Here is a 143,389-nt window from a genome sequence, read left to right on the forward strand (position 1 = left end):
TTGCCTTCTGCAGGGTGCTCGCCCGGCGCCCCTGATCGCTATTCGTGGCCTTCTGCTGGGTGCTCGCCCGGCGCCCCTGATTGCTATTCGTGGCCTTCTGCTGGGTGCTCCCCCGGCACCCCTGACCGCTGTTCATCGCCTTCTGCATGGTGCTCGCCCGGCGCCCCTGATCGCTATTCGTCGCCTTCTGCATGGTGCTCCCCCGGCACCCCTGACCGCTGTTTGTCGCCTTCTGCTCAGTGCTCCCCCGGAGCCCCTGACCGCTGTTCGTCGCCTTCTGCTCGGTGCTCCCCCGGCGCCCCTGACCGCTGTTCGTCGCCTTCTGCTCGGTGCTCCCCCGGCGCCCCTGACCGCTGTTCGTCGCCTTCTGCTCGGTGCTCCCCCGGCGCCCCTGACCGCTGTTCGTCGCCTTCTGCTCGGTGCTCCCCCGGCGCCCCTGACCGCTGTTCGTCGCCTTCTGCTCGGTGCTCCCCCGGCGCCCCTGACCGCTGTTCGTCGCCTTCTGCTCGGTGCTCCCCCGGCGCCCCTGATCGCTGTTCGTCGCCTTCTGCTGGGTGCTCGCCCGTCGCCCCTGATCGCTTTCGGTGCCTTCTGCTGGGTGCTCGCCCGTCGCCCCCTGATCGGTATTTTTGGGTTTTCTCTCACCAGCTGGCTCTAAAACACCGCCAAGGGAAGAACCACAAGATGAGGATAATCGCCTTTGTAGGCAGCCCGGTGGAGGACAATGAGAAGGATGTAAGTTCCCTCTACAGGGGCGGAGGCTCTGCTGCTCTCTGTTATCAGCCAGTCTTACCTCACTGGCAGCCATACCTCTCTCACAGGGATCGGGAGTTGTGGGCAGAGCTCTTCTGTAGATAATAATACAACACCTCTTTTTCCTGCAGTTGGTGAAGATGGCAAAGCGGTTGAAGAAGGAGAAGGTCAGCGTAGACATCATCAACTTTGGAGAGGAGGTGAGTGGGAGGATGGGAAGGAGTTCGGGGGGTGACACATGAAGGTAAAGGGTTATTGTTGGATTCCCTTCCACCTTGCAGGAATCCAATACGGAGAAACTGACAGCGTTCATCAACACACTGAATGGGAAGGATGGCACGGGGTCACATCTGGTCACTGTTCCCCCGGGGCCCAGCCTGGCAGATGCCCTCATTAGCTCACCCATCCTAGCTGGAGAAGGAGGCGCCATGCTTGGACTGGGAGCCAGTGACTTTGAGTTTGGCGTTGACCCCAGCGCTGACCCTGAACTGGCGCTGGTGAGTGTTCGGTAGAGGACAGCCTGATGCCCAGTGTGTACCCCAATTACCTGGTGACCCGTGTGTGTGTGTGCCTGCAGGCTCTGCGCGTGTCCATGGAGGAACAGAGACAGCGGCAGGAAGAGGAAGCCAGGCGAGCGGCTGCTGCTTCTGCCGCCGAAGCCGGGATTACCTCCACAGCGGGAGATGGTGAGAAACTGTGGCAATAGGCGGCTGTCTCCTGTGATCACTGGATGATGCCCCTCCCCCACCTACCGTGTTTTATATCTTCAGATTCAGATGAGGCTTTACTCAAGATGACGATCGGGCAACAGGAAGGCGGCCGCAGCGGACTACCTGACTTCAGCAGCATGACGGAGGACGAACAGATCGCGTATGCCATGCAAATGTCCTTACAGGGCGCTGGTATGTGTGTACATATATACATCGGAGCCTGCTGCCTGCTTCGTGATTGGGTCCCGAGGTGCGCTGTATCTCTCTGGTCATGTGACTGCTTTCCTCTCTCCCTCTGCAGAGTTTGGCCAGGCGGAGCAGGGTGATCTAGACAGCAGCGCCATGGAGATCCCTGAACCTGCAAAGGTAACACCCCCTACACTGTACTGTGGGTGACGTGTCAGCTCCTGGCACCAGACCCCCTTACACCGTACTGTGGGTGACGTGTCAGCCCCTGGGACCAGCCCCCCACTCTACACTGTACTGTGGGTGATGTGTCAGCTCCTGGGCCTAGTTTCTCCCCCCCCACCCCCCTCACACCGTACTGTAGGTGACGTGTCAGCTCCTGCCACCAGACCCCCTTACACCGTACTGTGGGTGATGTGTCAGCTCCTGGGAGCAGACCTCAACCCTACACCACATTGTAAGTGATGTTGGGACCAGACCAGGGCCCAGACCCACCCCCCTCTCCCCTTCCACCATACTGTGGGTGACATGTCAGCTCCTGGGACCAGACCCCCTCCCCCACCTTACACTACATTGTAGGTGATGCTTGGACCAGACCCACCCCCCTCTCCCCTTACACCGTACTGTGGTTGACGTGTCAGCTCCTGGGACCAGAACTCCCCACCCCTTACACCGTACTGTAGGTGGTGACATGCTAGCTTCTGGGACCGCCCTTACTTATTCCCTACTGCATTTTACATGCCGTTTTGGCTTCTGGGACTAGACCAGGCCCCCTTTACTCCATACTGTAGGTAAAGTGTCAGCTCCTAAGACTAGACCCTTGCCCATTCTCTCTTTTACAGGAGGAGGATGATTACGACGTCATGCAGGACCCTGAATTCTTGCAAAGTGTTCTAGAGAATCTCCCTGGTGTGGACCCCAACAATGAAGCCATTCGAAATGCCATGGGGTCACTGGCCTCGCAGGCCTCAAAGGACAGCAAGAAAGACAAAAAGGAGGAGGAAAAGAAATAACGGGGTCCCTCTGGGGTTGTGGGGTGTCCTAGCTGCCGTTTCCGGTTCTAGTCTTTAATCACAATGCCCTTTGATGTGGGCGAACCTCACCCATGTGGAGCCACTTTGGGGTGGGGGTGGAGGCAGCAGTGTCAGTGTGTTTAGGGCCCTTGGTATGTGTTGCTTGTTCCTTGGCTGAGGGCCCTGGGCTGGACATAAGTGTACCGTGTGCTCGGCAGGGCTGCTGGTACTTGTAGTCTAGCGGGGGGGGGGTGGGTAGTGTTTATACAGGGGGTATGGGTGCGGCCGTTGCTGGGGTACACGCTCTGCCACCAGATTTGTATACTTGGAGATGACATCACAAATAAAACCTTCTATAGCAAACTGGGCGTCTCGTCATCGATACAACGGTGCAAGGGGCTGGCAGCGCCCCGACGTCGCCCCTTACAGAGAGCAAACCTGGAGCTGAGAGACTCGTAAGACCACAGAGCTTGCAATCATTTATTGTTAATGGCAGATGTAAGCAGTACAGAGAAGAATGCAGGGGGCGGAGTCAAGGAGCTGGGCTGTGATTGGCTGTAGCAGATCAGGCATCAAATGTACATTAAGAAACATGAAAGGTGCTTTTCTCTGATACCCACATTATTTTAAGGTGCAAGAGAATGTAAGTGAACCCTTTGGAATGAGCTAAATGTCTGCACTAATTACTAATACAATGTGTCTGTTCACATCCAAGTCCCCACGCAGAACTAGCGCCCATCATCCACAGTGCAGAACTGATGGCTCCAAGAGGATGGAGGAGATGAGATGGCAGTGTGGGTGTCAGGAGGGCTTTACCCATTAAATAAAGGCACAGAGGGCCTGGTTACTGACTTCTCAGGGATTGGTCAGAGTAAGTCAGTCCTGAATGTAAGTAGCTTTCAGAAAACATGTTATGGAGACGCAGGAACCTATGATATCTGAAGAGCAGGGTGTACATCAATGCCGGTCCTAGCTACAGATGGAGGACATTCACTGTTAAACTCTGCCCAGACACTCCAGGGCACAATGGAGTGGAGACTGCAGACTGCAAAGCCCTTTGTTCATTTGTCCTTAGCCTGCGGTTTGGGGCGAGAGTGGATGATGGGCAGTACAGCTGTGTTGTTAGTTACATTACATAGGGGGTCACTTACTTTCCTCCTGCACTGTGGATGATGGTCAGTACAGCTGGGTGTTATTAGTTACATTACATAGGGGGTCACTTACTTTCCTCCTGCACTGTGGATGATGGGCAGTACAGCTGGGTGTTATTAGTTACATTACATAGGGGGTCACTTACTTTCCCCTTATACTGTGGATGATGGGCGGTACAGCTGGGTTATTAGTTACATTACATAGGGGGTCACTTACTTTCCCCCTATACTGTGGATGATGGGCAGTACAGCTGGGTTATTAGTTACATTACATAGGGGGTCACTTACTTTCCTCCTGCGCTGTAGATGATGGGCAGTACAGCTGGGTGTTATTAGTTACATCACATAGGGGGTCACTTACTTTCCCCCTATACTGTGGATGTTGGGCAGTACAGCTGTGTTATTAGTTACATTACATAGGGGGTCACTTACTTTCCTCCTGTACTGTAGATGATGGGCAGTACAGCTGTGTTATTAGTTACATTACATAGGGGGTCACTTACTTTCCTCCTGCACTGTGGATGATGGGTGGTACAGCTGGGTGTTATTAGTTACATTACATAGGGGGTCACTTACTTTCCCCCTATACTGTGGATGTTGGGCAGTACAGCTGGGTGTTATTAGTTACATTACATAGGGGGTCACTTACTTTCCGCCTGCACTGTGGATGATGGGCGGTACAGCTGTGTGTTATTGGTTACATTACATAGGGGGTCACTTACTTTCCGCCTGCACTGTGGATGATGGGCGGTACAGCTGGGTGTTATTAGTTACATTACATAGGGGGTCACTTACTTTCCTCCTGCACTGTGGATGATGGGCGGTACAGCTGGGTGTTACTAGTTACATTACATAGGGGGTCACTTACTTTCCCCCTATACTGTGGATGATGGGCAGTACAGCTGTGTTACTAGTTACATTACATAGGGGGTCACTTACTTTCCGCCTGCACTGTAGATGATGGGCAGTACAGCTGGGTGTTACTAGTTACATTACATAGGGGGTCACTTACTTTCCCCCTATACTGTGGATGATGGGCGGTACAGCTGTGTTATTAGTTACATTACATAGGGGGTCACTTACTTTCCGCCTGCACTGTGGATGATGGGTGGTACAGCTGTGTTACTAGTTACATTACATAGGGGGTCACTTACTTTCCTCCTGCACTGTGGATGATGGGCGGTACAGCTGTGTTATTAGTTACATTACATAGGGGGGTCACTTACTTTCCTCCTGCACTGTGGATGATGGGCGGTACAGCTGTGTTATTAGTTACATTACATAGGGGGGGTCACTTACTTTCCTCCTGCACTGTGGATGATGGGTGGTACAGCTGGGTGTTATTAGTTACATCACATAGGGGGTCACTTACTTTCCCCTTATACTGTAGATGATGGGCGGTACAGCTGTGTTATTAGTTACATTACATAGGGGGTCACTTACTTTCCCCTTATACTGTGGATGATGGGCGGTACAGCTGTGTTATTAGTTACATTACATAGGGGGGGGTCACTTACTTTCCCCCTATACTGTGGATGATGGGCGGTACAGCTGTGTTATTAGTTACATTACATAGGGGGGGGTCACTTACTTTCCCCCTATACTGTGGATGATGGGCGGTACAGCTGTGTGTTATTAGTTACATCACATAGGGGGTCACTTACTTTCCCCTTATACTGTGGATGATGGGCGGTACAGCTGTGTTATTAGTTACATTACATAGGGGGGGGGTCACTTACTTTCCCCCTATACTGTGGATGATGGGCGGTACAGCTGTGTGTTATTAGTTACATTACATAGGGGGTCACTTACTTTCCTCCTGCACTGTGGATGATGGGCGGTACAGCTGGGTTATTAGTTACATTACATAGGGGGTCACTTACTTTCCGCCTGCACTGTGGATGATGGGTGGTACAGCTGGGTGTTACTAGTTACATTACATAGGGGGTCACTTACTTTCCTCCTGCACTGTAGATGATGGGTGGTACAGCTGGGTGTTATTAGTTACATCACATAGGGGGTCACTTACTTTCCGCCTATACTGTGGATGATGGGCGGTACAGCTGGGTGTTATTAGTTACATTGTATCTCTCTGGCTACATACAGACTACTTTGTATGAGTGATCAGTGCAGGCCTCCGGCTATATTCAGAGGGGTTCCCTTACTTTTGTATTGTGGTGATATAACAGGTAGCCCCACGGCTTGTCACCTTGTAGCCACATGTGGCCCCCTGGCGCTGACAACCAGCCTCTCTGTGAGGTCACAGCCCTGTTGACTAGTGTTACATAAATGGGTACAGCAGGGGCGGAGGGGGCAGGTCACAGGTATGGCATCACGGACACAGCACCCGGACCCCTGCAGTTCTTCTGAAGCCATGTTGGCCCACCCTCGGTGGTGGGATGGGCTAGGTTACTGTACTTCCAGGATGCTTAGGGATAGGTGTCATACTACAGCTGAGCACGGAGACCCCCACACTATTGCGGAGTCACGTTGTTGGTCCCGCTGCTAGAGGTGAATTTGCAGCCAGCATTAGTCCATTTCCTGCTTGAAGGGGATTCAGGCAGCAAGACTGGTGCGCCCTCTGCTGGAAGCTGGGGGAACAGCAGTTATTAACATATGAGCATTGTCTCCTGTCTAAACTATTGGTCACCAAACTGCAATACTACAACTCCCAGCATGTCCTGACAGCTTGGTGTACGCTACTAACTGTGATGGCTCCCCTCTGTACTTACCTGGGAGAGGGCTCAGCAGGTAGGTGGGTTTATTGTTACACAGCAGGGTGACCAAACTTCCTAGAGATCCCACTCCGACCACCTGCACGTCCAGCGACAGCCCCAGGGTGACATTCCTCTGGATGGGGGAGAAGAGGATGGTGAGAGTAGTAGTGACGGTGGCTACATGCCCACCAAGCGCTCCAGGATACTTACCAGAACAGCCTGGAAGTAGCTCTCCAGCTCCTGGCAGGAGGGAAGGTTCTCAGTGGCGTCCATTCTCCGGGCCACACACCCTTCCGGCTGGCCATGGTAGACCATTAGGTGCTGGGGGGGAGATAGGGTGCGCTCTGTTACTGCGCCTTACCACACAACCTCGCCGCTGCTGCGCCTCCTCTACTCACGTTTTTGAGGTCACAGGTAATTCCGGGTGCTGCTCCCTGGTCACTGAGTTCACTGAACGCCAGCAGGAGCGATGCCTCGTTCTGGACATTAAGCTGGGGGGGCAGATAGCTGGACGCCTCCCTCTGTAGACCGACAAGACAATGAGGCATCGGTAGCCACTGACTTCAAAGGCAAACTCCACTTGTGTGTTGGATGGAAGTTTACCTCTAATGTAGAACAGTGGATAACTCTGTGTCTACTCTAGTCACAGCCAGAGCTGCAGTCACTATTCTGCAGTTGCATCCTGTCTCCTCTACTTCAGTCACCGCCAGAGCTGCAGCCATAATTCTGCTTTTAAATCAGGTGTCATGCCACTCACCACTGGGCTGTTACATCATGTCTTATACTCCAGTCACATCCAGAGCTGCACCCATTCCAGCGCCGCTGTATGTTGCCGTATGCAGGTGCCAACATGATGCACAGTATTCCAGATGTGACTACTGCAGTGAAGTGTAAGATACATCATGCCTGGAGATGCTGTATAACCACAGCCGCCCCTGTCACGTACTCCTGTATACAGCCCCACAACAGATGTTATGCCTTCTAGTCAGTAATTACCTTACGAGTACGCTGAGCACTTCATGAAAATGGGAACAATGTGACAGCAGCTCTGGAGGTGACTGGAGTATAAGTCATGATGTGACTGCTGAGTGCAGCTCTGGAGTATAAGTCATGATGTGACTGGTGAGTGCAGCTCTGGAGTATAAGTCATGATGTGACTGCTGAGTGCAGCTCTGGAGTATAAATCATGATGTGACTGATGAGTGCAGCTCTGCAGGTGACTTGATGTAATAGGTGGCGCTCTGTTCTAGATTAGATGACTCCGCCTGGACTATGGTTATCACCCGGTCAGGTCAAAGGTCACAGCAGCAGAGTCAAACTACCTACCTGAGGTTCAGGGTGGGGGAAGGCACGACGAGGGGCCCTATTACTATTAGGGCCAGTAAGGGGGGCACAAATGCTAACTGTGGCCACTAGAATAACTAGGTAAAAATGTGATAAGCCACGCCCCTAACCACACTTTTTTTTTTACCTTGACCCATCATCTCTCCCTATATAGATAAAGACTTACCTGGCTGCAGTGGACTCTTCCGAGGTAGGTGGCCAGCAGCACTCCCAGGATGCTGATCGCCAATGCAGTCACCGCACCGATGGTTATTATTAGTAGCTTGCGGCCTGAGGGGGGAGGGGGAGCTGAGAACTCCATGCCAGCCGGAAAGGACTGTAAAATACAATAAGGGTGGTCAGCGTCTCTGAAAAGAGACCTATGCACTGGGATGGAGCTCCGTCTCCTATAGAAGCCCCTGGGGGTGTGGCTATGACTGCAGCGCCCTCCTGTGGTGAAGCATATCACTGGGACTATTAGTACAGCTGCTTTGATAATGTCATAAACTATAATGTGCTACTTACATATGGGGGGGTCTTCAGCTGGACTCTGGGGGGCCAGGACTCTGGGGTCTTCTCCTCGCTGGACATAGCGTTGTATGTGCAGCTCGAGAGTGAGATGAGAGGGGCAGAGCCGAGTGTGGGTTATATAGGGAGATTTCCCCCACCCCACATTACTGGCCAATTGGCGTCTCTGCGCCTGCCAGGTGTGCGGGAGGGGCTGCAGCTCAGGTGAGGGGCGGGGGCCATACAGAGGCTCATCACTGGTTCTTAATACATGTATGTGTATATATGGATATAGGGGTACCTGTCCATATAGGACCAGCTATGATGGACCGCCGCACCTGGCTGCTCCTCTGGACCCTCGGCACCACATTATACGCCCCTTCCCCCAGGGTAACACTGTAGACAATAGTGCATCTAGTCCTGCCAGGATCGGGATACCTGAGCCCAGGACTGTCCGCACACAAGACGCCTCTGTTCCCGCAGGCATGAATGGGGCCCACTGTTAGGGCGTCACAGCGGCCAGTCCTGATGGCAGATGGGGGGGCTGCAGCGTCCCATAACATTCTGATCTCCCCTCATCTGTCTGCACTGTTGAGAGCGGAAGGAGTCAACAAAGGACAGAAATCATTGTTACCGCCCGCCCGCCCGGAAAGCTACCCCTGAATATGTTACCCCCTCCGCCAGGGAAACTCATCATTCCCGTATCCAGAACTTGAGCCGCTGACAATGATGAACGACGACCTTGTTCTGTCTCTATACCAGGCAGGGAAGGGTTATTTGGGTCACTGCTTGCAATATGTATAACATGCTGAATGTGTGTGGGGCGCCCTATAATTCAGACGTTGGGTCCGTCCAGCAATATATTGACCACCGGGGACTGAACACTGTATATTTCCTGACCACCTGGAGTCACACACTGTATATACACTCCTTATCATAAAAAAACAATCCCGCCCCCAGAAGAAGGTGTCGCTCTGCTGTAGACCCCGTCCTGCAGTTTCATCCCAGGCAGATCTGTAATGATGAGAGTTGTGCTGATTAGATGAACGGTCTTGTCACCGGAGACCCTAAAAGTGGTTCCCCCTTGGTCTATAAAAGGCTCTCGGAGGCTCCTTGTATGTGGTGACCTCTTCTTCTGCTTGTGTAGAGCTTGTTGATCATTAGACGCCTCTACGACACAGAGAAGAGATTTCACCCTGTTACCAGAGGCTGAGAGGGGTGTATTATTAGGATGTGAAAAGCTGGATGCTCGTATCGACGAATTGTCCCCCACTGGGCCATTCTGACCAGACTGTTAGGAAGTGTTGGGACCAGTGGATGGGGGCACACAAGGTGACCGGGCTCAGGACGCCCCAAACAGATCACCAGTAGAGAGGACCGTCTGACCAGACTGTTAGGAGGTGTTGGACTAGTGGATGTGTAAGGGCACACAAGGTGATCGGGCTAAGAACGCCCCAGACCGACCACCAGTAGAGAGGAGCATCTGACCAGACTGTTAGGAGGTGCTGGGACTAGTGCATGTGTGAGGCACACAAGGGGACCGGGCTCAGGACCCCCTGACAGACCACCAGTAGAGAGGAGCATCTGACCAGACTGTTAGGAAGTTTTGGGACCAGTAGATGGGGGCACACAAGGAGACCGGACTAAGGACGCCCCAGACAGACCACCAGTAGAGAGGAGTGTCTGACCAGACTGTTAGGAGGTGTTGGGACCAGTGGATGTGTAAGGCACACAAGAGGACTGGGCTCAGGATGCCCCCTACAGACCACTAGTAGAGAGGAGCATCTGACCAGACTGTTAGGAGGTGTTGGGACCAGTGGATGGGCGCACACAAGGTGACCAGGCTCAGGAGGCCGCCTACAGACCAGCAATACAGAGGAGCATCTGACTAGACTGTTAGGAGGTGTTGGGACCAGTGGATGGGGGCACACAAGGTGACCGGGCTCAGGATGCCCCCTACAGACTACCAGTACAGAGGAGCGTCTGACCAGACTGTTAGGAGGTGTTGGGACCAGTGGATGTGTGAGGGCACACAAGTTGATCGGGCTTAGGACGCCCCCTACAGACCACTAGTAGAGAGTAGCGTCTGACCAGACTATTAGTGGGTGTTGGGACCAGTGGATGTGTAAGGCACACAAGGGGACCGGGATCAGGATGCTCCCTACAGACCACCAGTAGAGAGGAGTGTCTGACCAGACTGTTAGGAGGTGTTGGGACCAGTGGATGTGTAAGGCACACAAGAGGACTGGGCTCAGGATGCCCCCTACAGACCACCAGTAGAGAGGATCGTTGTCACGTTGTGCTCCTGGGACTGTGATGTTCTGTGGGTTTCCTGGAGTACAATGCTGCGGGTGTGGTTGATTTGGCTGGCTGATGGTGTGGAGTTCTCCAGACAGCCAGTCACCATCAGTCTTGTGCACATAAGTGCCAGCCGCTCTTACTAGAGGGTGTCGATAGTTATCCATTATTCCCTTCCCTCTCTGAACTCTGCAGTTCTGAGTGGGGTTTCCTGGTGTCTGTTGGTTGAACGGAGATATATTCTGTGTGTGATTACAGGTGGTCAGACATCAGGTGTGAACATTTCAGTGTGGTGTTCCTTTTTATGTTGCAGACACCTGATGAGGTTTATGTTCTGTGTTGTATTCCCCGGTGTCTGTAGGTCAGCAGACACCTGTTCTGTTATTTTCCTTGTCTGGTGTTTCCACCTGTTACCATCTATAATGAGCCAGGCCCCGAGGTTTCAGCGTTGGGCTGGCCCTATTGGGATGATTGCCCCGCTTGTAGACAGGTTTCCATTGTTTTGGTTTTAGTTGTCCTGTTAGAGGAGGGACTCACAACGAGGACCCTTGACGTGGGCTCGTGAGTGCCTCAATCCTCCCACTGCTGGTGTGATCGTCTGGGGGGGATATCGCATACGACAGTTGGTCACCCCTAGTAGTGGTACGAGGGACAATGAGAGCTCAGCGATATGTTCAGGACATCCTGCAGCCACATGTGTTCCTCTCATGGCGGCTTGCGAGAGGCAGCAGGATAAGGCTCGGTCGCACACACAAGGGGGTCACAGGAGCCCCCACAATATTGTCACACTTTTGTGCCAAGCCATTAGATTTATCACCAATAGAACATGTATGAGACTATCAGGAACGCCAACTTCCACAGCCTTCGAGTTTACACGATCTAGAGGCTCAGTTACAGTAAATGTGGAGCGATCTGTGGCAGGATCCAATAGAAAACTTGTATACCTCCACGCAGGGTACTAAAGCCTCCATGCCCACCAGTTTCATATCTTGTATCCAAGCTAGAGGCGGTACAACAGGGTACTAGAGCCTCCATGCCCACCAGTATCACATCTTGTATCCAAACTAGAGGTGGTATACCAGGGTACTAGAGCCTCCATGCCCCCTGTATCACATCTTGTATCCAAGCTAGAGGCGGTACAACAGGGTACTAGAGCCTCTATGTCCGCCAGTATCACATCTTGTATCCAAGCTAGAAGCAGTATAACAGGGTACTAAAGCCTCCATGCCCGCCATTACCACATTTTGAATCCAAGCTAGAGGCAGTACAACAGGGTACTAGGACCTCCATGTCCACCTGTATCACATCTTGTATCCAAGCTAGAGGTGGTACAACAGGGTACTAGGTCCTCCATGCTTGCCCGTATCACATCTTGTATCCAAGCTAGAGGTGGTACAAAAGGGTACTACAGCCTCAATGCCCGCCAGTATCACATCTTGTATCCAAACTAGAGGCGGTGTAACAGGGTACTAGAACCTCCATGCCTGCTCTTATCACATTTTGTATCCAACCTAGAGGCAGTACAACAGGGTACTAGAGCCTCCATGCTCACCCATATCACATCATGTATCCAAGCTAGAGGCGGTACAATAGGGTACTAAAGCCTCCCTACAAGGGGTCAGTTCTCCACAATAAATGATCCTTTTGCTCTGATGTTGTAATCACACAGAGAAAGTTTGATTCCATTCTGACAACTTCTAGGGATCTTTTTTTTTACAATGCGTGTACCCCTGACCACCTGGACTCACCTAATGTGTGTATATATAGTGTACTGTCAGGTACTGAACACTGTGTATACCTTGACCATTAGGGACCTCATACTATGTATACACTGATCATTTGGGACTGCACACTATATATACCTCTGGCGCTGTCCCTAACCACTAGGGAGTTTCACACTGTATATATACCTTGAACATCAGGGAGCTCACAATGTGTATACCCCTAATCACTATGGAACATGAACTGTGTATACCCTGACCATCAGGGACCTCACCTTCTAGATACTCTGGGCACCAAAGACCGCACTGTCAGGGTTCAAACCTGGGAGCTCCAGTGCTCCAGGCGGCATCTCTCTCTCTTGAGCTGTTCCTCCTACTGGACAGCTCTCCTGCCTAAACCTTGTCCAGTTCTTGCTCTTGCAAGCCAGCTCTGGATTAGCTCCACCCCACAGTAATTAGCTATATAAACCTGTTCCTCCCTAAGGCGTGGTTATTGAGCTCCCAGACTGTAATCAAGCTCCTCTCTTTACTGCTCCTTTGTCCCCAAACAATTGCTCAGTGTACCAATCCCTACATTTCCACAACTCCACTACCTGCCTGCTCCTCTTGTACCGCAACCGATATTACCCGTGTACCAACCCCTGACTTCCCCCGACTCTATTACCTGCCTGCTCCTCTTGTACCGCAACCGATATTACCTGTGTACCAACCCCTGACTTCCCCCGACTCTATTACCTGCCTGATCCTCTTGTACTGCAACCAATACTACCCGGATACCGACCACTGGCATCCACTGACTATGCCATTGCCCCTACTGGTCACAACAAGCGGCTCCGAACCAGCACTTGATCATTTACAGAATAACCATGCCCAAATATGGAGTCCATTGTGCAGAAACAGGTTACTGAGCTCCAAGAATTTTAGGCCACCTACGAGGAGAAGGTTGCTGACCTGCAAAGGGAGATAGTTGGTTTATAGGGACAATCTCTGGGGTTGCACAATTTAGGTTCTGATGTCCGCATGCCACTGCAAGCAAAGTTCGGTGGAGATCGTCGGCAGTACCGAGGGTTGCTCAACCAGTGCCATATCTACTTCCAGATGCAACCTACTCAGTTTACCAGTGGCAGAAAGAAGGTATTATTTATCGTCAGCCCCCTCACAGATGAGGTGCTAGCATGGGCCTCGTCGTATGTGGAAACCAACAGCAACCTCTTTGACAATCTCAATGCCTTCATTACCGGTATGGATCAATCAAAACCATATAAAATCTTTCCAAACCAGAGTTAAAGATACTCGGAGAATACCTGGTTGAAAATCTAAGTGAAGGCTTTATTGAACCTTCTTCATGCCCAGCTGGGACATCACTGAACTTTGTAGAAAAGAAAGACTCAACCTTTCGACCATGATCATGAGGATCGAAATACAATTCCTGTCAAGAATCGCTACCCTCTTCCCTTAATCCCGGAATTGCTGGAAAGACTTTGTTCTGCCGAGATTTTTACCAAACTATACCTGAGGGGCCCTCAGGTATTCAGCCCAGGGGATGAATGGATGAATGGAAGACCGCCTTTAGAATGAGATATGGCCATTTTGAATACCTGGTTATGTCTTTTGGCCTTTACGATGCTCCTGACACCTTTCAGCATTTTAGTAGTGACTAGGTGATTTACCCGTGCGTTGCACGGCACTATAAGCTCAGGGATGGGTACTGAAAGTTATTCAAAGTTTGTTCCTTCTTCTACATAATAGCTGATATTTAGGGATGAGTGAGTATACTCGCTCGAGTAATGTGCCTTAGCCGAGTATCTCCCTGCTCGTCCCTAAAAATTCGGGGGCCGCCGCAGCTGACAGGTGAGTTGCGGCGGGGAGCGGGGCAGAGCGGGCGGGAGAGAGGGAGAGAGAGATCTCCCCTCCGTTCCTCCCTGCTCTCCCCCGCAGCTCCCCGCCCCGCGGCGGCACCCGAATCTTTCGGGATGAGTGGGGAGATACTCGGCTAAGGCACATTACTCGAGCGAGTATACTCGCTCATCCCTATTGATATTACTACGCCATTTTGCAGCGATCCCAAATCATTCGTTCATCAAAAATTTGATAACGAGGCACAAAAATGAGCCGAGTACCACAATCTTATGAAAGCTGTCCAAAGAAAATCTGTTTTGCCCATAGCAACCAATCACAGCGCAGCTTTTGTTTTACCTCAGCAGCAAATAAAATGAAAGCTGTGCTGTGATTGGTTGCTATTGACAACAAAAAGTACAGGGAAGTCGGTGAGTTTTCAATTTTTAATTCCGCCAGTATTCGTTGCCTGGTGCTGAAGAACGCTCATGCAAAAATTTCACTCAAATCGGACCAGAACTGCGGATCTGTATATGACACCAACAAAAAGACTATATGTTCCATTTCCATTCAACTTCAAGTTCTTAAACTGGCTTATGATTCTAAACTTGCAGGACATCTTGGAGTCAGGAAAACTCTTGGACTGCTGCTTTGTTCATTTTGGAGGCCTAATTGGAGAAGATGTGAAAAAATACATTGCCTGCTGTGTAACAGGTGCGAAACAAGACCCCACGATCTCCTCTGTTAGGACTTCTGCAACCACTTCCAGTCCCATTCAGGCCTTGGGGATCGATATCAATGGACTTTATTGTGGATCTTGGCCCTTCCAAAGAAATGACTGACATTCTGGTTGTGGTGGACGACTCACAACCATTTTATTCCCACCATAGGCATTACCACAGCTGAACAAACTGCAGAATTAATGATCAAGGAGATATTTAGACTGAGTGGCGTTCCTGATAATGTGGTTTCTGATAGAGAGGTTCAGTTTACCTGAGGTTTTGGAAAAGCTTCTGTACTGCCTTCCGCCTTCCATCCTCAGTCCAATGGCCAGACTGAAAGGACCAAGCAGATTCTTGAGCAATGCCTCCGCTGTTTCATTTCCTACCTCCAGCATGAGTGGATGGACTACTTATCAACAGCAGAGTTTGCTTCCGCTAAACATAGTTCTACGTCTCAAAGTTTTTTTTGCCAATTCTGGTCTACATCCAGTGTTCATTCCTGACCTTCCGGTGGATACAATCACCCCTACGGTTGCTCACAGGCTATGTTACAGGAAACTCTGGAGAAGTTAAAAGACATGCTACATGACGCCCAGGAATATAATATGGGGGCAGCGGATAGGCAAGGCTCCCCCTACCTTCCCGGTCAAAGGTAAGATTTGGCTGTCACCAGGAATCTAAGAATGTACTTGCCCCCTCCCAAACTTGAGAGTTGCTACAAAGTTGCGGACTAAAGATTTATCCATGCTGGGAACCGCTGACGGCAAGAAGCCTTCGGAGGAGGTGAGGGGAGCACTACATTGTATGACATCAGCTGTGGATACATTGCTGATTTCCTGTCAGAATCCGCATCAATGGTACAGATTTTGACTGTTTTTTGGATGCAGAAATGCTGCAGAATTTGCTTCTGTCGTATTTGAACCGGCGCTGTACCTGTTGTAATGATGGAAGTAAAAGTATATGTAATGAAAAGCCCCGCCCCAGACCACACCCCTCTGTAATGGGAAAATCTGGTCACCTTACACTGTGTATACCTTGACCTGACCATCAGGGACGGCACATTAAAACACTGATGGCCTGGGGGCGTGGCCTGGGACATGAGGAGATAGGCAGCAGCGGCTGAAGGCTCCCGCTAAACCCCGGACAAATAGCTCGCAAATCGGCACTCACGGACTCAACTCACCTCAAATGGGATGTCTGAAGAAGACTGGAGATCGGGGGGCACCTGCCGGAGAAGATTCGGGGCCCCTGGATGCTTTTATAGACCACATTCCGCGGCGGTCTGCAGCTCCGGAGGAAACCAAGATGGCGCCGGCGCTCTGAAAAGGGGGAGGAGCTACATCCCCGCTTGGCGCCGGAGCTGCAGGGGCGAACACACGGCAGCTAAGCCCCTATCAAGGCACTCACAGCAGCCAGACAAGCACCAGGGACCCGAGCCACCCAGCTCCACAACCCCAGAGGCAGCTCAAAATGGCAAGAAGCATGCCGAAACAGGCTCCGCCCACCACAACCGGCGCCGTCTTAAAGAAAAAGCTCCCAACCAGGAGCACTCAAGGTAACCCCCCTGACCCCCTGGGCCCAAAACAACCCACAGCACACCTAACAAGGGGGCAGGGACGCCAAGTGGGCTCCAGGGATCTCCTCAGCAGCTAAGAAGCGCAGACACAGAACGGGGGGGGCAAGTGCACAAGCCCAAAGATGGGAGAGGGGAAAGAAGTCTCAGCACAGGGCACAAAGGTCCTAGAGGATGAAGCCCTCTCCCAACCCGCACCACAAGCTCAGCACAGAGAGGAACCCTCCCAAGACTCCCAGCCCAGCGACGACATAAGATCTACCCCGCACGGGAGCCCCAGAGTTACTCCTCATTGTACTGCAACAAAATATGCAAGAAGCGACAACCCCCGCGAGTACACAAGCTCTACCTCGTCTTCAGGTGCAGAGGAGGACGACGGGGACGACAATGATACGTGGGACTGGAAGGCACATCTAAGAAGCATCCCCACTAGAAGTGAAATTGACGCCTTATTGACTAAAGCGACAAGCTCACAAATGCAAGCTATAGAAGCTTTACAAACCGAAATAAAACAAATCGGCCACAGAGTTGCTGACACCGAAGAAGCTCAGACCGAACTCCAGTCGCAGCTTACCGAACATCATAACATCCTATTAGACCACTCCTCGCAGATCACTAGCATATTAACTCATCTAGACGATATGGAAAATCGCAACAGAAGGAATAATGTCCGTATCCGCGGTCTAAGCGAAGAAGTGGAAGCGGCTCACTTGGAACAATGGGCTACCAAAAGCTTTGGCGAAAAACTTAACAGGCAAGAAGACAACCCTATCGAGATTGACAGGATTCATAGAGCCCTAGGGCCTAAAAGCACAGACCCGGGAAGACCACGGGACGTCATATGTAGGATTCACTTCTACAAAGAAAAAGAAGAACTCTTACGAAAAATCAGGGAAACTGGCCCTTTAACCTACAAAGACAGCTCACTTCTGGTATTACAGGACTTGTCAAAAAGGACACTTCAACTACGAAGAGCTCTGAGACCAGTCCTGGCAGCCCTCAAGGAGAAAAATATCCCATACCGCTGGGGATATCCCTTTCAGCTTCAGGCGGGAAGAGAGGGGAAAACCGCCATCTTCAGAGGGCTCGGTGACCTCCCGAGGTTTCTAGCCAAATTTGAACTTCCTATGATCGCGATTCCTGAATGGCCAAAAGTAGGAGCCCCGGACCCGCAGCCACCAAGAGAAGACTGGCACCTGGTCGGCCCCTCAGGGAAACATTGAACACAGAGAAAGGGACTACCCCCTTCCGGAAGCCTTCCCTCTTCAGCCCGTCTGAATACTTACGAGTGACGAAACCACCGTCGCTGACGTCCGTGGATGCCTCAAAGAAGCAAACCCCTGCAATGGGTTCAGATTGAGAAGCCGGGGTTTGGGGACGCCATGGGCCTTGTTCCGGCACAGGTTCCCCCAACCAAGGCCAGCAGCACAAGTTGCTGCACACAACTTAGTTTTTTCCGTAGCCTTTCTTGCTACGTGATACACCCCAGGGGGCGAGGCCTTCTTGGCCTAAGACCTCGCCTCAACATGTTACAATTGTTATGTCTAATTCTGTTTTTCCCTACCTTCTCTTCTCTCTTCTTCTTCCCTGGTCTTCCCTCCTTAAACCCCTCATGGTCACATCTTACCACGTATAGGAGTTACCAACCCATCGGCGCCGGTGGTGTCCCCTCTGAGAGCAAGCGATGGCGGCACTGACAGTGAGTTCCTACAACGCTAGAGGCCTAAACAGTCCTGGTAAGAGAAACCAAATCCTATATAGTTTTCATAAAAAGAGAGTGATGGTGATCCTCTTCTAGGAAACCCACTTCACCCATGCTAACACCCCTAGTTGCCATAACCGATATTACCCATATTGGTACCATGCCCCTCACCCAGACCGTAAAGTAGGAGGAGTCTCCATAGCATTCCATAGATCACTAAAACCTCAAACCCTGGAAATAGAAAAAGACGACGAGGGGAGATACTTATTCTTGAAACTAAATCTGTTAAATGACTTATATACTCTCGCTAACTTTTATTTTCCCAATCAGGGGCAGGTTTCCTTTGGCTCCAGAGCTCTTCGGAGACTAGCGGATTTTGCTGAAAACTCGTTGATAGTGGCTGGTGGAGACTTCAACATCCCCCTAGACCCTCCTCTGGACACCTCCTCTGGGCGTTCCTCAATATCCCACTCGGCTATTCGTAGATTCAGGAAGACGCTGGTGAGTTTACACCTGGTCGACCTGTGGAGATCCCTCCACCCGGCCGACAGGGATTTCAGCTGTCACTCAAGGGTACACAACACATACAGCAGAATCGACTATATCTTTGTATCACATAAGCTACTAGACGGATCTCCCAAATGCTCCATAGGTCACTTCATATGGTCAGACCACGCCCCAATACTAGGAGAAATCAAACCCACGAGACAGGATTGCAGAGGATTCAACTGGATACTTAATGACAACCTCCTTAAAGACCCTACATGCCTAGCCGACATAGCAAAGACAATAGAGGTCTTCTTAGAAGCCCATACAACCGACATGACCCCGGCACCTATTAAGTGGGAGGCCTTAAAATGCACCCTGAGAGGGATATTCTTGTCCCACGGCTCTAGACTTAAAAAAGAAAGATCACGCAACCTTAAACAGCTGTTCCTGGAACTAGAGTCACGTGAGACGGCAAACAAAGCCCAGAAGTCAGAGGCATTATTAGCAGAAATAATAGACATAAGACACAAGATTCTAGCCATATTAGACCAGAACACCTTATACATCAGGGATAAGCTCAGGGTAGGCTATTACGAATATGGCAACAAAAGTGGGAGGTGGCTTGCAAGGGCGTTAAGACCCCGAATCCCCCAGACAAATGTTATGTCTATCCGGGATGCCCTCGGGAGCGAGGTACTTGCACCGAGCGAGATCCTGGAAGCCTTTAGGACCTATTACTCCGATCTTTACAACATCCCCTGTACTGAAGATCCGGAGGAGCCGCCCCAAAGGGAACAAATCGCCCAGTACTTGCAACAAAACATACATACATCTATCCCCCAAGCCGAGGCGGAATCCCTCGAGGCGGACATCTCCCCCGAGGAACTATCCCAGGTTATACGAGAGTTAAAATTAGGGAAAAGTCCAGGCCCCGATGGGTTTACACCTAGATTTTATAAGATCTTCGGAGACCAGCTAGCAGAAATCATGCTAGATGCATTCAACGCAGTATCCCGGGGGTGCCCGTTCCCTCCCCAGGCCCTGCAGGCTAATGTAGCGGTAATCTTGAAACCGGGGAAGGACCCTCGTGCCTGCAAAAGCTATAGACCCATCTCCCTCATAAATAGCGACCTAAAAATCTTCTAAAAAATATTGGCAAATAGATTGAACCCCCTTATCCCATCCCTCATACATACAGATCAAGTCGGGTTCATCCCTGGCAGAGAAGCCAGCGACAATACCATTAAGACTATCTCCCTTATCAACAAAGCTCGGAACTCTGACACCCCCTTGTGCCTTCTTGCGATAGACGCAGAGAAGGCCTTTGATAGAGTAAAATGGACCTTCCTGGAGTCGGTCTTGGAGGGGGTGGGTCTGGGGCCGAGGGTCCTCTCTTGGATAATGTCCCTCTATAGCTCTCCATCTGCACGGATAAGGGTTAATGGCCTCTTGTCTGCGCCATTCCAGATTCGGAATGGAACCAGGCAGGGGTGCCCCCTCTCCCCCCTCCTATATATACTAGCAATGGAACCCTTGGCGGAAGCGCTGAGGAGGAATTCAGCTGTTCGGGGGATGGAGGGAGGGGGCAGAGAGCACAAACTATCCATTTTCGCAGACGACTTACTACTGTACGTCACGAGCCCAGGCACCTCAATCCCTCAGATTAAAATGGAACTTTCCAGATATGGGAAACTCAGCAATTTTAAAATTAACCCTCAAAAATCTGAAATCCTAAACGTGTCCCTCCCAACCCCAGAAGCTACCCGCCTGAACCGGTCACTCCCATATACGTGGAGAGGGGATGCAATAAAATACCTGGGTATACACATTCCGGCAGACCCAAAAGACATCTTCAATTTAAACTATAAACCGCTACCATCATTATTCGAGATGGAATTAGAAAACTGGTCTAAACTAAACCTATCATGGTTTGGGAGGATCAACTCTCTTAAAATGAATATACTACCCAGGATTTTATATGTCTTTCAGACCGCGCCATACGACATCCCCAGGAGCTTCTTCACCATTCTACAAAAAGCCATAGTAAAATTCGTATGGAAGGACCTTAAACCTAGAATAAACTATAAGGTCCTAACTCGAACCAGGACATCTGGGGGAGCGGGCCTTCCGGATCTCGAACTCTACCATAAGGCAGCAATAGGGAAATGCATATCGGACATATTCCACCACTCAGACAAAAAAGCTTGGGTGAGCCTGGAATTAGACCAAAATAACCTGAACCTAGAAGGTGCTTTTTGGTTACCCGGGAAAATAGACTGGAAAGAGCAGAAGGTGTCTCCCTTGGCGCTACATCTTATAGGAGCATGGAGACGAGTCACTAGAAACAGTAAGGTAGCTAGTATACCCGGACCACTGACACCACTAACAGGGAACCCTCAAATCCCGGCTACACTAACAGCAAAGACACTATCCTTTCACCCGGGCAACCTTAAACCACAGATACGTGAGGTGTGGGGACCTGACGGCATGCGCCCACTAAACGATATCGCGGGAAACCAAAGACTTAAACCGGGTGCGTGGATGCAATATTTACAAATCAGGAGCTACTTGAGCTCGCTTGAGGAGCCTGGGCAGCTAAACCTGAACTTAACCCCCTTCGAGGAAGTTTGTGTGGCCCCGGCCCCCCCGACCCATATGATAGCGCTGCTGTATGTGTTGTTGCTCGACGGTAGACAGAGGGAATCTCGTCTGCGGTGGGAGTCGAGGTGGGAGGAGGTAATTGGGAAGAGGTTCTCCGAAGAGCTCTGGAGCAAAGCCTACAAACTTTCCCACAAGATATCTATCTCAACTAAGATCCAAGAACTTAACTATAAGATCATCACACAGTGGTACAAAACACCGGAGAGACTTCACAGAATATTCCCGGAAGTCCCGGAGGAATGCTGGAGATGCGGTCAGGAGGTGGGTTCCATGTTACACATATGGTGGTCATGCCCGCTAATCGCTTCGCTCTGGGGGGACATCGCGGGGCTTTACAACAAAATAAGTAGATCGCCTTGTCTTGACTCCTGAGATTGCCCTCCTCTCCATGCTGCCAGGAGCTATATCCCAAATCAAGAAAGGTCTCTTAAGGCACTTCATAGTGGCTACACGCCTAATCATATCGCAGCATTGAAGACAGGAGGGGGAGATCCGGAGGTTGACATGGGTAAAGGCTGTGGAATACATTAAACACATGGAGGAGCTTAGGAGCACAGACCAAGAGCCTGACGCGTCGCAAGTACCCACAAGTGATACCTGGATCACCTGGATAGATTTCAAAGGATCATCATCCTTTAACACTTGGTTGGCCGATGGCACACTTTGACCTGTCCATACACCACCAGCTAAGACATGAGGGAAGGAGGGAAGACCGTACCCCACATCCCCCCTTTCCTTTTCTATCTTTTCTCTTTTTTGTCTCCTACCCCCCTGCATTCCCCCCCCCTCCCCACTCCCACCCCCTAGGTTCAACCCTTTTCCTCTCTTCACTCTATTTCGATGTTAATGCTTAACAATATATATATGTTAGTTTGAGCAAAATACTTGCATTGCATTTTTCTAAAAATCTAAGAATGTTATTTTGGTACTACCAAAGGCGTGTGGGGGCGGGGAGACAGCCCGGAGGCTCGGGAATAAAGCAAATTCGACGACCTGAAACCCGGTGGGTCACCCTACCGGAAGGGGAACCTATACCTAATCTTATCCAGTCAACCTCGCACGGTATAAGAGGTTCATCCCCCTTGAAATCCAGCTGAGACTCTCGGGGCGGTCCTCCCTTGCCTTGTGCACGCCTAACAATTGTCAGATTGCAATTCTGCCTACATTTCTATAGTGTACAACAATGCAGAGCTATTTTCAAAACAATAAAAATATTTTGAAAGAAAACACTGATGGCCTACCCATAGGGTCCGACACCATCCATAGAACCAGAGGAGCCCAGTGGTCCAGTGAGCTGAATGTACGGCGGCCCCTCTGATCTCAGCTCCATTCTGTTCACTTCATGCTCCACTGCCAGTGCAAGACGAAGCCAACAGGCGTGTACTCTTCTTCTAACCCTCCATCTCCTGAACCAGCGCCGTCAGCCCCATCAGACTGCTCCCGGAAGCAAGTGCAGTAGTCATGTGCCGTTCTTCGCTCACACGACCACTCAGCCAATCCCTGGCCTCCGCGGTAGGGTTGCCACCAAGCCGACAAGTAAGGTGAAAGGCCGATGCCGGTAGTTATTTTTTATCATAATAATGGCCGGTAATTGCTGGCAGGCAGCACCTAGTACTCACCCTATATCTCTGTAGCACCACCGTTGCGACAATCAGAGGCTGTGACCTCTGACTTCTTCTCCCAGAGGACGTGCAGGACTCTGAGGGGAGTGGTCAAAGGTCCCAGCAATGGCTGACAGGGAACTAGAGAGTGAGTGAAATACTTGGTAATATGAGGTTGATGCCCAGCTGTGGGGAACTATTACTATTGGGACCACTACTGGGGACACTATTATTATTTGGGTCACTATTGGGGGTCACTATTACTACTGGCACTATTGTGGAGGTGCTATTACTACTGGAGGTGCTACTATTACTGGGGCCACTACTACTATTGGTGGCATTTCAGGGGGTCACTGTTACTATTGGTGACATTTCTGGGGGTCACGGTTACTGTTGGTGACATTTCTGCGGGAACTACTAATACTGGGGCAACTACTGGGGGCAGTTTTACTACTGAGGCCACTATTACTATTGGGGGCACATTTACCACTGGGTCCACTATTTCCACTAGGGCCACTATTACTACTGAGGGCACATTTACCACCGAGTCCACTATTACTATTAGGGGCACATTTACCTTTGGGGTCACTACTACCACTGAAGACACTATTACTATAGGAGGACACATTTACCAACGGGGCCACTATTACTATTGTGGGCACATTATTACCACTGGGGTCACTATTACTATTGGGGGGCACATTTACCCCCGGGTCTGCTATAACCACTGGGGTCACAATTACTATTGGGGACACATTTACCACTGGGGTAACTATTACTGTTGGGGCCACGATTACTATTGGGGGGCACATTTACCATCGGGACCACTATTAACACTGGGGTCACTATTACTATTGGGGGGCACATTTACCACCAGGGCCACTATTACCACTGGGGTCACAATTACCATTGGGGCCCCTATTACCACTGGGATCACATTTACCAGCGGGGCCACTATTACTATTGGGGGCACATTTTCCAATGGGGTCACTATTACTATTGGGGGCACATTTACCACCAGGGCCACTATTACTACTATTGCTATTGGGGGGAACATTTACTATTAGGGACACATTTAGCACTGGGGTCACTATAACTGTTGGCGGCACATTTAGCACCGTGGCTATTATTACTATTGGGGGCACATTTACCAACAGGACCACTATTACCACTGGGCCCTTTTTTACTATTGTGGGACACATTTACAACTGGGGTCACTATTACTGTTGGGGGCCACTATTACCACTGGGGCCACTATTACCACTGGGGCCTCTATTACTATTGGGGGGCACATTTATCACTGGGGTCACTATTACTATTGGGGGGCACATTTACCACTGGGGTCACTATTTACCAAAATAATTAGGGCTATCCACACCTTGGGGGCAAGATGGCTTCTCTAATGTTTAAAATAAGAAGTTTTTGTCTGCCTTAGGAACCCCACTAGCAGGCTTCCTTAATTATCTGCATTTAGAACCACGTTTACCCCCCCTATGTCCTGGAAGGGATGGGCTTTGGGATATCCTTTCTAGCGGCTATACGAGCCTTATACTCATCTCCCACAGCCTCGGTCAGGATTCGTGGCTACGAATCAGATAATATCACGATAGAGAGGGGAACGAGGCAGGGCTGCCCCCTTTCTCCAAACATTTTTGCACTAGTGATCAAACCTCTGGCCACCCTAATCAGATCGAACGCTAGTGTTAAGAGGTTTCGGATTGGAGGGAAAGAACATAAATGCGCACTATTTGCTGATTTGATGTTCATATCCTCCCCCTTGGTCTCCCCTCCCAACATCTATAACATATTAGATCAGTTTGGAGCAGTCTCCGGTCTCCAACAATGCTAAATCCCTGGCGCTAAAGTTAAAAATTCCCCAAATGCTAAAAATGTAAAAATTGAATTTTGATTTCAAATGGGTAGACAAGTACCTTCCATATTAAGGCTGCATTCACACAAACGTACATCGGCTCGGTTTTCACGCCGAGCCGATATACGTCATCCTCATCTGCAGGGGGGAGGAGGATGGAAGAGCCAGGAGCAGGAACTGAGCTCCCGCCCCCTCTCTGCCTCCTCTCCGCCCCTCTGCACTATTTGCAATGAAAGGAGGCAGGACGGGGGCGGGGCTAAGTTGCAAGAATTAGCCCCGCCCCGGCTCTCCCCATTGCAAATAGTGCAGAGGGGCGGAGAGGGGGCGGGAGCTCAGTTCCTGCTCCTGGCTCTTCTATCCTCCCCCCCTGCAGATGAGGACGACGTATATCGGCTCGGCGTGAAAACCGAGCCGATGTACGTTTGTGTGAATGCAGCCTTAGGGATTTGCCTTACCGATTCCTTTGAGACACTCTATCAAGCTAATTATCCCCCATTGATAAAGCGGTTAGAACAAAACCTCGTGTCCTGGTCCACATAAAATTTCTCCGGCTAGGTAGGATCCTTTCAACTGAAATGACCTGTCTTCCCAAGATATTATATGTATTCCGTGCCCTACCGATCCCGATCCCCTCTGCAACTTTGAAGCACCTTCAAACCAAGATGCTCTCCTTTATTTGGATGAATAAAACTAGAGGTATCCAACAATCCCCTTTATGTGCTCCTCGATCTGAGGTGGCTTAGGAGGTCCCAGTCTCCAAAAATCCTTTCATACCACCCGCTTGGCACAATGTTCTGTTTTATTCTTCCGAATCCATAGACCCTCCTGGGTTGATGTTGAATCACTGGCGGTGTCCCCCAGGCCGATTGAACAAACCCCTTGGTGTGAGGCAAAGAAAAGGCCTCCAGTTATGTGCCCAGCCCTCTCCGCCTCACTCGAGAGGTGGGATAGATTAGCCAAAAGATATGAATTAATAACAAAACCCCTCCCTTTGTCGAATCGTTTCAGTAATCTCGCATTCCCTCCGAGCCAGGATGTTAATTACTTTAAGTGGTGGATTGCAAAAGCTATTAGGCGGATCGCAGACATAGTAGACAGACTAGGATTCGGCCCATTGGAATTCTTCTGCGCAGTACACTCAATCCCTGACGCCGAAATCTTCCGCCTGCAGCAGATTAAACACTGAGTGTTGTCTCTGACAGAGGATAGGCGCACATTAGCTACCGGTACTATGTGCATTTTTGAATCTGCAACACAACCTCAGGTGGGGCGTGGCTTGGGGGCGTGGCTTATTGCTGTTTTTTCTCCTTTATCTCCTGGATTCCGTCCAGCAGATGTGCGCATGCGCGGAATCCAAGCCAGCGTGTTCTCACAAGTAGATGACGTTTAGTGTGAATCACACTAAAAGTCATCTACTCGTGAGAAAACGCTGCAGACGCTCGCATACAATCTACAACGCAGGCGCATGTGACATCCCCCAGAGCGGCTCCAGCGTTAATTGTGACATCCCCCAGAGCGGCTCCAGCGTTAATTGTGACATCCCCCAGAGCGGCTCCAGCGTTAATAGTGATATCCCACAGAACGGCCCCAGTGGTAATAGTGATATCCCACAGAACGGCCCCAGTGGTAATAGTGATATCCCCTAGATCGGCCCCAGTGTTAATAGTGACATCCCACAGCGGCCCCAGTGTTAATAGTGACATCCCACAGAGCGGCCCCAGTGTTAATAGTGACATCCCACAGAGCGGCCCCAGCATTAATAGTGACATCCCACAGAGCGGTCCCAGTGTTAATAGTGACATCCCACAGAGCGGCCCCAGTGTTAATAGTGACATCCCACAGAACGGCCCCAGTGGTAATAGTGATATCCCACAGAACGGCCCCAGTGGTAATAGTGATATCCCCCAGAGCGGCTCCAGCGTTAATAGTGACATCCCCCAGAGCGGCTCCAGCGTTAATAGTGATATCCCACAGAACGGCTCCAGCGTTAATTGTGACATCCCCCAGAGCGGCTCCAGCGTTAATAGTGATATCCCACAGAATGGCCCCAGTGGTAATAGAGATATCCCACAGTGGCCCCCAGTAGTAATAGTGACACCCCACAGAGCGGCCCCAGCGTTAATAGCAACACCCCACAGCGGCCCCTGTAGTAATGGTGACATCCCCCACCGCCCCCCTGTAGTAATAGTGACATCCCACAGCGGCCCCTTGTAGTTATAGTGACATCCCACAGTGGCCCCCTGTAGTAATGGTGACATCCCACAGTGCCCCCTGTCACAGATGACAGCTGCGGTAGAGGATCTAGCTGCTGCCACCCCTTGTTTTTCAGAGAAGGGCTTTAAATATAAACCCTTCCCTGAAAAACAACCCAAACTGGTGTAAAAAAAAAATTAAAAATTTTTTTTACCTTCCTTCAGCTGCCGGGCCTCAGCCGCATCCTGTCTCTGCTCTGCACTGAAGAACTTTCAGCAGCCGGGGAATTAAAACCCCTGCCTGCTAAACGAGCTGCTTCTGATTGGCTGAGGCGCTCAGCCAATCACAGGCAGCTCTCGGCCAATCAATGAATGACAGGCGAGAGCTGCCTGTGATTGGCCAATCAGAAGCAGCTCTTTCAGCAAGTGGGGATTTTAATTCCCCACCTGCTGAAAGAACTTCAGTGCAGAGCCGGGGACAGCGGAGACAGGACGCAGCTGAGCCCCGGCAGCTGAAGGAAGGTATGAGTTTTTAAAACATTTTTTACACCAGTTTGGGTTGTTTTTCAGGGAAGGGTTATATTTAAAGCCCTTCCCTGAAAAACAATTAAGGAGTGCCGGCAGCTGGATCCTCTACCGCAGCTGTCATCTGTGACAGCTGCAGTAGGGAATACTTTATTCCCAGCGGGGATGAAGAAAACATCTGCTGCATGTGGCAGATGTGTTCTTCATCCCCGCGGAGGACACGGCAGCCCGACCAAAATACCGGCCTGTAATAGGGCCAGTAATTTTTACCGGCCTTGCGGGAAAAATACCGAACAGGCCAGTGAATTACCGGCTGTCCCACGAGTGTGATTTCACCGTGTCCTACGCGGGTGTACAGTGTGGAGGAGTCAGTGAGGGTACATTGATTTTCATTGATCCATTCACGTTAGCGTGAATCGATCACACAATACATAGGCGGTGATGGCAGATTCACTGATGGCAGAGAGATCCACGTTATGGAGGTAAAACGTACATTGTGGTAAGCCACGCCCCTTTACCCTACTCAGTGGTCACGTGTTGTTCAAGCAGCTCTCTGCTGAGGCCAGGGATCAGCTGATTGGTCACGTGAGCAATAAATGGCACGTGACTACTGCAGTAGCTTAGAGAACCCGTCTCAAGGGGCCAGGCCAGCAGCTTTGAACCGGGGAGCCATTTACAGGGCTACTTTAGTGCCCTCTCTGTTTCACACTATTATTTGCTCCTGGTACATTTTTCCTAATCTCACAATAACCCCTCTAATCGCCGGGGCGTCTTGCTGGTGGTTAGCGGCGTCCAGCAAGAACACAACATGGCCGTTCTGCATTCCAGCAGTGAGGCCGGTTACCATGACTACGGCTGCCATCTGCTAACGACGAATAGCTGGTTACTTTGTTCTTCCTGTCATTGTCCAGTACAAACTGCCGTCAATAAAGTTTATACACACGCACAAAAAAAAAAAAAGGTATTGAATCACGTGGTTGCTTTGATTAAGCAGAAGGCAGGACAGACATAAGACTGACGTGACTTTCAGCCAATGGAATTATTCTTAGCGAGATTCGTCCAATCAGGTGGCGGTAGGATGGGTGGGAATATTGCTTCTGCTGACTGATGCAATTTGCAAGCGCGTACTGGAGGCGGAGCAAGAGAATTGACAGATTACCAGCCAATGGGATCTTATTGTGTGGACGCTGGAGGCGGGCTATTTTCTGAGTGGCATGAGTGTCAGCCAATAGCTCTCCGAAGAGGCCAGAGCGGCTGCGGAGGGGCAGCGGGCGGTGACTGCAGCTCGGAGAAGCAGGAAGCGGACATAGAGCCTGGCGCTAGGCTCACTAACAGAACGGCGTCGCCAGGCCCGGCCAGCGGCGGTAATTTGTCAGCAGCGCCCAGGGAAACCGAGGTGAGACATTCCCCGTGGTCCTGCTGAGCACGACAGTCATGGTCTACGCAGGGGCAGGTTATGAATCGGTCTTCGGGGGTGGAGCTATTAGTGGCACGTGATGGGATGTGGGAGTTGTTTAGGAATCGTAAGGGGAGGGGTCTAAACCATTTTGGAGTGCAGTTGGCTGTTCAGTTCCTTGGGGGAGGGGTCTGATAAACACTGTGGGCGGAGCAGACTTCACTTTGGTATTCCTCCAGGGAGGAGCCTGATGAACATCCGGGGTCTCTCAGCGATTGTTATAATGGGAAGCACCGAATTACATTGTGTTACTTGTGCACTAACTGGACGGGGCTCATTATGGCTGGAGGGGCCCCGCAGCTGTGACTGCAGAGATGGACATCATTGACGGAGGGTGCACGATTCTGATTAATGTGCAATCATCTGGTGTCAGGTCTCCATCACGCTATCTTCCATCAGTCTATGCAGTGAGCCCCGCCCTCTGCGCTGTCCTGGTGCTCACATTGTCCCTCCCCCGCGGTGCCGTCTGGATAAGGGGTTGTAGACCATTTATGTTCTCGGTTCTGTGACTGCTCTGATTAGTTGTCTCTAGTTGTGGCCCTTCCCACGTTATTCTCCTGACCACAGACACTAAGTGCAGTACTGGATGAGAGGGGCCCAAAAAAGGGCCAATCAGGTCGCTGCTGCCGCCATCCATATCTGGAAGCTAGGATGTGATTGGGTGCTGTGGCTCCTTCTCCACTGCGGTGAGCCGTTGTGCCGGAGGTAAGTCACGAGCGCTGATATTCGCAGCGATGTACCTGCTGACGACCATCGTCAAAAATACGTCAAAATATTTTTTTATCTGTGTGTGGGAAAGCGGGGGGGGGGGGGGGGGGGGGAACATACCTCACTTTAATATTACCTCAGGGGTTCAGGAGAGTTGAGTGTCGGCACGTGCTAATGAGTAGATAGGAGGGCCCCCACATATGACATGTGGAGCCCTTGTGAATTATCAGCACATAATTACCCAGAATCCCTCAGCAGTTGTCATGTGACTTGTGCTTACGACCAGCGATGCCCGACAATCTGTACTTATTGTATCTGATCAATATGGAATGTGGGGAGCGCTGTGCAAGAAGAGCAATGTTGGGAGCACGGCACGAGGAGAGGAATTGTAGCGCTACAGAGGGGGATGTGGGGATCGCGGCGCTACAGAGGGGAATGTGGGGAGCGTGGCCCAAAAAAGAGAATGTGAGGATTGTAGCGCAAAGAGGTGAATGCGGGGATTGTAGCGCAAAGAGGGGAATGTGGGGATCGCGGCGTTTCAGAGGGGAATGTGGGGATCGCGGCCCACGGAGCTGCAAGGTGAATGTGGGGACTGTAGCGCAAAGAGGGGAATGTGAGGATTGCAGCATTCCAGGGGGGAGCGCGGCGTTCCGGAGAGGAGCGTGGGGATCGCGGCGTTCCGGAGGGGAGCGTGGGGATCGCGGCGTTCCGGAGGGGAGCGTGGGGATCGCGGCGTTCCGGAGGGGAGCGTGGGGATCGCGGCGTTCCGGAGGGGAGCGTGGGGATCATGGTTCAGGGAGCAGCTTGGAGTTCACTGAGCTGCAAGGTGAATGTGGGGATCGTGGCCCACGGAGGGGATGTGGGGATCGTGGCCTACGGAGGGGAATGTGGGGATTGCGGCTCAGGGAGCAGCTTGGGGTTCGCGGAGCTGCAATGTGAATGTAGGGATTGTGGCGCAAAAAGGAGTGTGAGAGAATTGCAATGCATGCAGAGGAATGTGGGGATTGTAGCGCAAAGAGGGGAACGTTGCGGAGGCGAGTGCGGGGATCACGACGTTGCAGAGGCGAGTGCGGGGATCACGACGTTGCAGAGGCGAGTGCGGGGATCGCGACGTTGCAGTGGAGAGCGTGGGGATCGCAACGTCGCGGAGGAGAGCAGCTTGGGGTTCATGGAGCTGCAAGGTGAATGTGGGGATTGCGGCATTGCGGAGGGGAATGTGGGGATTGCGGCATTGCGGAGGGAAGTGTGGGGATCGCAGCACCTGAAGTGGAATGGGGGGGATAACAGCTCAGGGAGCAGCTTGGGGTTCACGTAGTTGTAAGGTGAATGTGGGGATTGTAGTGCAAAGAGGGGAATGTGGGGATTGCGGCGTTCCGAAGGTGAATGTGGGGATTGTAGTGCAAAGAGCGGAATGTGGGGATTGCGGCATTCCGGAGGGGAATGTGGGGATTGCGGCGTTCCGGAGGGGAATGTGGGGATTGCGGCGTTCTGGAGGGGAATGTGGGGATCGGGGCTCAGGGAGCAGCTTAGGGTTCACGGAGCTGCAATGTGAATGTGGGGATTGTGGTGCAAAAAGGAGAATGCGAGAATTGCAACGCATGGAGGGGAATGTAGGGATTGTAGTGCAAAGAGGGGACCGTGGGGATCGCGGTGTTGCGGAGGGGAACGTGGGGATCGCGTTGTTGCGGAGGAGAGCGTGGGGATCGCGGTGTTGCGGAGGAGAGCGTGGGGATCGCGGTGTTGCGGAGGAGAGCGTGGGGATCGCGGCGTTGCGGAGGAGAGCGTGGGGATCGCGGCGTTGCGGAGGAGATCGCGGTGTGGGGATCACGGCGCCTGAAGTTGAATGGTGGGGATAACGGCTCAGGGAGCAGCTTGGGCTTCACGTAGTTGTGAGGGGAATGTGGGGATTGCGGCGTTCCGGAGGGGAATGTGGGGATTGCGGCGTTCCGGAGGGTAATGTGGGGATTGCGGCATTCCGGAGGGGAATCTGGGGATCGGGGCTCAGGGAGCAGCTTAGGGTTCACGGAGCTGCAATGTGAATGTGGGGATCGTGGTGCAAAAAGGAGAATGCGAGAATTGCAACGCATGGAGGGGAATGTAGGGATGGTAGCGCAAAGAGGGGAACGTGGGGATCGCGGCGTTGCGAAGGAGAGCGTGGGGATCGCGGCGTTGCAGGGGAGAGCGTGGGGATCGCGGCGTTGCGGAGGAGAGCGTGGGGATCGCGGCGTTGCGGAGGAGAGCGCGGGGACCGCGGCGTTGCGGAGGAGAGCGCGGGGACCGCGGCGTTGCGGAGGAGAGCGCGGGGACCGCGGCGTTGCGGAGGAGAGCGCGGGGACCGCGGCGTTGCGGAGGGAAAAGTGGGGATTGCGGCTCAGGGAGCAGCTTAGGGTTCACGAAGCTGCAATGTGAATGTGGGGATCGTGGTGCAAAAAGGAGAATGCGAGAATTGCAACGCAGGGAGGGGAATGTAGGGATTGTAGCGCAAAAAGGGGGATGTGGGTCTCGTGGCCCACAGAGCAGCTTCGGGTTTACGGAGCTGCATGGTGAATGTTGGGATCGTGGCGCCAAAGGAAAATGTGGGGATTGTAGCGCAAAGAGGGGAACGTGTGGATCGCCATGTTGCGGAGGAGAGCGCGGGGATCGCGACGTTGCGGAGGAGAGCAGGTTGTGGTTCACAATGCTGCAAGGTGAATGTGGGGATTGTGGCGTTACGGAGGGGAATGTGGGGATTGCGGCATTACGGAGACGAATGTGGGGATCGCGACGCACGGAGGGGAATGTGGAGATCATTGCTCAGGGAGCAGCTTTGGGTTCACGGAGCTGCAATGTGAATGTGGAGATCATGGCGCAAAAAGGAGAATGTGAGAATTGCAACGCATGGAGGGGAATGTGGGGATTGTAGCGCAAAGAGGGGAACCTGGGGATCGCGGCGTTGCGAAGGAGAGCATGGGGATCGCGGCGTTGCGGAGGAGAGCATGGGGATCGCGGCGTTGCGGAGGAGAGCATGGGGATCGTGGCGTTGCGGAGGAGAGCATGGGGATCGCGGCGTTGCGGAGGAGAGCATGGGGATCGCGGCGTTGCGGGGGAGAGCGTGGGGGTTGCGGAGGAGAGCGTGGGGATGGCAACGTTGCGGAGGAGAGCGTGGGGATGGCAACGTTGCGGAGGAGAGCGTGGGGATGGCAACGTTGCGGAGGAGAGCGTGGGGATGGCAACGTTGCGGAGGAGAGCGTGGGGATGGCAACGTTGCGGAGGAGAGCGTGGGGATGGCAACGTTGCGGAGGAGAGCGTGGGGATGGCAACGTTGCGGAGGAGAGCGTGGGGATGGCAACGTTGCGGAGGAGAGCGTGGGGATGGCAACGTTGCGGAGGAGAGCGTGGGGATGGCAACGTTGCGGAGGAGAGCGTGGGGATGGCAACGTTGCGGAGGAGAGCGTGGGGATGGCAACGTTGCGGAGGAGGGCGTGGGGATGGCAACGTTGCGGAGGAGAGCGTGGGGATGGCAACGTTGCGGAGGAGAGCGTGGGGATGGCAACGTTGCGGAGGAGAGCGTGGGGATGGCAACGTTGCGGAGGAGAGCGTGGGGATGGCAACGTTGCGGAGGAGAGCGTGGGGATGGCAACGTTGCGGAGGAGAGCGTGGGGATGGCAACGTTGCGGAGGAGAGCGTGGGGATGGCAACGTTGCGGAGGAGAGCGTGGGGATGGCAACGTTGCGGAGGAGAGCGTGGGGATCGCAACGTTGCGGAGGAGAGCGTGGGGATGGCAACGTTGCGGAGGAGAGCGTGGGGATCGCAATGTTGCGGAGAGCAGCTTTGGGTTCACTGAGCTGCAAGGGGAATGTGGGGATTGCGGCGTTACGGAGGGGAATGTGGGGATTGCGGCGTTACGGAGGGGAATGTGGGGATTGCGGCGTTACGGAGGGGAATGTGGGGATTGCGGCGTTACGGAGGGGAATGTGGGGATTGCGGCGTTACGGAGGGGAATGTGGGGAATGCGGCGTTACGGAGGGGAATGTGGGGAATGCGGCGTTACGGAGGGGAATGTGGGGAATGCGGCGTTACGGAGGGGAATGTGGGGATTGCGGCGTTACGGAGGGGAATGTGGGGATTGCGGCGTTACGGAGGGGAATGTGGGGAATGCGGCGTTACAGACGGGAATGTGGGGAGTGCGACTCAGGGAGCAGCTTAGGTTTCACGGAGCTGCAATGTGAATGTGGGGATCGTGGTGCAAAAAGGAGAATGCGAGAATTGCAACGCAGGGAGGGGAATGTTGGGATTGTAGCGCAAAAAGGGGAATGTGGGGATCGCGGCCCACAGAGCAGCTTCGGGTTTACGGAGCTGCAACGTGAATGTTGGGATCATGGCGCCAAAGGAAAATGTGGGGATTGTAGCGCAAAGAGGGGAACGTGCGGATCGCGGCGTTGCGGAGGAGAGCGTGGGGATCGCGGCGTTGCGGAGGAGAGCGTGGGGATCGCGGCGTTGCGGAGGAGAGCGTGGGGATCGCGGCGTTGCGGAGGAGAGCGTGGGGATCGCGGCGTTGCGGAGGAGAGCGTGGGGATCGCGGCGTTGCGGAGGAGAGCGTGGGGATCGCGGCGTTGCGGAGGAGAGCGTGGGGATGGCGGCGTTGCGGAGGAGAGCGTGGGGATGGCGGCGTTGCGGAGGAGAGCGTGGGGATGGCGGCGTTGCGGAGGAGAGCGTGGGGATGGCGGCGTTGCGGAGGAGAGCGTGGGGATGGCGGCGTTGCGGAGGAGAGCGTGGGGATGGCGGCGTTGCGGAGGAGAGCGTGGGGATGGCGGCGTTGCGGAGGAGAGCGTGGGGATGGCGGCGTTGCGGAGGAGAGCGTGGGGATGGCGGCGTTGCGGAGGAGAGCGTGGGGATGGCGGCGTTGCGGAGGAGAGCGTGGGGATGGCGGCGTTGCGGAGGAGAGCGTGGGGATGGCGGCGTTGCGGAGGAGAGCGTGGGGATGGCGGCGTTGCGGAGGAGAGCGTGGGGATGGCGGCGTTGCGGAGGAGAGCGTGGGGATGGCAACGTTGCGGAGGAGAGCGTGGGGATGGCAACGTTGCGGAGGAGAGCGTGGGGATGGCAACGTTGCGGAGGAGAGCCTGGGGATGGCAACGTTGCGGAGGAGAGCCTGGGGATGGCAACGTTGCGGAGGAGAGCCTGGGGATGGCAACGTTGCGGAGGAGAGCCTGGGGATGGCAACGTTGCGGAGGAGAGCCTGGGGATGGCAACGTTGCGGAGGAGAGCCTGGGGATGGCAACGTTGCGGAGGAGAGCCTGGGGATGGCAACGTTGCGGAGGAGAGCCTGGGGATGGCAACGTTGCGGAGGAGAGCCTGGGGATGGCAACGTTGCGGAGGAGAGCCTGGGGATGGCAACGTTGCGGAGGAGAGCCTGGGGATGGCAACGTTGCGGAGGAGAGCCTGGGGATGGCAACGTTGCGGAGGAGAGCCTGGGGATGGCAACGTTGCGGAGGAGAGCCTGGGGATGGCAACGTTGCGGAGGAGAGCCTGGGGATGGCAACGTTGCGGAGGAGAGCCTGGGGATGGCAACGTTGCGGAGGAGAGCCTGGGGATGGCAACGTTGCGGAGGAGAGCCTGGGGATGGCAATGTTGCGGAGAGCAGCTTTGGGTTCACTGAGCTGCAAGGGGAATGTGGGGATTGCGGCGTTACGGAGGGGAATGTGGGGATTGCGGCGTTACGGAGGGGAATGTGGGGATTGCGGCGTTACGGAGGGGAATGTGGGGATTGCGGCGTTACGGAGGGGAATGTGGGGAATGCGGCGTTACGGAGGGGAATGTGGGGATTGCGGCGTTACGGAGGGGAATGTGGGGAATGCGGCGTTACGGAGGGGAATGTGGGGATTGCGGCGTTACGGAGGGGAATGTGGGGATTGCGGCGTTACGGAGGGGAATGTGGGGATTGCGGCGTTACGGAGGGGAATGTGAGGATTGCGGCGTTACGGAGGGGAATGTGGGGATTGCGGCGTTACGGAGGGGAATGTGGGGATTGCGGCGTTACGGAGGGGAATGTGGGGATTGCGGCGTTACGGAGGGGAATGTGGGGATTGCGGCGTTACGGAGGGGAATGTGGGGATTGCGGCGTTACGGAGGGGAATGTGGGGATTGCGGCGTTACGGAGGGGAATGTGGGGATTGCGGCGTTACGGAGGGGAATGTGGGGATTGCGGCGTTACGGTGGGGAATGTGGGGAATGCGGCGTTACGGAGGGGAATGTGGGGAATGCGGCGTTACGGAGGGGAATGTGGGGAATGCGGCGTTACGGAGGGGAATGTGGGGATTGCGGCGTTACGGAGGGGAATGTGGGGATTGCGGCGTTACGGAGGGGAATGTGGGGATTGCGGCGTTACGGAGGGGAATGTGGGGATTGCGGCGTTACGGAGGGGAATGTGGGGAGTGCGACTCAGGGAGCAGCTTAGGTTTCACGGAGCTGCAATGTGAATGTGGGGATCGTGGTGCAAAAAGGAGAATGCGAGAATTGCAACGCAGGGAGGGGAATGTTGGGATTGTAGCGCAAAAAGGGGAATGTGGGGATCGCGGCCCACAGAGCAGCTTCGGGTTTACGGAGCTGCAAGGTGAATGTTGGGATCATGGCGCCAAAGGAAAATGTGGGGATTGTAGCGCAAAGAGGGGAACGTGCGGATCGCGGCGTTGCGGAGGAGAGCGTGGGGATCGCGGCGTTGCGGAGGAGAGCGTGGGGATCGCGGCGTTGCGGAGGAGAGCGTGGGGATCGCGGCGTTGCGGAGGAGAGCGTGGGGATCGCGGCGTTGCGGAGGAGAGCGTGGGGATGGCAACGTTGCGGAGGAGAGCGTGGGGATGGCAACGTTGCGGAGGAGAGCGTGGGGATGGCAACGTTGCGGAGGAGAGCGTGGGGATGGCAACGTTGCGGAGGAGAGCGTGGGGATGGCAACGTTGCGGAGGAGAGCGTGGGGATGGCAACGTTGCGGAGGAGAGCGTGGGGATGGCAACGTTGCGGAGGAGAGCGTGGGGATGGCAACGTTGCGGAGGAGAGCGTGGGGATGGCAACGTTGCGGAGGAGAGCGTGGGGATGGCAACGTTGCGGAGGAGAGCGTGGGGATGGCAACGTTGCGGAGGAGAGCGTGGGGATGGCAACGTTGCGGAGGAGAGCGTGGGGATGGCAACGTTGCGGAGGAGAGCGTGGGGATGGCAACGTTGCGGAGGAGAGCGTGGGGATGGCAACGTTGCGGAGGAGAGCGTGGGGATGGCAACGTTGCGGAGGAGAGCGTGGGGATGGCAACGTTGCGGAGGAGAGCCTGGGGATGGCAACGTTGCGGAGGAGAGCCTGGGGATGGCAACGTTGCGGAGGAGAGCCTGGGGATGGCAACGTTGCGGAGGAGAGCCTGGGGATGGCAACGTTGCGGAGGAGAGCCTGGGGATGGCAACGTTGCGGAGGAGAGCCTGGGGATGGCAACGTTGCGGAGGAGAGCCTGGGGATGGCAACGTTGCGGAGGAGAGCCTGGGGATGGCAACGTTGCGGAGGAGAGCCTGGGGATGGCAACGTTGCGGAGGAGAGCCTGGGGATGGCAACGTTGCGGAGGAGAGCCTGGGGATGGCAACGTTGCGGAGGAGAGCCTGGGGATGGCAACGTTGCGGAGGAGAGCCTGGGGATGGCAACGTTGCGGAGGAGAGCCTGGGGATGGCAACGTTGCGGAGGAGAGCCTGGGGATGGCAACGTTGCGGAGGAGAGCCTGGGGATTGCAATGTTGCGGAGAGCAGCTTTGGGTTCACTGAGCTGCAAGGGGAATGTGGGGATTGCGGCGTTACGGAGGGGAATGTGGGGATTGCGGCGTTACGGAGGGGAATGTGGGGATTGCGGCGTTACGGAGGGGAATGTGGGGATTGCGGCGTTACGGAGGGGAATGTGGGGATTGCGGCGTTACGGAGGGGAATGTGGGGATTGCGGCGTTACGGAGGGGAATGTGGGGATTGCGGCGTTACGGAGGGGAATGTGGGGAATGCGGCGTTACGGAGGGGAATGTGGGGATTGCGGCGTTACGGAGGGGATTGTGGGGATTGCGGCGTTACGGAGGGGAATGTGGGGATTGCGGCGTTACGGAGGGGAATGTGAGGATTGCGGCGTTACGGAGGGGAATGTGGGGATTGCGGCGTTACGGAGGGGAATGTGGGGATTGCGGCGTTACGGAGGGGAATGTGGGGATTGCGGCGTTACGGAGGGGAATGTGGGGATTGCGGCGTTACGGAGGGGAATGTGGGGAATGCGGCGTTACGGAGGGGAATGCGGCGTTGCGGAGGGGATTGCGGCGTTACGGAGGGGAATGTGGGGATTGCGGCGTTACGGAGGGGAATGTGGGGAATGCGGCGTTACGGAGGGGAATGTGGGGAGTGCGACTCAGGGAGCAGCTTAGGGTTCACGGAGCTGCAATGTGAATGTGGGGATCGTGGTGCAAAAAGGAAAATGCGAGAATTGCAACGCAGGGAGGGGAATGTAGGGATTGTAGCGCAAAAAGGGGAATGTGGGGATCGCGGCCCACAGAGCAGCTTCGGGTTTACGGAGCTGCAAGGTGAATGTTGGGATCGTGGCGCCAAAGGAAAATGTGGGGATTGTAGCGCAAAGAGGGGAACGGGCGGATCGCCGTGTTGCGAAGGAGAGCGCGGGGATCGCGATGTTGCGGAGAAGAGCAGGTTGGGGTTCACGGAGCTGCAAGGTGAATGTGGGGATTGCGGCGTTACGGAGGGGAATGTGGGGTTGCGGCGTTCCGAAGACTAATGTGGGGATCACGACGCACGGAGGGAAATGTGGAGATCATGGCTCAGGGAGCAGCTTGGGGTTCACGGAGCTGCAAGGTGAATGTGGGGATCGCGGCTCACTGAGAGAAATGTGGGGATCATGACCCACAGAGGGGAATGTGGGGATCGCGGCATTCCGGAGGGGAATGTGGGGATCATGGCTCACAGAACAGCTTGGGGTTCACGGAGCTGCAAGGTGAATTTGGGGATTGTGGCGCAAAAAGGAGAATGTGGGAATCGCAACGCACGGAGGGGAATGTGGGGATCGTGGTGCAAAAAGGAGAATTGCAACGGAGGGAGGATAATGTGGGGATTGTAGCGCACGGAGGGGAATGTGGGGATCATGGCTCGGGAGCAGCTTGGGGTTCACGGAGCTGCAAGGTGAATGTGGGGATCGCGGCGCTGTGACTAAAGTATAGGGATCCCGATGCAGGGAGCAGAATGTTGGGCCAGTGATCGGCTCTTGCACAGTTTGCTCTTACACCCCCCCTCCCCCCTTTCCCCTTTCTCTGGTTCTCCTGTCTCTAGTAAGGATGATGCCTTCCTGTCCGGAGTTACAAGAGGGACATGGGTGGTTTTAGGGTGGGCATATAATGACTTATCACCCACAGACTGGAATTTTAGTGATTATAAACTATTGTCCTCTGTTATCAGGTGACCATTGTGCAGTCCTCTGGGGGGGAGGGGCGACATTGCAGCCCTCTCTCTATAACTTCCATCTACCCTGCCTTCCAGCAGCTGAGGAGTTAACTCCATTGCCTGCTCGGCTCCCAGAATTCAGTGCAGGAACCGAATGTTTTGCTGTGGTGGGGCCGCCCTGACCCCATGATGTCATGGTCACATGACGTTGGCTGCTGTGTGTGACCAGGCCCTCTGCAGCCTCCTGAGCAGTTCCTGGTAGAGTCAGGTCAACGCTGCGCTCTGCGGCGCCCCCACCACTTCCTGTGCAGGACAAGCCAGCCCGGAGGAGGCCGGGAGCAGGTGTGTACTGGGAATGCTGGGAGAACTGGTGTGTACTGGGAATACTGGGAGAACTGGTCTAGACCACCGAGCTTGTCCTCTCTCTGTGTATAGGAGTTCTCTGCTGCTTGTGGTCAGCAGCCGGTATACGCTGTACGTCCACTGCCCAGCCTGTGTTTGGCATCTCTGGCTTCGGTGCCCCCCCGTCCACTGCCCGGCCTGTGTTTGGCATCTCTGGCTTCGGTGCCCCCCGTCCACTGCCCGGCCTGTGTTTGGCATCTCTGGCTTCGGTGCCCCCCGTCCACTGCCCGGCCTGTGTTTGGCATCTCTGGCTTCGGTGCCCCCCGTCCACTGCCCAGCCTGTGTTTGGCATCTCTGGCTTCGGTGCCCCCCCATCCACTGCCCGGCCTGTGTTTGACATCTCTGGCTTCAGTGCCCCCCCCCCCCCCCCCCCCCCGTTACGGGTCATGTGATGGCAATCTAGCCTCTTGACATTTGCAGGACAAAGCCAGGTCTGTCCCCGGCCAGGAATGCAGCAGTTCCAGCCGTAGATAGTAGAGGTGGGAGGGGGGATCTCTGGGTGACATCAAGCACTCGCTGTGATCAGCCATGCAGCAGGATCCCGTCCGGATAGTCCTGCAGCTGACTGTAGTACCGCGGGTAGAGGGCGAACATTAACTCTGTAAGTGCTGGAGAGTGTCTCCAGGGTGCAGATTACCTGCTTGCGTGTCTTGTTACATTAGGGTTAACCTCCGGCTGTGTTCTCCCTTAGGCCTACCGTGAGGTGCACCATGGGCGACATGAAAACCCCAGACTTTGACGATCTCTTAGCTGCATTTGATATCCCAGACATGGATGCAAATGAGGCAATTCACTCGGGGCCCGAAGATTCAGAGGGACCAGGGAAACCGCCTTCAGGGGAGGCAGTGAGTGCGGAGCATGGACTGCCACAAGCCGACATCACCACGGTCAGCGTCATTGTCAAGAACACTGTGTGTCCCGAACAGCCGGACTTACTAGACGTTCACGGCAAGGACACACCGGGTCTGGGCTCTCGACTCATCCAGAATGGATTCAACAGCCCGGAGGTGTCTCGGACATTGCCCCCCGCCGCTCCAGCTTCTAACGGAGGCGAGAACTGGACACCCCGAGCAAAAGCAAGTAAAACCTTAGATCTGTTCACGGACTTCACAGCAGTGGATAATCCCATCGACAGCCGCGTGTCGGAGATGATCGACAGGCCGCGAGATGCTAAAATAAAGGACAGGCCGCTGTTTGAGTCTCCTGAGCCGGTTCTCTGTTCTCCGCCAGCCGAACATTCGGTGGACGAAGGCCAAAGCCTGACCAGAGTCATCCCTCCACCCTTCTCCATCGGTAAAATCAGTGGAGGCGTTGGCTCTCTGGGATTGTGTCTGGGGACTCCCTCCATCAAGGAGGAGCCAGATGAGGAGAATCCTAGGAACCTAGCAAGAGAGTGTACCCCGCCGGCTCATTACACTGAACCCCCGTTGCCTGCCTGGACCAGTCCTGAGCACAAACCTGACCTTTCCATCAAAATCCCTGAAAAACCCAGTATCCTGAACAATGGGGATGGTACAGCGTCCAAATCGCCAACAAATCCGGAATCGCACCTGGAGTTTACTGATTTCCCAAAGGACTCCAAAGCCAGTGGTGAAGCAGATGCTCCTGGTGTGAAGGAGGAACCGCACTGGAGCCCAAGGAGCTTACCTAGCGACCTTGAGGAGGACGACAGCATCAGCTCCCCATCTTCAAACTCTTCCAGACCCCTCAAAGTCCGTATCAAGACTATAAAGACACAATCCGGAAGCATCACAAGGACTGTGACCAGAGTGTCCTCCGACTCTGATACAGTCACTTCTGTCCAGATGTCCGAGGGCTCGCCTCAGCCGCCCATTTCTGAGTCCAGCCAAGAAAATGCAGCAGACCCAAAAGAAGATGCAAATGTGTCGTCTCCAAAGGAGAAGACCAATCTTCCAAGTCCATCAAAGGGCGAAGCGACTCAAGTGGTGAAACTCCCACTGGGCAATGGCGTTAAACTCCAGGGATCTATACTGCCTGTGTCTACCATTCAGAATGCCAGCAGCGTCATGCTCATGGCAGCCAGCGTGGCTCAGCAGAAAGCCGTGGTCATGCCTGCCAAGGCCAGTAAAGTCATGACCAAGAACATCATCCACCTGGTGCAGCAGCCCTTGTCCACTACAGCCGCGCTCACTAATGTAACCGTGGCCAACCAGGTGGCTACCAGCTCTACTATCAGCACCACCACTAACAGCCCACAACGCAGCGCCACAGTAGTTATGGTGCAGTCCCAAAAACCAACCCCGACCGTAGCTGGCACCGTCATTTCCCGCACGCAGTCCAGTCTGGTGGAGAATTTCAATAAAATCCTCAACAGCAAGAATTTACTTCCCACGTACAAACCAAACCTCACTCCACCAGCGGAGTCCAGCCTGGCGCTCCCGCTGTTCGGCTTCCGCTGCCTAGAATGTGGAGACTCCTTTGCCTTGGAGAAAAGCTTGGCCAGGCACTATGACCGCCGGAGCATGCGAATCGAGGTGACCTGCAACCACTGCACCAAACGCCTGGTCTTCTTCAATAAGTGCAGCCTCCTCTTGCACGCCCGCAAGCACAAGGACAACGGGCTGGTGATGCAATGCTCACACCTGGTCATGAGGCCGATCGCCTTGGAGCAGATGATCGGGCAGCCGGACGTCACGCCTCTCGTGTCTGTTGCCGTTTTAACGCCTGGAAATGCATCCACACCTGGCCCAGCTCAGGACACGGCCGCAACTGCCAGCCCGACCAGCGACTCGGCCATTCTTCCAGAGCAATCCACCTACTCCACCTTCCGCTGCTTGGAGTGCAAAGAGCAGTGCAAGAACAAGGCTGGACTGGCCCTTCACTTCCAGCAGATCTCCACCTCCGCAGGCGGCGGCAGTACGGTAAGTGTCCGGGCACTGACGTCACGACTATTGGTGGTACGTATTGGTGTCATCTGAGCTGCCTTCATTATGTCTCCCAGGTGTGTTCTCTCTGCCCCATGATGATGCCAAATCGATGCAGCTTTGAAGCCCACCAGCGCATGCACAAGCAGAGCCCCCCAAATGTGTGTCCAGAATGTGGCGGCAACTTCCGCATAGAAAACTTTCAGACTCATCTGAAGGAGACCTGTCTACATTTCTCTCGTAGGATTGGCTACAGGTATTCACTTAAAGGGAAACCACACGCACCACCTTTGTATGTCTTACATAGGGAGAGCGATCGCTCCAGGCCATCCAGGTGTGGTGAAGCCAACACGGCGCCACCCCCATGACTCAGAATAGGACATACATGTGCGCTGTATACATACCTGTCCTGGGTTCATGCTGCCTGTGATTCTGGTGACAGGTTCTCTTTTTAACCGCTTAGTTACACGGCCTATTTTGCACCTAAGGCTATGACAATAGTGTTTTTTTTTTTTTTTGCACTTTTTTTTCAAACTTTTTTTTTGCATCGCTGCGTTTTAAAGTTCTATAGATTTTTTTTTTCATGGACGGAGCTCTGTGGGGGCTTCTTTTTTTGCATGACAAGCTGTAGTTTACTTTCGTACCATTTTGGGGTGCATACAGCTTTTTTGATCACTTTAATTGAAGTTTTTTGGGAGGCTAACTAAACAACAAAAAGTAAGGTGTTAACAGCAGGGATCGGTGTTCTCACCCATCGCCGTTGTTACAGCTGGTGCCTGCTGCCGATGTCGCGCGCTTCGTTTCTGAGCCCACACCATCCTTAGGACATAAGCTTACGTCCTGGGGAGGGAAGGGGTTAAAGGGCCAATTGCTTGCTAGGACTGAGGGGCCCGCTGCTTATTACTGACCTTATCTGTACTCATGCAGGTGCCAGAGCTGCGCCGTCGTATTTGGAGGAGTCAACTCTATCAAGTCTCACATCCAGACTTCGCATTGTGAGGTCTTTCATAAGTGCCCAGTCTGCCCCATGGCCTTTAAATCTGCGCCTAGTGCTCATGCCCACATCTACACCCAACATCCAGGATTCAGCAACCAACAGGCCAAGTAAGTGGTAGCAATTGTGGTGAGGCGGCATATGGGAAGGAACGTGGGCTTAGATGTGGTCAGAGCAATGAGGGATGTGAGCCAAAGGACATGGCGGCGAATGACCCTGCGCAACATCCAACCATCTCTTCTTTATGGAGTCCATTAATGATCCTCGCTGCAACATTTCACTGGTTATGTGAACCTGCTGACGCGTTTCTGAACGTCCCGTCCTCTCTCCTAGCTGAAGTAGGACCTGATGGGGTTCAATGATTACAGCCCATTGCCTGGAGCGTATACGTCACGTATAATACGATGTAATGTCAGGTTGAGTCCTTCCATATGTGTTGTGTGAAGAACCCAGCATCCCTCCCCGCAAGCAACAGTACAGGCCAGAAACGCGTCAACCGGTGATTCTGTGAAATGCTACCATGACTTTTAGGCCGGTCTCACACGACCGGATTTGAATTGCGGTTTTCACGATTGCCATCCTCACAGATGATCCGCGGTACAACCCAAGCATTGAAAGGCATGTACTTTCCATATTTCCTTCACACTCGTGGATACGAATTGCATATTCCGCAAGTGGGAGAAAAATCACAGCACACTGTACTTTACCACAGAATCCACGTATACGGTCTCCATTGATGTCAATGGAGGTGCCCGACCGGCAGTCCATATGCAATTAATATTGTATATGGGCCGCGGATGCCCATGTCATTGCTTAGCGATGGCACAGGAAATACAAAAAGTGGGGAAAAAACAAACCTGTATGGCACTATCCGCCTGCGAGCCTCCACGGTCATCCGCAATACAGGTTAGTGCCCTACACAGGGTCACAGGCTCCCACATGCGGAATCTGACCCGGTCGTGTGAGCCCGGCCTAATTGGATTTAGTAAGCAAGAAATGCTCAGCGTCATCCGCCCGTCTTCTGAATTTCCGACACTCATCAGCCCATCAGGAGGAAGCCGCCAGCCTTACGGTTCTCAGCATGGTGAATCGCATCAGCGCAGGGGGTTCACATATTATCACAACTTCTAATTATGTTTTCTTATTTCACCAGGATGATCTATAAATGTGCTATGTGTGATACCGTTTTTACCCACAAACCTTTGCTGTGCTCCCATTTGGATCATGCACATTTTGACCAGCAGCTGGGAAACCAGAGGGTTAGCGTCTTTAAATGCCCGGACTGCCCTTTGCTATTTGCCCAGAAGCGCACCATGCTGGAGCACCTAAAGGTAGGAGGCGCTCATAGTGGAGTGGGTGGCTGGAGCTGAGCACTTGTGACCAGTATATGAGCGGGTGGTCGGAGCTGACCGAGGCATGATCGGGTGGTGGGAGCTGACCTGTGTATGAGCTGATGGCAGAGCTGAGCACTTGTGACCTGTGTATGAGCGGGTGGCAGAGCTGAGCACTTGTGACCTGTGTATGAGCAGGTGGCAGAGCTGAGCACTTGTGACCTGTGTATGAGCGGGTGGTGGGAGCTGACCGCAGTATGAGTGGGTGGCAAGAGCTGAGCACTTGTGACCTGTGTATGATCGGGTGACGGGAGCTGACTGGTGTACGAGCGGGTGGCGGGAGCTGACTGGTGTACGAGCGGGTGGCGGGAGCTGACTGGTGTACGAGCGGGTGGCGGGAGCTGAGCGTAGCATGAGCGGGTGGCGGGAGCTGAGCGTAGCATGAGCGGGTGGCGGGAGCTGAGCGTAGCATGAGCGGGATACACTTGTGACCAGTGTATGAGCAGGTGACCGGAGCTGACTTGTGTATGAGCGGTTGGCTGGAGCTGAGCACTTGTACACCCGTATGAGCGGGTGGCGGAAGGTAAGCACTTGTGACCAGTGTATGAGCAGGAAGTGAGAGCTGACCAGCATATGAGCGGGTGGCGAGAGCTGACCCGCGTATGAGTGGGTGGCAGGAGCTGACCGCTTGTGACCTGTGTATGTGCAGGTGACGGGAGCTGACCAGCTTATGAGTGGGTGGCGGGAGCTAAACACTTCTGACCAGCGTATGAGCAGGTGGCGGGAGCTGACCGGCGTATGAGCAGGTGGCGGGAGCTGACCGGCGTATGAGCAGGTGGCGGGAGCTGACCGGCGTATGAGCAGGTGGCGGGAGCTGACCGGCGTATGAGCAGGTGGCGGGAGCTGACCGGCGTATGAGCAGGTGGCGGGAGCTGACCGGCGTATGAGCAGGTGGCGGGAGCTGACCGGCGTATGAGCAGGTGGCGAGAGCTGACCCGCGTATGAGTGGGTGGCAGGAGCTGACCGCTTGTGACCTGTGTATGTGCAGGTGACGGGAGCTGACCAGCTTATGAGTGGGTGGCGGGAGCTAAACACTTCTGACCAGCGTATGAGCAGGTGGCGGGAGCTGACCGGCGTATGAGCTGGTGGCGGGAGCTGACCGGCGTATGAGCAGGTGGCGGGAGCTGACCGGCGTATGAGCAGGTGGCGGGAGCTGACCGGCGTATGAGCAGGTGGCGGGAGCTGACCGGCGTATGAGCAGGTGGCGGGAGCTGACCGGCGTATGAGCAGGTGGCGGGAGCTGACCGGCGTATGAGCAGGTGGCGGGAGCTGACCGGCGTATGAGCAGGTGGCGGGAGCTGACCGGCGTATGAGCAGGTGGCGGGAGCTGACCGGCGTATGAGCAGGTGGCGGGAGCTGACCGGCGTATGAGCAGGTGGCGGGAGCTGACCGGCGTATGAGCAGGTGGCGGGAGCTGACCGGCGTATGAGCAGGTGGCGGGAGCTGACCGGCGTATGAGCAGGTGGCGGGAGCTGACCGCAGTATGAGCAGGTGGCGGGAGCTGACCGCAGTATGAACAGGTGGCGGGAGCTGACCGCAGTATGAGCAGGTGGCGGGAGCTGACCGCAGTATGAGCAGGTGGCGGGAGCTGACCGCAGTATGAGCAGGTGGCGGGGGCTGACCGCAGTATGAGCTTGTGGCGGGGGCTGACCGCAGTATGAGCTTGTGGCGGGGGCTGACCGCAGTATGAGCTTGTGGCGGGGGCTGACCGCAGTATGAGCTTGTGGCGGGGGCTGACCGCAGTATGAGCTTGTGGCGGGGGCTGACCGCAGTATGACGGGAGGCGGGGGCTGACCGCAGTATGACGGGAGGCGGGGGCTGACCGCAGTATGACGGGAGGCGGGGGCTGACCGCAGTATGACGGGAGGCGGGGGCTGACCGCAGTATGACGGGAGGCGGGGGCTGACCGCAGTATGACGGGAGGCGGGGGCTGACCGCAGTATGACGGGAGGCGGGGGCTGACCGCAGTATGACGGGAGGCGGGGGCTGACCGCAGTATGAGCGGGAGGCGGGGGCTGAGCACTTGTGACCAGCGGGTGGCGGGAGCTGAGCACTTGTGACCAGCCTATGAGCCGGTGGCGGGAGCTGAGCACTTGTGACCAGCGCATGAGCGGTTGGCTGGAGCTGAGCACTTGTGACCAGCGCATGAGCAGGTGTCGAGAGCTGACCGCAGTATGAGCGGCTGGCGGGAGCTGACCACAGTATGAGCGGCTGGCGGGAGCTGACCAGCCCCTGAGCGGCTGGCGGGAGCTGACCAGCCCCTGAGCGGCTGGCGGGAGCTGACCAGCCCCTGAGCGGCTGGCGGGAGCTGACCGGCCCCTGAGCGGCTGGCGGGAGCTGACCGGCCCCTGAGCGGCTGGCGGGAGCTGACCGGCCCCTGAGCGGCTGGCGGGAGCGGACCGGCGTATGAGCAGGTGGCGGGAGCTGACCGGCGTATGAGCAGGTGGCGGGAGCTGACCGGCCCCTGAGCGGCTGGCGGGAGCTGACCGGCCCCTGAGCGGCTGGCGGGAGCTGACCGGCCCCTGAGCGGCTGGCGGGAGCTGACCGGCCCCTGAGCGGCTGGCGGGAGCTGACCGGCCCCTGAGCGGCTGGCGGGAGCTGACCGGCCCCTGAGCGGCTGGCGGGAGCTGACCGGCCCCTGAGCGGCTGGCGGGAGCTGACCGGCCCCTGAGCGGCTGGCGGGAGCTGACCGGCCCCTGAGCGGCTGGCGGGAGCTGACCGGCCCCTGAGCGGCTGGCGGGAGCTGACCGGCCCCTGAGCGGCTGGCGGGAGCTGACCGGCCCCTGAGCGGCTGGCGGGAGCTGACCGGCCCCTGAGCGGCTGGCGGGAGCGGACCGGCCCCTGAGCGGCTGGCGGGAGCGGACCGGCCCATGAGCAGGTGGCGGGAGCGGACCGGCGTATGAGCAGGTGGCGGGAGCGGACCGGCGTATGAGCAGGTGGCGGGAGCGGACCGGCGTATGAGCAGGTGGCGGGAGCTGACCGGCGTATGAGCAGGTGGCGGGAGCTGACCGGCGTATGAGCAGGTGGCGGGAGCTGACCGGCGTATGAGCAGGTGGCGGGAGCTGACCGCAGTGTGAGCTTGTGGCGGGGGCTGACCGCAGTGTGAGCTTGTGGCTGGGACTGACCGCAGCGTGAGCTTGTGGCTGGGGCTGACCGCAGCGTGAGCTTGTGGCGGGGGCTGACCGCAGCGTGAGCTTGTGGCGGGGGCTGACCGCAGCGTGAGCTTGTGGCGGGGGCTGACCGCAGCGTGAGCGGGTGGCGGGGGCTGACCGCAGCGTGAGCGGGTGGCGGGGGCTGACCGCAGCGTGAGCGGGTGGCGGTGGCTGACCGCAGCGTGAGCGGGCGGCGGGGGCTGACCGCAGCGTGAGCGGGCGGCGGGGGCTGACCGCAGCGTGAGCGGGTGGCGGGGGCTGACCGCAGCCCCTGAGCGGCTGGCGGGAGCGGACCAGCCCCTGAGCGGCTGGCGGGAGCGGACCAGCCCCTGAGCGGCTGGCGGGAGCGGACCAGCCCCCTGAGCGGCTGGCGGGAGCGGACCAGCCCCCTGAGCGGCTGGCGGGAGCGGACCAGCCCCCTGAGCGGCTGGCGGGAGCGGACCAGCCCCTGAGCGGCTGGCGGGAGCTGACCGCTTGTGACCTATGTATGAGCAGGTTGTGAGAGCAGACCAGCGGGTGACGGGAGCTGACCAGCTTATGAGTGGGTGGCGGGAGCTGAGCACTTGTGACCAGTGTATGAGCAGGTGTCGAGAGCTGACCGCCGTATGAGTGAGTGGCGTGAGCTGACCGCTTGTGACCGGTGTATGAGCAGGTGGCGAGAGCTGACGAGCGTATGAGCGGCTGGCGGGAGGTGACCAGCGTGAGAGCGGCTGGCGGGAGGTGACCAGCGTATGAGCGGCTGGCGGGAGGTGACCAGCGTATGAGCGGCTGGCGGGAGGTGACCAGCGTATGAGCGGCTGGCGGGAGCTGACCAGCGTATGAGCGGCTGGCGGGAGCTGACCAGCGTATGAGCGGCTGGCGGGAGCTGACCAGCGTATGAGCGGCTGGCGGGAGCTGACCAGCGTATGAGCGGCTGGCGGGAGCTGACCAGCGTATGAGCGGCTGGCGGGAGCTGACCAGCGTATGAGCGGCTGGCGGGAGCTGACCAGCGTATGAGTGGGTGGCGGGAGCTGACCAGCGTATGAGTGGGTGGCGGGAGCTGAGCACTTGTGACCAGTGTATGAGCCGGTGGCCTGAGGCTGACCGGTGTATGAGCACGTAACGGGAGCTGAGCGCTTGTGCCCTGTGTATGAGTGGGGTGTCAGGAGTTGAGCACTTGTGACCTGTGTATGAGCAGGTGGTGAGAGCTGACCAGTGTATGAGCGGGTGGAGGGAGCTGACTGGTGTATGAGCAGGTGGCGGGAGCTAACTGGTGTATGAGCAGGTGGCGGGAGCTAACTGGTGTATGAGCAGGTGGCGGGAGCTGACCACTTGTGACCTGTGCATGAGCGGGTGGTGGGAGCTGACCGCTTGTGACCAGTGTATGAGCGGGTGGCGGGAGCTAACTGGTGTATGAGCGGGTGGCGGGAGCTAAGCACTTGTGACTTGTGTATGAGCGGGTGGCGGAGCTTACAGCTTGTGACCTGCCTCTTGCAGACGACACATAACAGTGTGGTGAAGGAGGACCCCCCTCAGTCGCAGGAGCTTCTCACCCCCAAGCCAGAGCCCATGGAGATTCCGGTCAGTAAGCAGTCCGACCCTGAACCAGAGGCCGAAGTAGAGTCGTCGTCATCTTCAGATACACCAAGCTCCCCCGAAGTGAAGAAGAAGAGCAAAACAAAAGATCAGCAGAAGCCGGGTGCTCCTAGACAGAGGAGCAACTGCTGCACCTGCGGGATCTGTCACTCCTGGTTCCCCGAGAGGGACGAGTATGTGCTGCACATGAAGAAGGAGCACGGAAAGGTCAGGAATCGAGATGAGGAGACGGTGGTTGGTATGTAGATTGGGGCTGAGTATATTGGGGGTCTGCTGCTTGTTCACCCTCTTCTGCTATTTTCTAGTCTGTGAAGAAGTTTCCATGTCGTCTTTGCGAGCGCTCCTTTTGCTCTGCACCCAGTCTGCGGCGGCATGTCAGAGTCAATCACGAAGGCATTAAGCGAGTGTACCCCTGCAGGTATGTGCATGCTGGGCACCGCCTTTGCTGTACCATTAACCCCCCCCTATCCACAGGGGTCTCATGTCCCCCACCTCCTCTCTTGGGCGGTTACTTCACCCTTCACAGTCCAGAGTAGACTGAATGGAGCGCTGGTCGCAGAAGTACACTAGCACTCCATTCGTTTTCAGGGGAACTGCTGCGATACCCAAGTAACACCCGCTCAGGTATTTCCGTCAGCCCCATTGAAATTAATGGAGCACTGACCGCAAATGCTCAGGCAGCCCTCCATTGATATAACTGTGCATGGAGAAGCGACGCCTGCAGTGACAAGGAGGGTCACGGCAGTCCCATTCTGGAGTTTGGCGTTAGTGTAAAAGACCCCCACCGATCAGCAACTTATACCCTATTCTTTGGATATGAGGTAACTTGCAATTTTGGTACAACCCCTTTAATCTACAATGGCTGATTGTACTCCCCTCGCCCATCAGGTACTGCACGGAAGGGAAGCGCACCTTCAGCAGCCGCCTCATACTGGAGAAGCATATCCAGGTGCGTCACGGCATCAAAGTGACAGACCAGGCACGGAGTCAGGAGGTCCTAGTCTCTCGGAATGGCAGTAAATCGCAGGTAGGAGAACGGCGAGATTCTGGGGATATACACATGCACTCTTTGTGTAAACAAAAACAATCCAGCCCCTTGAAGAAGTTGTCATTTTGCTGCAAAACTCAGCCTGCAGTTCCCTCTGTCTCTTCCAGTGGCAGTAGTATCGTGAATGATGAAACTGGACGCTTTTGGAGGGGAACCGGGCTGTCTTCAACGACTAATCCAGGTTTAGTTTGGGCGCTGACGGCGCCCCCAACTGGCGACCGGGCACGGAAGTGTAACCCCCCCTTGTGTCTGTGGCCGAGCATTATCCTGCTGCCTCTTGGAAGCTGCCATGAGATGAACACATGTGGCTGCAGGATGTCCTGAACATATCGCTGAGCTGTCATTGTCTCTCCTACCACCACTAGGGGTGACTGACTGTACCACCCACAGACCATCACACCAGCAGGGGGCAGAATTGAGGCGCTCACCCCGAGGTCTCCAGATACGAATACTGACGTCTCCCTCACCCAAACGAATTCATCGCTGAAGACAACCCGGTTCCCCTCCGTAGCGGCCAGTTTCATTGTTCACAACACCACTGCAAACGGAGGCAACAGTGGGGTCAGAGGTCATACATGTAATGGAGGCCGTGAGACCAAATATCCTTCAACCAAGCGCCTGGAAATGGTTCTGACAGAAACAGGGGTGTAACGATGGCGGACAACGAAACAGTTCGCGCTTGTCGGATGATCAGACGCTCCTCTCTACTGGTGGTCTGTAGGGGGCATCCTGAGCCCGGTCACCTTGTGTGCCTCCATCCACTGGTCCCAACACCTCCTAACAGTCTGGTTGGAACGGTCCAGGGGGACAATTTGTCGATATGACCATCCAGCTTCTCACATCCCAATAATGCGCCCCTTTCAGACTCTGGTAACGGGTGAAATCTCTTCTCTGCGTCGTAGAGGTGTCTAGTGGTCAACAAGCTCTACACAAGCAGAAGAAGAGCTCACTACACACAAGGAGCCTCCGAGAGCCTTTTATAGGCCAAGGTGGGGGGGGGGACACACCACTTTTAGGGTCTCCCGTGACAAGACCATCCATCTAATCATCATTACATATCTGCCTGAGATGGAACTGCAGGACAGATTTTACAGCAGAGCAACAACTTCTTCTGGGGGCAGACTGTTTTTTTTGTTTTTTGGCAAAGAGTGTATATGTATTATATATTTATTTTTTTCATTTATTACAGGGTTAACACGTTCTGCCATGTAAACTAAGAATCTCTGAACTCGATTCCGCAGGTCTCCTCCAAAAAAAGGAAACTATCATCCGATGACTCCGGGAGCGATGAACCACTGAAAAGCAAGCCTGCCCTGCAGAAACCGAAGCGCAGCTTCCAGTGCCGAGCTTGCGGCTATAAAACCAGCAGCCTGGCCGACTTCCGGCAGCACATCCCCCAACACTGTACCAGCGAGAGCTCTTACCAGTGCCGAGAGTGCGGCATGTGCTTCACCTCCCAGGGCTCCCTGAGCCGCCATCGCTTCATGATGCACAAAATGAAGGACGTGGTCGAGGAGGAGCCAGAGCCCACCCAAAAGCTGGAAGAGTCCTCAGACGGTCGACTCACCTGCCAGGTTTGCAATAAAAGCTTCGACAGTCAGCTCAACCTGAACACCCACTTCCGCACACATGGTATGGCCTTTATCAAGCAGCGGCAGAGCTGTGGAACGGACAACTGAGCGAACAGTGGGGTCAAGATTATACGAGGGGCGCCCCACTCTGCTGGACTCTACTCCATGGTTATAAAACCCACAAAGTGCCTTACTGTTATGACCCAAACCATCCCGGCCAAGTACAGAGCCCACAATGCTGATGGCGGGCTCCGTGAACCTTCAATGCTCCCCATTTCTCCATGAGATGATAAGCACTGAGCCCGGCTCCACAGGCGACGCACCCTATAAATATGTAAACTACATGGATTAGAAAGGTCTCTATTTTTCTGCACACGGCTCCAGACTAGAACAATTTTTACGTTTCTGTACAGGGGATCTTATTTATATGTTGTAATTGCTGCTTCCACTATGTTCTCTGTGAGAGCTGCAGGAAGCCGCTCTATCGCAAGCCCATTCCCAGCTATGGTCCCCCAGCAACACATGGTATAGGGTGGGTGTGTGTGTCCTGGGGGGACTGAGGGGGTCAGTACACTAGCCCAATGTCCCCACCTCTGGCCAGCTCTTCCCGATGTGTGAATACGCTGGGTGGGTGCTTCAGCTCATCCCTTCGGTTTTGATTGTAAATGTGGTTTTGCAGTTTTCATTTTACTACATTAACCTTTTTATATGAAGCTCAACCAATCACGTGTATAATAAAGCCTGCTTCCCATGGTTCACGGGTGAATATGTCAACCTAATGGGGTGCTGTAGAGAAGGTCCATTGTACCACATGGAGGTTCTTCACGGAATGCAAGGAGGGAATTGATATGGGAGGTGTAGTAACATCTGCTGATACAGAGTTTGAATGTTGTCTGTCTCTGCATTTGGAGCAGGAACGGCCATTGATGAGTGGAATTTGTAGCAATGACAGCTGAGACGGAGAATGACCATTTTCTATTGGTGCAACTGTAGCAGGACATGTAGTAATGGACACGGATGCAAAATATGAGCGTCACACCAGAGCGGGATGTGTAGTAATGACGGCCACTATGGAGGATGACTATCACCAGCATCTCAGCACAGTGGGATGTGTAGTAATGACTGCCACTATGGAGGATGACTATCACTAGCCTCGAACCTGAACTGGATGTGTAGTAATGACGGCCACTATGGAGGATGACTATAACCAGCATTGCACCAGAGCGGGATGTGTAATAACTACAGCCACTACGGAGGATGACTATCACCAGCGTCGCACCAGAGCGGGATGTGTAGTAATGTCTGCCACTATGGAGGATGACTATCACTAGCCTCACACAAGAGCGGGATGTGTAGTAATGTCTGCCACTATGGAGGATGACTATCGCTAGCCTCGCACCAGAACCAGATTTGTAGTAACAACGGCCACTATGGAGGATGACTGCACCAGAACCGGATGTGTAGTAATGACTGCCACTATGGAGGATGACTATCACTAGCCTCGCACCAGAACCAGATGTGTAGTAACGACGGCCACTATGGAGGATGACTATCACCAGCGTTGCACCACAGCGGGATGTGTTGTAGTCATCCTCCATAGTGGCAGTCCTTATCACTAGCGTCGCACTAGAACCGGATGTGTAGTAACGATGGCCACTATGGAGGATGACTATAACCAGCGTTGCACCAGAGCGGGATGTGTAGTAATGACTGCCAATATGGAGGATGACTATCACCAGCATCGTACCAGAGCGGGATGTGTAGTAACAACAGCCACTGCAGCGGATGACTAGCACTAGCCTTGCACCAGAACCGGATGTGTAGTAATGACTGCCACTATGGAGGATGACTATCACCAACGTTGCACCAGAGCGGGATGTGTAATAACTACAGCCACTACGGAGGATGACTATCACCAGCTTCGCAGCACAGTGGGATGTGTAGTAACAACGGCCACTTTAGAGGATGACAATCGCCAGCGATGCACCAGAGCGGGATGTGTAATAATTACAGACAGGATGACTATCACTAGCCTCGCACCAGAACCAGATGTGTAATAATCACAGACACTGCAGAGGACGACTATCACTAGTATCGCACAGAGTGGGATGTGTAGTAACGACGGCCACTACAGAGGATGCCTATCATTAGCGTAGGACCAGAGCGGGATGTGCAGTAATGACAGCCACTATAGAGGATGACTATCGGTAGCATCGCACCAGAGCGGCATGTGGCTGCATTTTGTATCAGACCATGAGAGACAACCACAGATACGCTGCGGGATGATTTATTGGCAGTTCGATAAATAGAATTTGCCGCAGCACATATATAAAAATGAGTGATAAAAACATGACTGATCCCTGATAAGGACAGCCAGCCACTATTACATAAAAGCTTTATTTGGTAGATATAGGGAAACTGGATGATCTCTCCACGCGCCGAGCAGCCAATGGACACAGGTGTCAGATCCTCTCCACGTAATTACCTGGAAACAGACCTTCCCGGCCTCGAATTCTGCCCTGCCACCAGCCAGATGGATCTGCAGAAGAGAGGAAGCGGCCATAAGGATGGTATAAGTGCAACCAAGGCTGAAGTCACATAAAGGACCTGGACCAAGGCTGTAAAAAGCACCACTGAATGCCTATATCACCTCATTTTTACAAACCCCGTTAGCCACAATCACTGGAACCTGTGTATAAACTGGCCTGAGTCTGGACCTACATGTATGAATCTACAACAGTATGTCAGGAACAGATTAAAATCGCCAACCCTCACTGTGACTTACGCACCTTCTCTGACAATCTCCAGGACGTCCTCTGCATTGAAACTAAGCTCATCCGTGTCCTGCGCATCATAGGCATACAGCGCTCGACAGCGGGGTAGTTGAGGCTGGGGCTTGGGTTTTGGTGTTGGCTTAGCTCTCCCTCCACCAGGCACCGGTTTTATTTCTTTTGAAAGCCTTCGGAGCACTCTAGAAGGCAATACATGTGTTACACAAGATCTGTTTGGAGCCCACAGACTGAGCCACTCTCATCCGTGGGCTGTATGGCATTACCCATAATATTCCCCGGACACATTCTACTCTACCACAGTTTTCAGCTTCCAGAGGTTCTACTGAATGGACTTGTGTTAGAGTCCTGTGATGTAGATTATGTTGACAAAAGTATTAGACCCCCCCCACCCCCCCCCTCATCAATCCTGTGCTGTTGGGCAAAGGGGAGATGCAAATCAGATGTGCGAGCATAAGATATAAAAAAGGCGGATTATGCAAAAGCCTTCAGAGACCCCCAGATGTAGAGCCGACAACGGGGTCTGGCGGGGGGGAATGTCACCGGGTGTAGAACCAACAACGGGGTCTGGTGCTGGTGGTGGTGGGGTTGTCCGTGGATGTAGAGCCGACAATGGGCTCTGGCAGGGGCGAGGGATGTCAGCGTGTGTAGAGCCGACAACTAGGTCTGGCGGGGGGATGTCACCAGGTGTAGAGCCGACAACGGGGTTTGGCAGTGGGGTGTCACCAATCAATCAGTATGGACATCGCAGCTTTTGGACCTTCCAGAATCCACTGTTGGCTATGTTTTTGGGAAATGGAGACCATCCAGTGTGTGCGGGGCAGCCATGTTCAGGGAGACCTCGTAAAACTGACAGAACGTAGACTACGAAGCCTTGTACCAGCTGTGAAGGCATCACACACAGTCTGCCATCGCGCAGGAGGTCTCACAGGCCACTGGAACATCCGTAGGGAATGGCATGCGAAGCGGCGCCTGCGATGGTGCTTGGAGCGTCTGATTGTAAACAAAGGGAAGCAAGAGTTGTGGACAGATGAATTACAGAACACCATCTTCCGATCAGATTGCTGAAGTTTCGAGGAGGTTTTGTTATGGTGTGCAGGTGTGTCTACTGGGAAGGACTAAGGCCATTAGTCATAGTGAAAACCACCCTTAGCATCAATGGGTATAGAGCCACTCGGGATAATGTGGCAATACTTGGGTACAGCGTCATGTCTCTCCCGACTTTACTCTATGAACATACAGCACACAGGTTTGAGGAGCAGAATGTCTGCAAACTTCATTGGACAGCCCAAAGTCTGGATCTCAAGCCCATCGAGCATCTTTGGGACAAACTAGAATGTGGTATCACTAGCAGAAGCTCTCCTGGAGGAATGAAGGCAAATCCCTCCATACATCTATGGGAATTTGGTGGAAAGCGGCCGCTGATGGTGCCTGCAGTCACTGAGGCCAAAAGCGGTCCAACATTGTATTGATAAATGTGAATATAATCAAATTTCATCACCTTCTATTTGTGTCCCAACACTTCTGTCAACATTGCGTAAATTTGGTTTTGTCGCAAATTGGGGCAGCATCCCTATCTATATACTTCCCATGATGCCAGTTAGATTTACATCCTGTTCAGGGTGCAGACCATTGATCTGTTCTCTTCAGTCTTTTCCCACCTTCCTTCTCTTACTATTACTCATCTGTGACCCCTTCCACCATTCTCACCCGGCCACACCCTTGTCAGGGACGTTCATGAAGCCTAAGTCCATGTTTACAGGTGGTGCTTTGGCTCTAGGACTGGCCCCTTGTCTTGGTAAGCTGGGCTGCTCTACACTGCTCTGACGGGATGTGAATGACAATCTTTGTGTCAGCCGAGGACGGGCATTCCTGCTGCCTTTATTGGCTTGTGGCACTCCTAAGTACGAAACAGAATACAAAACGTCAAGGTACATTTATGTACAGAACGCGTCCATGACTGAAAAACATGCAGGACTATTCACTGTACACTGACCATGGCCTGCAGCTTTACCCCGACCATCAAGATACTGGCTTTTTCTGTTATCTCTCCGGGTGGGTCCTATAGAAGCCAGAGAGTCAAAAACACGTGCCTTCCAATATTTTCCGTGCTTGTTACTTCTACATTAATTGAGAATTTACTTACGAGAATTTGAGGGTAATCCTGTTCCGATGCTAACCACCAGGGCCTTTCCTGCTACCTTGAGAGATGCCACATCATTTGTTCCTACCTGGAACTGGATTTGTCGAGACCCAGCAGCCCCCCAAGGTGTCCACCCTTCTTTTTTCACCTTAAACTCCAGCCTAGGAGGTAAGGGAATCTTAATCTCACTTCATCTACAAGGATGAACAAAGAGAAGCTGCTAATTCTTCACTAAACCTCCACCACAACTTACTGGTTGCTGAATCCGAGTGGCAGCTTCCTCTGCGTACTCTCCTCATATCGCTTGTAAAGAAGACTGAGAAACTCTGTCTTAAAGACACTCTCCAGGAGGCTGTCATACTGCGCTTCATGAATTATGAGAAAGTCATCCTGCCGCGCACTGTGGAGAGAACACCACTTATGGTTATCACTAGCCAACGGAATACACATTTGTCAACCTGTCAAGCCAAGTTTGGGACTGAAGATGATAATCACCTTAAAGATACAGACTGAATATCCTTCAGCTCTATCTTCCTCTTCAGAACCTCTTTTATTTGACCCTTCTCTGGTCCTTGTTTCACTTTTTCTCGACCAATCAGATACAGGCATTTGGGAGTCAACACCAAGTCTCGCTTCAGTGTCTACATCAGAGCAATACTGTTAAGGACATCACTTGAATCTCCGTCCGAGCTTCAGTGAGGAATGTCCTGGTGTATACAGGTTGGGTTCCTTACCTTGAAACGTCGATCATACTTCACTACTGTGTCAGCAAAATCAATCCGTTCTCTGCGCCCTACAAACTGGCGCAACTCCGGCCGACCATCCATCCCAATGTAATCCCCCACAAAGTTCCTGTTGATGCTGTTCCTTCGCCTTTCCTTCTTGTTCAAGACAATAGTGGAAGCTGGTGATGGACAGATCAAATAAACTGTGGCTCTGAGATGGCTTATCACTACGGTCATTCCATCCAGATACTTACCTTCCTCTCTCATACGGATGTACTTGCGTACAGCTGTGTGCTTGCGCCAGGCTTTCTGAATAACACGCGCAAAGCTGTCGTATTTCCTCTCCCTCATTTCTTCCAACAAGAAAAGCTAAATAAACAAAGCAACGGTGAGGAACTTTATCACATACGGAGTCTGTAAATGAACTACCCTCCCATACATACAGATTCCGGGGCTTTGATGAACTACCCTCCCATACATACAGATTCCGGGGCTTTGATGAACTACCCTCCCATACATACAGATTCCGGGGCTTTGATGAACTACCCTCCCATACATACAGATTCCGGGGCTTTGATGAACACTTTGGTTTTGCCAAGCTGGTACTGATCAGAGTCCATGTTCACTGACTGCAGCAGATGGAGAACTCCTTTCTTCTCGTCTCCTCTCCATTCTGGCCATGTCTCTCGTGTCAGTATGGCATACCTTCAGATACGTACATTGGGTATAAATTCGCTGGTACTTGAGAATGCAGCACCTACTGTACATATGTGCATGCGACGTATTACTCTATACCGATTAAGAAACTTCTGGAAGACTCTACGATAAGCGTATCCCGCACGTCGTACACGGATGTTCTCTCGAAGACCTAAATATTCTACCTGATGTTTCACTCTGGATGAAAAAAAAAGTTAGACTCAGAGTCCGATATCTGTTATATAATGGGCCTCAGATTAACCCCTTATTCTGACTACCTGCTGTTCTCCCAGTCACGCGGTTTCTTAGTCTCGTTGGGCTTGATGCAGCGTATGTAGTGGGGGGTGCACTTCATCAAGGTTTGGACCAAGTCATTGGCTTGTTTCTTAGAGAAGAGAAAATATTAAAGTCACTGTAAAGTAGCGACCCAAGAGTGGTCTGAATAGAGAGCCCCAAGTAGTTAGTCAAGTTGGAGACAGCCGCGATGTAGTCATATAATAATGTCTGTATTATTGCCATAAGACCTAGATGGCTTTCTAGTTCTCTGCTGATCTGAAGTTTGGATCATAGACCAAACTTTAAACAGATCCCCCAAAAGAGAAACACTAAACGTCACACAGAGACCCCCAACTGAGTAACACAGAACCTTACAGAGAAACATGAAATGTTACATTGAGACTACAAATGCAGAACTTTACATACAGACTCCAGCAGAGAAACCAGGAGCCCCAGCCAAGTAGTGTCCCCCACCTAAAATGCAAGGCAGCAAGCTGTACATATAGCCCACCACAAAGACACGAATCGCTCACGGAAAGCTGGGGGCACTAATAATGATAGAAGGACCCACAGAGGTGGTGATTGATCACCTTGATCTTATTGCTGGCCGTGGTTGGACGTCCTTTCTTATCAGCATTGAGATTTTCTGAGAAGCGTTCTCTGATAAAAGGTCTGAAGAACAGAAGACATGATGGACAGCGTCAGAATAAATGTGCTGATAATGGCAACCACCGGACTGTGGGAATCGCCTCTACTCTCAAACCATGAGAGACTCCCGTCTGAGCTACGAAGCTGCTGGAGGTACCTAAGCCAAGCTGGTCTCATCCCCGCCGGTAACTCACATTTCGCTGCTTTGCATCAGTTCAATGAGGTCAGTGAATAAAACGTCTCTGTTCCGCTCACAGAATCCCTCAGCCGTGTACGAGACCTGGATGGGCACAATCACGCAATAATTAGCTTGCGTTGGGTATTCTCCCTTTACGTATCTAATTCCATTAGTTAGAAGAATGTCCGTCACTTCATTTTTTCATACCAAAAGATTCATTCCACTCAATGCAACCGACACCACCAGGGTCTACTGCTCCGTGGTATCTACCGGTCGTATGTGCCTTCTGTTACTCCATATAGGGCCGTTCCTCACCTTTCCTGCATAGTGATGGATGATAAATCCTTTATTCCAACTGTTGAAGTGCTCGTGGCTCCCAATGGCTGACTGGAGTTTCTGCAGAAGTGTCTGGTCGGCGCCTTCTCCCTTGGCGTGCATTGTAGCACAGACGTCGTCCAAGACGCTCATAATTCCTGGAGGGTTCTGTGAAAAGAATAAGACCACATGGATGATCCACACTGCCCCCCCCCCCCCCCCCCTCATTCCCAGGAGGTCTGCAAACTCACCACTTTATTCTCAATCAGGTCACACACAATCTTGTTGTTGAAATACTCAATAGGATTCCAGCGGATCCCCTCCTGCACATACTCCTCCTGGAAGAGAAGAGGAGCGATCAGCCGGTTCACTACCAGGGCGGATCCGCTGGGCCGCTACTAGCACGGATCGCCACCTCCCCGAACAGACGCCTCACCTGCTCCGCCTTCAGAGTCAGCTCAATGAAGATCTGCTGAAGCTTCTCATTCACAAAATTAATACAGAATTGTTCAAAGCCGTTCTTCTGTTAGAGAAAAGAAAGATGAAGCTGAAATAAACCAACAGACATCACAGCTGACGCCTCCCCTGCCCTATGTACACACGCAAGCTGCCCGCCAATAAATATAGAGCAACACTCTTCCCAAGTCATCCATATACAGAGGTGCGCCTCCACCCAGTCATCCGTATACAGAGGTGCTCCCCAGTCATTCATATACACAGGTGCCCCCCCAGTCATCCACATACACAGGTGCCCCCCCCCCCAGTCATCCACATACACAGGTGCCCCCCCCCCCAGTCATCCATATACACAGGTGCCCTCCCCCCAGTCATCCATATACACAGGTGCCCTCCCCAGTCATCCATATACACAGGTGCCCCGCCCCAGTCATCCATATACACAGGTGCCCCCCCCCCCAGTCATCCATATAAACAGGTGCCCCCCCCCCCAGTCATCCATATAAACAGGTGGCCGCCCCAGTCATCCATATACACAGGTGCCCACCCCAGTCATCCATATACACAGGTGCTTTCCCAGTCATCCATATACACAGGTGCCCCACCAGTCATCCATATACACAGGTGCCCTCCCCAGTCATCCATATACACAGGTGCCCCACCAGTCATCCATATACACAGGTGCCCTCCCCCCAGTCATCCATATACACAGGTGCCACACAAGTCATCCATATACACAGGTGCCCTCCCCCCCGTCATCCATATACACAGGTGCCCCCCCCCCCAGTCATCCATATACACAGGTGCCCCCCCCCCCCCAGTCATCCATATACGCAGGTGCCCTCCCCAGTCATCCATATACACAGGTGTCCCCCCCAGTCATCCATATACACAGGTGCCCCCCCCCCCCCCAGTCATCCATATACACAGGTGCCCGCCCCAGTCATCCATATAAACAGGTGGCCGCCCCAGTCATCCATATACACAGGTGCCCACCCCAGTCATCCATATACACAGGTGCCTTCCCAGTCATCCATATACACAGGTGCCCTCCTCAGTCATCCATATACACAGGCGCCCTTCTCAGTCATCCATATACACAGGCGCCCTCCCCAGTCATCCATATATACAGGTGCCCCTCCAGATATCCATATACACAGGTGCCCCCCTCCCCTAGTCATCCATATACACAGGTGCTTCCCTCCCCCAGTCATCCATATACACAGGTGCCCCCCTCCCCCAGTCATCCATTTACACAGGTGCCCCCCCCAGTCATCCATATATACAGGTGCCCCCCCGTGTCATCCATATACACAGGTGCCCCCCCAGTCATCCATATACACAGGTGCCCCCCCAGTCATCCATATACACAGGTGCCCCCCCACAGTCATCCATATACACAGGTGCTCCCCCCAGTCATCCATATACACAAGTGCCCCCCCCAGTCATCCATATACACAAGTGCCCCCCCCCCAGTCATCCATATACACAGGTGCCCCCTGCAGTCATTCATATACACAGGTGCTCGCCCTCCCTCAGTCATCCATATACACAGGTGCCCTCCTCAGTCATCCATATACACAGGCGCCCTTCTCAGTCATCCATATACACAGGTGCCCCCACAGATATCCATATACACAGGTGCCCCCCCCAGTCATCCATATACACAGGTGCCCTCACCCCAGTCATCCATATATACAGGTGCCCCCCCAGTCATCCATATACACAGGTGCCCCCCCCCCCCAGTCATCCATATACACAGGTGCCCCACCAGTCATCCATATACACAGGTGCCCTCCCTAGTCATCCATATACACAGGTGCCCTCCCTAGTCATCCATATACACAGGTGCCCCCCCCCCAGTCATCCATATACACAGGTGCCCCCCCCCCCCAGTCATCCATATACACAGGTGCCCTCCCCCAGTCATCCATATACACAGGTGCCCTCCCCAGTCATCCATATACACAGGTGCCCCCCCCCAGTCATCCATATACACAGGTGCCCCCCCCCCACTCATCCATATACACAGGTGCCCCCCCCAGTCATCCATATAAACAGGTGGCCGCCCCAGTCATCCATATACACAGGTGCCCACCCCAGTCATCCATATACACAGGTGCCCTCCTCAGTCATCCATATACACAGGCGCCCTTCTCAGTCATCCATATACACAGGCGCCCTCCCCAGTCATCCATATACACAGGTGCCCCTCCAGATATCCATATAGACAGGTGCCCCCCTCCCCTAGTCATCCATATACACAGGTGCTTCCCTCCCCCAGTCATCCATATACACAGGTGACCCCCCCCAGTCATCCATATACACAGGTGCCCCCCTCCCCCAGTCATCCATTTACACAGATGCCCCCCCCAGTCATCCATATATACAGGTGCCCCCCCAGTCATCCATATACACAGGTGCCCCCCCAGTCATCCATATACGCAGGTGCCCCCCCAGTCATCCATATACACAGGTGCCCCCCCCCCCAGTCATCCATATACACAGGTGCCCCCCCAGTCATCCATATACACAGGTGCCCCCCCAGTCATCCATATACACAAGTGCCCCCCCCAGTCATCCATATACACAAGTGCCCCCCCCCAGTCATCCATATACACAGGTGCCCCCTGCAGTCATCCATATACACAGGTGCTCGCCCTCCCTCAGTCATCCATATACACAGGTGCCCTCCTCAGTCATCCATATACACAGGCGCCCTTCTCAGTCATCCATATACACAGGTGCCCCCACAGATATCTATATACACAGGTGCCCCCCCCCAGTCATCCATATACACAGGTGCCCTCCCCCCAGTCATCCATATACACAGGTGCCCTCACCCCAGTCATCCATATACACAGGTGCCCCCCCCAGTCATCCATATACACAGGTGCCCCCCCCCACTCATCCATATACACAGGTGCCCCCCCCCCAGTCATCCATATAAACAGGTGTCCGCCCCAGTCATCCATATACACAGGTGCCCTCCTCAGTCATCCATATACACAGGCGCCCTTCTCAGTCATCCATATACACAGGCGCCCTCCCCAGTCATCCATATACACAGGTGCCCCTCCAGATATCCATATAGACAGGTGCCCCCCTCCCCTAGTCATCCATATACACAGGTGCTTCCCTCCCCAAGTCATCCATATACACAGGTGCCCCCCCCAGTCATCCATATACACAGGTGCCCCCCCCAGTCATCCATATACACAGGTGCCCCACCAGTCATCCATATACACAGGTGCCCCACCAGTCATCCATATACACAGGTGCCCTCCCTAGTCATCCATATACACAGGTGCCCCCCCCCAGTCATCCATATACACAGGTGCCCCCCCCAGTCATCCATATACACTGGTGCCCCCCCCCCAGTCATCCATATACACAGGTGCCCTCCCCCAGTCATCCATATACACAGGTGCCCTCCCCAGTCATCCATATACACAGGTGCCCCCCCCAGTCATCCATATACACAGGTGCCCCCCCCCACTCATCCATATACACAGGTGCCCCCCCCCCCCCCAGTCATCCATATAAACAGGTGTCCGCCCCAGTCATCCATATACACAGGTGCCCACCCCAGTCATCCATATACACAGGTGCCCTCCTCAGTCATCCATATACACAGGCGCCCTTCTCAGTCATCCATATACACAGGCGCCCTCCCCAGTCATCCATATACACAGGTGCCCCTCCAGATATCCATATAGACAGGTGCCCCCCTCCCCTAGTCATCCATATACACAGGTGCTTCCCTCCCCAAGTCATCCATATACACAGGTGCCCCCCCCAGTCATCCATATACACAGGTGCCCCCCTCCCCCAGTCATCCATTTACACAGGTGCCCCCCCAGTCATCCATATACACAGGTACCCCCCCAGTCATCCATATACACAGGTGCCCCCCCAGTCATCCATATACGCAGGTGCCCCCCCAGTCATCCATATACACAGGTGCCCCCTCAGTCATCCATATACACAGGTGCCCCCCCAGTCATCCATATACGCAAGTGCCCCCCCCAGTCATCCATATACACAGGTGCCCCCCCCCCAGTCATCCATATACACAGGTGCTCGCGCTCCCTCAGTCATCCATATACACAGGTGCCCTCCTCAGTCATCCATATACACAGGCGCCCTTCTCAGTCATCCATATACACAGGTGCCCCCCCAGTCATCCATATACACAGGTGTCCCCCCCCCAGTCATCCATATACACAGGTGCCCCCCCAGTCATCCATATACACAGTTGCCCCCCCAGTCATCCATATACACAGATGCCCCCCCGCAGTCATCTATGTACACAGGTGCCCCCACCCCTGTCATCCATATACACAGGTGCCCCGCCCCAGTCATCCATATACACAGGTGCCCCCGCCCCAGTCATCCATATACACAGGTGCCCTGCCCCAGTTATCCATATACACAGTTGCCCCCCCAGTCATCCATATACACAGGTGCCCCCCACCAGTCATCCATATACACAGGTGCCCTCCCCAGTCATCCATATACACAGATGCCCCCCCGCAGTCATCTATGTACACAGGTGCCCCGCCCCAGTCATCCATATACACAGGTGCCCCGCCCCAGTCATCCATATACACAGGTGCCCTCCCCAGTCATCCATATACAAAGGTGCCCTCCCCAGTCATCCATATACACAGGTGCCCCACCAGTCATCCATATACACAGGTGCCCTCCCCAGTCATCCATATACACAGGTGCCCCCCCCCCAGTCATCCATATACACAGATGCCCCCCCCCCCAGTCATCTATATACACAGGTGCCCCCACCCCTGTCATCCATATACACAGGTGCCCTCCCCAGTCATCCATATACACAGGTGCCCTCCCCTGTCATCCATATACACAGGTGCCCTCCCCAGTCATCCATATACACAGGTGCCCCACCAGTCATCCATATACACAGGTGCCCTCCCCAGTCATCCATATACACAGGTGCCCCCCCCCTAGTCATCCATATACACAGATGCCCCCCCCCTGTCATCTATATACACAGGTGCCCCCACCCCTGTCATCCATATACACAGGTGCCCTCCCCAGTCATCCATATACACAGATGCCAACCGCAGTCATCTATATACACAGGTGCCCCCACCCCTGTCATCCATATACACAGGTGCCCTCCCCAGTCATCCATATACACAGGTGCCCGCCCCAGTCATCCATATAAACAGGTGGCCGCCCCAGTCATCCATACACACAGGTGCCCCCCCCAGTCATCTATATACACAGGTGCCCCCCACCAGTCATCCATATACACAGGTGCCCTCCCCAGTCATCCATATACACAGGTGCCCTCCCCAGTCATCCATATACACAGATGCCCCCCCAGTCATCCATATACACAGGTGCCCTCCCCCAGTCATCCATATACACAGATGCCCCCCCGCAGTCATCTATATACACAGGTGCCCCCACCCCAGTCATCCATATACACAGGTGCCCCACCAGTCATCCATATACACAGGTGCCCTCCCCAGTCATCCATATACACAGGTGCCCCACCAGTCATCCATATACACAGGTGCCCTCCCCAGTCATCCATATACACAGATGCCCCCCCGCAGTCATCTATATACACAGGTGCCCCCACCCCTGTCATCCATATACACAGGTGCCCTCCCCAGTCATCCATATACACAGGTGCCCGCCCCAGTCATCCATATAAACAGGTGGCCGCCCCAGTCATCCATATACACAGGTGCCCACCCCAGTCATCCATATACACAGGTGCCCTCCTCAGTCATCCATATACACAGGCGCCCTTCTCAGTCATCCATATACACAGGCGCCCTCCCCAGTCATCCATATACACAGGTGCCCCTCCAGATGTCCATATACACAGGTCCCCCCCTCCCCTAGTCATCCATATACACAGGTGCTTCCCTCCCCCAGTCATCCATATACACAGGTGCCCCCCCCCCAGTCATCCATATACACAGGTGCCCCCCTCCCCCAGTCATCCATATATACAGGTGCCCCCCCAGTCATCCATATACACAGGTACCCCCCCCAGTCATCCATATACACAGGTGCCCCCCCAGTCATCCATATACACAGGTGCCCCCCCCAGTCATCCATATACACAGGTGCCCCCCCCCAGTCATCCATATACACAGGTGCCCCCCCCAATTATCCATATACACAAGTGCCCCCCCCCCCAGTCATCCATATACACAGGTGCCCCCCCAGTCATCCATATACACAGGTGCTCGCCCTCCCTCAGTCATCCATATACACAGGTGCCCTCCTCAGTCATCCATATACACAGGCGCCCTTCTTAGTCATCCATATACACAGGTGCCCCCACAGATATCCATATACACAGGTGCCCCCCCCAGTCATCCATATACACAGGTGCCCCCCCAGTCATCCATATACACAGGTGCCCCCCCAGTCATCCATATACACAGGTGTCCCCCCCCCCAGTCATCCATATACACAGGTGCCCCCCCAGTCATCCATATACACAGTTGCCCCCCCAGTCATCCATATACACAGGTGCCCCCCCCAGTCATCCATATACACAGGTGCCCCCCCAGTCATCCATATACACAGGTGCCCCCCCAGTCATCCATATACACAGTTGCCCCCCCAGTCATCCATATACACAGGTGCCCCCCCCAGTTAGCCATATACACAGTTGCCCCCCCAGTCATCTATATACACAGGTGCCCCCACCCCTGTCATCCATATACACAGGTGCCCTCCCCAGTAATCCATATACACAGGTGCCCCCCCAGTCATCCATATACACAGGTGCCCCCCCAGTCATCCATATACACAGGTGCCCCCCCAGTCATCCATATACACAAGTGCCCCCCCCAGTCATCCATATACACAGGTGCCCCCCCCCCAGTCATCCATATACACAGGTGCTCGCGCTCCCTCAGTCATCCATATACACAGGTGCCCTCCTCAGTCATCCATATACACAGGCGCCCTTCTCAGTCATCCATATACACAGGTGCCCCCCCAGTCATCCATATACACAGGTGTCCCCCCCCCAGTCATCCATATACACAGGTGCCCCCCCAGTCATCCATATACACAGTTGCCCCCCCAGTCATCCATATACACAGATGCCCCCCCGCAGTCATCTATGTACACAGGTGCCCCCACCCCTGTCATCCATATACACAGGTGCCCCGCCCCAGTCATCCATATACACAGGTGCCCCCGCCCCAGTCATCCATATACACAGGTGCCCTGCCCCAGTTATCCATATACACAGTTGCCCCCCCAGTCATCCATATACACAGGTGCCCCCCACCAGTCATCCATATACACAGGTGCCCTCCCCAGTCATCCATATACACAGATGCCCCCCCGCAGTCATCTATGTACACAGGTGCCCCGCCCCAGTCATCCATATACACAGGTGCCCTCCCCAGTCATCCAGATACAAAAGGTGCCCTCCCCAGTCATCCATATACACAGGTGCCCCACCAGTCATCCATATACACAGGTGCCCTCCCCAGTCATCCATATACACAGGTGCCCCCCCCCCCCCCCGGTCATCCATATACACAGATGCCCCCCCCCAGTCATCTATATACACAGGTGCCCCCACCCCTGTCATCCATATACACAGGTGCCCTCCCCAGTCATCCATATACACAGGTGCCCTCCCCAGTCATCCATATACACAGGTGCCCTCCCCAGTCATCCATATACACAGGTGCCCCACCAGTCATCCACATACACAGGTGCCCTCCCCAGTCATCCATATACACAGGTGCCCCCCCCTAGTCATCCATATACACAGATGCCCCCCCCCCTGTCATCTATATACACAGGTGCCCCCACCCCTGTCATCCATATACACAGGTGCCCTCCCCAGTCATCCATATACACAGATGCCCCCCGCAGTCATCTATATACACAGGTGCCCCCACCCCTGTCATCCATATACACAGGTGCCCCCACCCCTGTCATCCATATACACAGGTGCCCTCCCCAGTCATCCATATACACAGATGCCCCCCGCAGTCATCTATATACACAGGTGCCCCCACCCCAGTCATCCATATACACAGGTGCCCGCCCCAGTCATCCATATAAACAGGTGGCCGCCCCAGTCATCCATACACACAGGTGCCCCCCCCTGTCATCTATATACACAGGTGCCCCCCACCAGTCATCCATATACACAGGTGCCCTCCCCAGTCATCCATATACACAGATGCCCCCCCAGTCATCCATATACACAGGTGCCCTCCCCCAGTCATCCATATACACAGATGCCCCCCCGCAGTCATCTATATATACAGGTGCCCCCACCCCAGTCATCCATATACACAGGTGCCCTCCCCAGTCATCCATATACACAGGTGCCCCACCAGTCATCCATATACACAGGTGCCCTCCCCAGTCATCCATATACACAGGTGCCCTCCCCCAGTCATCCATATACACAGATGCCCCCCCGCAGTCATCTATATACACAGGTGCCCCCACCCCTGTCATCCATATACACAGGTGCCCTCCCCAGTCATCCATATACACAGGTGCCCGCCCCAGTCATCCATATAAACAGGTGGCCGCCCCAGTCATCCATATACACAGGTGCCCACCCCAGTCATCCATATACACAGGTGCCCTCCTCAGTCATCCATATACACAGGCGCCCTTCTCAGTCATCCATATACACAGGCGCCCTCCCCAGTCATCCATATACACAGGTGCCCCTCCAGATATCCATATACACAGGTCCCCCCCTCCCCTAGTCATCCATATACACAGGTGCTTCCCTCCCCCAGTCATCCATATACACAGGTGCCCCCCCCCAGTCATCCATATACACAGGTCCCCCCTCCCCCAGTCATCCATTTACACAGGTGCCCCCCCCCAGTCATCCATATATACAGGTACCCCCCCCAGTCATCCATATACACAGGTGCTCCCCCAGTCATCCATATACACAGGTGCCCCCCCCAGTCATCCATATACACAGGTGCCCCCCCCAGTCATCCATATACACAGGTGCCCCCCCCAATTATCCATATACACAAGTGCCCCCCCCCCCAGTCATCCATATACACAGGTGCCCCCCCAGTCATCCATATACACAGGTGCTCGCCCTCCCTCAGTCATCCATATACACAGGTGCCCTCCTCAGTCATCCATATACACAGGCGCCCTTCTTAGTCATCCATATACACAGGTGCCCCCACAGATATCCATATACACAGGTGCCCCCCCCAGTCATCCATATACACAGGTGCCCCCCCAGTCATCCATATACACAGGTGCCCCCCCAGTCATCCATTTACACAGGTGTCCCCCCCAGTCATCCATATACACAGGTGCCCCCCCAGTCATCCATATACACAGTTCCCCCCCCAGTCATCCATATACACAGGTGCCCCCCCCAGTCATCCATATACACAGGTGCCCCCCCAGTCATCCATATACACAGGTGCCCCCCCAGTCATCCATATACACAGTTGCCCCCCCAGTCATCCATATACACAGGTGCCCCCCCCAGTTAGCCATATACACAGGTGCCCCCCCCAGTCATCTATATACACAGGTGCCCCCACCCCTGTCATCCATATACACAGGTGCCCTCCCCAGTAATCCATATACACAGGTGCCCTCCCCAGTCATCCATATACACAGGTGCCCTCCCCAGTCATCCATATACACAGGTGCCCTCTCCAGTCATCCATATACACAGGTGCCCTCCCCAGTCATCCATATACACAGGTGCCCTCTCCAGTCATCCATATACACAGGTGCCCTCCCCAGTCATCCATATACACAGGTGCCCTCCCCAGTCATCCATATACACAGGTGCCCCCCCCCAGTCATCCATATACACAGGTGCCCCCTCCCCTGTCATCCATTTATACAGGTGCCCCCCCAGTCATCCATATACACCGATGCCCCCCAGTCATCCATATACACCGGTGCCCCCACCCCTGTCATCCATATACACAGGTGCCCCCCCCCCCCCCCCCCACAGTCATCCATATACGCAGGTGTCACCCACATACAACCACTCATGTCTGCTGTTTATGTGCCTGTGATACGACTCCATACAATGAGCCATTTCACGTGTGGAGCGGCTGGCGACCGGATGATATATCATTTCTCATCCTTCTTACCTGAAAGATCTCAAATCCATAAATATCTAGAACCCCGATATTGTATTCCTCGGTGTCTTTCCGCATTGCTTTATTAACAGCCTAGATGGGGCAGTAGATAATACATCGGTGACACAGCATATAAACAATACACTTCATACAACAGGTCAGCGTAGAATACATGGATGGTACAGCATACGTATAACAGGACCGCATATATTATATAAGTGGTCGAGGATAAAACCGGACAGAATATATTATATTGGTGTTCGATTATATAACAGGACAGCACATATTATATAGATGGTCGAGTGTATAATAGGACAGTATATATTATATGAGTGGTTGACTGTACAACAGGACCGCATATATTATAAAGGCGTTTGAGTGTATAGCAGGACCACATATTATATAGGTGGTCGAGTATATAACAGGACAGTATATATTATATAGATCAGTGGTGGCGAACCTATGGCACGCGTGCCAGAGGTGGCACTCAGAGCCTTCCCAGCTGGCACTCGCCGCCGTCAGGCGCTCACCACATTAGTAAATACTGGCAGGGGTGCCGCAGCTCCCCTGCTGGTATTCACTCAGCAACGCTGCTAGAGGCGCTGATCCCGGCGCACACTGTGATGTCAGTGTGCAGCCGGGATCCTCCTCCCCCCTCCTCTGACGTTTCCTACTTGGTTCCGCGAGAGCAGGGGAGGGGGGAGGGGAGGAGGTGTCCGGCAGCACGTCACAGTATGCTCCTGGGATCAGTGGCAGCAACAGCGCCAAGCAGAGGGGCCACTGTGGGATGCCACTATTACTACCGGGGACGCTGTAAAGTGTCACTATTACTACTGGGGACCACTGTGGGATGTCACTATTACGACTGGGGCCACGGTGCGGTGTCACTATTACCGATGGGGCCGTTGTGCGGGGTCCCTATAACCACTAAAGCCGCTCTGGGGGAGTCACTATTGGCGCTGGGGCTGCTCTGGGGGGGGGGTCACCCTTACTGCTGGGGCCGCTCTGGGGGGGGGGGGTCAATATCACTGCTGGGAAATGCTGCAGAATGTTCTCAGCGGAAATTTCCGTGGCAAATTCCACAGCATTTCCGCATCCAAAAGAAGTCAAAATCTGCACCCGGTCTACTTGGAAACAGCCTTGTCCTTTTAAGAACGACGGGGGTAAAAATCATACATCGTGATAACCCCCGCCTCCTGATGTGTTGGCACTTTACAATAAATAAGTGGGTTTTGAGTTGCATTTTGAGCACTCGGTCTCTAAAAGGTTTGCCATCACTGTTCTAGCTTAATCACCACTCCCCCTGCTGGAGAGTGCACATTCATGTAGTCTGGTGCACGCCCATTATTTGTTAAAAGAAGGTTAGGGGGTGCACTAGACTACATGGCAGGACCTGCAGATGTCATCCTTTGTATTAAAACTAGTGCTACAAAATTCTCAACATCTCCCATTTAACTACTTATGTAATACAGTGTTTTCCTAAAAATAAGACACTGTCTTATATTAATTTTTACCCCTAAAGAGGTGCTAGGTCTTATTTTTTCAGGGGGAGGGGAAGGAATTATAGTCAGCTGGTTCTCGGCTCCCCGATGCCTCGCAATGGTCTCAGGAGGCGCTGCAGCAAGCTGCAGTGTCTTCTGCGCTGACATATCAGTTTCTTTCTAGTAAACGGGGCTTTGAATTCCCCGCCTCCAGCAAAGCGAGTGCTGCGATTGGATCGAGCGCCAGCCCATCACAGCTGGCGCTCGATGAGCCAATCACAGCCATTCAGTGATGTCATTCACTGAACGGCTGTGAATGAGTGAGCACCGGGATGCCGTGGACCAGGTGAGTATCAATGTTTTATTTTTTTTTTCATGTAGGTTCGCTAGGGCTTATTCTGAGGGTCGGCTTGTATTTCAAGCCTCCCCTGAAAACCGGGGTAGGGCTTATTATCGGGGTGGGGCTGATAATCAGGGGAAACGGTAGTGTGTTCATGATAGGCTGACCGCGCAATGATTCTCCGCTCGTGGACAGGTACCGGCGCTTTACATTAGCAATGCTATGGGAAGCGTCGGCTGGCATGATTCGCCGGCAGTTTACCACCGGCAAATAAACTGCCGTGGACAGGGGCCCTTACACAGGTAGAGTTCTACCCTATTTACATGGGATGAGCCGTAGGTGAAACGAAGTCGGACACTCGTCCCAGTGATGCCCGCTGCTGTGCTGTTACAGAGGAGTAACAGCACAGCAGCGGGCATCTTCCCCTGCCCACCTACATCCGCTATAAACGCACAGTCGTTCAGTGTAAACAGCAGTCAGTCACTTCCGAACGGCACGTCATCATTTCCTGCATACAGAAACCGAACAATCTTTGTTCAGGCGCTTCGTGCGTTTACACGGAACGACCGCGGGATTTCTGAATGATAATCATCCCGTTCGCCGCTGGATCGCGGGCTTCTCACTCAGCGCTCCACCTTCTAGGACAAGCCAGCAATCCAGCGATAGTTTTTGTGCTGACTGAGGGCTTAAACAGACGGCGGGATTTTGTCCCGTCATGCGGCTGTGATTATTATGGCCGCATAACGGGATGAAATTAAACCACGGATTTCAATGGTTTCATTTTCACTAGCGGGATTCTGGCGCGTTAATAGTACAAGTAAGAAAAGGTAAGACTTGCCCAACTTCCCGCTGTTCTTTTTCCACTCTAGCACAGAGTTTGAAAAGTCAGAGAAAAAAACCCAAAAAAAACAAGCACCCTGGATTTTGCGCAACTCCGCTCCGCTCATCTGTTTAAGCCCTGAAAGTCAGCGATAACGAACTGCGAACCAATAGAGAGCGATCTTTTTGTATTTAAACTGCAGAATTATCGTTCAATTTCGTTCATTTGAAGGAATTTTGAGCAGTAATTACCCCGTGTAAATGACCTGGAGGCACTTTGTGGTGAATAAGTAGGTTCCGGGTTGTAGTTTGGGCACTCGGTCTCTATAAGGCCCACCATCACGGATATAGATGATCGAGTGTGTAGCAGGACGTATAGATTATATTGGTGGACAAGTGCATAGTAGGCCGGTATATGTTATATTGGTGGTACAGTATATATTATATATGCGCTACAGTGTGTAACAGGACAGTATACATTGTGTAGGTGGTTGAATGTATAATAGGACAGAATATATTACATACGTGTTAGATTGTATAACAGGACAGTATGCATTATATAGGTGGCTCAGTACATAACTAGGCAGTGAATTAAATGAAGAGATTTGGAGTATATCTTTGGGAGAGGTCATCTCATCTCACCTCCACCAGGTAATCGAAGAGTCGGGAATACAGGGCCTTAGAGAGGGCGTCACGTGTGAAACACGCCTGCTCCACATTGAGTGTCACATCGATGATCTCAGATTTCCCACCCCATTTACTATCCATCTTGCGACTGGTCAACTTCTCCTTTAACCAAGACTGGTCAATGCCCAGAAGATACGAAGGAAAAGCCAAAACTGCAGAGAGACACACAAGGCGAGGGTCAACGACCAGAACCCTGACCCAACAATCACGGTCCTCGCTCTCCAGCAGGGCAAGGCTCCTTCCCCCCCAACCCACTCACAGTCATAGCTCTCCACCTGGATGAGGCTCAACGACCAGAACCCTGACCCCTCAATCATGGTCCTCTCTTTCCAGCAGGAAAAGGCTCAGACCCCCCCCCCCCCCCAACCTGATTCATTGTCCCAGCTCTCGATCTGGATGAGGGTCAATGATCAGAATCCAACCCCTGCCTTCCACATCATTGTACCCCCTACTTACAGTCTTCGCTGTCCACCATGGCGTAATTGCCACTCTCTCGAAAACCAATGTTCCCCAGGTGCAGGATGCCAGCAATGATCTTCAGGACGGACGCCTGAGCTTCATGGGAGACTCCGACTACGTCCATCGCTGCCTGTAGGGTTGTGGAAGAGGATAGCTATGAGCAGGATATCACTATCAGCGGTGCCCTCGCTAGTGGGGCCATTGACCATTCTCTTACCAGCCTTCTTGGCATCACCCACCATGGTTTCAGCAAATTCATTCTTGTCGCTGACGTCCTCCACATTGTAGACGGCGGACTGGTTGAGATAGAAGTAATAATCGGGACTGGTGACCCCCAGGTTCTCCCGGTCCTCCGCACTAACCCCCTCCAAAAGCTGCAAGATAAGCAGATGGTGAGCGCCCATATGACACAACCTCTATAGGGGGCGCTCACTTAACATTCACCTGGTAGAAGATGTGGAAGTTCCTCTCCCCGGAATTCTGACTGACAACACGAGACTTCTCCAGGAGGAAGTTAGAGATCCGACCCCCGTCCGGTTCCCCCCCACGGCTGAACTGGATCTCAAAGTACTTCCCCTGCAGAAGAAGGCGGAGCGGCAGATTATTACATCATAAGACATCTGCAGAACATCGCTCTGTCCCCTCTACCTCCTGATATGCCTTGCAGACCATCACATGTTGTTGCTGTGAACTCACAAATCTGCTGGAGTTGTTGTTCCGAACGGTCTTCGCGTTCCCGAAGGCTTCCAGCAGCGGGTTGGACTTGAGGATAATGTCCTTCACTTGCTGGAAGAACAGAGAAGTGATGAGTTGGGAAGAGAGACGGGTGTGGCAGCCCAAAGGGACCCCCCAGTACCTGGACCTTGGCCCCTCCGCCGGACACTTTAGAGATGTAGCCCATGATGTACTTTGCTGCAACGGTTTTCCCGGCTCCGCTCTCCCCGCTGCAGAACGAGAACAAATAATAGCTGAGTCCCAGCACTTGCATCTCATGTAGCATGTGCGGGCCCTGGGCCCCCAGGCGAGGGGGACAGAAGTACCACAGGTTTTCTGTAACTAATGACGCACCTGATGATAACGCACTGATTCTCGCCGTCTATCAGCATGTTCCGGTACATTGTATCAGCCAGAGCGTAGATGTGGGGAGGGTTTTCATACTGAGCCTGTAGGGGGTGCAAACACAATTATCCAGCAAACATCAACTAAGTGTGGAGAGATCAGTGCTGCGGCACATGGGGTGATGACCCCCAAGATACAGCAAGAAATAAAACCTCCGCGTGGCTCCACCCATAGCTGAGCATAAGATGGGAAGAACCTGTGACAGGAAGTGTTGGAGAGGAATCGGTAACTTTCCTATCAGTGAAGGAAGTATATCTAGATAATAATTGTGTGTACGTGTCCAGACATCGTCGTCCATATACATGTACAAAAAGCATCAACGGTGCAGCAGTACCGCTATCGACCACTGTGAAGTAGCAGAGAGCAAGAGAAAACTTTCCCAACTTTGGAAAGTTATACAGGTGTGTCGAATGGTTGTTAGCCAATAACAGCAAAGTGTCTGAAGCCTGTATACAAAGGTGTGGAGTCAGGTGACAGTAACTGTGTGACTCACTTCCTCCATCCCATTAGCAGTAAATGGAAGATCGGTATGCAGTGCACACGTTACACGCTCATTACTGTATAGTGCGCCCCCTATGTCTGAAGGGTGTATGAGGTTCTGCCTGATGTTATATGGCTACTGAGGACACAGATGTACTAGTAGTGAGGTACACGCAGATATAACGCCTACTGACTACTCATATTTCTACTCACCGCTCCCTGGTACAGCTCAATCTCCTTCTCTGTGAAATACGGAAGCTGCTTAAAAGGGTTAACAGAAATCAACACCGGCCCAATGTATGTCTGAAAGGGTTAAGGAAGCAGCATACAGCATGAAGACACTCTCATACACGGACCCCCAACAAGTACTGCTATACTGACCATGCTAAGGCCTCTGCTGGTGTTACCCCCTTTCTCAGTGTCAGTCGCCCTCTAGTGGTGTTACCCCATCCCTCAGTGTACAGTGACAGCCACCCTCTAGTGGCGTTACCCTCTCCCTCAATGTAAGGTTACAGTCGCCCTCTAGTGATGTTACACCCACCCTCAGAGTAAAGTAACAGTCGCCCCCTAGTGGCGTTACCTCTTCCCCCAGTGTAAGGTAACAGTCACCTTCTAGTGGCGTTACCGTACACTGAGGGAGGGGGGTAACAAGTCACCCTCTGGTGGTGTTACCCCCTCCCTCAATGTAAGGTAACAGTGGCCCTCTAGTGGTGTTACCCACTCCCTCGGTAAAAGGTAACAATTTCCCTTTGGTGGTATTACCCCTCCCTCAGTGTAGGGTTACAGTCGCCCTCTAGTGGTGTTACCACTCTCTCACTGTCAGTTGTCCTCTTCTGGTGTTACCCCCTTCCTCAGTGTAAGGTAACAGTTGCCCTCTAGTGACATTAAAAATCTTCCCTCAGGGTAAGGTTAAGGTCACCCTCTAGTGGTGTTACCCCCTCCCTCAATGTACGGTAACAGTTGTCCTCTAGTGGCGTTGCCCCCTCCCTCAGTGTAGGATTACAGTCGCCCTCTAGTGGTGTTATCCCCTTCCACAGTGTCAGTCACCCTCTGTTATCTGTAGAGTAGAGAAGAATACGAAGATAAAGTCGTCCATATAGCGTTTCTTCAGGTTGTCCACGATGGCTTCTTCCGTGATCTTGGGCAGAAGAACCATGTCATCCACCCCGCTCTGCCGCACATTCTGGGTCTGCCAGTGGTACCGCTCCTTACTGCCCTGTAGGGGGTGACAGGCAGTAGATGTTAGCTTGTCACATGACTACAGGACTGCTATATGTCATCCACTGATTCTCCATACATTGAAAATGTAAATAAGAATCCCACAAGAAGAATTTACAGGTGACCCAACAAGACACACGTACAAGCAATCCACAAGTGACCCAACAAGACACACGTACAAGCAATCCACAGGTGACCCAACAAGACACACGTACAAGCAATCCACAGGTGACCCAACAAGACACACGTACAAGCAATCCACAGGTGACCCAACAAGACACACGTACAAGCAATCCACAGGTGACCAAACAAGACACACGCACAAGCAATCCACAGGTGGCCCAACAAGATACACGCACAAGCAATCCACAAGTTACCCAACAAGACACAGATACAAGCAATCCACAAGTAACCCAACAAGACACACGTACAAGCAATCCACAGGTGACCAAACAAGACACACGCACAAGCAATCCACAGATGGCCCAACAAGACACACGTACAAGCAATCCACAGGTGACCAAACTAGACACACGCACAAGCAATCCACAGGTGACCCAACAAGACACAGATACAAGCAATCCACAAGTAACTCAACAAGACACACGTACAAGCAATCTACAGGTGACCAAACAAGACACACGCAATGCAATCCACAGGTGACCCAACAAGACACACGCACAAGCAATCCACAGATGACCCAACAAGACACACGTACAAGCAATCCACAGGTGACCCAACAAGACACACGTACAAGCAATCCACAGGTGACCCAACAAGACACACGTACAAGCAATCCACAAGTGACGCAACAAGACACACGTACAAGCAATCCCCAGGTGACCCAACAAGACACACTTACAAGCAATCCACAGGTGGCCCAACAAGACACACGTACAAGCAATCCACAGGTGACCCAACAAGACACACGTACAAGCAATCCACAAGTGACCCAACAAGACACACGTACAAGCAATCCACAGGTGACCCAACAAGACACACGTACAAGCAATCCACAGGTGGCCCAACAAGACACACGTACAAGCAATCCACAAGTAACCCAACAAGACACACGTACAAGCAATCCACAGGTGACCCAACAAGACACACGTACAAGCAATCCACAGGTGACCAATCAAGACACACGCACAAGAAATCCACAGATGACCGAACAAGACACACGTACAAGCAATCCACAAGTGACGCAACAAGACACACGTACAAGCAATCCACAGGTGACCCAACAAGACACACGTACAAGCAATCCACAGGTGACCCAACAAGACACACCTACAAGCAATCCACAGGTGGCCCAACAAGACACACTTACAAGCAATCCACAGGTGGCCCAACAAGACACACGTACAAGCAATCCACAAGTGACCCAACAAGACACACGCACAAGCAATCCACAGGTGGCCCAACAAGACACACGTACAAGCAATCCACAAGTGACCCAACAAGACACACGCACAAACAATCCACAGGTGACCCAACAAGACACACGTACAAGCAATCCACAGGTGACCCAACACGACACACGTACAAGCAATCCACAAGTGACGCAACAAGACACACGTACAAGCAATCCACAGGTGACCCAACAAGACACACGTACAAGCAATCCACAGGTGACCCAACAAGACACACCTACAAGCAATCCACAGGTGGCCCAACAAGACACACTTACAAGCAATCCACAGGTGGCCCAACAAGACACACGTACAAGCAATCCACAAGTGACCCAACAAGACACACGCACAAACAATCCACAGGTGACCCAACAAGACACACGTACAAGCAATCCACAGATGACCCAACAAGACACACGTACAAGCAATCCACAGGTGACCCAACAAGACACACATACAAGCGATCCACAGGTGACCCAACAAGACACACGTACAAGCAATCCACAGGTGACCCAACAAGACACACATACAAGCAATCAACAGGTGACCCAACAAGACACACGCACAAGCAAGGCACAGGTGACCCAACAAGTCGCATGCACAAGCAATCCTCAGGTGACCCAATAAGACACACGCACAAGCAATCCACAGGTGACCCAACAAGACACACGTACAAGCAATCCACAGGTGACCCAATAAGACACACGCACAAGCAATCCACAGGTGGCCCAACAAGATACACGTACAAGCAATCCACAGGTGACCCAACAAGACACACGCACAAGCAATCCACAGGTGACCCAACAAGACACACGTACAAGTAATCCACAGGTGGCCCAACAAGACACACGCACAAGCAATCCACAGGTGACCCAACAAGACACACGTTCAAGCAATCCACATGTGACCCAACAAGACACACGTACAAGCAATCCACAGGTGACCCAACAAGACACACGCACAAACAATCCACAGGTGACCCAACAAGACACACGTACAAGCAATCCACAGGTGGCCCAACAAGACACACATACAAGCAATCCACAGATGACCCAACAAGACACACATACAAGCAATCCACAGGTGACCGAACGAGACACACGTACAAGCAATCCACAGGTGACCCAACAAGACACACATACAAGCAATCAACAGGTGACCCAACAAGACACACATACAAGCAATCAACAGGTGACCCAACAAGAGACACGCACAAGCAATGCACAGGTGACCCAACAAGTCACACGCACAAGCAATCCTCAGGTGACCCAATAAGACACACGCACAAGCAATCCACAGGTGACCCAACAAGACACACGTACAAGCAATCCACAGGTGACCCAATAAGACACACGCACAAGCAATCCACAGGTGGCCCAACAAGATACACGTACAAGCAATCCACAGGTGACCCAACAAGACACACGCACAAGCAATCCACAGGTGACCCAACAAGACACTTGTACAAGTAATCCACAGGTGACCCAACAAGACACACGTACAAGCAATCCACAGGTGACCCAACAAGACACACATATGCCAGCGTCCAGAAGAGTGAGACTAATGGAGAGACTGCAGCAGGAAAAGAGAGTGCAGAGTCAGTAGCGCCAGAGGGCCTGATATATATCGCGGCAGCGGCTATTTAGCTGTTGGTCTCTCCATGCTGTGGTCGATGTCCACCAAAAGAAAGACCAAAGGGGCCGAAGTCTCAGTGACGCTGAGACTTGAAGTCGCCTTTTAACATAATAACTTTCATGTCCTATGTTGTGTCCATGACTAGAGCAATGCTCGGCCGCAGGCAATTCCGTCTTTCTATAATGGTGTGGAGGTGAGACCTCATCCTTGCTTTTAGTTTTTTGTCCTGTTTTTCCAACATAAAGGCCCCCAACAGGACATTTACTGCACTGGATCAGGTACACAACATGAATGTCCCCGGGATCTTATAGTCCTGCTGTGTGTTGAGGATTTGTATCCTGTTCATGGTCTGTACATGTCAGCAGGTCTTACAGCTCCTTACCTTACAGGGATAAGTTCCTTTTTGTGTGTCGGAGGACAATGCACTCCTGATTATAAAGTTCCTCAGACTTGGAGGTTGCCTGCAACACAGAAGCAGAGGGTCCTGGAATATGGTGTTAGACGGTCATCCTTGTGGAGGGTATGATGGAGTTTCTTTGTGGTTTTCCTTAGTACCTCTAGCTGTGAATTGTAGGTCCCCATTAGAAGTACACAACCATTTCCTTTCTTTTCTGTGTATTGAAGTAGTTAATTTCTTGGTGGCTCTGGTGATTTGGTCATCTATTGAGGTGGGATGCTAGCCCTGATTTATACATTTCATTTTAAGATGGTATAGATGTTCCTCTTTGTCCGTTGGGTTGGAGCAGATCTGGTTGTATCTGATGGCCTGGCTATAGACAATGGAGTTTTTGATGTGTTTAGGGTGGTAACTGTCCCATCTGAGGTATGTGGGTCCATCAATCGGTTTCCGGTATGGGGATGTCTGTATTGAGTTGTTTGAAATTTTTATTGTGTCCAAAAAGTTGATTTCTGTATACAAGTAGTTTAATATCAGGTTTATGTTGGGGTGAAATGCATTGAATTTCTCATAGAATTTTATTAGTTCTTGTTCGGTGTTGGTCCGGATAATTATGATGTCATCAATGTATTGGAAGTAGGCTAATGGTTTGTGGAGCAGGAACCCAGAAAGTCACTCTGCAGTTTTGCCATGAAAAGGTTGGCATATTGCGGTGCCATTTTACTGCCCATGGTGGTTCCGGTGAATTGCAGGAATATCTCTTTGCCAAAGGAGAAATAATTGTGTCCGAGGATGAATCTTGTGAATTGTAACACGGATTCAGAGGCAACCCAATTGTCCTCAAGGTGTGCCTGGCAGGCGGTCAGTCCATTCATGTGTGGGATGTTGGAGTATAAGGATTCCACATGGTGGCCAGGATGCGGAGAAAACTATGGCTGACAGTTTGTTCAGTAGGTCTGTGATGTCCTGCAAGTAGATGCTTATGTTCCTCACCGGTGGTTTAGGGACACCTTCTACCCATCCTGAGATTCCTTCAGTGAGGCTTAAAACAGTCTTGTACTCGTGTAGCTCCACATCAGGAAGAAAAGAACAAAATGACCCCCAGTGGATGTCCCAGACAATAAGGATGGCAACATGGTCGCATTCCTGGGATGAAGTGCCCCACAACTGACGAGAGAACAGACTCCCTCCCTGAATTACTGGACACTGTGATGGCGGTGCTGAAGACCAACACTGGAACGTATGAAGAGCTGAAGTGGCGGAGGCAGCTCTGCTAGTGGGTATAAGCGAGAGCCAATTGCAACCCCAGGACCATATGAGGCACAGTCCCCGGCCAGGCTCATGGAACTATAATGAGGCACCAGTCTAACGGGTGAAATAATGACATCATGGTTTAATCAGCTAAAATGGAAGGCCAAGGGTTAAGCGGGGAAATGTTATAATGTAATGCACAAAGGGTTAAAGGCGATCGTGTGATGTACCAGCTGTAATGTAATATAGATGCTGCATCTATGGCGCAGTAAGGCATTTGAGACAGAGCTGCATGTAATATGGATATGAGTACAGTGATATAACACGGAGTACAAAGTGCGACGACCACAACATGCATACATGTTCTGCAGGGCAGGACACTGCGCCTATGGGGCATTTGCTGCCAGGGCCCAGGGCCATAATACTGATGTGATGCAGCGGGACTGCTTATACGTGGGGGACACAAGTGAGGTCATGCATGGGATACGTCTGATATAGTGAGTGAGGTCATATATGGGGACACGTGTGATACAGCGGGACAGATACAGAGACACATGTGATACACAGTTCTCTCCTGAGGAATGTAGCGCCGGGCTCACCCTCTCTGCATAGTGCAGGTCTGAGCACAGCGTACGAGTCGGGTAGGAATGTGCCTGAATCTGGGTGGAGCCTCAGGGTAAGGGGCCGGGTGAGCTGCACTTTGACCGGGTGTCTCAGTACCACAAACATCTCTTCTCACAGAGCGTTTTTTCTAGGCCAAATCCTTCCCCAGATCCAGACAATCAATGATCTGATCCCTGAGAGGGTAATGGGGGTCCTGGAGTAACATAACAAGAACAGGGGGACTGAAAACCCCCAAATCGCACCACACATGCCCTGAATATACTAAATGTGATTGTTCCCAGCAGGAGAAACCAAATAATCTTGTGGATACGAGACCTTTTAATGGCCAACAAAGATACATAATGTTATAGTGAGCTTTCGGACCTCTCAAAATCCTTCCTCAGGGTATGAAATAAATCCAAAGAGGCATACTGTATGTATATATATATATATATATATATATATATATATATATATATAGGTCTTTTCTGTGTATTGAAGTAGTTGATTTCTTGGTGGCTCTGGTGATTTGGTCATCTATTGAGGTGGGATGGTAGCCCTAATTTATAAATTTCCTTTTAAGGTGGTATAGATGTTCCTCTTTGTCCATTGGGTTGGAGCAGATCTGGTTGTATCTGATGGCCTGGCTATATATATATATATATATATACACACACACACACACATACACACGTACATATGTAGTGGCCTGGAAATAGGCACTACACAGCACTGTTTAGCTATGGGGACCAATAATATAATAACCAGCCCTAGGGTTTAATCTGCATCAATTTACACAAGAGATGCTGGTAACCTAGCAACCAGTTAGGACGTTTTTAATCCAGCTGCACAGGATAGAAATAAAATGCATAGAGACTCAGGTGAGGCAGGTAGCCTAGCAACCAGATAGGCTGTGATTGGCTGCAGACAAACTGGTCAGGTGACAGAGGTGATAAATAGCCGGACAACGGTCACAGGAGCCAGAGTGAGTGAGCGCACCAGGCAAAGCAAGTGCCAGAGAGAGTGCGCCAGAAAAAAGAAGCGCCCGACAGGTGAAAAGAAAGTGCCAGGCAAGAGAGAGAAGTGAAAAGAGGCAGAGAGATCAGCCGTGACAGAGAGAGAAAGAGAGAAACAAGAGATAAATCTGAGAAAACCGTGAGTAAATGAGGAGGAGGGACAGCTTTGACAGTGAATAGAGGGAAAATAAAAGATGTAAATATGAAGAGAGGGAGATAAAGAAACAAAGAGATATAAATACAAAGAAGGATAGAGAGAAGGAATCCAGAGTATAAGGCCGCCTGCACACGGGTGGAAATCCTGCGGCAGGATTTCCCGCGGGATTTCCGCCGCTCAAAGCCTGCATAGGAGTGCATTACAATATGCACTCCTATGCAGACGGCCGCGGTTTGGCCGCGCGAAATATCGCGCGGCAAACAAACCGCGGCATGTCCTATTTTTGTGCGGGGCTCGCAGAGCCTCGCACAGAAACGTCACTCACCCGGCCGCCGGCTCCGGTCTGCGCATGCGCCGGCTGCCCGGCAGCCGGCACATAAAAGAGCCGGGGCCACCGGGCGCGGGTGAGTACGCGCTCGTCTCTGCAGGTGCTCGGGTCGGGTCTCGCGACGAGAATTCTCGCCACCGGATCCGACCCGCTCGTCTGCAGGCGGCCTAAATGAGTTAGACACAGGGGTCTACATTGTTGCAATTTAAGTATCATTTATTATGCACTGAATGTTATGAAAAAAACTACCTCATCCCACTGCCTTATTTAAATTAAGCAAAATATCTGGCTCCGTGTATTACTCCACACCCCACCACTCACAACTACAAATTGTGCCCACGAGCACTGGTGTCCGAACATAACAAATCACAATTAATTGCCATCCACAAAGAATAATCATAAAATTAGTGCTCACCATAGCGCTTTATGGCGTCACGGTGCTTTGGGCTGGCATGACAGCCGTTAGTGGCAACACAAAACACATGAGACAGGTACACAAGGCACAAATATGGTGTGATTAATTTGCACATAAAACAATACCAGAACAGGATAAGGAAAGGAGTAAGTGCATAATTAGTCCACTGATAAGGAATGTGATAGTTTTGTGGTCTCTAGATTGGTGTTAGGGGGTCACCAGGCCAGCATGTTATCTCTGCTATAGATTTCTCATATTCTCCAGTGATGCATGAAGCCTCTTGAGATGTTGATGCCTATCTTGAGTGTCAAAGATGGTTGTAAACTTGTACTCCCAAATTCTTCAGTGACACTGAGACTTGAAGTTGCCTTTTAATATAATAACTTTCATATGTCCAATGTTGTGTCAATGACCAGAACAATGCTCGGCTGCAGGTAATTCTGGCTTTCTGTAATCATGTGGCGATGAGACCTCATCCTTGCTTTTAGTTTTTGTCCTGTTTCCCCAACACAAAGGCCACCAACAGGACATTCATTGTTCTAGATCAAGTACACAACATCAGACGTGGTACATGTGAATGTCCCAGGGATCTTATAGCTCTGCTATGTGTTGAGGCTTTGTATCCTGTCCGTGATCTGCACATGTCAGCAGGTCTTACAGCTCCCTACCTTACAGGGATAAGTTCCTTTTTGTGTGTCGGAGGACAATGCACTCCTGATTGTAAAGTTCCTCAAATTTGGAGGTTGTCTGTAACATAGGAGGGGAGGGTCCAAGAATATGGTGTCAGATGGTCATCCTTGTGGAGGGTATGATGGAGTTTCTTTGTGGTTTTCCTTAGTACCTCTAGCTGTGAATTGTAGGTCACTACTAGAGGTACATGATAGTTTCCTTCCTTTTCTGTGTATTGGAGTAGTTGATTTCTGGGTATCCTGGTGGCTCTGGTGATTTGGTCATCAATTGAGGTGAGATAGTAGCCCTGATTTTAAAATGTTCTTTTAAGATGGTATAGATGTTCCTCTCTGTCCGTTGGGTTGGAGCAGATCCGGTTGTATCTGATGGCCTGGCTATAGATCAGGGACTTTTTGATATGTTTAGGGTGGTAACTGTCCCATCTGAGGTATGTGGGCTGACCAATTGGTTTTCGGTATAGGGATGTCTATATTGAGTTGTTTAAAATTTTTATGTTAGTGTCCAAAAAGTTGATATCAGTATACAAGTAGCTTAATTTCAGGTTAATGGTCGGGTGAAATGCATTGAATCTCTCATGGAATTTTATTAGTTGTTTGGTGTTGGTCCATATGGTTATGATGTCATCAATGTAGTGGAAGTAGGCCAATGGTTTTCTGTAGCAGGAGGCCAGAAAGTCACTCTGCAGTTTTGCCATGAAAAGGTTGGCATATTGCGGCGCCATTTTACTGCCCATGGTGGTTCAGGTGAGTTGCAGGAATATCTTTTTGCCAAAGGAGAAATAATTGTGTGTGAGGATAAATCTTGTGAGTTGTAACATGAATTCAGAGGCAACCCTATAGGCCTCAAGGTGTGCCTGGCAGGCGGTCAATTCATCTTCATGTGGGATGTTGGAGTATAAGGATTCCACATGGTGGCCAGGATGGCACCAGCGATGAGAAAACTATGGCTGACAGTTTGTTCAGTAGGTCTGTGATGTCCTGCAAGTAGATGCTTTTGTTCCTCACCGGTGGTTTAGGGACACCTTCTACCCATCCTGAAATTCCTTCAGTGAGGGTTAAAACAGTCTTGTATTCTTGTAGCTCCACATTAGGAAAAAGAGAACAGACTGACCCCCAGTGGACGTCCCAGACAATTAAAGCTGAAGTGGCAGAGGCAGCTCTAGCAGTTGAGAGTCACTAAACTGGTCTGTCAACCTCAATATGAGGAAGACCTCTCTATACACCAGACACCCCACACATCATATCATTCAGGTCACCATACATTAGACCCAATTCTACATTATACAGGTCACTATACTCCAACCCCCCCCCCCCCCAACAAACACGCATCCTATCATATCATACAGGTCACTGTACGCCTCATACATCATATCATACAGGTCATTATACACCAGAGACCCTCTCCCCATCATACAGTCACTATGCACTACACCCCCATATGTATCATACAGGCCCCTATACACCAGACGCCCCACACATCATATCATACAGATCACCATACACCACACCCTCCCCCCTCCATATCATACAGTTCACTATTCAACCCCCCAAGACCAGAAAAGACACACATATTATATCATACAGGTCACTATACACCAGACCTCCCATAAATATCATAGAGCCCCCCACACACACACATCATACATCTTACTATGCACTCGACCCCCCCCTCCATATCATACAGTCACTGTACACTAGACCTCTCTTCCTCCATATCATACAGTCACTATACACTAGACCCCCCCCCCCTCATATCATACAGTCGCTACACACTATACCCCCCGTCCTCCATATCAGACAGTTGCTATACACTAGACCCCTGTCCTCCATATCATACAGTCGCTGTACACTATACCCCCCCTCTCCATGTCACTATACACTAGACCTGCCCTCCTCCATATCATAGTCACTATGTAGTGTCCCAGTAAATCATTCTGGTCCTCTCCATGAATGTCATACATGTTTTGTCCTATGCAGATGCATTGTGCAAACCCGTCTTGTCACTTCCAGTGTGTGCGTTGCACAGCTGCAGCGCTTGAGAGGTTAATTCTAATAAAATCATTGCCTGTCTGTAAATGTATCAGTCTGTCATGTCATGTGGTATAACTGAGGGTATAAATATGAGTGCTTGAGAGCAGGAAAGAATTCCATCTTGTCTGCTACCAGAGTTTCACTAAACACGGAGCCACATGGAAGCACCTTCAGCTTCCTTGTGGTGAAGATGGAAGAGGAGAAGAGATATCCCGTAGCGACTGTATTCTGGATGTGAATAGAGTGAGCCCAGATCCAAGAGCGAGCATTCGTAAGTAATTCTGTAAGACGAGCCCAGTGCAGAGATACAAATTCAAGTTTACAAGTTTCCTACGCTGCTGTCCAAAGCTAGGATCACTGCGTAGAAGTACGCTACCAAGTAACACCCACGCATCTCCAAGTGCAGGGTGCCAATACTAAAAGTCAAATTAATTGCTGCCAGAGTGTCTGTGGAGTGACCCTACTCCCTCACTCCTCCGAGTGCCCCTAGTCCAAGAGCGGTACCTGACAGATGACGTGGACTACAGAACCAGTTTCATCTTATTTATCCTCCCTAACCTCTGATCTCTCTTCTTACCTGCACTGTGAAGATTGTACCCAAGTTGCTGTGTAATAATTGTTTGCTATAAGTTATTTCAAGTAAAGTTCATACCGGGCTCTAACCGTTCCTAGGGACCCGAGGTACTAGAAATCCGTGTCTGTGATTATTCTTCTCCGTGTAGAATAATTTGTTCCGGTGTGTAGGAACGGTGGCGTCACCCGTGACAAATACTACCCTCATCCTCCTGTTTATTGGCATTCCCTATCCTAGGAATGTCTTTGGTGGCCTGCAGTGTACTCTGGCCTTGGCTGCGTGTCATCCCTCAGGGAAAGGAGTCTGGTAAGTGCCGCGTGACAAGCCATCACTTAACCCTCCCAGCTCCCAACGTGTGTCAGGTGTCTGGGGTACTCCTCTGGGGTACTGCAACTATACACCAAACTCTCCTCTCCACTTCCATATGGTACATGTCAGAACACACCTGACCCCCTCCATATCACATAGGTCATTATACACCAGACCCTTCCTACCTCATCAAACAGGTCACTATACACCAAACCCCCCACAAACGAATCCTATCATATCATACAGATCTGCTATCTTGGACCTAATTCTTACCCACAGGGAAGAAATGGTTGAGGAAGTAAGGGTGGCTGGGACCTTAGGAGGCAACGATCACGCTATTCTTGAGTTTTGGATAACAAGGGGAGAAAGACCTGAGAAAACTCAGACCTCAAGGTTGAATTTTAGAAAGGCAGATTGTAATGACTCAGGCTTCCTACACACTGCCCAGAGCGATATTGGGCCAAGAAACTCAGCCCGATATCACGCTTATGCGATGTCCTAGCAGATGCAAGACGTTTTTGTGTCAAATACACCTCCCATCACTTCAGTACAGTTGGGATCCTCCAGCACGGCACGCAGCCATGCCGGAGGATCAGCAAGTGTTTCCCATTGTTTTCAATGGGAAACCTCGCATTCGCATGCACATCGTACGCCATGTGATGTGTTTTCTGTCCCCCACTGAAAACAATGGGCGATGTGTTTCAAGGAAATGTTCAAAGATAGGACATTCCACTAAAGAATGAGGTTCATATTTGTGCAAGTTTTGTGAATCCTTCATCACACAAATGTTGCCCAGTTTTCACGGCCATGTAAAAGCTGCCACAGAAAGAGGATAGGAAGAATCCAATGGCTGGATGTTCTTAAGGACAGAAATGTCAAAGCACAATCGTTAACAATCCCCAAAAGAAGGAAGAATGGGAAGCATTTAAAGAGACCAGGATGGCTGAACACAGAACTTGCACACATGTTAAAAAGGAAGAAAAATATGTTCATCAAATGGAAAGAGGGGGAAATATCTAAAGAAGAATATAATGGGGTCTGCAGAAACTGTAGAGCAAGTTTCAAAAAAGCTAAAGCTACTAATGAATTGAGGCTTGTAAGAGAGGCCAAAAACAATAAAAAAGGATTTTGGGGGTATGTCAAAAGGAAAGTCAAAGATGCTATTGGATGCTTACAAGTTAAAAATGGTTTATTGGTTCAGAAAGATGTTGAGAAGGTCGAACTTTTAAATTTATATTTTGTATTTGTTTTCTCTCAGAAAGTAGATGGAACATCAACTGATCTTCCCTGTGCTATTGGGGAAATAAAAGAATGTAGGCCATCTATAAGCAGAGAGATGGTGACGGAACACATATGGCCCTTTTACACGGGACCTCACAAAAAGGTTCGTGGCAGCATCCAGGGCGTAATGCAAAAATAAATAATTTATTCCTCCAAGAACATGCTACGTTTCGACCCTCATGGGGTCTTTCTCAAGCTTGAGAAAGACCCCATGAGGGTCGAAACGTAGCATGTTCTTGGAGGAATAAATTATTTATTTTTGCATTACGCCCTGGATGCTGCCACGAACCTTTTTGTGAGATACTGTGATATACTTTGGGGGGTCTTCTGAGGCTCTGACCCCCACATTGCTGGCGTGCACCCGTTGGACTTATTAGTCCCCTTTTCGGTTTGGTTTGAAGAACCCTGAGGTGTGCTGCAAGTTAAACCCGTGTGGATTGCCTTTTACACGGGACAACAGTCGGCTTAACGACTGTGTGAGCATTGACATCACTGTAAAGGCTGTCAGCGCTCATGAAGAGCACTTTAGACTGACAGACTTCACCACTGGATCATCGCTCAGCACTTCACCTTCGATGTGATGCGCTGACCAAGGAGAATTTACACGGAACAAGAAGCCAGCAATAGTTTTTATGGTGACTGAAAGTTAGTGATAACGACTTGTGAATGAACAGTGAGCAATTTTTTTGCATTTTCAGTGGATGATTATCGCTCAAAATTGTTCCTTTGAACAAATTGTGAGCAATAATAGTTACGTGTAAATGGTCCATTAGCTAACTTAGATGAATTCAAGTCTCCAGGTCCAGATGAATTACATCCTAGGATACTAAAGGAAACAGCGGGGGTAATTGCTGAACCACTTGCTGGAATCTTTGAAACTTCCTAGAGAACAGGAGAAGTCCCAGAAGAAAAGGGAAAAAGGTGGATCCAAGAAACTATAGGCCTGTGAGCCTGACCTCTATACCGTGAAAGATCTTTGACAAATTATTAAACAGCATGTATGCACATACTTGGATAAAAATGGAGTAATTAACCAGAGCCAGCATGGGTTTGTTACAAACAAATCATGCCAGATGAATCTAATTTCCTTCTATGACAGAATCACTGACTGGGTTGATCAGGGACATGCGCTGGATATAGTATATCTTGACTTTAGTAAAGCATTTGACAAAGTATCTCCTACCATACTTATTGAAAAAATGACCAAATATGGGATTGAAAAGGCAACTGTTAGGTGGATTCACAACTGGCTGAGTGATGGTACTCAAAGAGTGGTCATAAATCGCTGTACATGCAAGTGGAAGAATGTATCAATACGGGGTACCACAAGGCTTGTTCCTACGCATATTGCTAGGAGACCAGATAACAAATGGTATAAAGAAAGCCAGAATTTGTGGGCAGATAATGCAGGACAGTCTTGGGAGCAACACCCCTAGACTGTCTGCCACCTCCGCTTGTTCTTCTGGGTTCTTTCTACAAAAGAAGTGGTTTATACTACTTCCAAAAAAAGTAGTATAAACCAGCCGAGCTGAGAGAGCAGCATCCTTTCCTGAAGGCTCTCGGAACATCTCACCATAACAGCACAAGAGAATGTCGCCTGAGCCATAGAAGAGGGTTTCCAGGGAGTTGGGCCACTCTCTGATGTCATTCCCTGGTTGCGTCTATTTTTTTGCGCGTCCGATACGCTGTCTATTCGCATGGAAAACAGTACGCATACGCAAAACATGTCTGCAGTCATATGCTGCAAAATACGGCCCAGTTGTGTGAGACCGACCTTAGTCAGACCTCATTTGGAATACTGTTTCCAGTTCTGGGCACCCCCCTTTAAAAAAAGACATCAACAAACGAGAGCAAATTCAGAGAAGAGTTACCAAGTTGGTGAGCGGTCTGCACATCGTGTTCTATGAAGAACGGTTAAAGGATCTGGGAATGTTTAGCTTGCAAAAAGGAAGGCTGAGAGGAGACTTAAAGGGGTTGTCCCGCGCCGAAACGGGTTTTTTTTTTTCAATAGCCCCCCCGTTCGGCGCGAGACAAACCCGATGCAGGGATAAAAAAAACAAAACAGGTAGTACTTACCCGAATCCCCGCGCTCCGGTGACTTCTTACTTACCTTGTGAAGATGGCCGCCGGGATCTTCACCCTCGGTGGACCGCAGGTCTTCTGTGCGGTCCATTGCCGATTCCAGCCTCCTGATTGGCTGGAATCGGCACACGTGACGGGGCGGAGCTACGAGGAGCCGCTCTCTGGCACGAGCGGCCCATTCAGAAGACAGAAGACAGGACTGCGCAAGCGCGTCTAATCGGGCGATTAGACGCTGAAGATTAGACGGCACCATGGAGACGAGGACGCCAGCAACGGAACAGGTAAGTGAATAACTTCTGTATGGCTCATAATTAATGCACAATGTACATTACAAAGTGCATTAATATGGCCATACAGAAGTGCTGAACCCCACTTGCTTTCGCGGGACAACCCCTTTAATAGCTGTCTACAAATATCTGAAGGGCTGTCACAGTGCAGAGGGATCAGCCCTATTCTCATCTGCACAAGGAAAGACTAGAAACAATGGGATGAAACTGAAAGGGAGGAGACACAGATTAGATATTAGACAGTGAGGGGGATCACACACACACTTTCATATCATACAGGTCACTAGACACTGAAGCCCCCCTCCCCCCTACACACACACATTATATCACACAGGTCACCATATACCAGACCCCCATAAATATCACACAGGTCACTAGACATCAGACCCCCTTCCCACATTATATCACATACAGGTCCGAATACAACAGACTCCCTCAAACACTGTATCATAGGTCACTGAAAACTATTCCCCCTTCCCCTCCTTCTCCATATCATACAGGTCACTATAGAGTAGACACATCCCCGCCAGTAAAGCAGGAGCACCACATCTACCAGCAGTAACACCAGAATGGTATATTACACAAGAGTACTACAACTTCCAGCCTGTAGCAGCACTCACCATGACTCTCCCCAGTGTCTCCTCGCCCGCCGCTACAGCTCTCACGTTATCTGGGCGGCTCCTGTGCCCAGGTGAGCTGCGGGCGGGACAACAACAGCAACACCTGATGGACAGGAGCGGAACTGCAGTACAATACATACCCAATAACAGTGCTGTACACTGTCCTTCTCAGACCCCTGTATATAAACACAGTATACCGTCCATCCACAGATTCCTGTATATAACCACAGTATACTGTCCACGCCCAGACCCCTGAATATAACCACTGTGTACTGTCCATCATCAGACCGATGTATATAACCACAGTATACTGTCCTTACCTGACTCCTATATATAACCACTGTATACTGTCTGTCCCCAGACCCCTGTATATAACCACAGTATACTGTCCATTCCCAGCCCCCTGTATATACCCATAGTTTACTGTCTTTACCTGACCCATGCATATAAAACCACAGTATACTGTGCATCCCAAACGCCTGTATATTCCCACAATATCCTGTCCATGCCTAACCCATGTATATAACCACATTATACTGTCCTCCCCAGATCCCTGTATATAACCACAGTATACTGTCCTTCCCAGACCCCTGCATATAACCAAAGTACACTGCTTATCCCCAAACCCCTGTATATACCCACTGTATATTGTCCTTACCCAGACCCCTGTATAAAACCACAGTATACTGTCCTTCCAAGATCCCTGTATATAACCACAGTATACTGTCCTTCCCTAGACTCCTCAATATAACCAAAGTACATTGTTCATCCCCAGACCCCTGTATATCGCCAGGCCCAGATAGAATACACCCAAGGATACTAAGGGAACTAAGTGATGAGATAGCTAGGCCGCTATATCTAATATTTCTAGACACTATCAAGACCGGGTTTGTACCATTGGATTGGCGCATTGCCAACATGGTTCCAATTTACAAAAAGGGGACCAAAAGTGAGCCTGGTAACTTCAGGCCGGTAAGTCTCACTTCAGTAATGGGAAAAATTTTCGAGAGACGCCATCGACGAGTACCTCAAGGAGAACAACGGAATAACTCCTCACCAGCATGGATTCATGAAGGGTCGATCATGTCAGACAAATCAGATCAGCTTCTACGATGAAGTAAGCTCTAAGCTGGACCTGGGAGAGTCTATTGATCTCGTATATCTGGACTTCTCTAAAACATTTGACACCGTGCCACATAATAGGCTGATATATAAAATCAGACAGCTCGGATTGGGTGAAAACGTGTGTATCTGGGTAAGGAACTGGCTGAGAGATAGAAAGCAGAGGGTGGTAATAAATGGTTCGTACTCTGATTGGACCACAGTCACTAGCGGGGTGCCACAGGGTTCAGTATAAGGCCCCACTCTGTTCAACATATTTATCAACGACCTGATAGAGGGGCTGCACAGCAAAATATCAATATTTGCAGATGACACAAAATTATACAATATAATTAATGCAATGGAGGACAATGTGCAGCTACAAACGGACCTGGATAAGCTGGGGGCTTGGGCAGAAAAATGGCAAATGAAGTTCAATGTTGAAAAATGTAAGGTTATGCACATGGGCAGGAGAAACGGATGTCACCAATATGGGGTACTGCTAGGGAAAAGTGATATGGAAAAAGACCTGGGGGTACTAGTGGACTGTAGACTAAACTGGAGTAACCAATGCCAGTCAGCTGCTGCAAAGGCAAATAAAGTCTTGGGGTGCATTAAAAGAGGTATAGGGGCGAGGGACGAGAACATTATCCTCCCACTATATAAGGCACTTGTCAGACCTCACATGGAATACTGTGTACAGTTCTGGTCACCGGTGCTCAGGAAAGATGTTACAGTGCTGGAGGGAGTTCAAAGAAGGGCAACTAAACTAATACATGGAATGACAGAACTGGAATACCCAGAGAGGCATCAAAATTGGGATTATTTACTCTAGAAAAAAGACGGCTTAGGGCGAGCACCCACTGGCGTTTGCGTTTTCCGCGGGAAAAAAAATGCAGCGTTTTCGCGGCGTTTCCCGCGATTTTTCCGCGCGTTTTTCGCGGCGTTTTCGCGGCTTTTCCATTAATTTCCATTGACTTTCATGGGTGCATTAGGAGAAAAATAAGGACACATATGCAACTGACAGTTCCTATGTTAAAAACGCAAACGCAACGCAAAAAAAACGCCAGTGGACAGGAACACATGTTATCTCTATGCCTGTGCAGGAAAAACGCAAAACGCAGGTAAAAAAACGCCAGTGGGTGCTCGCCCTAAGGGGCGACCAAATAACCATGTATAAGTACATGAGGGGACAATACAAGGATCTCTCCCAGGATCTGTTTATACCCAGGACTGCGACGGTAACAAGAGGGCATCCGTTATGTTTAGAGGAAAGCAGGTTTCATCACCAACACAGAAAGGGGATTCTTTACTGTAAGAGCAGTGAGACTGTGGAACTCTCTGCCTGAGGAAGTGGTGATGGCAAAATCCATAGAGGAGTTTAAAAGGGGACTAGATGTCTTTCTGGAGCGGAAGGATATTACAGGATATAAATCTTAGGTTAATTGTTAATCCGGGTATACAGACAGGTAGGAACTATTAGGGGTTGATCCAGCGAACAGTCTGATTGCCATTAGAAAGTCGGGAAGGAATTTTTTCCCCAAAAGGGCTAATTAGCTTCTGCTCTTGGGGTGTTTTGCCTTCCTCTGGATCAACAACACAGGCGGATAGACAGGCTGGACTAGATGGACATTGTCTTCATTTGGCCTTACGAACTATGTTACTATGTATATAACCACAGTATACTGTCCTTCCACAATTTCATGTATATAACCACTGTATACAGTTTCTCCCCAGACCTCTGTATATAACCACACTATACTGTGCTTACCTGACTCCTATATATAACCACTGTATACTGTCTTTCCCCAGACCCCTATATATAACCACCGTATACTGTCCAGACCCCTGTATATAACCACAGTATACTGTCCTTCCCAGACCCCTGTGTAAAACCACAATATACTGTCCTTCCCCAGACACCTGTATATTTTCACACTATACTGTTAATGTCTAAACCATGTATAAAATCTCAGTACACTGTCCATTCGCAAATCTGTATATAACCCAGTATACTGTCCATACCAGACCCCTGTATATAACCACAGTATACCGCCAATCCTAAGTCCCCTTTATATAATCACAGTATACTTTCCATCCCAAGACTCCTGTATATACCCACAGCATAGTATGCTTCCCAGACCCCTCCATACAACCACAGTATATTGTCAATCCCCAGACACCTGTATATAATCACTGTATTCTATTCATCCCACACCCCTGTATATAATCACTGTATATTGTCCCAGACATCTATATATATCCACAGTATACGGTCCTTCCAAGAACACTGTATATAATCACAGTACACATTCCATCCCCAGACCCTATATTTAACCACAGTACACTGTCAATCCCCAGAACCCTGTATATAACGAAAGTGAACTGTTTATCCCCAGACCCCTGTTTATAACCACAGTATACTGTCCTTCACAGACCCCTGTATATAACCACAGTATACTGTCCATCCCCAGACCCCTGAATATAACCACCGTATACCGTCTATCCTCAGACCCCTGTATGTAACCACAGTATACTGTCCATCCCCAGACCCCTGTATATAACCACGGTATACTATCGTTCCCAGACCCCTGTATATAACCACAGTATACTGTCCATCCCCAGCCCCCTGAATATAACCACCGTATACCGTCTATCCTCAGACCCCTGTATATAACCACAGTATACTGTCAATCCCCGGACCCCTGTATGTAACCAAAGTATACTGTCCACCCCCAGACCCCTGTATATAACCACAGTATACTGTGCTTCCATCTCCAGACATCTATATATAAATCAACAGTATACTGCCCTTCTAAGAACACTGTATATAATCACAGTACACAATCCATCCCCAGACCCCTGTATATAACCACAGTATACTGTCTTTACCAGACCCCTGTATATAACCACAGTATACTGTCAATACCAGACCCCTGTATATACCCATAGTATACTGTCCATCCCAGACCCCTATATATATTCACAGCATACTGTCCTATTCAGACCCTTGTATATAATTGTATACTGTCCTCCCCAAACCCCCTGTATATAACGAAAGTAAACTGTTTATCTTCAGACCCTGTATATACCCACACTATACTGTCCTTCCCCAAACCTTTGTATATAACAACAATATACTCTCCATACCAGACCCCTGTATGTAACCACAGTATACTGTCCTTCCCCAGACCCCTGTATATAACCCCAGTATATTCTCCATCCCCCAACCCCTGAATATACCCACAGTGTACTGTCCCTGTATATAAAAACAGTATGTTTATCCCCAGACCTCTATATACAACCACAATATACTGTCCTTACCTGACCCATGTATATAAAACAAATGTATACAGTCCATCCCAGACCACTGTATATATCCACAGTATACTGTTCTTACCTGACCATGTTTACATAACAATAGTAAACTGTCCGTCCCCAGACGCCTGTATACACCCACAATATACTGTCTATGTCTAACCCATGTATATAACCACAGTATACTGTCTACAGCATACTCCTGTATATACCCACAGTATACTGTCTATCCGCAAATCTGTTTATAACCCAGTATACTGTCCATACCAGACGTCTGTATATAGCCACCGTATACTGTCCATCGCAAGACCACTGTCTATAACCAAAGTATACTGTCCATCTCAAGACCCGTTTACATAATCACAGTATACTGTCATCCCAGACCCCTATATTTAAGTCCCGTATAGTATCCATCCCAGACCCCTGTATTTAATCACAGCATACTGTTCTATCCTAGACCCCCCGTATATAACCGCAGTATACCATCCTTCCCAAACGCCTGTATATAGCCACTGTATACTGTCCTTCCCCAGACCCCCATATATAACCACAGTATACTGCCCCTCCCAGACCCCTATATATAACCACAGTATACTGTCCATCTTCAGATCCCTGTAAATGACCACCGTATACTGTCCATCCCCCGACCCCTGTATATACCCACAGTTAATTGTCCCCACCTGACCCTTGTATATAGCCACAGTATACTGTCCTTCCCAGTCCGCTGTATATAGTTACTGTATACTGTCCATCCTCAAGTTCCCTGTATATAACCACAGTATACCGTCCTTCCCAGCCCCCTGTATATGCCCACAGTTTATTGTCCATTCCAGACCCCTGTATACCCCCCAGTATACTGTCCTTCCAGATTCCTGTATATAATGACAATATACTGTCCTAACCCGACCCCTGTATATAGCAACTGTATACTGTCCATCCCCAGACCTCTGTATTTAACCACAGCATACGGTCCATCACAGACCCTTGTATATAACCACAGAACACTGTCCCTACCTGACCCCTCTATATAGCCACAGTATACTGTTCTTCTCCAGACCCCTGTATATAACCACAGTATACTGTCAATCACAGACCCCTGTATATAACCACAGTATACTGTCCCTCCCAGAACCCTGTATACAGCCACAGAATACTGTCCATCCCTGACCTCTGTAAATAACCAAAGTATCCTTTCCTTCCCAGACCCCTGTATACAATCACAGTATACTATCCCTCCCAAACCCTTGTATATAACCACAGTATACTGTCCTTACTAGTCCTCTGTATATAACCACAGTATATGGTCCTTACCAGACCCCTGTATATACCCCCAGTATACTGTCCTACCAGATTCCTGTATATAATCACAGTATACTGTCCTTACCCTACCCCTGTATATAGCCACTGTATACTGTCCATCCCCAGACCTCTGTATTTAACCACAGCATACGGTCCATCACAGACCCTTGTATATAACCACAGAACACTGTCCTTACCTGACCTCTCTATATAGCCACTGTATACTGTCTTTCCCAGACTCTTGTATATAACCACTGCATACTGTCCTTCTCCAGACCCCTGTATATAACCACAGTATACTTTCCTTCTCCAGGCCTCTGTATATAACCACAGTATACTGTCCTTCCCAGAACCCTGTATATAGCCACAGTATACTGTCAATCACAGACCCCTGTATATAACCAAAGTATCCTGTCCTTCCCAGACCCCTGTATACAATCACAGTATACTATCCCTCCCAAACCACTGTATATAATCACAGTATACTGTCCTTACCAGACCTCTGTATATAACTGCAGTATACTATCCTAACCAGACCCCTGTATATAACCATAGTATACTATTCATCCCATACCCCTACAGCATACTGTCCTTCCTAGACCCCTGTATATAGCCACAGAATAATGTCAATCCCTGACCCCTGTATATAACCAAAGTATACTGTCCTCACCTGACCCATGTATATAACCACTGTATACTGTCCATCCCCAGACCCCTGTATATAAATACAGTATACCGTCCATCCCCAGACCCATGTATATAACCACTGTATACTGTCCATCCCCAGACCCCTGTATATAAACACAGTATACCGTCCATCCCCAGACCCATGTATATAACCACTGTATACTGTCCATCCCCAGACCCATGTATATAACCAAAGTATACTGTCCATCTTCAGATCCCTGTAAATGACCACCGTATACTGTCCATCCCCCGACCCCTGTATATACCCACAGTTAATTGTCCCCACCTGACCCTTGTATATAGCCACAGTATACTGTCCTTCCCAGTCCGCTGTATATAGTTACTGTATACTGTCCATCCTCAAGTTCCCTGTATATAACCACAGTATACCGTCCTTCCCAGCCCCCTGTATATGCCCACAGTTTATTGTCCATTCCAGACCCCTGTATACCCCCCAGTATACTGTCCTTCCAGATTCCTGTATATAATGACAATATACTGTCCTAACCCGACCCCTGTATATAGCAACTGTATACTGTCCATCCCCAGACCTCTGTATTTAACCACAGCATACGGTCCATCACAGACCCTTGTATATAACCACAGAACACTGTCCCTACCTGACCCCTCTATATAGCCACAGTATACTGTCCTTCTCCAGACCCCTGTATATAACCACAGTATACTGTCCTTCTCCAGACCCCTGTATATAACCACAGTATACTGTCAATCACAGACCCCTGTATATAACCACAGTATACTGTCCTTCCCAGAACCCTGTATATAGCCATAGTATACTGTCAATCACAGACCCCTGTATATAACCACAGTATACTGTCCCTCCCAGAACCCTGTATACAGCCACAGTATACTGTCAATCCCTGACCTCTGTAAATAACCAAAGTATTCTGTCCTTCCCAGACCCCTGTATACAATCACAGTATACTATCCCTCCCAAACCCTTGTATATAACCACAGTATACTGTCCTTACTAGTCCTCTGTATATAACCACAGTATATTGTCCTTACCAGACCCCTGTATATACCCCCAGTATACTGTCCTACCAGATTCCTGTATATAATCACAGTATACTGTCCTTACCCTACCCCTGTATATAGCCACTGTATACTGTCCATCCCCAGACCTCTGTATTTAACCACAGCATACGGTCTATCACAGACCCTTGTATATAACCACAGAACACTGTCCTTACCTGACCTCTCTATATAGCCACTGTATACTGTCTTTCCCAGACTCTTGTATATAACCACAGCATACTGTCCTTCTCCAGACCCCTGTATATAACCACAGTATACTTTCCTTCTCCAGGCCTCTGTATATAACCACAGTATACTGTCCTTCCCAGAACCCTGTATATAGCCACAGTATACTGTCAATCACAGACCCCTGTATATAACCAAAGTATCCTGTCCTTCCCAGACCCCTGTATACAATCACAGTATACTATCTCTCCCAAACCCCTGTATATAATCACAGTATACTGTCCTTATCAGACCTCTGTATATAACTGCAGTATACTATCCTAACCAGACCCCTGTATATAACCATAGTATACTATTCATCCCATACCCCTGTATTTATTGACAGCATACTGTCCTTCCTAAACCCCTGTATATAGCCACAGAATAATGTCAATCCCTGACCCCTGTATATAACCAAAGTATACTGTCCTCACCTGACCCATGTATATAACCACTGTATACTGTCCATCCCCAGACCCATGTATATAACCACAATATGCTGTCCTTCCCAGAACCCTGTATATAGCCGCTGTATACTGTCCTTCCCAGACCACTGTATACAATCACAGTATACTATCCATCCCCAGACCACTGTATATAACCACAGTATACTGTCTATCCCAGAACCTTGTATATACCAAAAGTATACTGTCTTTACCTGACCCATGTATATAAAATCACGGTAAACTGTCTATCCCCAGGCCCCTATATATATCCACAATATAATGTCCATCCCAGACCCCTGTATATAACCATCGTACAATGTCCTTTCCAGACCGCTGTGTATAACCACAGTATAATGTCCATCCCCAGACAACTATATATATCCATAGAGGATATAGGATCAAAATTAGTATTATTTACCCTGGAAAAAAGACGGCTAAGGGGTGATCAAATAAATATGTATAAATACATGAGGGGACGATACAAGGATCTCTCCCAGGATCTGTTTATACCCAGGACTGCGACGGTAACAAGAGGGCATCCGCTACGTCTAGAGGAAGAAGGTTTCATCACCAACACAGAAGGGGGTTCTTTACTGTAAGAGCAGTGAGTCTGTGGAACTCTCTGCCTGAGTACGTGGTGATGGCAAAATTCATAGAGGAGTTTAGGAGGGACTAGATGCCTTTCTAGAGCGCTGTGATATTAGACATTAGGTGACCAGTGGGATTGTTTATCTCAAATGTTGATCAGGAGTCAGGAAGGATTTTTTTTCTCCACAGGAGCCAATTGGCTCGCTGGGATTTGTTCTTGCTTACCTCTAGACCAATGAGGGGGGGGGGGGGGGGGTGTTTAACTTTCCAATCCAATTTGTTTCCTGGTTTTCCTAGGGGGCTTACTCTTTTTCTGCGGTTATACAACGGCGCTATATGCTGGCTTAAGCCAGTACTACATGAGGTGAAACGTTGGATAGGCTCCAACAGCAGAGAGGTTGGCAATATACAGTAAGAGAAACCCGACGGATGTCTTTCAACATCGGAGCTGTACAGCCTTAAATCATAATGTCTTCAGACGTCAGACAGTGGATTGGAAAGGGTTAAAACAGGCTGAACTAGATGGACATTGTCTTCATTCAACATAACATACTATGTTATAGTATACTGTCCATCCCCAGAGCTACTGTATATAACCTCAGTATACTGTCCATCCCCAGACCCCTGTACATAATCATAGTATACTGTCCTTCATAGAACCCTGTATATAACCACAGTATACTATCCCTCCCCTGAGCCCCTGTATATAACCTCAGTATACTATCCATCCCCAGACCCCTGTATATAACCTCAGTATACTGTCCATCCCCCAGACCCCTGTATATAACCAGACATTGCACATGCTGCACTATGGGAAGAACACAAGCTGGCGGGCGCAGTGTGATGGGTGATATTCTGTTGGGTACTTGGGTCATGGCATAACATAGACACGTACCATCTACCCAACATTGTATAAAAAAGAACCTCCTTCATGGTAGCAGGATAATGCTCTGCACTGCAGGAAATGCTCACGAACAGAACGGAGAGATGAAGGTGACGACTTCTCCTCCAGATCTCCTCCGATCTACGGAGACCACACCGAGCAACCTACAGGATCTGAGGCTGATAGCACAGGACTCCTCAGAGGTCTGCTGGATTACCGACCTCTACGGGGCACAAAGAGTCGTATGTAATATGAGGCAGGGAGGTTAATGTTCTGGCTGAGGTGTCTATAACCAGCCATTACACCTGAAGACACTGCAGACCACCAATCACAGCTCAGAGAGACGACAAATTGAAAAACTTTCCACAAACTTTCCAAAAGTATATGGTACTTAGAGAAGAGCGAGCATTTTCGCTAAGGCAAACTACTAGAGCGAGTAGTGCCTTATTCGAGTACCTGCCTGCTTGTCTCTAAAGATTCGGCTGCCGGTGGGGGGCGGCGAGAAACGGAGGGGAGATCTCTCTCTCCCTCTCTCCCCCCGCTCACCGCCGCAACTCACCTCTCACCCGCATCGGCAGCTGAATCTTTAGAGACAAGCGGGCAGGTACTTGAATAAGGCACTACTCGCTCACGTAGTTTGCCTTAGCGAGTATGCTCGCTCATCTCTAATGGTAGTAGTTTGGACTGAATGATGGGGGTCCAATACAGAGTTCATACAGGTTTGTAAAAAAAATTTTCCATGACATTTCCATGACAAAATTTTGATTTTCAATGACACTCATGACGCTCAAAACACGAGGAATCAAAGGTTTATTGTTTTTATTATTTTATATATACAGATGACAACTCTGCTTCCAGAAACAGAAGCCGGTCTGAAGCAGCTGATATGGAAGATTGAAAGTAAAAAAAATGGGCCTCTACCTGAATTTAAAGAATTGGCCAAATTCAAATCAAAATTGACAATGAGGCCACAGAATGTGTGCGAGACTTCATCTTCCTTGGCTCAAAAATTCACCAGGATAGAGATTCTATGCCAGAGATAAAACGCAGGATAGCAATTAGTGATGAGTGAGCATTGCCCTTAGCGAGTACCTGCCCGCTCGAGAGAAAAGGGTTCGGCTGCCAGCGGCGGGCAGGGAGCGGCGGGGGAGAGCGGGGAGGAACGGAGGGGAGATCTCTCACTCCCTCTCCCCCTGCACACTGCCGCAACTCACCTGTCACCCGCGCCGGCAGCCGAACCTTTTCTCTCGAGCGGGCAGGTACTCGCTAAGGGCAATGCTCGCTCATCTCTAATAGCAATGCTAAACATGGACAAAATCTGGAAAAATAGGGATATCGGTATAGCAAGTAAACGCAGGATAGTACAAACCACCATTGTCCCCATAGCCATGTATGGATGTGACAGCTGGACTGCAGGGGAAGCTGATAGAAGGAGGATTGATGCGTTTGAGCTGCGGTGCTGGCGAAAGCTGCTGCATATACCCTGGACAGCGAGAGTAACAAATCGAGAAGTCCTGAATCGTATAAGACCCGATATATCACTGGAGGGGAAGATGACTGGGCTCAGACTCACAGATTTTGGCCATATAATGTAAGCAGAGTCGCTAGAAAAATGTATAATGCTTGGACAGATCAGTGCAAAAGAAAACCTGTCCGCCAAAGGACACGATGGCCGATACTGTCAGAGCTGATACTGGCATGGATATCACACAACTGAAAGAAGCAGTGCAAAACCGAAAAACATAGAGGGAGCTCGCCTTTAGGGCTATTTCAGACGACCGTATATTCACGTCGGCCAATATACGGCGTGTCTCTCTGCAGGGGGTGGAGGCTGGAAGAGGCAGGAGCAGTGCTCTGAGCTCCCGCCCCCTCTCCACCCCTCTGCACTATTTGCTATGAGGGAAGGCGGGACGGGGGCGGTGCTAATTCACAGCACTTAGCCTCCCTCATCCCGCCTCCATGAGAGGCCGATTGAGAACAAAACTTCAATGCACTTAAAAATCTGAAATATTATTAAGACTCAGTATTGAGATTCTTGTGTGTTTTTAGTTCTGTTTATCCAAAACAATCTCTTTATTCCTTCGGCCTTTAGTGTTTAACACAATACTGGATCTAATGCAATAAAGAAACGGTTTAGGACAAAAATAACTGAAACACACAAGAATCTCAGAAATTATTATATATAGATTTCTTTTTGCAAAATGAACTTTAATGAAAATTAAATGAAAATTAAGAGCGAACCAAATTCTTAAAATAGACATGGGGTCTAGTTATTGAATTCGTGTTTCAGGATGAGGCATGGCCAAGTGAAAATCTAGCTTTATATATAAAATCGAAAGCCCTCACTGACTGACTGACTGACTGACTACTAATTCTCCAACTTCCTGATGTCGTAGAAACATGAAATTTGGCATGAGCATTGATTAGGTCATAAATAGGAAAAGTTAATGGGTCCTAACTCGATTATTCAATTCTAGCACAAAAGAATTAGCGTCCAAATTTTACATACAGAATCCAATTCTCTCACTTCCTGATGTCGTAGAAACATGACATTTGGTGCAAGCATAGATTATGTCCAAAATAGGAAAAGTAAATGGGTCCCAAATCGATTATTCAATTCTAGCGCTAAAGAACTAGCGTTCAAATTTTACGTCCGTAATCTAATTCTCTCACTTCCCGATGTCGTAGAAACATGAAATTTGGCACGAGCATTGATTATGTCATTAATAGGAAAATTTTAATGGGTCCGAATTCGATTATTCAATTCTAGCACAAAAGAATTAACTTCCTAATTTTACGTACGTCATCTACTTCTCTCACTTCCCGGTGTCATAGAAATTTGAAATTTGGCACTGGCATTGATTATGTCATAAATAGGAAACGTTAATGGGTTTCAACTCAATTATTCAATTCTAGCGCAAAAAAATTAGTGTCCAAATTTTATGTACGTAATCAAATTCTCACTTCCCGATGTCATTTTATATAAAAGGAAACATTGCATGGTTACCTCCCCGTGGTATTTCCTGGGTAACGCAAAGAACCATGCAAAATGGTGAACATATGTTTTTCCTCAGTATCTCTAAAGTAACCACGACTTCATAAGATTTTCCGTGTGAACACCAGATAAACACCAGTACCAAATTAACTCGGGCGAAGCCGGGTATATCAGCTAGTATATTATACTGCTGAGGTACGAATGTGTGTCTGTCTGTCCGGGTACGCTAGTTTATTATAAAAAAAATTTTTAATTTTTTTTTTTAATAACAGACTTTACTCTCAGATAGAAAACATTGGAATATTTTGACAAACCAGCTTCTTTGATTCCATCGATCACCCAACCATCCTCCCATCTTTAGCAAATGAACTGCAGTCAATTAACCTAAATACAAGAAAAAGTTATCTCTGCGATACAGGTGAAAAAAAAAATTAAAAAAAATCACCGATTCGACTCTTCGCAAGACGCAGGAAAAAACAAAACTCCATGACAAATCAGAAAATTCCATGACATTTGCAAGTATTCCATGACTTTCATCAAATTCCAGGTATTCCATGATGCATATAAACGCTGCGATAGCAACTGTCTCCACCTCCACATGTGAGATGTGCTGCTACAGCTGGAGCCCACCGGTCTCTGGTGCCTGGTATGACCGTATCTCAAGATGTCAGCTTCTCCACCACCAGAAAGCATGGGGGCAATCCAGCGGCTGGTGGGCATACGGGAAGGCTAGGGGTGGTGGTGGAAGGGAGGTAATCATCATCACATAACGACTGCAAATGTGTTAAGTACAGAGCAGACGCAGCGGTTTTGCTGGATTATCTCTTTTTAATACAAAGTAAACATGAAAGCATTCAAGACTTATCCGATTCTTAAAAAGACCCCTCCCACCCCTAAATAAAGACGAGCGGTGATCCCTCAGCCAATGGGGGAGGTTCTGCCCGGTGCAGAGGTCTCAGTTTACATTACATAAAGTACTAGTGCATTATGAGAAAGGGTTAACGGGGTCACAATTAGGTCCGGAGATGTAATGGGGGGGCCATAATGACGGCCCAGAGATGGAACGGGGTGCATAATGAGGGTCCAGAGATCTAATGGGAAGTACAATGAGGGTCCGGAGATACTTCTGTGTCTTTTCCCTCAATAAAATCAATTAGGAAAACAAATCTGCCGCAATGTTGTAGATGATGACATGGTGGGTGGAGTCAGCCTTCTGGGGGCGGAGCTGGAGTTGTGGCGAGATTATAACACAGGATTATAGATGAAGGGGGCCGGAGGAGCGGACATATGATTGTGCAGGGGAGGGGCAGAACACTGTAGATCCGGTTAGGAATACTGAAGGATGTGGCTGCATAGTGGTCTCCGTCCCCCCTCATCCAGTCTGTACATTCAGGGCGGACAGCGGGCGCTGCCATCACAGTGTTCACATGATGCCGTTGGTCAGGTACTGGAAGCCATCGTACAGTTTGGTGGTGATGGACCTCATACTGCCGTCCACCATCTGCTCCACCAGAAGCTGCAGCTGCTCCTCCGTCATGTTCATGTGGAAACGCTCCTTCAGATTGCGGATGGTGCTAGAGCCGTGGAAACATGGCAGCTGCGAACCTGTAGGAGAAGGATCACAGCTGAGAGCTCGTCACAATTGGATCCACTGCAAGCTGAATAGTCTGGGCTGATGCTTTGGCCCAATGTCCACGGGCAGGTTTGATTTGCGGATTCCGCAAAGGACACATGCGCAGAAGATCCGCAAATCAAGCTGCCCATAAGGAAACATGGGCGTCTGCAAATGGGGCCACTAAGCATGTGCAAGGGCCACTAAGCATGTGCGGTGGCGTGTCGGCCAGCGCCTCCACACAGATCCGCCGTGAAGAAAATGAAGACCCGGATGGGTAAGCAAGACTCGCTGTGTCTCTGGCCTCAGGCAGTATCAGATTCCACTGCGGGCTCCTGCATGCTGTGGACATGAGGCCTTAGTTACAATGTATCAGTGCAGATAAAACTTATCAGCCTGGAGCCCACATTAGAACAACAAGCAACTGTAACAAACTCGCAGTTCTTTTCAGTCTTCTGATATAAACAATGAAGACTTCAATTCACTGATGGCAAGCAGAGATCTTAAAAATGGTGAGACAAGAAAACACCAAGGCTAAAGGAAAGGAGGAGAACCGTGCATGACAGAGTGACAAAGCTTTATGTGCGGAGCGTGGATAAGCACTCACCTTGCTGCATGATCTCCACGATCTGGACCACGCGATCCATGTGCTTGCGGGCGGCGATCAAACCCTGAAGCATCAGCATCTTGTAGTAATTAAACATGTCACCGTTCGGCCCCCCCATCACCTGCCGGACAGAGAGGACACTGGGTATAAACTCTGTATGTGCGGCTCCTAAGGACGAGGTCTGAGAGAGCCACGAAGAAATGTCACCTGATCAGACATGGGATCTGCACACCTTTTACTAGTGTGACATCATCTATTATTGCTGACAACCTGCCTGTATATCATGTCTGAGAGGTAGTCACAGCTCCACCCCCTGCTGATATCATCACTGATATGATATACAGCTATATCAGTAACGTTATCAGGCGGCACACATCCGTTGTACCGCTGTATTTTGCAGTGGAGGGTCTGTGTCTTGTGGCTCTAATAGAGGTCTCGGATTATGACGCTCACATGACGTATGAGAATCGCCACCTACTCACGTCCACAAACTCTGAAGTCAGCTTGAACGCGGAGGTCTCGAAGCCGAGGTTCCGAGGAGAACTGGACAGGATGAAGCCAAAGTCTATGTGGATGATGTGGCCCTCGGCGTCCAGGAGGATGTTCCCATTGTGCCTGGAAAGGACATCATGATACCAGCTCAGCATCCTGACAACCTCAAGTCACCAGCCCAGATGTATTGTACCCCCCACACCACTGAAGCTCCATCCAAATCGCTCATTCCTTACTCCAGTGGTCCAGGCCTGACCTCTACTTATCCCACAGCCCAACCCTGCCACAAAGGCCTCCAATTAGTGTCCCAACTCCACCACTAGAGGGCTCTTACCTGTCCTTCACCTGCAGCAGGTAGCACACCAAGCAATACCCAGCACAGCTCTGCACAAAGTTGCGTTGGGCGGTGAGGAACGCCTCGGTGGTGCAGCTGCCATGTTCCTGGAGGAAATAGTCTAGCAAGGAGAGCTGGGACTGTTTCTTTACTTGATGTATGGACACTGCATTCACCACGGGCTCGATCATACCGCTGTCTGCCGAGATCACCAGGATCTTGTACGGCCGGATCCACAGAGGGACGCGCTCCGTCTCCCAGATAGACTGACAGAGAGAGAGAGGATGCTACATGCATGATCCACCTTCATGTATACACTGCCCAATGTCTCCAGGACTGCCAGCAGGGGGCGCACACTGACCTGTAACTGTTTGAGAACCTGATACGCCAGCAGCTCCTGTCTGAGGTCATCACCGCACTTCACAATAACGGACAAGAGTCTCCAGTTAGGGAAGTGGCCGTACGGAGACCCCTCACGAATCCTCCTGAAAAGAGTTAGGATAGAAACAGTCACAACACAAAGTATTAAATAAATTGCCCCCAAATACACAGATTCCCCCCTCTCTAAAATACAGAACACCCTTCACAAATATACAGGGTGCCCCCTCCATAAATATACAGAGCACCCCTCCCCGATCTACAGAACACTCTCCATAAATATACAGGGTGCCCCCTCCCAGAAATACAGAGCGGCTGCCCCCTCTATAAATATACAGAGCACCCCTCCCCGATATACAGAACACCCTGCATAAATATACAGGGTGCCCCCCCTCAAAAATACAAAACACCCTCCATAAATATACAGGGTGCCCCCTCTATAAATATACAAAACACCCTCCATAAATATACAGAGCATCCCTCCCCCTGAAATACAGAATGTTAAGAAAATTGTAGATCAATGTATCAGTTAATTGTTCTTTTATTGGACTGTAGACTAGAAAGATATAGCCTGCTGCTAGTATAAGTAGTGAAGGGGTTAAACAAAACCTTTTCTATACCAGTATGGGGTAGACAGAAAAGATAAGAGTCTCCAGACTGCCTCCTTTTCATTACATTCATAATGGTTTCATTGTATGTTATAGTAATGCCTTAAAAAGGTGTAACTTCTGTTAATCATTTTAGTTGTTCCCCAATTATGTATTATTATTAATCTTGGAGGTATGTACTTTTCCTGTGATGTCATTTATCGTATATAAACCACATACACCTTCGAATAAATTAGAAATCATCTGATTCCGCACAGGCTGGTGTGATTTGTATTTCTCCTGGGCCCAGACTTCTACACGAGATCTGGGATCATCTTCTCTTTGATAAACACAAATTCTATTTACACAGAACACCCTCCACAAATAAACAGGGTGCCCCCTTCCAGAAATACAGAGCAGCCGCCCCCACCACAAATATACAGAACACCCCTTCCCCTGAAATACAGAACACCCTCCACAAATATATAGGATGCCCCCTTCATAAATATACAGAGCACCCCTCTCTCTGAAATACAGAACACCCTCCACAAATATACAGGGTGCCCCCTCCCAGAAATACAGAGCGGCCGCCTCCTCCATAAATATACAGAGCACCCTCCATAAATATACAGGGTGCCCCCTCTCAGAAATACAGAACACCCTCCATAAATATACAGAGCACCCCTCTCCCTGAAATACAAAACACCCTCCACAAATATACAGGGTGCCCCCTCTCAGAAATACAGAACACCCTCCATAAATATACAGAGCACCCCTCCCCCTGACATACACAGCCACTGCCAACTTTCCAAAATACATGGAGCATCCTCCCCTCTCTGAAATACACAGAGCATCCCCCCCACCTAAGATACACAGTGCACCCGTTCTCTCTGAAATACTCAAGGCTGTGGTCCCCTTCCCCATTTGACATACACAGGGTTTTCGTGCATTTCCCCCCAAAACACAGAGGGACCACCGTGTAAATCCCACACCTGACTTTTTCCTGCCACGGTTCCTTTAGGGCCACAGCCGACGGGTCCTCCGGGTCCCTACGGAAGGTGGTCGGAGTGTGAGCGAGCTGTTCCGAAAGGCGGCGCCTGTGAAGACATTAAGCCCCCAGTCAGTGACTCCTTAGTACACCTGCACCCCAGGTGATGAGCTGCTCCTCACCGGATGTCTCCGGCAGCGATGAAGACTGGCTCCTTGCTCTCCTGGCTGGTGATGCTGTCCACAGAGAACTGGGAGATGTTGTCACAGCTGTTGGTGTGGAGCTCCGGGAGCTGTGGGGGACCAAGAACTGTAAGGCTGGGTTCACACAAGGCGGATTTGCTGCGGAAATTCCGTGCGGAATTTCGCTGCGGCAAATCCACCTGCGGCCACTAATCCTGCAATTAGCCAGCCATGTGGACGGGATTTGTCAAAAATCTTGTCCACACGGGACGGCCAATCCATCGTGGCAAAGCCGGCGCCAATTTCGCGGCTGCAGCATATATATTTTTTTTCATCGCATCTGCGCTGCTCTCTAAGGGAGCGCTGGCCGCAACAGAAAAGCATGCGGCCAAGCCGCTCCAAAACCCGCGTTAAAGTGCTGCGGGTTTTGGAGCTGCGCTTTCCTGGTGGAAATCTTGCTGTTTTTCGCTATGGCAAAACTGCAAGATTTGCGGCGGGATTCCCCCCTGTGAGAACTCAGCCTAAAGCTCAGAAGAACAAGTGTTACATAGGGGGATTTAAAGGGCAAGACTCACCTCCACCTGCAGCTCCCCGATGTCATCCACAGACCAGGCCTCATCATCGTTGTCATAGTTAGGCACGGTGGTGAAGCTGCTGGCCCTCTGCTCATGGGTGATCCCACATTCTGGAAGATTCTCCACTGAGCGCGTGCTGCGAATCCGATTCTCCGGAATCCGTGCAGGAACCATGGAGGTCTCAAAGTTCTCACACTCTAGAACCTCCACGTAGATTAAATATGGAGCCTGGAACACAACCGCAGGTTATCACCCCTCCAAGAGGGCATCAGTTATGGCATGGGGGGTGGGGTCTCTGGGAAGACTTACCTTGTCCTTGGAGTTCAGGACCACCGCCTGGGTGTGGGGCACTCGCACCACATGGTGGTCAAACCCAGCAGTAGGAAGCCAGACGCGAGCCGGCAGCTTGTGGTTGAGCAACGAGAGCTCCGAGATGAGGCGCTGTGTCTTCTGCTCCTTGGTTGGGAGGGTGGCGAGTCTCTTCCCGATGGCCATCAGAGACTTGATGAACTCCCTCTCCGGGGCGAGCCGGACGGGCTGAGGAGGAAAGACACAGTGATGAGATGGCAGAGGGCATACACCCGCTAAAGAAGGGACTCCACAAGTCTTGTGGATGGGTCCTAGTGGGTCATCCCAATGTGCTACAGACCGCCAGCTGGACCTCCCCTACAACGTCCACGTGGCGTCCTCACATCTCACCGCGGAGACATGCCAGCTAACAGGCGCTAAAGGAAACACCCATCTCATCTCCCAGAATCTTTAGCTTCCAAGACAGGTTTCCAGCCGGGCCACCAGACGTTCAGACTCCATACTACCCCCCCCATTATCTAGCATGTGGAGTCGGAGACAGAAGACAGAAGAGAAGACGAGACAGGAGAGACACGAGTCATTGGTTCTCCACCATTAAATCACATCTACAGAGAAGCAGCATTTCCTCTGCCCGGCAGCCATGGTGGTGGTTTGGGAGGCACCATCCTTTCACCATGGATGAGAACAGGACATGACAACACAGTGGAGGTCCCGGACCCCCGAGGTCCGCACAATGGAGCTAAACCCGGAGGACGGTGCTTAGTGCAACCACAATAGTGGAGCGGTCACCCAGCCGAGTCTCCCAGGTTTAGTTTCTTCATGGCGGCTGGAAAGGTAGGACCCCACCCTGGCCGTGCTACCCAACATGCAGCCGTAGCGGGTACAACATGCATGGTGCATGAGTGGCAGTAGACACAAGACATGGGGCTTGCTAGCAGCAGAAGCCGGAGGGCGACCATGATGGCGACACGACCAGTAAAGCTGTGATCTTAGCGTTTAAAGGATCTGGGCGTTGGGCAGGCGTCATGCAGGTTACCTGCTGCCATATCTTCAGTTCTGACTTTTACACTTCTCTTTCTGCATGGTGTTAGTCTGTAAGTGCACTAGCCCTTTAAATACTATGCACAGCTCCTGGTGCCCTCTGCATGCGGGCAGCGGAATGGGGGGCTGCAGAGGAAATGCTGATCGGAGAGAAAAAGCGAGTAAGACCCTCAGCCGACTACATGAAAACCGGCACTTACGGAGGAGAAGGACCTATCGAGGCTTTCCGAGCTGGAGGAGAGGTCCTGGGAGGGACGATAGGGGGCGGGGAGAGAAAGGGAGAGGTTTAGCAGTGCAGGTCATCATGACATCATCATTACCACAGGCCCCTCCCCCAGACATGGGGGCGCAGATATTAATGCATCAGTAGAAGCAAATTGCCATAGTCACACCCCCCTATACAAAAGGTCATAGGCAGAACTGAAGATATTTCTGGTGATTCAACTGATCAGGGGATGTCAGGGGTCTGCTGGTAGCGCCCCTCCTGTCCATGGACTGTGTCTGGAACTGCAGCTCCTGAATGCCAGACATGAAAAAGCTGCACAGCTGTCCTAATACTGGACACCCAGCCTGGAAAAACACAACGTGGCCGATACCAGAGGACAATGACTCAAGGAAGCACAGAAAAGAGCCATGCGTGATGTCACTGTCACACATCAAGACCTGTGATGCCCTGCAGCAAAGACAGAACCACCACCACGAAACGTGCGACCTACGGTGATCCCCACCATGTTGTCACCCCGCAGCTCGGCACAGAACTCTCTCCTTCCCAATGCCCCGCTCACTGCCCCCCCCCCCCATGCCCCCTCTACACTGTCGGGGTATCGGGCCAGTGGAGCCTCCTGGATGGAGGGGTCAAAGTTTTGTTAGATTTATTAATTCATTAGATTCCCTAGCCCCCCCCCCCCGCCCAAGACCCTCCACAGAAATAAGGGAACAGTCAAGTGATTCGAGGTCTTAGGGTCGTGAGCATTTCTGAGGACCTGAACATCATCGGGCTGCAGTGAGAAGAAGTACAAGGACCACCCGGAGTCCCACCATACTCCTACTCCCATCATCCGCGGACCACCACTCATGTACCCAAAGCCCCTCTACCCCCATGTCCAGTACCTCTAGTACTCCCACACCCATCATCCCTCTGTTAATATTACAACCATTCCATTACTCCTATCATGCACCTATAACTCAATGTTTACCCCATCGTACCTGCGTCCCCCCACCAGCCGCCCACCTATTCTCCCCGCATCCCTCCCACTAATAGCCACCATTATCCTTGTGTCTGTCCTATCAGCGGCTGCCCCTCCATCGTCAACTTGCTTCTCCCACTAGTGGCCCCCACAATCCCTGCATCTTTCCCAGCTCCCATCCCTCTCCATGTTCTTGCTGCTGCCATTGCCCCTCCACCCCCATTGGTCCTCCATCGTCCCCCTGACCCCCCAAGACTATAAGCAGATACCCCACAGTCCAAATGCAGTAAGTCTCAGAGAGGCTTGGGACAGTGTATGCACCCGGGACCCCCCTCACACTATCCTCACCTCATCGTCATTCTCCACCTTTGGGTTACTCGCCGTCCTTTTCAGGTTACTGCTGAGGCTGATGCTGGCGGTGGCGTCAGACTTGGACCTCTGATGCGTCCGCTTGGAGGGGGACAGGCCAGCGTCCGGGGCCAGGCTGAGCGGCGGTAACTCCCGCTTCTTGTGAGCGGGTTTCAGCTCGTCAGACAGGATAAGTTTGCGCAGCTTGGTCCCGCGGGAGTAGCGCTGTGTGGAGATGTGCATGTCGGAGGAGTAGGCCCCCAGAAGCCAGGCGCACTGCAGGGAGAAGTTGATGCTCTGCCGGCAGCGGTGGACGACATACGGCTTTATGGCGTCCCCCACGTCCTCGTCCATGTGAATGTACATATTGAGGAGCTGCGGCAGATAGAAGTCCACGTCCTCGTTGCGGAAGTAGAAGAGGCGGTTCCCGATGTAGGCCTGCACGCCCGGCTCCTTGGAGTTGTACAAGTATGAGATCGCCATGGAAATGTCAAAGAGCTTGCACTCAAAGAGGCGCAGCAGCCACGACTGCTTGGCAGAGTTATTCTTCTGCTTGCGTCGGGCATTCTTCACACTGTTGATGTCCGTCACGGCCGCCTCCTCCTCGTAGATCCTGGGGCGCTCTCCATTGGTGGTCTGCTCTGCGGCCTCCACTCCCTCCAGGCTCTCAGAGGAGGCGCTGTGCATTAGCTTCACCTTCTCCAGGACGTCCTCGCAGGCCTTCTGCGCCACGTCCGGGTCTATGACCAGAGACACCACGCCCTCGGTGATGACACTCAGGGGGCTCCCGCCGCCCTGTAAGGCTACCTGCTCAGAGGGCCTGACTGATGCCGGCTCTACCATGGCGTCGCCCATCCTTCGGCACGCCCCACAAATTGGATCTGGAAAAGAGGGAAGAAGTGGGTAACTAGGCATGGCATCATCACCCTGCAGTCATGACGAGAACAGAGCAATATACCCACGGACCTCCCCGGTTGGCATCGCGCCCTCGGCAGCAGAGCACACGGCTGCAGGAATAAGGTTACACGGAAACTGAGTGATACCCGAGACGCAGCGGACAGCGACGTCACACAGGTGTCCCACCTGAAGCAGTGAGGTGTCAGGTGTCTACAGGCAAGAAGAGAGCGCGGGCTCCCGGGCCCCGACCCCCCATACGCACAAGCGCGGGCTCCCGGGCCCCGACCCCCCATACGCACAAGCGCGGGCTCCCGGGCCCCGACCCCCCATACGCACAAGCGCGGGCTCCCGGGCCCCGACCCCCCATACGCACAAGCGCGGGCTCCCGGGCCCCGACCCCCCATACGCACAAGCGCGGGCTCCCGGGCCCCGACCCCCCATACGCACAAGCGCGGGCTCCCGGGCCCCGACCCCCCATACGCACAAGCGCGGGCTCCCGGGCCCCGACCCCCCATACGCACAAGCGCGGGCTCCCGGGCCCCGACCCCCCATACGCACAAGCGCGGGCTCCCGGGCCCCGACCCCCCATACGCACAAGCGCGGGCTCCCGGGCCCCGACCCCCCATACGCACAAGCGCGGGCTCCCGGGCCCCGACCCCCCATACGCACAAGCGCGGGCTCCCGGGCCCCGACCCCCCATACGCACAAGCGCGGGCTCCCGGGCCCCGACCCCCCATACGCACAAGCGCGGGCTCCCGGGCCCCGACCCCCCATACGCACAAGCGCAGGCTCCCGGGCCCCGACCCCCCATACGCACAGCGCAGGCTCCCGGGCCCCGACCCCCCATACGCACAGCGCAAGTTTCTGGGCTCTGTCCTCTAGCATCACATGACACGTTCCTTGTCACAAGGTGCAGACAGCTGGGCGTTACACAGGAATTACATCTCTATCAACAGCTCTATGCATCACACTCCAATAGATTCAGTAGAGCTCCAGCCAAGTACAAGGGAGCAGCAGACTTCCCTAAAGACAGAACATAGGGGAGTCCCAGCCGTTCCCTGACGCAGGCTCTGGAGGGGGTCGCAGCCCCAGACGCGGGCCACGGGGCGAGGTGTCCCCAGACGCGGGCCACGGGGCGAGGTGTCCCCAGACGCGGGCCACGGGGCGAGGTGTCCCCAGACGCGGGCCACGGGGCGAGGTGTCCCCAGACGCGGGCCACGGGGCGAGGTGTCCCCAGACGCGGGCCACGGGGCGAGGTGTCCCCAGACGCGGGCCACGGGGCGAGGTGTCCCCAGACGCGGGCCACGGGGCGAGGTGTCCCCAGACGCGGGCCACGGGGCGAGGTGTCCCCAGACGCGGGCCACGGGGCGAGGTGTCCCCAGACGCGGGCCACGGGGCGAGGTGTCCCCAGACGCGGGCCACGGGGCGAGGTGTCCCCAGACGCGGGCCACGGGGCGAGGTGTCCCCAGACGCGGGCCACGGGGCGAGGTGTCCCCAGACGCGGGCCACGGGGCGAGGTGTCCCCAGACGCGGGCCATGGGGCCACACGTCCCCAGACGCAGCCTATAGGGGGCCACACGTCCCCAGACGCAGCCTATAGGGGGCCACACGTCCCCAGACGCAGCCTATAGGGGGCCACACGTCCCCAGACGCAGCCTATAGGGGGCCACACGTCCCCAGACGCAGCCTATAGGGGGCCACACGTCCCCAGACGCAGCCTATAGGGGGCCACACGTCCCCAGACGCAGCCTATAGGGGGCCACACGTCCCCAGACGCAGCCTATAGGGGGCCACACGTCCCCAGACGCAGCCTATAGGGGGCCACACGTCCCCAGACGCAGCCTATAGGGGCCAAGCACATATACAAACATAATCGCTATCTCCAGGCCCCTGCTCACCCGCTCGGCTGGTCACTCGGTATCTTCCATGACGGGTTCAGTGCTCTGCGCTCCCAGGCCCGCTGCTTCCTCCGCCATCCCCGGCTGTCCTCCTCCTAACACCATAGAGACCGACAACAAGGGCTAGACAGAACACCATAGAGTCCCAGCCCCTCCAGTAACAGCCCGCTACAGAGCGTCTCCCCAATCACCAGAGAGTTTGGCTCTCAGTGCAGAGCGTCATCAGAACACCAGCGAGTGTGAAGGCGAAGGATTGAACGTCATGGAAAAGACCATAGAGAGCCCAAGGGTTATGTAGACGTGCCGGGGAGCTGGAGGAATACAGTGCATACAACATAACGAGGGAACTACAACTCCCGGCAAGCTCCATGTGAGCAGTACACTAGCCTGCAGGAAAGGGAACTACAACTCCCAGCATGCTCCAGGTGAGCAATACTCCAGGCTGCAGTAAGTGAACTACAACTCACAGCATGCTCCATGTGAGCAGCACACTATGCTGCAGTAAGGAGCTGGAGAAATACAGTGCATACAGCATAACGAGGAACTACAACTTTCAGCATGCTCTATGTGAGCAGTACTTCAGTATGCACTAAAGGGAACTACAACTCCCAGCATGCTCCATCTGAGCAGTAGTCCAGGCTGCAGTAAAGGGAACTACAACTCCCAGAATGCTTCATGTGATTAGTATTCTAGGCTGCAGTAAGAGAACTAAAACTCCCAATATGCTCCCTGTGAGCAGTACACCAGGCTGCAGTAAAGGGAACTACAACTCCCAGCATGCTCCATGTGAGCAGTACTCTAGGCTGCAGTAAGGGAACTACAACTTCCAGCATGCTCCTTGTGAGCAATACACCAGGCTGCAGTAAGGGGACTACAACTCCCGGCATTCTCCATGTGAGCAGTACACCTGGCTGCAGTAAAGAGAACTACAACTCCCAGCATGCTCCTTGTGAGCAGTACACCAGGCCGCAGTAAGGGAACTACTACTCCCTGCATGCTTCATGTGAGTAGTATTCCAGGCGGCAGTAATGGGAACTACAATTCCCAGCATGCTCCCTGTTAGCAGTACACTAGGCTGCAGTAAAGGAAACTACAACTCCCAGCATGCTCCCTGTTAGCAGTACACTAGGCTGCAGTAAAGTAAACTACAACTCCCAGCATGCTCCCTGTGAGCAGTACACCAGGCTGTAGTAAGGGAACTAAAACTTCCAGCATGCTCCCTGTGAACAGTACTCCAGGCCACAGAAAGGGAACTACAACTCTCAGCATGCTCCATGGGAGCAGTACTCTAAGTTGCAGTAAGGGAACTATAACTCCCAGCATGCTCTATGTGAGCAGTAGCCCGGACTGCTGTGAGGGACTCAAGCTCCATATCAGCACAAATCATTTCATAAGTCTGGAAGGGCGCCATATTTAATAGAATGGCGTACATGGCAGTTGCGGCGCAATTCACTGGATGCAGCCAATACCATCCAGATAAAGGAGTTACATTGCGGATAAACCATGTGCTGCAGGATCCATCCATACGTCTCGTGAGCGGCACACAGCTTTTCCTGGATGAATACGCAGGGTTAAACACGATGCTCATTACTCTTAAGTATTTTTTTTTCAGTATTTTCCGTAAATAGGACTGTGTGTGACCCCCAGGGCCTGCTCGTGTACCGGAGCCATGACTGTGTGACCACCAGGGCCTACTTGTGTACCGGAGCCGTGACTGTGTGTGACCACCAGGGTCTGCTCGTGTACCGGAGCCGTGACTGTGTGTGACCCCCAGGGCCTGCTCGTGTACCGGAGCCGTGACTGTGTGTGACCCCCAGGGCCTGCTCGTGTACCGGAACGGTGACTGTGTGTGACCCCCAGGGCCTGCTCGTGTACCGGAGCCGTGACTGTGTGTGACCCCCAGGGCCTGCTCGTGTACCGGAGCCGTGACTGTGTGTGACCACCAGGGCCTGCTCGTGTACCGGAGCCGTGACTGTGTGTGACCCCCAGGGCCTGCTCGTGTACCGGAGCCGTGACTGTGTGTGACCCCCAGGGCCTGCTCGTGTACCGAAGCCGTGACTGTGTGATCAGGGCCTGCTCGTGTACCGAAGCAGTGACTGTGTGTGACCACCAGAGCCTGCTCGTGTACCAGAGCGGGGACTGTGTGTGACCAGGGCCTGCTCGTGTACCAGAGCGGGGACTGTGTGTGACCAGGGCCTGCTCGTGTACCGCAGCAGAAACTGTGTGTGACCAGGGCCTGCTCGTGTACCGGAGCAGTGACTGTGTGTGACCAGGGCCTGCTCGTGTACCGGAGCGGTGACTGTGTGTGACCAGGGCCTGCTCGTGTACCGGAGCGGTGACTGTGTGTGACCAGGGCCTGCTCGTGTACCGGAGAGGTGACTGTGTGACCACCAGGGCCTGCTCGTGTACTGGAGCGGTGACTGTGTGTGACCACCAGGGCCTGCTCGTGTACTGGAGCGGTGACTGTGTGTGACCACCAGGGCCTGCTCATATACCGGAGCGGGGACTGTGTGTGACCACCAGGGCCTGCTCGTAAACCGGAGCGGAGACTGTGTGTGACCACCAGGGCCTGCTCGTATACCGGAGCGGTGACTGTGTGTGACCACCAGGGCCTGCTCGTATACCGGAGCGGAGACTGTGTGTGACCACCAGGGCCTGCTCATATACCGGAGCGGGGACTGTGTGTGACCACCAGGGCCTGCTCGTAAACCGGAGCGGAGACTGTGTGTGACCACCAGGGCCTGCTCGTATACCGGAGCGGGGACTGTGTGTGACCACCAGGGCCTGCTCGTATACCGGAGCGGAGACTGTGTGTGACCACCAGGGCCTGCTCGTGTACCGGAGCGGTGACTGTGTGTGACCAGGGCCTGCTCTTGTGCCGGAGCGGTGACTGTGTGTGACCAGGGCCTGCTCGTGTATCGGAGAGGTGACTGTGTGACCACCAGGGCCTGCTCATATACCGGAGCGGTGACTGTGTGTGACCACCAGGGCCTGCTCGTGTACCGGAGCGGTGACTGTGTGACCACCAGGGCCTGCTCGTGTACCGGAGCGGTGACTGTGTGTGACCAGGGCCTGCTCTTGTACCGTAGCGGTGACTGTGTGTGACCAGGGCCTGCTTGTGTACCGTAGCAGTGACTCTGTGTGACCAGGGCCTGGTCGTGTACCGGAGCAGTGACTATGTGCGACCAGGGCCTGCTCGTGTACCGGAGCGGTGACTGTGTGTGACCAGGGCCTGCTCGTGTACCGGAGAGGTGACTGTGTGTGACCACCAGGGCCTGCTTGTGTACCGGAGCGGTGACTGTGTGTGACCACCAGGGCCTGCTCGTGTACTGGAGCGGTGACTGTGTGTGACCACCAGGGCCTGCTCGTGTACCGGAGCGGTGACTGTGTGTGACCACCAGGGCCTGCTCGTGTACCGGAGCGGTGACTGTGTGTGACCACCAGGGCCTGCTCGTGTACCGGAGCGGTGACTGTGTGTGACCACCAGGGCCTGCTCGTGTACCTGAGCGGTGGCTGTGTGACCACCAGGGCCTGCTCGTGTACCGGAGCGGTGACTGTGTGACCACCAGGGCCTGCTCGTGTACCGGAGCGGTGACTGTGTGACCACCAGGGCCTGCTCGTGTACCGGAGCGGTGACTGTGTGACCACCAGGGCCTGCTTGTGTACCGGAGCGGTGACTGTGTGTGATCAGGGCCTGCTCGTGTACCGGAGCGGTGACTGTGTGTGACCAGGGCCTGCTCGTGTACCGGAGCAGTAACTGTGTGTGACCAGGGCCTGCTCATATACCAGAGCAGTGACTGTGTGTGACCAGGGCCTGCTCTTGTGCCGAAGCAGTGACTGTGTATGACCAGGGCCTGCTCGTGTATCGGAGAGGTGACTGTGTGACCACGAGGGCCTGCTCTTGTACCGGAGCAGTGACTGTGTGTGACCACCAGGGCCTGCTCGTATACCGGAGCAGTGACTGTGTGTGACAAGGGCCTGCTCTTGTACCAGAGCGGTGACTGTGTGTGACCAGGGCCTGCTTGTGTACCAGAGCGGTGACTGTGTGTGACCAGGGCCTGCTCTTGTACCGGAGCGGTGACTGTGTGTGACCAGGGCCTGCTCGTGTACTGTAGCAGTGACTGTGTGTGACCAGGGCCTGCTCGTGTACCGGAGCAGTGACTGTGTATCAGAGAGGTGACTGTGTGACCACCAAGGCCTGCTCATATACCGGAGCGGGGACTGTGTGTGACCATGGCCTGCTCGTGTACCGGAGCAGTGACTGTGTGTGACCAGGGCCTGCTTGTGTATCAGAGAGGTGACTGTGTGACCACCAGGGCCTGCTCTTGTTCCGGAGCGGTGACTGTGTGACCACCAGGGCCTGCTCTTGTTCCGGAGCGGTGACTGTGTGTGACCAGGGCCTGCTCTTGTACCAGAGCAGTGACTGTGTGTGATCAGGGCCTGCTCGTGTACCAGAGCAGTGACTGTGTGTGACCAGGGCCTGCTCGTGTACCAGAGCAGTGACTGTGTGTGACCAGGGCCTGCTCGTGTACCAGAGCAGTGACTGTGTGTGACTAGGGCCTGCTCATATACCAGAGCAGTGACTGTGTGTGACTAGGGCCTGCTCTTGTGCCGAAGCAGTGACTGTGTATGACCAGGGCCTGCTCGTGTATCGGAGAGGTGACTGTGACCACGAGGGCCTGCTCTTGTACCAGAGCGGTGACTGTGTGTGACCACCAGGGCCTGCTCGTGTACCGGAGCGGGGACTGTGTGTGACCACCAGGGCCTGCTCGTAAACCGGAGCGGAGACTGTGTGTGACCACCAGGGCCTGCTCGTGTACCGGAGCGGTGACTGTGTGTGACCAGGGCCTGCTCTTGTGCCGGAGCGGTGACTGTGTGTGACCAGGGCCTGCTCGTGTATCGGAGAGGTGACTGTGTGACCACCAGGGCCTGCTCATATACCGGAGCGGTGACTGTGTGTGACCACCAGGGCCTGCTCGTGTACCGGAGCGGTGACTGTGTGACCACCAGGGCCTGCTCGTGTACCGGAGCGGTGACTGTGTGTGACCAGGGCCTGCTCTTGTACCGTAGCGGTGACTGTGTGTGACCAGGGCCTGCTTGTGTACCGTAGCAGTGACTCTGTGTGACCAGGGCCTGGTCGTGTACCGGGGCAGTGACTATGTGCGACCAGGGCCTGCTCGTGTACCGGAGCGGTGACTGTGTGTGACCAGGGCCTGCTCGTGTACCGGAGCGGTGACTGTGTGTGACCACCAGGGCCTGCTCGTGTACCGGAGCGGTGACTGTGTGTGACCACCAGGGCCTGCTCGTGTACTGGAGCGGTGACTGTGTGTGACCACCAGGGCCTGCTCGTGTACCGGAGCGGTGACTGTGTGTGACCACCAGGGCCTGCTCGTGTACCGGAGCGGTGACTGTGTGTGACCACCAGGGCCTGCTCGTGTACCGGAGCGGTGACTGTGTGTGACCACCAGGGCCTGCTCGTGTACCTGAGCGGTGGCTGTGTGACCACCAGGGCCTGCTCGTGTACCGGAGCGGTGACTGTGTGACCACCAGGGCCTGCTCGTGTACCGGAGCGGTGACTGTGTGACCACCAGGGCCTGCTTGTGTACCGGAGCGGTGACTGTGTGACCACCAGGGCCTGCTTGTGTACCGGAGCGGTGACTGTGTGTGATCAGGGCCTGCTCGTGTACCGGAGCGGTGACTGTGTGTGACCAGGGCCTGCTCGTGTACCGGAGCAGTAACTGTGTGTGACCAGGGCCTGCTCATATACCAGAGCAGTGACTGTGTGTGACCAGGGCCTGCTCTTGTGCCGAAGCAGTGACTGTGTATGACCAGGGCCTGCTCGTGTATCGGAGAGGTGACTGTGTGACCACGAGGGCCTGCTCTTGTACCGGAGCGGTGACTGTGTGTGACCACCAGGGCCTGCTCGTGTACTGGAGCGGTGACTGTGTGTGACCACCAGGGCCTGCTCGTGTACCGGAGCGGTGACTGTGTGTGACCACCAGGGCCTGCTCGTGTACCGGAGCGGTGACTGTGTGTGACCACCAGGGCCTGCTCGTGTACCGGAGCGGTGACTGTGTGTGACCACCAGGGCCTGCTCGTGTACCTGAGCGGTGGCTGTGTGACCACCAGGGCCTGCTCGTGTACCGGAGCGGTGACTGTGTGACCACCAGGGCCTGCTCGTGTACCGGAGCGGTGACTGTGTGACCACCAGGGCCTGCTTGTGTACCGGAGCGGTGACTGTGTGACCACCAGGGCCTGCTTGTGTACCGGAGCGGTGACTGTGTGTGATCAGGGCCTGCTCGTGTACCGGAGCGGTGACTGTGTGTGACCAGGGCCTGCTCGTGTACCGGAGCAGTAACTGTGTGTGACCAGGGCCTGCTCATATACCAGAGCAGTGACTGTGTGTGACCAGGGCCTGCTCGTGTACCAGAGCAGTGACTGTGTGTGACCAGGGCCTGCTCGTGTACCAGAGCAGTGACTGTGGGTGACCAGGGCCTGCTCGTGTACCGGAGCAGTGACTGTGTGTGACCAGGGCCTGCTCGTGTACCGGAGCAGTGACTGTGTGTGACCAGGGCCTGCTTGTGTATCAGAGAGGTGACTGTGTGACCACCAGGGCCTGCTCTTGTTCCGGAGCGGTGACTGTGTGTGACCAGGGCCTGCTCGTGTACCAGAGCAGTGACTGTGTGTGACCAGGGCCTGCTCGTGTACCAGAGCAGTGACTGTGTGTGACCCGGGCCTGCTCGTGTACCAGAGCAGTGACTGTGTGTGACCAGGGCCTGCTCGTGTACCAGAGCAGTGACTGTGTGTGACCAGGGCCTGCTCGTGTACCGGAGCAGTGACTGTGTGTGATCAGGGCCTGCTCGTGTACCGGAGCAGTGACTGTGTGTGACCAGGGCCTGCTTGTGTATCAGAGAGGTGACTGTGTGACCACCAGGGCCTGCTCTAGTACCGGAGCGGTGACTGTGTGTGACCACCAGGGCCTGCTCATGTACCGGAGCGGTGACTGTGTGACCACCAGGGCCTGCTCGTGTATCGGAGCGGTGACTGTGTGTGACCAGGGCCTGCTCTTGTACCGTAGCGGTGACTGTGTGTGACCAGGGCCTGCTTGTGTACCGTAGCGGTGACTGTGTGAGACCAGGGCCTGCTCGTGTACCGGAGCGGTGACTGTGTGTGACCAGGGCCTGCTCGTGTACCAGAGCGGTGACTGTGTGTGACCACCAGGGCCTGCTCGTGTACCGGAGCGGTGACTGTGTGACCACCAGGGCCTGCTCGTGTACCGGAGCGGTGACTGTGTGACCACCAGGGCCTGCTCGTGTACCGGAGCGGTGACTGTGTGACCACCAGGGCCTGCTTGTGTACCGGAGCGGTGACTGTGTGACCACCAGGGCCTGCTTGTGTACCGGAGCGGTGACTGTGTGACCACCAGGGCCTGCTTGTGTACCGGAGCGGTGACTGTGTGTGATCAGGGCCTGCTCGTGTACCGGAGCGGTGACTGTGTGTGACCAGGGCCTGCTCGTGTATCGGAGCGGTAACTGCGTGTGACCAGGGCCTGCTCATATACCAGAGCAGTGACTGTGTGTGACCAGGGCCTGCTCTTGTGCCGAAGCAGTGACTGTGTATGACCAGGGCCTGCTCGTGTATCGGAGAGGTGACTGTGTGACCACGAGGGCCTGCTCTTGTACCGGAGCAGTGACTGTGTGTGACCACCAGGGCCTGCTCGTGTACCGGAGCAGTGACTGTGTGTGACAAGGGCCTGCTCTTGTACCGGAGCGGTGACTGTGTGTGACCAGGGCCTGCTCTTGTACCGGAGCGGTGACTGTGTGTGACCAGGGCCTGCTCGTGTACCATATCAGTGACTGTGTGTGACCAGGGCCTGCTCTTGTGCCGGAGCAGTGACTTTGTATGACCAGGGCCTGCTCGTGTATCGGAGAGGTGACTGTGTGACCACGAGGGCCTGCTCATATACCGGAGCGGTGACTGTGTGTGACCACCAGGGCCTGCTCGTGTACCGGAGCAGTGACTGTGTGTGACCAGGGCCTGCTCTTGTACCGGAGCGGTGACTGTGTGTGACCAGGGCCTGCTTGTGTACCAGAGCAGTGACTGTGTGTGACCAGGGCCTGCTCTTGTACCGGAGCGGTGACTGTGTGTGACCAGGGCCTGCTCGTGTACCGGAGCGGTAACTGCGTGTGACCAGGGCCTGCTCATATACCAGAGCAGTGACTGTGTGTGACTAGGGCCTGCTCTTGTGCCGAAGCAGTGACTGTGTATGACCAGGGCCTGCTCGTGTATCGGAGAGGTGACTGTGTGACCACGAGGGCCTGCTCTTGTACCGGAGCGGTGACTGTGTGTGACCACCAGGGCCTGCTCGTGTACCGGAGCATTGACTGTGTGTGACCAGGGCCTGCTCTTGTACCGGAGCGGTGACTGTGTGTGACCAGGGCCTGCTCATATACCGGAGCGGGGACTGTGTGTGACCAGGGCCTGCTCGTGTACCGGAGCAGTGACTGTGTGTGACCAGGGCCTGCTTGTGTATCAGAGAGGTGACTGTGTGACCACCAGGGCCTGCTCTTGTTCCGGAGCGGTGACTGTGTGTGACCAGGGCCTGCTCTTGTACCAGAGCAGTGACTGTGTGTGACCAGGGCCTGCTCGTGTACCAGAGCAGTGACTGTGTGTGACCAGGGCCTGCTCGTGTACCGTAGCAGTGACTGTGTGTGACCAGGGCCTGCTCGTGTACCGGAGCAGTGACTGTGTGTGACCAGGGCCTGCTTGTGTATCAGAGAGGTGACTGTGTGACCACCAGGGCCTGCTCTTGTTCCGGAGCGGTGACTGTGTGTGACCAGGGCCTGCTCTTGTACCAGAGCAGTGACTGTGTGTGACCAGGGCCTGCTCGTGTACCAGAGCAGTGACTGTGTGTGACCAGGGCCTGCTCGTGTACCGTAGCAGTGACTGTGTGTGACCAGGGCCTGCTCGTGTACCGTAGCAGTGACTGTGTGTGACCAGGGCCTGCTCGTGTACCGTAGCAGTGACTGTGTGTGACCAGGGCCTGCTCGTGTACCAGAGCAGTGACTGTGTGTGACCAGGGCCTGCTCGTGTACCAGAGCAGTGACTGTGTGTGACCAGGGCCTGCTCGTGTACCGGAGCAGTGACTGTGTGTGACCAGGGCCTGCTCGTGTAACGGAGCAGTGACTGTGTGTGACCAGGGCCTGCTTGTGTATCAGAGAGGTGACTGTGTGACCACGAGGGCCTGCTCTTGTACCGGAGCAGTGACTGTGTGTGACCACCAGGGCCTGCTCGTATACCGGAGCAGTGACTGTGTGTGACAAGGGCCTGCTCTTGTACCAGAGCGGTGACTGTGTGTGACCAGGGCCTGCTTGTGTACCAGAGCGGTGACTGTGTGTGACCAGGGCCTGCTCTTGTACCGGAGCGGTGACTGTGTGTGACCAGGGCCTGCTCGTGTACCGTAGCAGTGACTGTGTGTGACCAGGGCCTGCTCGTGTACCGGAGCAGTGACTGTGTATCAGAGAGGTGACTGTGTGACCACCAAGGCCTGCTCATATACCGGAGCGCGGACTGTGTGTGACCATGGCCTGCTCGTGTACCGGAGCAGTGACTGTGTGTGACCAGGGCCTGCTTGTGTATCAGAGAGGTGACTGTGTGACCACCAGGGCCTGCTCTTGTTCCGGAGCGGTGACTGTGTGACCACCAGGGCCTGCTCTTGTTCCGGAGCGGTGACTGTGTGTGACCAGGGCCTGCTCTTGTACCAGAGCAGTGACTGTGTGTGACCAGGGCCTGCTCGTGTACCAGAGCAGTGACTGTGTGTGACTAGGGCCTGCTCATATACCAGAGCAGTGACTGTGTGTGACTAGGGCCTGCTCTTGTGCCGAAGCAGTGACTGTGTATGACCAGGGCCTGCTCGTGTATCGGAGAGGTGACTGTGACCACGAGGGCCTGCTCTTGTACCGGAGCGGTGACTGTGTGTGACCACCAGGGCCTGCTCGTGTACCGGAGCGGGGACTGTGTGTGACCACCAGGGCCTGCTCGTATACCGGAGCGGAGACTGTGTGTGACCACCAGGGCCTGCTCGTGTACCGGAGCGGTGACTGTGTGTGACCAGGGCCTGCTCTTGTGCCGGAGCGGTGACTGTGTGTGACCAGGGCCTGCTCGTGTATCGGAGAGGTGACTGTGTGACCACCAGGGCCTGCTCATATACCGGAGCGGTGACTGTGTGTGACCACCAGGGCCTGCTCGTGTACCGGAGCGGTGACTGTGTGACCACCAGGGCCTGCTCGTGTACCGGAGCGGTGACTGTGTGTGACCAGGGCCTGCTCTTGTACCGTAGCGGTGACTGTGTGTGACCAGGGCCTGCTTGTGTACCGTAGCAGTGACTCTGTGTGACCAGGGCCTGGTTGTGTACCGGAGCAGTGACTATGTGCGACCAGGGCCTGCTTGTGTATCAGAGAGGTGACTGTGTGACCACCAGGGCCTGCTCTTGTACCGGAGCGGTGACTGTGTGTGACCAGGGCCTGCTCGTGTATCGGAGAGGTGACTGTGTGACTACCAGGGCCTGCTCATATACCGGAGCGGTGACTGTGTGTGACCACCAGGGCCTGCTCGTGTACCGGAGCGGTGACTGTGTGACCACCAGGGCCTGCTCGTGTATCGGAGCGGTGACTGTGTGTGACCAGGGCCTGCTCTTGTACCGTAGCGGTGACTGTGTGTGACCAGGGCCTGCTCGTGTACCGTAGCGGTGACTGTGTGAGACCAGGGCCTGCTCGTGTACCGGAGCGGTGACTGTGTGTGACCAGGGCCTGCTCGTGTACCGGAGCGGTGACTGTGTGTGACCACCAGGGCCTGCTCGTGTACCGGAGCGGTGACTGTGTGACCACCAGGGCCTGCTCGTGTACCGGAGCGGTGACTGTGTTACCACCAGGGCCTGCTCGTGTACCGGAGCGGTGACTGTGTGACCACCAGGGCCTGCTCGTGTACCGGAGCGGTGACTGTGTGACCACCAGGGCCTGCTTGTGTACCGGAGCGGTGACTGTGTGACCACCAGGGCCTGCTTGTTTACCGGAGCGGTGACTGTGTGACCACCAGGGCCTGCTTGTGTACGGGAGCGGTGACTGTGTGTGATCAGGGCCTGCTCGTGTACCGGAGCGGTGACTGTGTGTGACCAGGGCCTGCTCGTGTACCGGAGCGGTAACTGCGTGTGACCAGGGCCTGCTCTTGTGCCGAAGCAGTGACTGTGTATGACCAGGGCCTGCTCGTGTATCGGAGAGGTGACTGTGTGACCACGAGGGCCTGCTCTTGTACCGGAGCGGTGACTGTGTGTGACCACCAGGGCCTGCTCGTGTACCGGAGCAGTGACTGTGTGTGACCAGGGCCTGCTCTTGTACCGGAGCGGTGACTGTGTGTGACCAGGGCCTGCTCTTGTACCAGAGCAGTGACTGTGTGTGACCAGGGCCTGCTCGTGTACCAGAGCAGTGACTGTGTGTGACCAGGGCCTGCTCGTGTACCAGAGCAGTGACTGTGGGTGACCAGGGCCTGCTCGTGTACCGGAGCAGTGACTGTGTGTGACCAGGGCCTGCTCGTGTACCGGAGCAGTGACTGTGTGTGACCAGGGCCTGCTTGTGTATCAGAGAGGTGACTGTGTGACCACCAGGGCCTGCTCTTGTTCCGGAGCGGTGACTGTGTGTGACCAGGGCCTGCTCTTGTACCAGAACAGTGACTGTGTGTGACCAGGGCCTGCTCGTGTACCAGAGCAGTGACTGTGTGTGACCAGGGCCTGCTCGTGTACCAGAGCAGTGACTGTGTGTGACCAGGGCCTGCTCGTGTACCAGAGCAGTGACTGTGTATGACCAGGGCCTGCTCGTGTACCAGAGCAGTGACTGTGTGTGACCAGGGCCTGCTCGTGTACCGGAGCAGTGACTGTGTGTGATCAGGGCCTGCTCGTGTACCGGAGCAGTGACTGTGTGTGACCAGGGCCTGCTTGTGTATCAGAGAGGTGACTGTGTGACCACCAGGTCCTGCTCTTGTACCGGAGCGGTGACTGTGTGTGACCAGTGCCTGCTCGTGTATCGGAGAGGTGACTGTGTGACTACCAGGGCCTGCTCATATACCGGAGCGGTGACTGTGTGTGACCACCAGGGCCTGCTCGTGTACCGGAGCGGTGACTGTGTGACCACCAGGGCCTGCTCGTGTACCGGAGCGGTGACTGTGTGACCACCAGGGCCTGCTCGTGTATCGGAGCGGTGACTGTGTGTGACCAGGGCCTGCTCTTGTACCGTAGCGGTGACTGTGTGTGACCAGGGCCTGCTTGTGTACCGTAGCGGTGACTGTGTGAGACCAGGGCCTGCTCGTGTACCGGAGCGGTGACTGTGTGTGACCAGGGCCTGCTCGTGTACCAGAGCGGTGACTGTGTGTGACCACCAGGGCCTGCTCGTGTACCGGAGCGGTGACTGTGTGACCACCAGGGCCTGCTCGTGTACCGGAGCGGTGACTGTGTGACCACCAGGGCCTGCTCGTGTACCGGAGCGGTGACTGTGTGACCACCAGGGCCTGCTTGTGTACCGGAGCGGTGACTGTGTGTGACCAGGGCCTGCTCGTGTACCGGAGCGGTAACTGCGTGTGACCAGGGCCTGCTCTTGTGCCGAAGCAGTGACTGTGTGTGACCAGGGCCTGCTCGTGTATCGGAGAGGTGACTGTGTGACCACGAGGGCCTGCTCTTGTACCGGAGCGGTGACTGTGTGTGACCACCAGGGCCTGCTCGTGTACCGGAGCAGTGACTGTGTGTGACCAGGGCCTGCTCTTGTACCGGAGCGGTGACTGTGTGTGACCAGGGCCTGCTCTTGTACCAGAGCAGTGACTGTGTGTGACCAGGGCCTGCTCGTGTACCAGAGCAGTGACTGTGTGTGACCAGGGCCTGCTCGTGTACCAGAGCAGTGACTGTGGGTGACCAGGGCCTGCTCGTGTACCGGAGCAGTGACTGTGTGTGACCAGGGCCTGCTCGTGTACCGGAGCAGTGACTGTGTGTGACCAGGGCCTGCTTGTGTATCAGAGAGGTGACTGTGTGACCACCAGGGCCTGCTCTTGTTCCGGAGCGGTGACTGTGTGTGACCAGGGCCTGCTCTTGTACCAGAACAGTGACTGTGTGTGACCAGGGCCTGCTCGTGTACCAGAGCAGTGACTGTGTGTGACCAGGGCCTGCTTGTGTACCAGAGCAGTGACTGTGTGTGACCAGGGCCTGCTCGTGTACCAGAGCAGTGACTGTGTGTGACCAGGGCCTGCTCGTGTACCAGAGCAGTGACTGTGTGTGACCAGGGCCTGCTCGTGTACCGGAGCAGTGACTGTGTGTGATCAGGGCCTGCTCGTGTACCGGAGCAGTGACTGTGTGTGACCAGGGCCTGCTTGTGTATCAGAGAGGTGACTGTGTGACCACCAGGGCCTGCTCTTGTACCGGAGCGGTGACTGTGTGTGACCACCAGGGCCTGCTCATGTACCGGAGCGGTGACTGTGTGACCACCAGGGCCTGCTCGTGTATCGGAGCGGTGACTGTGTGTGACCAGGGCCTGCTCTTGTACCGTAGCGGTGACTGTGTGTGACCAGGGCCTGCTTGTGTACCGTAGCGGTGACTGTGTGAGACCAGGGCCTGCTCGTGTACCGGAGCGGTGACTGTGTGTGACCAGGGCCTGCTCGTGTACCAGAGCGGTGACTGTGTGTGACCACCAGGGCCTGCTCGTGTACCGGAGCGGTGACTGTGTGACCACCAGGGCCTGCTCGTGTACCGGAGCGGTGACTGTGTGACCACCAGGGCCTGCTCGTGTACCGGAGCGGTGACTGTGTGACCACCAGGGCCTGCTTGTGTACCGGAGCGGTGACTGTGTGACCACCAGGGCCTGCTTGTGTACCGGAGCGGTGACTGTGTGACCACCAGGGCCTGCTTGTGTACCGGAGCGGTGACTGTGTGTGATCAGGGCCTGTTCGTGTACCGGAGCGGTGACTGTGTGTGACCAGGGCCTGCTCGTGTACCGGAGCGGTAACTGCGTGTGACCAGGGCCTGCTCATATACCAGAGCAGTGACTGTGTGTGACCAGGGCCTGCTCTTGTGCCGGAGCAGTGACTTTGTATGACCAGGGCCTGCTCGTGTATCGGAGAGGTGACTGTGTGACCACGAGGGCCTGCTCATATACCGGAGCGGTGACTGTGTGTGACCACCAGGGCCTGCTCGTGTACCGGAGCAGTGACTGTGTGTGACCAGGGCCTGCTCTTGTACCGGAGCGGTGACTGTGTGTGACCAGGGCCTGCTTGTGTACCAGAGCAGTGACTGTGTGTGACCAGGGCCTGCTCTTGTACCGGAGCGGTGACTGTGTGTGACCAGGGCCTGCTCGTGTACCGGAGCGGTAACTGCGTGTGACCAGGGCCTGCTCATATACCAGAGCAGTGACTGTGTGTGACTAGGGCCTGCTCTTGTGCCGAAGCAGTGACTGTGTATGACCAGGGCCTGCTCGTGTATCGGAGAGGTGACTGTGTGACCACGAGGGCCTGCTCTTGTACCGCAGCGGTGACTGTGTGTGACCACCAGGGCCTGCTCGTGTACCGGAGCATTGACTGTGTGTGACCAGGGCCTGCTCTTGTACCGGAGCGGTGACTGTGTGTGACCAGGGCCTGCTCATATACCGGAGCGGGGACTGTGTGTGACCAGGGCCTGCTCGTGTACCGGAGCAGTGACTGTGTGTGACCAGGGCCTGCTTGTGTATCAGAGAGGTGACTGTGTGACCACCAGGGCCTGCTCTTGTTCCGGAGCGGTGACTGTGTGTGACCAGGGCCTGCTCTTGTACCAGAGCAGTGACTGTGTGTGACCAGGGCCTGCTCGTGTACCAGAGCAGTGACTGTGTGTGACCAGGGCCTGCTCGTGTACCAGAGCAGTGACTGTGTGTGACCAGGGCCTGCTCGTGTACCGTAGCAGTGACTGTGTGTGACCAGGGCCTGCTCGTGTACCGTAGCAGTGACTGTGTGTGACCAGGGCCTGCTCGTGTACCAGAGCAGTGACTGTGTGTGACCAGGGCCTGCTCGTGTACCAGAGCAGTGACTGTGTGTGACCAGGGCCTGCTCGTGTACCGGAGCAGTGACTGTGTGTGACCAGGGCCTGCTCGTGTACCGGAGCAGTGACTGTGTGTGACCAGGGCCTGCTCGTGTACCGGAGCAGTGACTGTGTGTGACCAGGGCCTGCTTGTGTATCAGAGAGGTGACTGTGTGACCACGAGGGCCTGCTCTTGTACCGGAGCAGTGACTGTGTGTGACCACCAGGGCCTGCTCGTATACCGGAGCAGTGACTGTGTGTGACAAGGGCCTGCTCTTGTACCAGAGCGGTGACTGTGTGTGACCAGGGCCTGCTTGTGTACCAGAGCGGTGACTGTGTGTGACCAGGGCCTGCTCTTGTACCGGAGCGGTGACTGTGTGTGACCAGGGCCTGCTCGTGTACCGTAGCAGTGACTGTGTGTGACCAGGGCCTGCTCGTGTACCGGAGCAGTGACTGTGTATCAGAGAGGTGACTGTGTGACCACCAAGGCCTGCTCATATACCGGAGCGGGGACTGTGTGTGACCATGGCCTGCTCGTGTACCGGAGCAGTGACTGTGTGTGACCAGGGCCTGCTTGTGTATCAGAGAGGTGACTGTGTGACCACCAGGGCCTGCTCTTGTTCCGGAGCGGTGACTGTGTGACCACCAGGGCCTGCTCTTGTTCCGGAGCGGTGACTGTGTGTGACCAGGGCCTGCTCTTGTACCAGAGCAGTGACTGTGTGTGACCAGGCCCTGCTCGTGTACCAGAGCAGTGACTGTGTGTGACCAGGGCCTGCTCGTGTACCAGAGCAGTGACTGTGTGTGACCAGGGCCTGCTCGTGTACCAGAGCAGTGACTGTGTGTGACTAGGGCCTGCTCATATACCAGAGCAGTGACTGTGTGTGACTAGGGCCTGCTCTTGTGCCGAAGCAGTGACTGTGTATGACCAGGGCCTGCTCGTGTATCGGAGAGGTGACTGTGACCACGAGGGCCTGCTCTTGTACCGTAGCGGTGACTGTGTGTGACCACCAGGGCCTGCTCGTGTACCGTAGCAGTGACTGTGTGACCACCAGGGCCTGCTCGTGTACCGGAGCGGTGACTGTGTGTGACCAGGGCCTGCTCTTGTACCGTAGCGGTGACTGTGTGTGACCAGGGCCTGCTTGTGTACCGTAGCAGTGACTCTGTGTGACCAGGGCCTGGTCGTGTACCGGAGCAGTGACTATGTGCGACCAGGGCCTGCTCGTGTACCGGAGCGGTGACTGTGTGTGACCAGGGCCTGCTCGTGTACCGGAGCGGTGACTGTGTGTGACCAGGGCCTGCTCGTGTACCGGAGCGGTGACTGTGTGTGACCACCAGGGCCTGCTCGTGTACTGGAGCGGTGACTGTGTGACCACCAGGGCCTGCTTGTGTACGGGAGCGGTGACTGTGTGTGACCAGGGCCTGCTCGTGTACCGGAGCGGTGACTGTGTGTGACCACCAGGGCCTGCTCGTGTACTGGAGCGGTGACTGTGTGACCACCAGGGCCTGCTTGTGTACGGGAGCGGTGACTGTGTGTGACCAGGGCCTGCTCGTGTACCGGAGCGGTAACTGCGTGTGACCAGGGCCTGCTCTTGTGCCGAAGCAGTGACTGTGTATGACCAGGGCCTGCTCTTGTAGCGGAGTGGTGACTGTGTGTGACCACCAGGCCCTGCTCGTGTACCGGAGCAGTGACTGTGTGTGACCAGGGCCTGCTCTTGTACCGGAGCGGTGACTGTGTGTGACCAGGGCCTGCTCTTGTACCAGAGCAGTGACTGTGTGTGACCAGGGCCTGCTCGTGTACCAGAGCAGTGACTGTGTGTGACCAGGGCCTGCTCGTGTACCAGAGCAGTGACTGTGGGTGACCAGGGCCTGCTCGTGTACCGGAGCAGTGACTGTGTGTGACCAGGGCCTGCTCGTGTACCGGAGCAGTGACTGTGTGTGACCAGGGCCTGCTTGTGTATCAGAGAGGTGACTGTGTGACCACCAGGGCCTGCTCTTGTTCCGGAGCGGTGACTGTGTGTGACCAGGGCCTGCTCTTGTACCAGAACAGTGACTGTGTGTGACCAGGGCCTGCTCGTGTACCAGAGCAGTGACTGTGTGTGACCAGGGCCTGCTCGTGTACCAGAGCAGTGACTGTGTGTGACCAGGGCCTGCTCGTGTACCAGAGCAGTGACTGTGTATGACCAGGGCCTGCTCGTGTACCAGAGCAGTGACTGTGTGTGACCAGGGCCTGCTCGTGTACCGGAGCAGTGACTGTGTGTGATCAGGGCCTGCTCGTGTACCGGAGCAGTGACTGTGTGTGACCAGGGCCTGCTTGTGTATCAGAGAGGTGACTGTGTGACCACCAGGGCCTGCTCTTGTACCGGAGCGGTGACTGTGTGTGACCAGTGCCTGCTCGTGTATCGGAGAGGTGACTGTGTGACTACCAGGGCCTGCTCATATACCGGAGCGGTGACTGTGTGTGACCACCAGGGCCTGCTCGTGTACCGGAGCGGTGACTGTGTGACCACCAGGGCCTGCTCGTGTATCGGAGTGGTGACTGTGTGTGACCAGGGCCTGCTCTTGTACCGTAGCGGTGACTGTGTGTGACCAGGGCCTGCTCGTGTACCGTAGCGGTGACTGTGTGAGACCAGGGCCTGCTCGTGTACCGGAGCGGTGACTGTGTGTGACCAGGGCCTGCTCGTGTACCGGAGCGGTGACTGTGTGTGACCACCAGGGCCTGCTCGTGTACCGGAGCGGTGACTGTGTGACCACCAGGGCCTGCTCGTGTACCGGAGCGGTGACTGTGTGACCACCAGGGCCTGCTCGTGTACCGGAGCGGTGACTGTGTGACCACCAGGGCCTGCTTGTGTACCGGAGCGGTGACTGTGTGACCACCAGGGCCTGCTTGTGTACCGGAGCGGTGACTGTGTGACCACCAGGGCCTGCTTGTGTACCGGAGCGGTGACTGTGTGTGATCAGGGCCTGCTCGTGTACCGGAGCGGTGACTGTGTGTGACCAGGGCCTGCTCGTGTACCGGAGCGGTAACTGCGTGTGACCAGGGCCTGCTCTTGTGCCGAAGCAGTGACTGTGTATGACCAGGGCCTGCTCGTGTATCGGAGCAGTGACTGTGTGTGATCAGGGCCTGCTCGTGTACCGGAGCAGTGACTGTGTGTGACCAGGGCCTGCTTGTGTATCAGAGAGGTGACTGTGTGACCACCAGGGCCTGCACTTGTACCGGAGCGGTGACTGTGTGTGACCACCAGGGCCTGCTCGTGTATCGGAGCGGTGACTGTGTGTGACCAGGGCCTGCTCGTGTACCAGAGCGGTGACTGTGTGTGACCACCAGGGCCTGCTCGTGTACCGGAGCGGTGACTGTGTGACCACCAGGGCCTGCTCGTGTACCGGAGCGGTGACTGTGTGACCACCAGGGCCTGCTCGTGTATTGGAGCGGTGACTGTGTGACCACCAGGGCCTGCTTGTGTACCGGAGCGGTGACTGTGTGACCACCAGGGCCTGCTTGTGTACCGGAGCGGTGACTGTGTGACCACCAGGGCCTGCTTGTGTACCGGAGCGGTGACTGTGTGTGATCAGGGCCTGCTCGTGTACCGGAGCGGTGACTGTGTGTGACCAGGGCCTGCTCGTGTACCGGAGCGGTAACTGCGTGTGACCAGGGCCTGCTCATATACCAGAGCAGTGACTGTGTGTGACCAGGGCCTGCTCTTGTGCCGAAGCAGTGACTGTGTATGACCAGGGCCTGCTCGTGTATCGGAGAGGTGACTGTGTGACCACGAGGGCCTGCTCTTGTACCGGAGCAGTGACTGTGTGTGACCACCAGGGCCTGCTCGTGTACCGGAGCAGTGACTGTGTGTGACAAGGGCCTGCTCTTGTACCGGAGCGGTGACTGTGTGTGACCAGGGCCTGCTCTTGTACCGGAGCGGTGACTGTGTGTGACCAGGGCCTGCTCGTGTACCATAGCAGTGACTGTGTGTGACCAGGGCCTGCTCTTGTGCCGGAGCAGTGACTTTGTATGACCAGGGCCTGCTCGTGTATCGGAGAGGTGACTGTGTGACCACGAGGGCCTGCTCATATACCGGAGCGGTGACTGTGTGTGACCACCAGGGCCTGCTCGTGTACCAGAGCAGTGACTGTGTGTGACCAGGGCCTGCTCTTGTACCGGAGCGGTGACTGTGTGTGACCAGGGCCTGCTTGTGTACCAGAGCAGTGACTGTGTGTGACCAGGGCCTGCTCTTGTACCGGAGCGGTGACTGTGTGTGACCAGGGCCTGCTCGTGTACCGGAGCGGTAACTGCGTGTGACCAGGGCCTGCTCATATACCAGAGCAGTGACTGTGTGTGACTAGGGCCTGCTCTTGTGCCGAAGCAGTGACTGTGTATGACCAGGGCCTGCTCGTGTATCGGAGAGGTGACTGTGTGACCACGAGGGCCTGCTCTTGTACCGGAGCGGTGACTGTGTGTGACCACCAGGGCCTGCTCGTGTACCGGAGCATTGACTGTGTGTGACCAGGGCCTGCTCTTGTACCGGAGCGGTGACTGTGTGTGACCAGGGCCTGCTCATATACCGGAGCGGGGACTGTGTGTGACCAGGGCCTGCTCGTGTACCGGAGCAGTGACTGTGTGTGACCAGGGCCTGCTTGTGTATCAGAGAGGTGACTGTGTGACCACCGGGGCCTGCTCTTGTTCCGGAGCGGTGACTGTGTGTGACCAGGGCCTGCTCTTGTACCAGAGCAGTGACTGTGTGTGACCAGGGCCTGCTCGTGTACCAGAGCAGTGACTGTGTGTGACCAGGGCCTGCTCGTGTACCGTAGCAGTGACTGTGTGTGAGCAGGGCCTGCTCGTGTACCGTAGCAGTGACTGTGTGTGACCAGGGCCTGCTCGTGTACCGTAGCAGTGACTGTGTGTGACCAGGGCCTGCTCGTGTACCAGAGCAGTGACTGTGTGTGACCAGGGCCTGCTCGTGTACCAGAGCAGTGACTGTGTGTGACCAGGGCCTGCTCGTGTACCGGAGCAGTGACTGTGTGTGACCAGGGCCTGCTCGTGTACCGGAGCAGTGACTGTGTGTGACCAGGGCCTGCTTGTGTATCAGAGAGGTGACTGTGTGACCACCAGGGCCTGCTCTTGTACCGGAGCGGTGACTGTGTGTGACCAGGGCCTGCTCTTGTACCAGAGCAGTGACTGTGTGTGACTAGGGCCTGCTCTTGTGCCGAAGCAGTGACTGTGTATGACCAGGGCCTGCTCGTGTATCGGAGAGGTGACTGTGACCACGAGGGCCTGCTCTTGTACCGTAGCGGTGACTGTGTGTGACCACCAGGGCCTGCTCGTGTACCGTAGCAGTGACTGTGTGACCACCAGGGCCTGCTCTTGTACCGTAGCGGTGACTGTGTGTGACCAGGGCCTGCTTGTGTACCGTAGCAGTGACTCTGTGTGACCAGGGCCTGGTCGTGTACCGGAGCAGTGACTATGTGCGACCAGGGCCTGCTCGTGTACCGGAGCGGTGACTGTGTGTGACCAGGGCCTGCTCGTGTACCGGAGCGGTGACTGTGTGTGACCAGGGCCTGCTCGTGTACCGGAGCGGTGACTGTGTGTGACCACCAGGGCCTGCTCGTGTACCGGAGCGGTGACTGTGTGTGACCACCAGGGCCTGCTCGTGTACCGGAGCGGTGACTGTGTGTGACCAGGGCCTGCTCGTGTACCGGAGCGGTGACTGTGTGTGACCAGGGCCTGCTCTTGTGCCGGAGCGGTGACTGTGTGTGACCAGGGCCTGCTCGTGTATCGGAGAGGTGACTGTGTGACCACCAGGGCCTGCTCATATACCGGAGCGGTGACTGTGTGTGACCACCAGGGCCTGCTCGTGTACCGGAGCGGTGACTGTGTGACCACCAGGGCCTGCTCGTGTACCGGAGCGGTGACTGTGTGTGACCAGGGCCTGCTCTTGTACCGTAGCGGTGACTGTGTGTGACCAGGGCCTGCTTGTGTACCGTAGCAGTGACTCTGTGTGACCAGGGCCTGGTCGTGTACCGGAGCAGTGACTATGTGCGACCAGGGCCTGCTCGTGTACCGGAGCGGTGACTGTGTGTGACCAGGGCCTGCTCGTGTACCGGAGCGGTGACTGTGTGTGACCACCAGGGCCTGCTCGTGTACCGGAGCGGTGACTGTGTGTGACCACCAGGGCCTGCTCGTGTACTGGAGCGGTGACTGTGTGACCACCAGGGCCTGCTTGTGTACGGGAGCGGTGACTGTGTGTGACCAGGGCCTGCTCGTGTACCGGAGCGGTAACTGCGTGTGACCAGGGCCTGCTCTTGTGCCGAAGCAGTGACTGTGTATGACCAGGGCCTGCTCGTGTATCGGAGAGGTGACTGTGTGACCACGAGGGCCTGCTCTTGTAGCGGAGTGGTGACTGTGTGTGACCACCAGGCCCTGCTCGTGTACCGGAGCAGTGACTGTGTGTGACCAGGGCCTGCTCTTGTACCGGAGCGGTGACTGTGTGTGACCAGGGCCTGCTCTTGTACCAGAGCAGTGACTGTGTGTGACCAGGGCCTGCTCGTGTACCAGAGCAGTGACTGTGTGTGACCAGGGCCTGCTCGTGTACCAGAGCAGTGACTGTGGGTGACCAGGGCCTGCTCGTGTACCGGAGCAGTGACTGTGTGTGACCAGGGCCTGCTCGTGTACCGGAGCAGTGACTGTGTGTGACCAGGGCCTGCTTGTGTATCAGAGAGGTGACTGTGTGACCACCAGGGCCTGCTCTTGTTCCGGAGCGGTGACTGTGTGTGACCAGGGCCTGCTCTTGTACCAGAACAGTGACTGTGTGTGACCAGGGCCTGCTCGTGTACCAGAGCAGTGACTGTGTGTGACCAGGGCCTGCTCGTGTACCAGAGCAGTGACTGTGTGTGACCAGGGCCTGCTCGTATACCAGAGCAGTGACTGTGTATGACCAGGGCCTGCTCGTGTACCAGAGCAGTGACTGTGTGTGACCAGGGCCTGCTCGTGTACCGGAGCAGTGACTGTGTGTGATCAGGGCCTGCTCGTGTACCGGAGCAGTGACTGTGTGTGACCAGGGCCTGCTTGTGTATCAGAGAGGTGACTGTGTGACCACCAGGGCCTGCTCTTGTACCGGAGCGGTGACTGTGTGTGACCAGTGCCTGCTCGTGTATCGGAGAGGTGACTGTGTGACTACCAGGGCCTGCTCATATACCGGAGCGGTGACTGTGTGTGACCACCAGGGCCTGCTCGTGTACCGGAGCGGTGACTGTGTGACCACCAGGGCCTGCTCGTGTATCGGAGTGGTGACTGTGTGTGACCAGGGCCTGCTCTTGTACCGTAGCGGTGACTGTGTGTGACCAGGGCCTGCTCGTGTACCGTAGCGGTGACTGTGTGAGACCAGGGCCTGCTCGTGTACCGGAGCGGTGACTGTGTGTGACCAGGGCCTGCTCGTGTACCGGAGCGGTGACTGTGTGTGACCACCAGGGCCTGCTCGTGTACCGGAGCGGTGACTGTGTGACCACCAGGGCCTGCTCGTGTACCGGAGCGGTGACTGTGTGACCACCAGGGCCTGCTCGTGTACCGGAGCGGTGACTGTGTGACCACCAGGGCCTGCTTGTGTACCGGAGCGGTGACTGTGTGACCACCAGGGCCTGCTTGTGTACCGGAGCGGTGACTGTGTGACCACCAGGGCCTGCTTGTGTACCGGAGCGGTGACTGTGTGTGATCAGGGCCTGCTCGTGTACCGGAGCGGTGACTGTGTGTGACCAGGGCCTGCTCGTGTACCGGAGCGGTAACTGCGTGTGACCAGGGCCTGCTCTTGTGCCGAAGCAGTGACTGTGTATGACCAGGGCCTGCTCGTGTATCGGAGCAGTGACTGTGTGTGATCAGGGCCTGCTCGTGTACCGGAGCAGTGACTGTGTGTGACCAGGGCCTGCTTGTGTATCAGAGAGGTGACTGTGTGACCACCAGGGCCTGCACTTGTACCGGAGCGGTGACTGTGTGTGACCACCAGGGCCTGCTCGTGTATCGGAGCGGTGACTGTGTGTGACCAGGGCCTGCTCTTGTACCGTAGCGGTGACTGTGTGTGACCAGGGCCTGCTTGTGTACCGTAGCGGTGACTGTGTGAGACCAGGGCCTGCTCGTGTACCGGAGCGGTGACTGTGTGTGACCAGGGCCTGCTCGTGTACCAGAGCGGTGACTGTGTGTGACCACCAGGGCCTGCTCGTGTACCGGAGCGGTGACTGTGTGACCACCAGGGCCTGCTCGTGTACCGGAGCGGTGACTGTGTGACCACCAGGGCCTGCTCGTGTATTGGAGCGGTGACTGTGTGACCACCAGGGCCTGCTTGTGTACCGGAGCGGTGACTGTGTGACCACCAGGGCCTGCTTGTGTACCGGAGCGGTGACTGTGTGACCACCAGGGCCTGCTTGTGTACCGGAGCGGTGACTGTGTGTGATCAGGGCCTGCTCGTGTACCGGAGCGGTGACTGTGTGTGACCAGGGCCTGCTCGTGTACCGGAGCGGTAACTGCGTGTGACCAGGGCCTGCTCATATACCAGAGCAGTGACTGTGTGTGACCAGGGCCTGCTCTTGTGCCGAAGCAGTGACTGTGTATGACCAGGGCCTGCTCGTGTATCGGAGAGGTGACTGTGTGACCACGAGGGCCTGCTCTTGTACCGGAGCAGTGACTGTGTGTGACCACCAGGGCCTGCTCGTGTACCGGAGCAGTGACTGTGTGTGACAAGGGCCTGCTCTTGTACCGGAGCGGTGACTGTGTGTGACCAGGGCCTGCTCTTGTACCGGAGCGGTGACTGTGTGTGACCAGGGCCTGCTCGTGTACCATAGCAGTGACTGTGTGTGACCAGGGCCTGCTCTTGTGCCGGAGCAGTGACTTTGTATGACCAGGGCCTGCTCGTGTATCGGAGAGGTGACTGTGTGACCACGAGGGCCTGCTCATATACCGGAGCGGTGACTGTGTGTGACCACCAGGGCCTGCTCGTGTACCAGAGCAGTGACTGTGTGTGACCAGGGCCTGCTCTTGTACCGGAGCGGTGACTGTGTGTGACCAGGGCCTGCTTGTGTACCAGAGCAGTGACTGTGTGTGACCAGGGCCTGCTCTTGTACCGGAGCGGTGACTGTGTGTGACCAGGGCCTGCTCGTGTACCGGAGCGGTAACTGCGTGTGACCAGGGCCTGCTCATATACCAGAGCAGTGACTGTGTGTGACTAGGGCCTGCTCTTGTGCCGAAGCAGTGACTGTGTAGTACCAGGGCCTGCTCGTGTATCGGAGAGGTGACTGTGTGACCACGAGGGCCTGCTCTTGTACCGGAGCGGTGACTGTGTGTGACCACCAGGGCCTGCTCGTGTACCGGAGCATTGACTGTGTGTGACCAGGGCCTGCTCTTGTACCGGAGCGGTGACTGTGTGTGACCAGGGCCTGCTCATATACCGGAGCGGGGACTGTGTGTGACCAGGGCCTGCTCGTGTACCGGAGCAGTGACTGTGTGTGACCAGGGCCTGCTTGTGTATCAGAGAGGTGACTGTGTGACCACCGGGGCCTGCTCTTGTTCCGGAGCGGTGACTGTGTGTGACCAGGGCCTGCTCTTGTACCAGAGCAGTGACTGTGTGTGACCAGGGCCTGCTCGTGTACCAGAGCAGTGACTGTGTGTGACCAGGGCCTGCTCGTGTACCGTAGCAGTGACTGTGTGTGAGCAGGGCCTGCTCGTGTACCGTAGCAGTGACTGTGTGTGACCAGGGCCTGCTCGTGTACCGTAGCAGTGACTGTGTGTGACCAGGGCCTGCTCGTGTACCAGAGCAGTGACTGTGTGTGACCAGGGCCTGCTCGTGTACCAGAGCAGTGACTGTGTGTGACCAGGGCCTGCTCGTGTACCGGAGCAGTGACTGTGTGTGACCAGGGCCTGCTCGTGTACCGGAGCAGTGACTGTGTGTGACCAGGGCCTGCTTGTGTATCAGAGAGGTGACTGTGTGACCACCAGGGCCTGCTCTTGTACCGGAGCGGTGACTGTGTGTGACCAGGGCCTGCTCTTGTACCAGAGCAGTGACTGTGTGTGACCAGGGCCTGCTCGTGTATCAGAGAGGTGACTGTGTGACCACCAGGGCCTGCTCATATGCCGGAGCGGTGACTATGTGTGACCACTAGGGCCTGCTCATATGCCGGAGCGGTGACTGTGTGTGACCAGGGCCTGCTCCTATGGCGGGTGAGGCACAGACAGAACCGCATGCCCAGACAGGCGCGCACCTAGAGAAACGTGTGCTCTCATTGCTGGTTGAGAACCCTGTGTCAGTTCTCACTGCAGCAAAATTCAGCTTTTCCATGTTAGCCGTAATCACAGCATGCAGTCAAACACCAAATACATTTTTGCTGTAGGTTTTCCCACAAACTGTATTTTTCTGATGCAGTTTTGACCAGAGCGTAAATATATCCTATAGCCAGCTGTGTACATCCAGAGCTCCACTGAGAACCGCCCATCACAGCTAGAGTGGCTGCAGTCCACGGCCTCGGAGCAGCGCTCAGTGAGTGAGCAGGAGCCATCTACCCGTGACACCAAGAAATGAGAAGGTTCGAGGCCACAGCGGTTTGTAAGAAATCTCATATTACCCAATCTGTGAACAATTAACAAGTGATACAAACATTGACGGGCGGACTGTGGGGCGGCGTGTACGTAATGACGTCATGGTGGTGATGATATGGCTCTTCTCCTGCAGACGTTTTATGGGGTGACACAAGACAGCGGCACATTGAGGGATCCTGGGCCACACCTCATTCCACCTGTCCTATGTTGGGGGTCTCATCGCGACCTTACTGCCGTTTTGGGCCGTCCCCAGGACGTAAAGTCCGCTGAGCCAAGCTCTGTCGGCCATCTTGGATGACACTGACCTGGTTTGGGACAGTCTCGGCGGTCACCTTGGTGTCGCTTTCAGCTGTAGCTACCTCTAGATCTGCTGTTCTGTGAGCTGCCGGTAGCTGGCTGTCAGCTCCACTAATGATGGTTCTGTCAGGTGTGAATGGCCCGGCTACCACTGCAGCACTGCCAGCTTCCCTGTCACTGTCCTTCCTCTGCCCAGAGGTGCTGCTGCCTACCATCACCCTCCCTGAAGCCACATTGGCTTGAGAAGGCGATTTGGCAGGAGTACTCTGAGAAGCATCCATTTTTCTCGGGCGGCCCCGCTTCCTTTTTGACTGTCCTTCCTCTGTAGACATTACGGTGGATGCCGCCAGACGCTTGCTCCCTTTACTGTCCGCCGTGCCACCTGCCACCTCAAAGTCTTTGCCGCCGTTCTGGTTGGTTCTGCCGAGAGGGTGAGACTCCAGATTACTCATATCAGGCAGTATCATGCTGATGACAGGCGGCGCCACTGGCTGAGAGACCAGTCCAGTCCCATTCATGCCAGTCACTGTGAGGGGCATCCCACGTGTAAAAGGCAAAGGAGACACTTTTAATTGTCCAGGGATTATATTTGGTGCCAGGACGGGTGGGGTAAACCGAACGGGGGGGCTGGAGCTGACATACTTCTCTTCTGTTGGAAGGCGGGGCAACAGAACAGGGAGACGGGCCACCAGGGCATTAACCTGCGGGCTGTTGGCTGGCTTCTGAGGTTCCGGGGGACGTTTTTTCACCTGTGGAGGGCTTGCAGGATGGGCGGGGGTCTTCTTGTTCTGGAAACAAACACATGAAAATAACTGGCACAAGGGCATCTCACCAGTAATCAGAACAGTGCAATACAGGGCACTGTCCAACCAGCCTGCTGGGGGCCACAGCTACAACCAAGAGCTAGCGTGATACAACACAGAGTCAGGGGCCACAACCAAGAGCCAGAGTGACAACACAGAGCCAGCCGGCCAGGGGTCACACCTACAACCAAGAGCTAGCGTGATACAACACAGAGTTAGGGGCCACAACCAAGAGCCAGAGTGACAACACAGAGCCAGCCGGCCAGGGGCCACACCTACAACTAAGAGCTAGTGTGATACAACACAGAGTCAGGGGCCACAACCAAGAGCCAGAGTGGCAACACAGAGCCAGATGGCGAGGGGCCACACCTACAGCCAGGAGCTAGTGTGATACAACACAGAGCCAGGGGCCACAGCCACGAACCCAAG

At 53.4% G+C, this 143,389-nt stretch overlaps 6 protein-coding genes across 9 annotated transcripts in view; 2 read left to right on the plus strand and 4 right to left on the minus strand.

Moving 5' to 3' along the window:
- PSMD4 (proteasome 26S subunit ubiquitin receptor, non-ATPase 4) overlaps positions 1-3,025 on the plus strand; it is a 5,657-nt gene extending 2,632 nt beyond the window's left edge. The window contains exons 4-10 of the mRNA XM_066608972.1: positions 649-735; positions 885-953; positions 1,035-1,250; positions 1,331-1,439; positions 1,524-1,655; positions 1,765-1,829; positions 2,492-3,025. Of these exons, the coding sequence (XP_066465069.1) occupies positions 649-735; positions 885-953; positions 1,035-1,250; positions 1,331-1,439; positions 1,524-1,655; positions 1,765-1,829; positions 2,492-2,662 (849 nt within the window). The 3' untranslated portion in view covers positions 2,663-3,025. The remainder of the gene's footprint in view (positions 1-648; positions 736-884; positions 954-1,034; positions 1,251-1,330; positions 1,440-1,523; positions 1,656-1,764; positions 1,830-2,491) is intronic.
- A 103-nt stretch (positions 3,026-3,128) lies between these two features.
- LOC136633322 (uncharacterized) lies at positions 3,129-8,459 on the minus strand. Its single transcript, XM_066608973.1, has 6 exons — positions 8,379-8,459; positions 8,041-8,190; positions 6,929-7,051; positions 6,741-6,851; positions 6,546-6,663; positions 3,129-6,404 (listed from the first exon to the last, which is right to left on the minus strand). The coding sequence occupies exons 1-6, from the start codon at positions 8,442-8,444 to the stop codon at positions 6,370-6,372; spliced, it is 603 nt and encodes a 200-aa protein (XP_066465070.1). The 5' UTR covers positions 8,445-8,459; the 3' UTR covers positions 3,129-6,369.
- Positions 8,460-28,805: 20,346 nt separating this feature from the next.
- Positions 28,806-52,909, plus strand: ZNF687 (zinc finger protein 687). Of its 3 annotated transcripts, none has more exons than XM_066608974.1 (9): positions 28,806-28,946; positions 40,229-42,419; positions 42,500-42,678; positions 43,350-43,526; positions 44,570-44,747; positions 49,436-49,741; positions 49,840-49,952; positions 50,423-50,561; positions 51,824-52,909. In XM_066608974.1, the coding sequence occupies exons 2-9, from the start codon at positions 40,248-40,250 to the stop codon at positions 52,259-52,261; spliced, it is 3,702 nt and encodes a 1,233-aa protein (XP_066465071.1). In that variant the 5' UTR covers positions 28,806-28,946; positions 40,229-40,247; the 3' UTR covers positions 52,262-52,909. The 3 variants fall into 3 exon arrangements, with proteins under 3 accessions (XP_066465071.1, XP_066465074.1, XP_066465073.1); XM_066608977.1 differs by having other exon boundaries at positions 51,772-51,927; XM_066608976.1 differs by lacking the exon at positions 28,806-28,946 and adding an exon at positions 39,371-39,477.
- A 1,515-nt stretch (positions 52,910-54,424) lies between these two features.
- Positions 54,425-92,273, minus strand: LOC136633324 (unconventional myosin-Ie-like). Its single transcript, XM_066608978.1, has 28 exons — positions 92,203-92,273; positions 76,976-77,113; positions 76,111-76,200; positions 75,367-75,461; positions 75,155-75,242; positions 74,995-75,084; positions 74,743-74,874; positions 74,538-74,672; positions 74,296-74,428; positions 73,795-73,991; positions 70,525-70,605; positions 60,360-60,446; positions 60,175-60,261; positions 59,924-60,091; positions 59,625-59,710; positions 59,373-59,454; positions 58,785-58,891; positions 58,606-58,704; positions 58,371-58,515; positions 58,065-58,179; positions 57,820-57,989; positions 57,581-57,726; positions 57,339-57,485; positions 57,089-57,246; positions 56,939-57,004; positions 56,653-56,842; positions 54,943-55,124; positions 54,425-54,692 (listed from the first exon to the last, which is right to left on the minus strand). The coding sequence occupies exons 1-28, from the start codon at positions 92,203-92,205 to the stop codon at positions 54,616-54,618; spliced, it is 3,294 nt and encodes a 1,097-aa protein (XP_066465075.1). The 5' UTR covers positions 92,206-92,273; the 3' UTR covers positions 54,425-54,615.
- A 13,317-nt stretch (positions 92,274-105,590) lies between these two features.
- On the minus strand, positions 105,591-116,367 carry PI4KB (phosphatidylinositol 4-kinase beta). 2 transcript variants are annotated; one of them, XM_066608979.1, is made up of 12 exons: positions 116,218-116,367; positions 113,423-114,303; positions 112,088-112,132; positions 110,847-111,074; positions 110,538-110,765; positions 109,963-110,072; positions 109,785-109,889; positions 108,189-108,312; positions 107,828-108,093; positions 107,484-107,616; positions 107,002-107,122; positions 105,591-106,387 (listed from the first exon to the last, which is right to left on the minus strand). In XM_066608979.1, the coding sequence occupies exons 2-12, from the start codon at positions 114,275-114,277 to the stop codon at positions 106,206-106,208; spliced, it is 2,397 nt and encodes a 798-aa protein (XP_066465076.1). In that variant the 5' UTR covers positions 114,278-114,303; positions 116,218-116,367; the 3' UTR covers positions 105,591-106,205. The 2 variants fall into 2 exon arrangements, with proteins under 2 accessions (XP_066465076.1, XP_066465077.1); XM_066608980.1 differs by lacking the exon at positions 112,088-112,132 and having other exon boundaries at positions 116,218-116,366.
- Positions 116,368-141,860: 25,493 nt separating this feature from the next.
- RFX5 (regulatory factor X5) overlaps positions 141,861-143,389 on the minus strand; it is a 13,534-nt gene continuing 12,005 nt past the window's right edge. The window contains exon 10 of the mRNA XM_066608981.1: positions 141,861-142,945. Coding sequence (XP_066465078.1) covers positions 142,088-142,945 — 858 coding nt within the window. The 3' untranslated portion in view covers positions 141,861-142,087. The remainder of the gene's footprint in view (positions 142,946-143,389) is intronic.

The sequence above is a fragment of the Eleutherodactylus coqui genome, chromosome 6 (assembly GCF_035609145.1).
Source record: "Eleutherodactylus coqui strain aEleCoq1 chromosome 6, aEleCoq1.hap1, whole genome shotgun sequence".
NCBI lineage: Eukaryota > Metazoa > Chordata > Amphibia > Anura > Eleutherodactylidae > Eleutherodactylus > Eleutherodactylus coqui.

Bases quoted from the DNA above. Each gene is read 5' to 3' on its own strand.
- LOC136633322 (XM_066608973.1), bottom strand. From the start codon at position 8,444: ATGTCCAGCGAGGAGAAGACCCCAGAGTCCTGGCCCCCCAGAGTCCAG. The intron at 6,852-6,928 runs GTGAGTAGAGGA...TCTCCCCCCCAG, and splicing joins TTACCTGTGACCTCAAAAAC to CACCTAATGGTCTACCATGG. The intron at 6,405-6,545 runs GTAAGTACAGAG...CTGTTCCCCCAG, and splicing joins CCTGCTGAGCCCTCTCCCAG to CTTCCAGCAGAGGGCGCACC.
- PI4KB (XM_066608979.1), bottom strand. From the start codon at position 114,277: ATGGGCGACGCCATGGTAGAGCCGGCATCAGTCAGGCCCTCTGAGCAG. The intron at 110,766-110,846 runs GTAAGTCTTCCC...GTTGTGTTCCAG, and splicing joins TCCTGAACTCCAAGGACAAG to GCTCCATATTTAATCTACGT. The intron at 106,388-107,001 runs GTGAGTGCTTAT...CTTCTCCTACAG, and splicing joins CGTGGAGATCATGCAGCAAG to GTTCGCAGCTGCCATGTTTC.
- LOC136633324 (XM_066608978.1), bottom strand. The intron at 76,201-76,975 runs GTATTCTTCTCT...TAACCCTTTCAG, and splicing joins ATATGGACGACTTTATCTTC to ACATACATTGGGCCGGTGTT. The intron at 74,875-74,994 runs GTGAGTTCACAG...CTTCTTCTGCAG, and splicing joins ACAACAACTCCAGCAGATTT to GGGAAGTACTTTGAGATCCA.
- ZNF687 (XM_066608974.1), top strand. From the start codon at position 40,248: ATGGGCGACATGAAAACCCCAGACTTTGACGATCTCTTAGCTGCATTT. The intron at 42,679-43,349 runs GTATTCACTTAA...GTACTCATGCAG, and splicing joins TCTCGTAGGATTGGCTACAG to GTGCCAGAGCTGCGCCGTCG. The intron at 49,953-50,422 runs GTATGTGCATGC...CTCGCCCATCAG, and splicing joins AAGCGAGTGTACCCCTGCAG to GTACTGCACGGAAGGGAAGC.